Source organism: Oncorhynchus masou, chromosome 12, assembly GCF_036934945.1.
Source record: "Oncorhynchus masou masou isolate Uvic2021 chromosome 12, UVic_Omas_1.1, whole genome shotgun sequence".
Lineage (NCBI taxonomy): Eukaryota > Metazoa > Chordata > Actinopteri > Salmoniformes > Salmonidae > Oncorhynchus > Oncorhynchus masou.
In genome coordinates this window covers 13,529,377-13,673,555 of record NC_088223.1, presented here as the reverse complement: position 1 = coordinate 13,673,555, position 144,179 = coordinate 13,529,377, and the positions used below count along the sequence as shown (strand labels likewise).

At 44.6% G+C, this 144,179-nt stretch overlaps 3 protein-coding genes across 4 annotated transcripts in view; 2 read left to right on the top strand and 1 right to left on the bottom strand.

The window, feature by feature from the left end:
- LOC135549571 (zinc finger protein 345-like) overlaps window positions 1-2,197 on the top strand; it is an 11,811-nt gene extending 9,614 nt beyond the window's left edge. The window contains exon 2 of the mRNA XM_064979650.1: window positions 1-2,197. This exon is cut by the window's left edge and continues 3,548 nt beyond it. The gene's annotated coding sequence lies outside the window, so the exon portion shown is untranslated.
- A 12,632-nt stretch (window positions 2,198-14,829) lies between these two features.
- Window positions 14,830-20,764, top strand: LOC135549578 (geminin-like). The gene is made up of 6 exons (XM_064979667.1): window positions 14,830-14,902; window positions 18,362-18,466; window positions 18,582-18,738; window positions 18,956-19,038; window positions 19,379-19,489; window positions 19,619-20,764. Exons 2-6 carry the CDS (start codon window positions 18,392-18,394, stop codon window positions 19,910-19,912), a joined length of 720 nt encoding a protein of 239 aa, XP_064835739.1. The 5' UTR covers window positions 14,830-14,902; window positions 18,362-18,391; the 3' UTR covers window positions 19,913-20,764.
- Window positions 20,765-30,022: 9,258 nt separating this feature from the next.
- Window positions 30,023-131,463, bottom strand: LOC135549570 (rho family-interacting cell polarization regulator 2-like). 2 transcript variants are annotated; one of them, XM_064979648.1, is made up of 23 exons: window positions 131,078-131,463; window positions 82,039-82,159; window positions 73,751-73,906; window positions 71,676-71,754; window positions 68,091-68,114; window positions 67,735-67,788; window positions 51,510-51,659; window positions 51,261-51,324; window positions 51,059-51,102; window positions 50,701-50,826; window positions 50,253-50,401; window positions 49,199-49,328; window positions 46,408-46,844; window positions 46,030-46,294; window positions 43,162-43,331; window positions 40,296-40,464; window positions 39,975-40,107; window positions 39,288-39,452; window positions 33,773-33,979; window positions 32,743-32,945; window positions 32,485-32,568; window positions 32,251-32,341; window positions 30,023-32,156 (listed from the first exon to the last, which is right to left on the bottom strand). In XM_064979648.1, exons 1-23 carry the CDS (start codon window positions 131,154-131,156, stop codon window positions 32,056-32,058), a joined length of 3,201 nt encoding a protein of 1,066 aa, XP_064835720.1. In that variant the 5' UTR covers window positions 131,157-131,463; the 3' UTR covers window positions 30,023-32,055. The 2 variants fall into 2 exon arrangements, with proteins under 2 accessions (XP_064835720.1, XP_064835721.1); XM_064979649.1 differs by lacking the exon at window positions 131,078-131,463 and adding an exon at window positions 105,689-105,919.
- Between the last annotated feature and the right edge of the window lie 12,716 nt (window positions 131,464-144,179).

The window sequence follows — 144,179 nt, the reverse complement described above, 5'->3', positions numbered from 1 at the left end:
TTTAATCCATGATGGCGTAGTGTGTTACTAATGGTTTTCTTTGAGACTGTGGTCCCAGCTCTCTTCAGGTCATTGACCAGGTCCTGCCATGTAGTTCTGGGCTGATCCCTCACCTTCCTCATGATCATTGATGCCCCACGAGGTGAGATCTTGCATGGAGCCCCAGACCGAGAGTGATTGACCGTCATCTTGAACTTCTTCCATTTTCTAATAATTGCGCCAACAGTTGTTGCATTCTCACCAAACTGCTTGCCTATTGTCCTGTAGCCCATCCCAGCCTTGTGCAGGTCTACAATTTATCCCTGATGTCCTTACACAGCTCTCTGGTCTTGGCTATTGTGGAGAGGTTGGAGTCTGTTTGATTGAGTGTGTGGACAGGTGTCTTTTATACAGGTAACGAGTCCAAACAGGTGCAGTTAATACAGGTAATGAGTGGAGAACAGGAGGGCTTCTTAAATAAAAACTAACAGGTCTGTGAGAGCTGGAATTCTTACTGGTTGGTAGGTGATCAAATACTTATGTCATGCAATAAAATGCAAATTAATTACTTAAATCCAGAAAATCACATTGTATGATTTTTTTTGTTTTAGATTCCGTCTCTCATCGTTGAAGTGTACCTATGATAAAAAATTACAGACCTCTACATGCTTTGTAAGCAGGAAAACCTGCAAAATCGGCAGTGTATCAAATACTTGTTCCCCCACTGTACAGACATACATACTATAAGCCCCAATACATACAAACTATAAGGCCCAACACCATACATACTATAAGCCCCAATACATACAAACTATAAGCCCAATACATACAAACTATAAGGCCCAACACCATACAAACTATAAGGCCCAACACCATACAAACTATAAGGCCCAACACCATACATACTATAAGGCCCAACACCATACATACTATAAGCCCCAATACATACAAACTATAAGGCCCAACACCATACAAACTATAAGCCCAATACATACAAACTATAATCCCCAATACATGCATACAAACTATAAGGCCCAACACCATACAAACTATAAGGCCCAACACCATACAAACTATAAGGCCCAACACCATACAAACTATAAGGCCCAACACCATACAAACTATAAGGCCCAATACATACAAACTATAAGGCCCAACACCATACAAACTATAAGCCCAATACATACAAACTATAATCCCCAAGACATGCATACAAACTATAAGCCCCAATACATACATACAAGTTATAAGCCCCAATACATACATACAAGTTATAAGCCCCAATACATACATACAAGTTATAAGCCCCAATACATACATACATACAAACTATAAGCCCCAATACATGCATACATACATACAAACTATAAGCCCCAATACATGCATACAAACTATAAGCCCCCATACATACATACAAACTATAATCCCCAAGACATGCATACAAACTATAATCCCCAAGACATACATACAAGTTATAAGGCCCAATACATACAAACAAACTATAATCCCCAAGACATACATACAAGTTATAAGCCCCGATAGATAACATGAGGTGCGTTCAGTTCGCTTGAACGTTTGCTACATTGTGAAACGGTTTGTACTGAAGAGACTGAGGTACATTTGATCCCGTTTTGTGGGTGTGGCTTGAAGCAATGATTGACATATTTAAAGGGCAGCGGCCATGCTGACAGCGTTCCCCAACACACAACCCAACCCCTCCCAGTTTTTCAGTACAGCACCGTTTCCTTCCAATTTAATGTAAAAACGTACTGAACGCAGACCTGGTTTCAGGGTGGGTCGGGGGGCACGCTAGTTTTTTAGGTTTCTTTTCCTGTACATACTGAATTGATATATTGATATATTGAAATGTACTTTGTTGTTATGTACCTTTTTTTGTAGTTTTTTATTTTAACAATTTGTGGCAGGTAAAACCAAGAATATGTGTGAAATAATGAATAGATAATGATTTAAATATTGTACCGGAAATTCTCCCCCCCCCCAAATGAAAAAATGGCAACAAAAACAGACATGATGTCTCTTGGTTTGTGGTGCTTTAGAACGTGCAGTAGAATCGATAAAACAATATGGTATCTGCTCTCTTTCTCTCCTCTGTCACGCTATGTATTCTTCCAGAGTTATTACATTTACAGTTGAGCAGATGTAAATGTTATGTTATGATCTGCTTTTTACTATTAAATAAAGGCCTTCATTATCCCCATGTGAACATTCTATTTTCACTCTGAGAAGGATGATAACACATTGTAAATCACAAAACGGTTCCTGTACATTGTCTCTAAAAAAAAAAATGTTTTAAAAAAGGGGTTCAGGGGGGTATAAACTATTTTGTTAAGGATATTATGTGGCTGCTACAGAGTAGAATGAACCTTCCTTTTATTGAGATAAAATGTATGATTATTTTTTTACATTCCATTAGGAGTACACACAAAAACCTTTAACGGTAGATTCAGCTAAATGGCGATTCCCACAAGCCTCACCACAGATATTGCAATGAGCGAGATGCACGACTTCGCTAGCACACGTGCAGGGTTGGGGAGTAACGGATTGAAAAAAATGGTAACTGTGATCCGTTGTGTTACCAGCAAAAATATTGTAATCGGATTACAGATACTATTGAAAAACTAGATGATTACTTTGAGGATTACTTTTAAATTCAGAAGGGATGTTAGTGGGAAAAATTGTCACCTATTACCTTTGCTTGAGGACTTCATTGCACAACAAATCAGCTGTCTATGACCAGTCAAACCTTCATCGTTATCACCATATCAGCCTACATCGTTATCACCATATTAGCTAGCTAACGTCATAGTCAACATAGCTACTAGAATGAATGTGTTAGTAAACCTGCTACAATCATGCAATACAGTGTAGTCAGCAAGCACTTAGCGAAACCAAAAGCTTACCTTGACTTGTAAGAGTTCCCGTGTTGGATAGCCATAGCCAGCTAGCTAACATAGCATCCCTCTCTGTTTGAGAAGGCTAAACTAAACTCAGCAAAAAAAGAAACCTCCTTTTTTCAGGACCCTGTCTTTCAAGGATAATTCATAAAATCCAAATAACTTCACAGATCTTCATTGTAAATGGTTAAAACACTGTTTCCCATGCTTGTTCAATGAACCATAAACAATTATGAACATGCACCTGTGGACTCTAACAGCTTACAGACGGTAGGCAATTAAGGTCACAGTTATGAAAACCTAAGACACCAAAGAGGCCTTTGTACTGACTGAAAAACACCAAAAGAAAGATGCCCAGGGTCCCTGCTCATCTATGTGAATGTGCCTTAGGCATGCTGCAAGGAGGCATGAGGACTGCAGATGTGGCCAGGGCAATAAATTTCAATGTGAGACGCCTAAGACAGTGCTACAGGAAGACAGGACGGACAGCTGATTGTCCTCGCAGTGGCAGACCACGTGTAACAACCCCTGCACAGGATCGGTACATCCGAACATCACACCTGCAGGACAGGTACAGGATGGCAACAACAACTGCCCGAGTTACAACAGGAATGCACAATCGCTCTATCAGTGCTCAGACTATCCGCAATAGGCTGAGGCTGGACTGAGGGCTTGTAGGACTGTTGTAAGGTCCTCACCAGACATCACCGGCAACAGCGTCGCCTATGGGCACAAACCCACCGTTGCTGGACCAGACAGGACAGGCAAAAAATGCTCTTCACTGACGAGTCGCGGTTTTGTCTCACAAGGGGTGTTGGTCAGATTCGCGTTTATTGTTGGAATGAGCGTTACACCGAGGCCTGTACTCTGGAGCGTGATCGATTTGGATGTGGAGGGTCTGTCATGGTCTGGGGCGGTGTGTCACAGCATCATCGGACTAAGCTTGTTGTCATTGCAGGCAATCTCAACGCTGTGCGTTACAGGGAAGACATCCTCCTCCCTCATGTGGTACCCTTCCTGCAGGCTCATCCTGACATGACAATGCCACCAGCCATACTGCTCGTTCTGTGTGTGATTTCCTGCAAGACTGGAATGTCAGTGATTGCCATGGCTATGAAGAGCTCGGATCTCAATCCCATTGAACACGTCTGGGACCTGTTGGATCGGAGGGTGAGGGCTAGGGCCATTCCCCCCAGAAATGTCCGGGAACTTGCATTTTGCCTTGGTGGAAGAGTGGAGTAACATCTCACAGCAAGAACTGGCAGATCTGGTGCAGTCCATGAGGAGGAGATGCACTGCAGTACTTAATGCAGCTAGTGGCCACACCAGATACTGACTGTTACTTTTGATTTTGACCACCCTTTGTTCAGGGGCACATTATTCCAAGTCTGTTAGTCACATGTCTGTGGAACTTGTTCAGTTTGTCTCAGTTGTTGAATCTTGTTATGTTCATACAAATATTTACACATGTTTAGTTTGCTGAAAGTAAACGCAGTTGACAGTGATAGGACGTTTCTTTTTTTCTGAGTTTAGCTTGCTGCATTCACTAGCTACGTGAGAGAAAAAAATACAATGAAACTTAGCGAGCTCTCGTGCTTCTCCATTTTTAAAGAAATTCATTTGTTAACTGTTCAACTATTGTCTTTCTCTCTCTTTGAGTGAACTACTCATTACATTGTATTCATTGCAGTGCTAGCTAGTTGTAGCTTATGCTGTCAGTACTAGATTCATTCTCTGATACTTTGATTGGGTGGACAACATGTCATTTCATGCTGCAACAGCTATGATAGGTTGGATGACGTCTTCCGGAAGTTGTCATAATTACTGTGTATGTCTATGGAAGGGGGTGACAACCATGAGCCTCCTCGGTACCCTACAGATTTCTGTAGAGTTTACTGTAGACCTGCATTACTGAACGGTGTGTTTTTATCAATTATTTGGTGACGTGAATATATTGAGTGTAGTTTTAACTAAAAATAATAACTTTTTCAATGTTTCACAATTTTTATTTTTATTAAATTCATTGAGGAGGATGGTCCTCCCCTTCTTCATATGAGGAGCCTCCACTTGTATATATGGCATTTTGGGGGCATTTATTGTTTTTTCCAGACAACATTTTAAGATTACACATTTTTTACATTTTCCCCTTATTAAACATTTTAAGCCATCATCTGGCTGTATGTACGAATTATTTATGGAGATATGGCCCTATATTAGACTACATTTTGTGGCTCTACAACAAAGTCTACAACATTTCCAGTAGCTGGACTATGGTCAAAATGACCTCATATGACACCCAAGAAGGTATTAAGAGTATTGTATGATCAGAATCTTTGTTTATATGATCTGTGGGGTTTATTTAGTGGGTAGATAACATTACAAAGTCATTTTGATATTGTTAGAGTATTGTATGATCAGAATCTTTGTTTATATGATCTGTGGGGTTTATTTAGTGGGTAGATAACATTACAAAGTCATTTTGATATTGTTTGTTATTATTTTACCCTGTTTTCTTTTAACAGGAAATCAGAATGGTAGCCAGTTATTTAAACGGTGCTCTGGTTGACTGCCATGCTTCCTCCACTGCCTATAAAGTGCCTTAAAGTGTTCCTTTATGTATCTAGTTTTAGGGTGATTCTGCAACTACGGGCACTTCTATGTCCTCGGGTCAATTTGGGGGATTTTATAAAAAATAAAACAAATACAAATATTTGTATGTTAAGTTTACACTGGAATCACCCATAGTTTGTTAAACACCTCTATATCAAGTATTTTAGCTACTTTTCAGAAGCATTTTATGCCTCAATTTCACTATTTTTCCCTCGTCCCTGACCCAGGCTTTTCAGCTTTTACTATGTTTTTCTATGAGAAAACATTAATAATTAAACATTATATAATGTTATGTACTACAGAATGAGTCAATTAAATAAAATCTATATCAATATTTATTGTGAGTATGCCCTTTAAACTGTTTTATACACAAAGCTTACCTGTCCTTTGGGTGTGGTGTCATTTCCACCACTGAGGACAAATTCCTCATTAATAAAGTTTTTTCAAAAGAATGTTCATTTAGTTACCATGGAAACATATTGTGACACTGAAGCACATATCTGCAGTGGACAGTTGTTCCAGATGTACCAAGATGGCGGCTTGAACAGATGCTTTTTTACCGAGCTCCGCACCAAACTTCAGAAAGATTGAGAAAAAAAACAAGTTTACAGTCATTACTATTACTGTTTTTATTTGTTCAAGATATAAGAACTTTCCTGTGACTGGAATAAGAATTGGATAATTTATTTTGGCATGTCCATGCGAAGTTGTGACAAAAAAAGAAAGGAAGAAGCTAGCTGTTCTACTGCTAATCAACAAGAGAGAAACATGCTTATAGACAACTGTCATAACTACTCTTGCCCTATGGATAATATAATGCTTTCGAATGCTGTTGAAGATGACAAATTCCCCTCTTTTCCGGGTTACTCCGTGCAAATCTCCACCCTCCAAAAAACCCAACATGAACTCTGACATCATGGCTACCCTCTCCTTACTCATCAACTCCAGATCTGACACCATTGAGAAAATGATAGGCGTGAACACCATGGTTATCGAAGGGTTGAAAAAGACTGTGGAGTTCACATGAGGTGAAATCATGGATGTGAAAACGAGAGTGGCAGAAGTTGAAAAAAAGTGTGGAAAAGGTTGAAAATAATAATGTCTACCATAGACGTCTCACTGATCTGGAACAATACACAAGAAGATGGAACCTGAGACTCTACGGCTTGCCAGAGGTGGAGAATGAAGATGGAACCTGAGACTCTACAGCTTGCCAGAGGTGGAGAATGAAGATGGAACCTGAGACTCTACAGCTTGCCAGAGGTGGAGAATGAAGATGGAACCTGAGACTCTACGGCTTGCCAGAGGTGGAGAATGAAGATGGAACCTGAGACTCTACAGCTTGCCAGAGGTGGAGAATGAAGATGGAACCTGAGACTCTACGGCTTGCCAGAGGTGGAGAATGAAGATGGAACCTGAGACTCTACGGCTTGCCAGAGGTGGAGAATGAAGATGGAACCTGAGACTCTACGGCTTGCCAGAGGTGGAGAATGAAGATGGAACCTGAGACTCTACGGCTTGCCAGAGGTGGAGAATGAAGATGGAACCTGAGACTCTACAGCTTGCCAGAGGTGGAAAATGAAGATGGAACCTGAGACTCTACGGCTTGCCAGAGGTGGAGAATGAAGATGGAACCTGAGACTCTACGGCTTGCCAGAGGTGGAGAATGAAGATGGAACCTGAGACTCTACAGCTTGCCAGAGGTGGAGAATGAAGATGGAACCTGAGACTCTACGGCTTGCCAGAGGTGGAGAATGAAGATGGAACCTGAGACTCTACGGCTTGCCAGAGGTGGAGAATGAAGATGGAACCTGAGACTCTGCAGCTTGCCAGAGGTGGAGAATGAAGATGGAACCTGAGACTCTACAGCTTGCCAGAGGTGGAGAATGAAGATGGAACCTGAGACTCTACAGCTTGCCAGAAGTGGAGAATGAAGATGGAACCTGAGACTCTACAGCTTGCCAGAAGTGGAGAATGAAGATGGAACCTGAGACTCTACAGCTTGCCAGAGGTGGAGAATGAAGATGGAACCTGAGACTCTACAGCTTGCCAGAGGTGGAGAATGAAGATGGAACCTGAGACTCTACAGCTTGCCAGAGGTGGAGAATGAAGATGGAACCTGAGACTCTACAGCTTGCCAGAGGTGGAGAATGAAGATGGAACCTGAGACTCTACAGCTTGCCAGAGGTGGAGAATGAAGATGGAACCTGAGACTCTACAGCTTGCCAGATGTGGAGAATGAAGATGGAACCTGAGACTCTACGGCTTGCCAGAGGTGGATAATGAAGATGGAACCTGAGACTCTACGGCTTGCCAGAGGTGGAGAATGAAGATGGAACCTGAGACTCTACAGCTTGCCAGAGGTGGAGAATGAAGATGGAACCTGAGACTCTACAGCTTGCCAGAGGTGGAGAATGAAGATGGAACCTGAGACTCTACAGCTTGCCAGAGGTGGAGAATGAAGATGGAACCTGAGACTCTACTGCTTGCCAGAGGTGGAGAATGAAGATGGAACCTGAGACTCTACAGCTTGCCAGAGGTGGAGAATGAAGATGGAACCTGAGACTCTACAGCTTGCCAGAGGTGGAGAATGAAGATGGAACCTGAGACTCTACAGCTTGCCAGAGGTGGAGAATGAAGATGGAACCTGAGACTCTACAGCTTGCCAGAGGTGGAGAATGAAGATGGAACCTGAGACTCTACAGCTTGCCAGAGGTGGAGAATGAAGATGGAACCTGAGACTCTACAGCTTGCCAGAGGTGGAGAATGAAGATGGAACCTGAGACTCTACGGCTTGCCAGAGGTGGAGAATGAAGATGGAACCTGAGACTCTACGGCTTGCCAGAGGTGGAGAATGAAGATGGAACCTGAGACTCTACGGCTTGCCAGAGGTGGAGAATGAAGATGGAACCTGAGACTCTACGGCTTGCCAGAGGTGGAGAATGAAGATGGAACCTGAGACTCTACGGCTTGCCAGAGGTGGAGAATGAAGATGGAACCTGAGACTATACGGCTTGCCAGAGGTGGAGAATGAAGATGGAACCTGAGACTCTACAGCTTGCCAGAAGTGGAGAATGAAGATGGAACCTGAGACTCTACAGCTTGCCAGAAGTGGAGAATGAAGATGGAACCTGAGACTCTACAGCTTGCCAGAGGTGGAGAATGAAGATGGAACCTGAGACTCTACGGCTTGCCAGAGGTGGAGAATGAAGATGGAACCTGAGACTCTACGGCTTGCCAGAGGTGGAGAATGAAGATGGAACCTGAGACTCTACGGCTTGCCAGAGGTGGAGAATGAAGATGGAACCTGAGACTCTACGGCTTGCCAGAGGTGGAGAATGAAGATGGAACCTGAGACTCTACGGCTTGCCAGAGGTGGAGAATGAAGATGGAACCTGAGACTCTACGGCTTGCCAGAGGTGGAGAATGAAGATGGAACCTGAGACTCTACGGCTTGCCAGAGGTGGAGAATGAAGATGGAACCTGAGACTCTACGGCTTGCCAGAGGTGGAGAATGAAGATGGAAGCTGAGACTCTACAGCTTGCCAGAGGTGGAGAATGAAGATGGAACCTGAGACTCTACGGCTTGCCAGAGGTGGAGAATGAAGATGGAACCTGAGACTCTACGGCTTGCCAGAGGTGGAGAATGAAGATGGAAGCTGAGACTCTACAGCTTGCCAGAGGTGGAGAATGAAGATGGAACCTGAGACTCTACGGCTTGCCAGAGGTGGAGAATGAAGATGGAAGCTGAGACTCTACGGCTTGCCAGAGGTGGAGAATGAAGATGGAACCTGAGACTCTACGGCTTGCCAGAGGTGGAGAATGAAGATGGAACCTGAGACTCTACGGCTTGCCAGAGGTGGAGAATGAAGATGGAACCTGAGACTCTACAGCTTGCCAGAGGTGGAGAATGAAGATGGAACCTGAGACTCTACAGCTTGCCAGAGGTGGAGAATGAAGATGGAACCTGAGACTCTACAGCTTGCCAGAGGTGGAGAATGAAGATGTGCGAGGAGAGGCTATGCGCATCTGCCAAGACGTTATGCCTGCAGAGAAGTACAAAGTCGGTGATACCATCGACGTTGTGCATCGCCTCGGCAAGAAGCAACAGCAAAACAATTCAAGACCTAAAGGTATCATCATCCTCTTCACTGCCAGATTCTACAGGGATGCTGTCTGGAAAGCTGCTAGGAAGAACGCCTTCCTTCAGAGCCATGGTCTGCGTTTCGCCGAGCTTCTCAGCCCGGAGGACATAGAAAGAAGGAACAAGTTGTGGCCAACGATCAAGATAGCCGAAAATGAGGGGAAGGCTGCTTACTTTGTCGAAGGACGAGGCTTCATCAACGGTTCAGAAATCCATATTCCTCCCTAAAATCTCACCAGAAGGAACAGATTGATGGTTTCCGCCATGGTATTCTCATTTAACTTGTATTGTTTAACTTTACCTAACAATCATCAGGTGGCTATTTTTCGGAATACTCAGGTACTTCAATTTATTAGTTTGTTCTTGTATGACCAGAAGACCTATTTTGTTTACAAACTTACGAAGAACGCTGAAAGTTGTATTTATTTATTATGTATACAGTAACTAAGATACTATATTAAAGGGCATACAGGTCTGCTTTGACTTTCCACGGGTATTGTTCTATTTAGTTATTAATACTTATTTCCAAGTGAAAAAGGTCTTAGGAACCTGTATATGTAAAACATTTTTTATTCAATTTTTTTATGATCAGTTTTCATATGCACTTAAAATAGTAGGTACCCTTTTATTTATATTATTATTTTGTATTTTATTTCTCAGAATAGTTCCTGATTACACTAAAAAGGGTTTTTAGTCTCTCTTACTACAAGAACCCTTGGTTTGGTCTTGAACATAATTTTCAGTTGAGTTGAATTTCGAAAGCCGGATAACATCTAGGTCAAAGTTTATGGAATAAGCCATTTTCACTTTAAGTTGACTTAAATGGTGCAGATCTCGGTTCCTTATCACTTATGTTCACTGCTCCTACGTTTTTGACTCATCCATCCTACTACAGTTTATACTTTTATATAACTTTGTTGTTTTGTCTTTGTCTATAGTTTCTCTTAATGCTAGGGGGTTCCGAAACAATGTGAAGCGCAAGGCCTTATTTTTATTTGCTAAACAATTTAGAACACATTTTTGCTTTTTTCTAGAGTCTCACTCAATTTCGGCTGATGCCAACTTCTGGAGGTCACAGTGGAGCAACGATATTTGTCTTTCCCATGGATCTGAACGCTCCGCTGGTGTCACGACAATAAAAAAAACCTTTACTGTAAACTCCTACAGGTACAACACCAAACATGAGAATGATCAGTTACAATGACATTACACTCATTACTGTAAACTTCTACGGGTACAACACCAAACATGAGAATGATGAGTTACAATGACATTACTGTAAACTTCAACAATACCAAACATGAGAATGATCAGGTACAATGACATTACGCTCATTACTGTAAACTTCTACGGGTACAACACCAAACATGAGAATGATGAGTTACAATGACATTACGCTCATTACTGTAAACTCCTACAGGTACAACACCAAACATGACAATGATCAGTTACAATAACATTACACTCATTACTGTAAACTTCTACGGGTACAACACCAAACATGACAATGATGAGTTGCTTGAATCTATAGAGAAACATATACTTCATTGGTTACCTAAATTTCCCAATTCGTTATTATTGATAGGAGGGGACTTTAACATTACTATAGATAATTCAACTGATAGATGGCCCCCAGGTAGGCCAACCAATCAGAATTTGGGTTTAATACATTTTATGGAAAAGTTTGATCTTTCTGATATATGGAGAGAGAGGTTTCCGGCCGAAAGATCATTCACTTGGAGTAACAAAACAGGCTCCAGACAATCCAGAATATATGTTTGGCTTATATCCACATGTATTGATAGTGAGTGTGTTACTACACATATTTGTACTACTCCCCTCACAGACCATAGGGCTATTTAAATTGATATCAAAATATTTACCCCTGATACTAACCTTGGTAGAGCATCCTACTGGAAGCTAAATAGCTCATTATTAAATAATGATATAGTTAAGTTTGAGGTTACAGATCTGCTTTCACACTTTTGGGAAAGGGCTTGTGAATAAACATATTATTGCAAGAACTGGGAGCTCTTTAAATGTGTGTCCAAATACCTTAGAAAATATGGTAGTAACCTTGCAAAGACCAGAAGAGCTGAGGAGGAAAAGGTGATCATTAAAATAACTTCCCTTTCTCAGAGGTCCCCAGCCGGCCTCTCGGGGGAGGAGAAGATGGAACTAATTGAGTTACAAAATAAATTGGATAATATATATAGATTAAAAGCAAAATGAGCCTTTATTATATCTAGAAAAAAATGGATTGAGGAGGGAGAATAGAATTCATCCTATTTCTTTAGACTTGAGAAATTTCACTCTAAAAATAACACTATCCATAAGTGAAACATTGATGGTGTTATTACAGATGACCAAAAATGAATCGCTAAATACTGTAGCAATTTTTACAGAACATTGTATAGCTCTAAGTACTGTCAGGAATCCACAGATGTGTTGTTGACTCACTGAATAATGTTCACTCTATCAGTGATAAAAGAATCTAAACAGTGTGATGAACCCATCAAGGTTGAAGAGATTATAGAGTCTATCAAACATCTAAAGAACAATTAATCACCAGGTGTTGATGGGATTACATCAGAATTTTACTAATTATTTTCTAAACAAATAGCTCCCTTCCTATTTGAAGTCTTTTTTTTTAGAGAGTATTAAAAACAATGTTCTCCCTACTACAATGAGTCAGGGGTTAATAACACTGATACCTAAGCCTAAAAAAGAAGTGCTGCTCATCGATATCTGGCGTCCAATTTGTCTTCTTAATAATGACTATAAGATATTAGCCTTACTACTTGCAAAAATAATTAAAGAAGTCCTGGATGCAATCATTGATGAAACACAGTCTGGCTTCATGAGGAACAGGCATATTTTTAACATTATCAGACTAGTATTAGACGTACTTGACTACTCAGACCTAATAACTGAGGAGAGCTTCATATTATTTTTAGATTTTTATAAAGCATTTGACACAGTAGAGCATCAGTTCCTCTTCCACTCCCTTGAGAGACTTGGTTTTGGGGATTTTTTTCTGTAAGTCTACTAGGACTCTCTATACAAATGGTAACAGCTCTATCAAATTGAAATATGGCACCTCACCTAGATTTGAGTTAAAGAGAGGAATTAGGACAACCTTGCCTAGCTCCCCGTCCTGTTTTTATTAATCACCCAACTTCTTACAAATTCTTTAAATAATAGTCCTGTACAAGGTATTTCCATAGCTGGTAAAGAAATTATTATAAGCCAGCTGGCTGACGATACTACACTTTTTCTGAAAGATGCTAACCAAATTCCCATATCGATCAATGTGATACAATCCTTTTCCAAAGCGTCTGGTCTATATCTTAACATTAATAAATGTGAACTCATAGCTGTCAAAGATTGTGTGACACCTTCATATTATGGTATTCCAGTAAAAGAAGAACTTACATATTTAGGCATAACCATTAGAAAGGATCAGAAGTCTAGAGGCTTACTAAATTTATACCCTCTTATTTAAAAAAAAAACAGAAGAAGCTAAAGCAATGGCTACAGAGGGACTTATCTTTAAAAGGTAGAGTCCTAATAACCCAGGCTGAAGGATTCTCTAGACTAACATATGGTGCTCTGTCTTTATATCTTGACAGTAAAATAAGCAAGGAGATAGACCAGATGCTTTTCAACTTTCTGTGGAGAAACCGTACCCATTACATTAGGAAAACTGTTGTAATGAACACTTATGAGAATGGTGGACTGAATTTTCTGAACTTTACTACCTTAAATAATACTTTAAAGATCTATTGGGTAAAACAATTCCTAAGAAGACCCACTTCTATGTGGAATTGTATTCCTCATCATGTCTTCTCTACTTTCGGGGGCCTTAACTACATGTTGGTTTGCAATTATAATATTGACAAAGTTCCAGTGAAACTTTCTGTTTTTCATCGGCAGGTTTTCTTGTCATGGTCCTTAAGAGAATTAAAAGACAATCTGGGGAAAGAGGAGATCATTGTGCATATTGACTTTGCAGAGAACTACCTGTGTAAATGGCCAATGAGAGACGACATCATATGGTACAGACCACATCATGTGCTTGGACTTGTCCCTGAGCCACATCCAGTGACCAAAAGGCACATGGAGCTGGATGCCTCGGTCTCTTTCTAAGCCTTAGATACACGTGGAAACTCACTATATAGTACGTACAAAGCAGGCATAAAATAATATATTAAATAAAACATGTGTGGCTCTCAATTAACTCTTCCCTCTATATATGTGCTAGAATTTATATTTGTAGCATCTAAGTGTAGTCAAGGACAACACATTGTTCTCTTGTTTAAAAGGTGCTCGATCCAGTGTTTTGGAATCTTACTTTGTCTTATATTAATCAAATGTTTAACAATGCCTGTTGTTCAAAAGGTTTGCAATAAAATATTGTTTTCATACTTTTTAATTTTTTTTTTTTACATAGATGTCATTTCCACCACACATTGTCATTTCCATCACAACCCATATTTTTGAGGTAAATGAGTATATTATGTATAATTTACATATATTTATTTGTTTTAGATATGGAAATCATATGGTTGTTGTCATAATCTCACAAAAATGTTGGTTGGAAATATCTTATTTTTCCTGATAAATAAATGTTTTCAGCTGTCACCAAGGCAAGTTTATACATTCAGGCATCGTGTTGAATTATTCATATTAGGAAAACCATAAAAGTCACTTAAAATAATATTCAATAGAAGTTCCTGTACAAATGTATAAGAAATCCGTTATAAATCAATTGTATGATATTTCATTTTCAACTAAAATGGATGTTTAATGACGTGATGGAAATGACATTTGTCTACATTCTTGAATAGTAAGATCGCAGCCATTATCAGATGTTGTTTCTCTGCAAATCAAAAACAAGTACAATACTGGTAAAACGGTGTTTGAATAAGTTTTAATTTCTGAAAGTTTGCACTGCCAATGTGCCCGAAATTGCAGAATCACCCAATCATCAATTAGTGTACCAAGTTTGGTACTTGTATCATAAAGTTGAACGATCTCGGGTATGCTTGGTTCTTATGTGCTGAACAACAGAGGTCATGCCAAAACTATTATTTTGAAGAATTGACAAAATCCGGAAGAAGCATCACATGTGTCACGTGATTTAACAGGATATTTAAGCTCCTGGCGCGAGGTGGCGAGAAAGAAACGTGACTCGGAGAATTAAAGAAGCAAAGACACCTTCGCTATAACACTCGCGGAAGCTGCCAAAACCGTAAGTTACATTATTATATGGTTTTCCAAACTGTTTAATTTCACTCAAAGGTCAAATATTCTGAAGTTAGTGAGTGTTTCACGCAGAGGATAGCGGGTTATTTATTTTTTAGAATTTAAACGTTAGCTTGGCTATAGTTTACATTACTCTACCAGATTAAGCCCTACTGAAAATATTTTTGTTTTCTATTTTACTAATTTGGTCCACGTTCTTTTTGAGCAAAACATAGATTATGTTAACTATTTATCCAGTTGCCATTACCCGAAACCTGGTCATACCAAAGATTCAGTGTACTTTCACCTCTGGTCTGGCCATACCATGCCAGCCACCTCAATGCATTTTTGGCGGCTTCTTTCTATTGTTACAATTACATTACATTACATTTAAGTCATTTAGCAGACGCTCTTATCCAGATGTTAAATAACCATTTTTAAAGCTCACTCTTCCCGTATCAAGACATTCTCGTCTGCATTCTAACGATATTATTTTGTCCTTCTCAAGCCACTGTTTCAACCGTAGTAAATCGACTTTTTAGGATTTTCTCCATTAGAAACATTTAAACCTGGGAATACATCCTGAGTAATTCAAGGTAAAAGCGGCAGGTAGCCTAGTGGTTAGACCGTTGGACTTGTAACAATAAAATAAAATCTAACGTTAGGCCAGCGGATTCGGGTCTAATGCTGAGCAATCGGTGTTTTTGCTTTAATTTAGTTCAAATGGGAATCTCAATATAGTGATCGTCTTTTGGTCACAACGTCTAAAGTCCATTCTGACAATATCATGGTTTGTTACTATCAGGTCAAATTAATTAAATCAAAACACGTTTTTGGGTTATTTAAATCGCTTTTACACCTTTTTATTTTTAATATTCCTCAAGTAGAAAATGTTGTTGCTGCTTCCTGTTATGTATTTTTGAAATGGCATAGCGTCAAAACACTGGTATAAAATGACCGTAATCCATATGTTGAAGACTATGCATGAAAATTACTCCGTTAGTAAGTCGCTCTGGATAAGAACATCTGCCAAATGACTTAAATGTAAATGTTAAACGGCTCACTCATCAACATTTACCAAGCGATCACTCCATATTGTAGTTGATGAGCTTATTTACTGTGATCAATAGGCTCGCAGATCAATTTGAATGATTAACGTATGGTAATAGGCCAATTCACTGCTGCTACATGTGCCATTTGCGCTCTACAAAAACCAACTAGAATGAGCTTGGGTATACTACATATACCTGTCAATAAAATAACCTGTAGTAGCCTTATGGCAGCGCAGCTCCTTGTGGGCCAATACGAAAAGGTAAACTTAACACTTGACTGGATCATTTCAACGAATTATCTCCACATTTAGGCCTACATGGGGAAATGGGTTGGCTCTTATTTCAGTGATTTCTTGACTGCCAAATATCCATTTGTTTGTGGCCAGCGGCTTTAATAAATAGCACCCCCCCCCCCCCCCCTGCGGTTTGAATTTCGTAGCTGCCTTCGAAAGCCTTGATCAGACAGACTGTCCTTGCGTTTTTGGTACACCAGAAGTACATTCATTTCCAATGACTGTCTGATCGAGGTGTGAGGTCAGGCAAGTATGATTAGACCAAAGATGCAAAATCTGTTTAAAGCAACGGACTTCTATATTAACATCACCAATCTGAAGTAAAAAATTAAGTAATTTCACTCAACTGTGATGTTAGGTAGTAACAAACTGTCCACATTAAGGAAATTAGCACAGTGTATAATTTACCATGTCAATTTTGGGTGACAGTTTCCACATACAAAAGTATCAAATTATTGGGTTGGGCTATTTCAGCCACACCTGCTGCTTACAGGTGCATAACATGGAGCACACAGCCATGCAATCTCCATAGACAAACATTGGCAGTAGAATGGCTTTACTGAAGAGCTCAGTGACTTTCACCGTGGCACTGTCATAGGATGCCACTTTTCCAACAAGTCAATTTTCTGCCCTGCGAGAGCTGCCCCGGTCAACTAAGTGCTGTTATTGTGTAGTGGAACCGTCTAAGGGCAACAACTGAAGTGGTGGGCCACAAGCTCTCAGAACGGGACCTCTGAGTGCTGAAGCGTGTTAAAAAAATATATATATAAAAATCATCTGTCCTGTGCAACACTCACTACCGAGTTCCAACTGCCTCGAAGCAACTTTATCGGGAGCTTCATAAAATGGGTTTCCTAAAGACTAAGAACACCATGCGCAATGCCAAGCTTCGGCTGGAGAGGTGTAAAGCTTGCCACCTCTGGAGCAGTGGAAATGCGTTCTCTGGAGTGGTGACTCACGCTTCACCATCTGGCTATCCGACAGATGACTGGGTTTGGCGGATGCCAGGAGAACCCTACTTGCCCGACTGCGCAGTGCCAACTGTAAAATAAAATGGAGGAATTAAGGTCTTGGCCTGTTTTACATGGTTCAATATAGGCCCCTTAGTTCCAGTGAAGGGGAGGTCAACGCTACAGAATAAAATGATATTCTAGCAGATTCTGTGCTTTCAATTTCATAGCCACAGTCTGCTGCATGCTTGTTCTACTAATGCCAAGTTAACAAAGTATTATGTGCAAGGCACAAACCCTTTTGTATGACGAGACCTTACAAGTGGTTACCAGGCCTTGAACAGTGACCTCACATCCTTCAAACTAATTGTCTACTAGTGCACACCTCGGAATTAACTCAATATTTTCCAAATTTGCCGTCTGCCTCAATTGAACTTGCTTTGGTTTGTTTGCACACTAACTTGTAGTTATCCATAATGAGCTTTTTGAGTACAGTTCCCACGGTAATTATTTCAAGAATGTCAGCGAGTAAGATGACTGAAGGCCAATCGCTGCCCGTGGGAATATAAGGCAATCGCCCCATCAATGGTGCTCAGCAGGATGGGCCTGCCCCTTTCTGTTGCCTGCCAGTCAGTTGGATACCAGACATGGGTTCAAATACTACTTAATCTTTCCGGGACTGAGTTTGCGTTAGCCTGTCTGGAGTGCCAGGTCGACTGGGTTTGGACTTTCAACTGGTTCTGTTGCAACAGTAGTTCACTCAAGCACATCTGTAGTACTGGAAATTATTTTGAGTAACATTTGAACCTTCAGTCAAGATGCGTAGAGCCATTCAGTCACTGCACTTATTTTTGCCATCCCACAATGACAATCACGAGTGTAACCGGAGTAAGAGTGGTTGAATGGCACTATGCCCAGGTGAATGCTCACAATACTTGGGTCAGGGAGTGCAGATTGGGTTGTTTCCCACCAATGTTGTACCTTAATGGTTTCTCGGGGGGGGGAGGGGGGGGGGGGGTGTAACTAATGCCTCACGGACTCTGTTTTGCATGTAATCACATGAATGCTGACTTGTACAGTTTTATTAATTTAAATGCCTAACTGTACAACTTTTCACATGTAACTATTCATTTGAATGTGGGTGTGACTTTATATGCATTTTATTTTACAGCTTTCTTGTTGGGTGGATCCATTCAACACCATGAGACCCGAAAGGAAAACCCTGCAAGTCCTCCAGCCTTCTGCAGGCAATACAAACCTAGGCAAAGTAATACCGGTATGCAATTGGAATTTGTCACTGACATTGCTATACTTGGGTTAACTGAAGTGTTTTGGTCAAATGTCTACCACTGACGTGCCGGTCAAGTAATTCTAGGTTGACATGTGTTCAGACAGGAAAGGGGGCTTTCAAAAGGAAACGGTGGAACGCAGAACAATTGACGGGCTCAAAGAGGGTGAAGTCTGAAGTTGCTGTCGCATCACCAAAAGCAGAGAATGACAATCGACCTGCCGGCGTTACCAGGGAGACCTACGCGCTAATGGTCAAAGGTATGTTGGTATTCAAGGTGTTACAAGGACAAATCTTTGTTATGGTTGATCGTTATGCTTAACCCATTTATCCCAACAATGTTTCATCAACATGGACTTGGCTCACATTTTGCCTACATGTATAATGTCCATTATCATCATCCCAGAGCTGAATGTTGTCATTTTATTTATGTTTGTCCAGTAGTTTAATTGAAATGGCCTATCCCCTCTGTTTCAGAAACCCCTCCCTCTTCCTACTGGAAAGAGGTAGCTGAGGAGCGACGTAAAGCTCTCTACAACGTGCTCCAGGAGAATGAGGAGGTCAGTTAATCACTGAAGGCTGCTGACTAATGTTTAATGAACTTGTCCTGTTCCCACGGTTCAAAATGAATCCATCACATAGTCTCTGGCAACACTCCAGCTGGAACAATGGGTGTTGGTCTGAACTATCCATATTGCTGAAACCATTCATCTCGTGGAATTCTGTCCCATGTTGTCTTTTGGGGCCTTGGCGCATAGTGGTATTTTAGCCATCGACCTTAAGCTGATAACGTTTAACATTTTAGTGGACGGTATAAAGTCTGAAGTTACCTTAACATTTTTTTATTAATTTTTTTTAGTCTGCCACATTCTGAGTGACTTTATTACCTTGTTTGCGCAGTTGCACAAAGGCATCGAGGCCAAGGATGAGCAGATAGCCCAGCTGAAGACGGAGAATGATGAGCTTCAGGAACTGGTCCAACATGTACAGCACATGGCTGACATGATTGAGGTAAGAGCTGGGACATTGATGGCCACAAACTCCTTTTAGTTTCCATCTCGTTTAAGATCTATGGTGGATGCTTTTAAATGTAAGGTAGTGTGCAACGTTCAAAGCTAATATTCTGTTATCTATTCTCAGAGGTTAACTGGAAAGAGTCCGGAAAGTCTAGAGGACCTGCGAGAGATTGCGCTTGGTGCCGAGGACAATTTTGAGGGACTAGAAGAATCTGATGCCCCCAGTACCAACAGTGTTTTCACACCCAGGTCTGATGTCACAGATGATGATGATGATGTCACTGATGATGATGATGATGATGTCACTGATGATGATGTCACTGATGATGATGTCACTGATGATGAAGATGATGATGTCACAGAAGACGATGATGTCACAGAAGATGATGATGAGGTCACAGAACAAAAGGAAAATTAACCCTCGGGAGGATTGACTGAATGTACTGGTGAAATCCTTCAGGTGACGCCTGTGCTTCTCACTTAACATTCTGGCATTGATGCCTTTAGTTTATATATTTTCTTTGCGTAACATCTGAGGTACTTGCGCAAGATTTTTACTTTAACCATACCCTTTTTACAACGCGGCTGTGACGAGGCGCCTCCCTAGTTTTTATTTTACTTTGCTGTTGACTTTTTAAATGGTATTTGTTGGTGGTCAATTACACTTTGGATTTTGTTATGGTGCAGTTTTAATGCACACTGTACATATGCACATATGCTTCAGGACTGTCCTATGACATAAACACTTCATCACTGGGGGCAAACTACCTGCCCTCCAGGACACATGCAACAGCCGATGTCACAGGAAGGCAAAAAAGATCATGAAGGACAATAACCACCCGAGCCACTACCTGTTCACCCCGCTTCTATCCTGAAGGTGAGGTGCTTGAAAAACAGTTCTCTCAAGGCCATCATTGTTCAACAGCCATCACTAGCACAGAGGTGGCTGCCTAACTACAGACTTGGTATCATTGGCCACTTTAAGTGGAACACTAGTCACTTTAATGCCACATTTCACACTACCCATCTCATATGTATATACTGTATTCTTTACAAGCTATTGCATTTTAACTGCTTTGTCACTGCTCATCCATATTTTGTACTTATATATTCTCATTCATTTACTAGATTGTGTGTATTAGGTTTTGTTGAGGAATTGTTAGATATTACCTGTTAGATACTGCTGCACTGTCGGCTCTAACTGCATAAGCATTTCGCTACTCACAACACCTGTTAACTGTGTGACCAATAAAATTTGATTTGACTTTTTTACTGCTCTAATTCCATTGGGAACCAGTTTATAACAGCAATAAGTCACCTTGGGTTTGGTATATGGCCAATATGCTACAGTCTGTATCCAGGCACTCATCTTTGCAGCTTGACTATATTGGCCATATACCACACCCCCTCGGGCCTTATTGCTTACATATACAGAGTCGTTTTCCAATGGCTTGCCATGAAGGGCACCAATTGGTAGATGGGTAAGAATATCCCTTTGAGCATTGAAGTTAATTACACTTTGGCTGGTGTATCAATGCACCCAGTAACTAAATTGGGGGAGATGGAATAGCGCTAAGCACAGGCAAAAGCCTGACGGTACACCTGGTTCAGTCTGCTTTCCAACACTGGAAGACATTCACCTTTTCAACGGGACAATAACCTAAAACACAAGGTCAGAGCTACATGAGTTGCTTACCAAGGTGACAAGATGTTTACGAGTAGCCGAGTTAGCTAATTTTCCCCCATCACCTTGAGGTAAACCTCTTTAAATGGTCTGGAAAATAACGGTAATGTAAACCCACCCCCATTCTGTACACATGTGCGCAAACGAGGCTGCAAAGAGGACTAATGGGACTGACTTCAGTCAGGGGTGTGAACTTGGTTTCTATTCAAGTGTTGGTCGACATGGTAATGGCTCTGTAGTATTGGAGTTGAGAGAACTGACCCTCCGTTACCTCTTGGCGTGTCGCATGCGATCATTCTCAAAGCCGCTGTTTACTTCTAAGATCACTTTAGCACCGCCCTAAACCCGACTCAAATTCGACACAAACCTTCAAATAGGTATGTAATGACAAACTCTTTAGTGTTGTATTTACATTTTAGAGGCGATAAGTTGGACAGATCAAGGGGGGGGGGGGGAGCCAGCCATCCATCCATCGTCCCACGACATCTTCCCACGACATCTCTCCTCGCTATCACGCATTAGTTTCGCTTCCCCACCCACCATTTTTAAAAAGACCTGACGGGGCTCATTGCCTGCTTGAATTATGCAGAAACGGGCAGTGTCATGTAATTGATTCTGTGTGAAAGGGGAGAAATTGTGCTTTACAATGGTATTGACATTACGGTTGATCTGGAAGTATTACGTTTTTGGGGCGCTAAAATAAGGGCAATTGTACGGACCAAGGCGATGTGAGTTTACGTTTTACTGATCACCAATTTTTTTTTCATTGAAACTTATGTACGTTGAAAGTTTTCAAAAATAATATTTACACATTTTTGTGGGACACTGTATGGTAAAATTTGACTGCGCGACAGACCACACCATTTAATATCTAACTTTTTACTTAATTTATTCATACGTTATGTTAGTATTAAACTGGTATCTACTTTCTTAAGAGTCTAGGGGGGGGGGCGGCACCGGCTACGCAATGAAAAGTTGACAGGCCGGTCATTTATTTTCACTGAAAGTCTAGTCAACTATCTTGTAAACACTTCGGATACAAGGTTGGTGTCTTTTTTTTTTTTTTTGTAAACAAAATTTTACGGATATCTTGTAATTGAACAAAATGGTAAGGTGGCCAATAACGGGACCGTATGCCGATTAATACGGGACGTATTTTTGCTAAACCGCTTATAAAAAAATTAAAAAGCTGATAGTATTTCCGCTGAAATGTCAAACATGCTAATTGCTAACCCGTTAGCTAACATTTTGCAACACCAATAATCACAAAACATTGATGGCCTGATCACAAGATAACACTGAAGGTAATATTTCTTAAACGCTGTTGAATATGCTGATAATGTGGGGTGCCACGGTACAGTTTTGACTTACATCGGCGTGGAAATGACATAGTAAGACTTGACAATGATCAAAAACCAACTGACAGAGCTTGAAGAATATTTTTATTTTGCAAACAATGTGGTGCACAGCCGGGACTCTTCTCCAGAGGCAGTTCTGTGTTCCTAATAGCCTGGCCTGCTATCTTCTTAGTGCAGGTTCTGGTTTGTGTTAAACATTTGAGTCATTTTCACTCGAGCCAAAAAACACCTAATTCTTCCTATAGTAAATTGATATAGGATCTTTTATTTGAGTCTAGGTTTCTCTGGAGACTTACGTTATCCATACCACCAGAGGGTGGAGGGGGACCTGTATAAGTGATTTTGGCCAGATAGACAGATCATCTGCAGAGATGTACTGTAGCTCTCCATGTACTCACCTAAGATTGTACTTTTCTATACCATGTATCACATGTACAAAATTACCTTGTTTTTGTGCATAGAAAAATCTGCCAATTTTATAAATACTTGATAGACCTGTGAAACTCAACTCAGATATGCTCTCTGAATCTACACAGCTGTGTTGGTATGTATTACCCCAAAAAGTTGCTATTCTCGGGCAAATCTAAGTATTTGTTTGAATCCAGGTTTCTCTGGAGACCAGTTTTATTCACATCCTCAGAGGGTGGAGGGGAACATGTATCAGTGATCTTGACTTGATAAACAGATCACCTGCAGAGATGGAGAACCTTGTGTACTCCCCTATGGTTATAACTGGTTACAAAATCATCATAGATATATGCTTAGTTCAGGTCAAATCAGCTCATAAAAGTATGTTTGTTTTGTGTGTGTGTGTGTGTGTGTGTACATATATACACACACACTACATTCGGAAAGTATTCAGACCCCTTGAATTTTCCCACATTTTGTTACATTACAGCCTTATTCTAAAATTGATTCAATCATTTTTTTCTTTAATCTACACAATACCACATTAATGAAAAAACAGATTATTGAAATGTACGCAAATGTATTAAACATTTAAAACTGAAATATCACATTTACATTATTATTCAGGCCCTATTCAGTACTCAGTACTTTGTTGAAGCACCTTTGGCAGCGATTACAGCCTTGAGTCTTCCTGGGTATGAAGCTACCAGCTCGGCACACCTTTATTTGGGGAGTTTCTCCCGTTCTTCTCTGCAGATCCTCTCAAGCTCTGTCAGGTTGGATGGGGAGCGTCGCTGCACAGCTATTTTCAGGTCTCTCCAGAGATGTTCGATCGGGTTCAAGTCCGGGCTCTGGCTGGGACACTCGAGGACATTCAGAGACTTGCCCCAAAGCCACTCCTGCGCTGTCTTGCCTGTGTGCTTAGGGTCTTTGTCCTGTTGGAAGGTAAACCTTAGCCCCAGTTTGAGATCCAGAGCAGGTTTTCATCAAGGATCTCTCTGTACTTTCCACTGTTCACCTTTGCCTCTATCCTGACTAGTCTCCCAGTCCCATGATGCTGCCACCACCATGCTACACCGTCGAGATGGTGACAGGTTTCCTTCAGACGTGATGCTTGGAATTCAGGCCAAAGAGTTCAATCTTGGTTTCATCAGACCAGAGAATCTTGTTTCTCATGGTCTGAGAGTCTTTAGGTTCCTTTTGGCAAACTCAAAGCGGGCTGTCATGTGACTTGTACTGAGGAGTGGCTTCTGTCTCGCCACTCTACCACAAATGCCTGATTTGTGGAGTGCTGCAGAGATGTTTGTTCTTCTGGAAGGTTCTCCCATCTCCACAGAGGAATTCTAGAGCTCTGTCAGTGACCATCGGTGACCGTCACCTCCCTGACCAAGGCCCTTCTCCCCCGATCGCTCAGTTTGGCCGTGCAGCCAGCTCTAGGAAGAGTCTTTGTGGTTTCAAACTTCTTCCATTTAAGAATGATGGAGGCCACTGTGTTCTTGGGGACCTTCAATGCTGCACAAATGTTTTGGTACCCTTCCCCAGATCTGTCCCTCAACACAATCCTGTCTCGGAGCTCTAAGGCCAATTCCTTCGACCTTATGGCTTGGTTTTTGCTCTGATATGCACTGTCAACTGTGGGACCTTATATAGACAGGTGTGTGTGTGTGTGTGCCTTTCCAAATCATATCCAATCAATTGATTTTACCACAGGTAGACTCTAACAAAGTTGTAGAAACAGCTTAAGCGTCACCAATGGAAACAGGATGAGCTCAATTTGATAGCAAAGGGTCTGAATATTTATGTAAATAAGGTATTTTCTGTTTTTTTTTATTTTTTATAAATTTGCAACAATGTTTAAACCTGTTATGGGGTATTGTGTGTAGATTGCTGTGTGTATGTACAGTTGAAGTCAGAAGTTTACATACACCTCAGCCAAATACATTTAAACTCAGTTTTTCACAATTCCTGACATTTAATCAGAGTAAAAATCTCTGTCTTGGGTCAGTTAGGATCAACACTTTATTTTAAGAATGTGAAATGTCAGAATAATAGGAGAGACAATTATTTATTTCAGCTTTTATTTCTTTCATCACATTCACAGTGGGTCAGAAGTTTACAAACACTTAATTAGTATTTGGTAGCATTGCCTTTAAATTGTTTAACTTGGGTAAAACATATTGGGTAGCCTTCCACAAGCTTCCCACAATAAGTTGGGTGAATTTTGGCCCATTCTTCCTGACAGAGCTGGTGTAACTGAGTCAGGTTTGTAAGGCCTCCTTGTTCGCACACACTTTTTCAGTTCTGTCCACAAATTTTCTATGGGATTGAGGTCAGGGCTTTGTGATGGCCACTCCAATACCCTGACTTTGTTGTCCTTAAGCCATTTTACTACAACTTTGGAAGTATGCTTGGGGTCGCTGTCCATTTTGAAGACCCATTTGCGACCAAGCTTTAACTTGCTGACTGATGTCTTGAGATGTTGCTTTAATATATCCACATAATTTTCCATCCCTCATGATGTCATCTAATTTGTTAAGTGCACCAGTCCCTCCTGCAGCAAAGCACCCCCACAACAAGATGCTGACACCCCGTGCTTTACGTTTGGGATGGTGTTTTTCGGCTTGCAGGCCTCCCCCTTTTTCCTCTAAACATAACGATGGTCATTATGGCCAAACAGTTCTATTTTTGTTTCATCAGCCCAGAGGATATTTCTCCAAAAAGTACGATCTTTGTCTCCATGTGCAGTTGCAAACTGTAGTCTGGCTTTTTTTATGGCGGTTTTGGAGCAGTGGCTTCTTCCTTGCTGAGCGGCCTTTCAGGTTATGTCGATATAGGACTCGTTTTACTGTGGATATAAATACCTTTGTACCTGTTTCCTCCAGCATCTTTACAAGGTCCTTTGCTGTTGTTCTGGGATTGATTTGCACCAAAGTTCGTTCATCTCTAAGAGACAGAACGCGTCTTCTTCCTGAGCGGTATGACGGCTGCGTGGTCCCATGGTGTTTATACTTGCGTACTATTGGTTGTACAGATGAACGTGGTACCTTCAGGCGTTTGGAAATTGCTCCCAAGGATGAACCAGACCCGTGGAGGTCTACAATTCCTATGATGTCAAGCAAAGAGGCACTGAGTTTGTAAGTGGGCCTTGAAATACATCCACACTTCCAATTGACTCAAATGATATCAATTAGCCTATCAGAAGCTTCTAAAGCAAAGGCATCATTTTCTGGAATTTTCCAAGCTGTTTAAAGGCACAGTCAACTTAGTGTTTGTAAACTTATGACCCACTGGAATTGTGATACTGTGAATGATTAGTGAAATAATCTGTCTGTAAACAATTGTTGGAAAAATTACTTATGCACAAAGTAGATGTCCTAATTGACTTGCCAAAACTATAGTTTGTTAACAAGACATTTGTGGAGTGGTTGAAAAACAAGTTGTTTTTTTTTACCTTTATTTAACCAGGCAAGTCAGTTAAGAACACATTCTTATTTTCAATGATGGCCTGGGAACAGTGGGTTAACTGCCTGTTCAGGGGCAGAACGACAGATGTTGTACCTTGTCAGCTCGGGGGGTTTGAACTTGCAACCTTCCGGTTACTAGTCCAACGCTCTAACCACTAGGCTACCCTCCAATCTAAGTGTATGTAAACTAGGCTACCACTAGGCTACCCTCCAATCTAAGTGTATGTAAACTTATATATATAATATATATATTGTAGAACTATAATGCAGAAGCCAGCTACTCTCAATTACAAGCCTGGACTGTATTAGTGTTTATACTCTAAAAAAAATAGATTTTACGTAAAATGAATTAAATACCAGAATTCCTATAATATACTTGTTAGGGTGTTTTGGTCTCTACAGCATTTTGTTTGAAGTAACTTTGAGGATTTGGGCATTTTGCATCCTGCCATAGTCCCTACAAAACCCATAGTTTCACTAACAGCGATTGTAATGGTGGCTAAATAAAGAACTCAGCCCTATTGTAGGTCGATGTCTCTCAGGATCAATGGATGAATCACTTTTTGTCAATACAATTAAGTATATTTAACTAAATGTAATATTTCTAAATTTAAATATATGATCAATTAATGGCAAGTCAGATTTTTAGTACTAGTGGAATGTACTTTGGAGAAAAGCTGCACATTAAAGGAAATGTATATTTTTGTTTTACAAAATATGCAAATGAACATTTGTTTTTGCAGAATTAAGTCTGTTTTGGTTATTTTCTGTTCCAGATTACATTATTTACATGTCTAAGGGTGGTTTTAGAAGAATAGAGTTGATATTTTGCTATGATTGTTTCTATTTCTAAAACTTTCTTTGGATTAAAAATGAGCCCAGTTTTTAATCCATATAGTGTATGTAAAACATGTTAGTAGTATGCGGTTAATGTGAGTAGAATCTTTAGAGCTATCACTAGACACGGATACTGGTCCCTTTTATGGAAATGTAGTTATTTATTTTTATTTCACCTTTGTTTAACCAGGTAGGCAAGTTGAGAACACCTTTGTTTAACCAGGTAGGCAAGTTGAGAACACCTTTGTTTAACCAGGTAGGCAAGTTGAGAACAAGTTCTCATTTACAATTGCGACCTGGCCAAGATAAAGCAAAGCAGTTCGACACATACAACGACACAGAGTTACACATGGAGTAAAACAAACATGCAGTCAATAATACAGTGTAAACAAGTCTATATACGATGTGAGCAAATGAGGTGAGATAAGGGAGGTAAAGGCAGAAAAAGGCCATGGTGGCAAAGTAAATACAATATAGCAAGTAAAACACTGGAATGGTAGATTTGCAGTGGAAATACCATCTGCTGGTTTATAAAGCCTCAATCCCTGCCTGGACACTAAAGTCTTCTAAGAAGAAAAATATTAACGGCTAGTCGAGAGCCTTCAAACTCCAACTCGGGACCTCAAGCTAGTTCCACTGCATGTTTTGTTGTTGTTCCTCACTAATCAGGGACTGATTTAGACTTGGGACACCAAATGTGTGTAATTATATAATTGAGGTAAGTCAGCAGGCTCTGGATCTCGTAGGGTAAGCGGTGAATACCCCTAGTCTAGAGGATGACTGGGTTATGTTCACTTTCCCACAGCCTCTTAACATCCAGCAGTGACATCCAACATCCAGCAGTGACCTGTACTCCCTGTTCACCCACGACTGCGTGGCCACGCACGCCTCCAACTCAATCATCAAGTTTGTGGACGACACAACAGTGGTAGGCTTGATTACCAACAACGACGAGACGGCCTACAGGGAGGAGGTGAGGGCCCTCGGAGTGTGGTGTCAGGAAAATAACCTCACACTCAACGTCAACAAAACTAAGGAGATGATTGTGGACTTCAGGAAACAGCAGAGGGAACACCCCCCTATCCACATCGATGGAACAGTAGTGGAGAGAGTAGCAAGTTTTAAGTTCCTCGGCATACACATCACAGACAAACTGAATTGGTCCACTCACACAGACAGCATCGTGAAGAAGGCGCAGCAGCGCCTCTTCAACCTCAGGAGGTTGAAGAAATTTGGCTTGTCACCAAAAGCACTCACAAACTTCTACAGATGCACAATCGAGAGGATCCTGGCGGGCTGTATCACCGCCTGGTACGGCAACTGCTCCGCCCTCATCCGTAAGGCTCTCCAGATGGTAGTGAGGTCTGCACAACGCATCACCGGGGGCAAACTACCTGCCCTCCAGGACACCTACACCACCCGATGTTACAGGAAGGCCATAAAGATCATCAAGGACATCAACCACCCGAGCCACTGCCTGTTCACCCCGTTATCATCCAGAAGGCGAGGTCAGTACAGGTGCATCAAAGCTGGGACCGAGAGACTGAAAAACAGCTTCTATCTCAAGGCCATCAGACTGTTAAACAGCCACCACTAACATTGAGGGGCTGCTGCCAACACACTGACACTGACTCAACTCCAGCCACTTTAATAATGGGAATTGATGGGAAATGATGTAAATATATCACTAGCCACTTTAAACAATGCTACCTTATATAATGTTACTTACCCTACATTATTCATCTCATATGCATACGTATATACTGTACTCTATATCATCGACTGCATCCTTATGTAATACATGTATCACTAGCCACTTTAACTATGCCACTTTGTTTACATACTCATCTCATATGTATATACTGTACTCGATACCATCTACTGTATCTTGCCTATGCTGCTCTGTACCATCACTCATTCATATATCCTTATGTACATATTCTTTATCCCCTTACACTGTATAAGACAGTAGTTTAGGAATTGTTAGTTAGATTACTTGTTGGTTATTACTGCATTGTCGGAACTAGAAGCACAAGCATTTCGCTACACTCGCATTAACATCTGCTAACAATGTGTATGTGACAAATAAAATTTGATTTGATTTGACTAACATGTCACTCGTCTCTGTCACCTTTTGGCGTGTTATCACCAGGTATAAACATGACTCGTCTCTGTCACCTTTTGGCGTGTTATCACCAGGTATAAACATGACTCGTCTCTGTCACCTTTTGGCGTGTTATCACCAGGTATAAACATGACTCGTCTCTGTCACCTTTTGGCGTGTTATCACCAGGTATAAACATGACTCGTCTCTGTCACCTTTTGGCGTGTTATCACCAGGTATAAACATGACTCGTCTCTGTCACCTTTTGGCGTGTTATCACCAGGTATAAACATGACTCGTCTCAAGATGATGCACCTTTCCATTCTGTTTGAAGGTTGTCATTTATTTGACAGTCTTTGTGCTCCCTTGTCCAAAATGACGAAACCATGTACGCTTCTGGCTGCAATCCCAAACCATTCATAGCTTGGAAAACACACTGAATATTGATCTGCTTCTTGGTTTTTCATTTCTTCAGTTTCCATCAGAGGAGTTGGTGGCACCGGGCTCGTGCTAATGACTGGAGCGGAATGGCTGGAATGGTATCAAATACATCAAACTCATGGTTTAATGAGCCGTCCTCCCCTCAGCAGCCTCCACTGGTTTTGATACTAGGCTAAAACATTAATTAAAATCATTACTCTCCCAATAAATAAAACCATCGTCCAACTTATTTTCATAGTTATGCAAAAATAAACTTTATTGCCACTTTCATTGAGCAGGGGAAATGAATGCAGTCAGTACTGGAGCAATGTAACATGTCCTTACTGTGTATTTACATGAAATATGATCAATGTCATAACGTTTCATTATTCTGTCTACATGTTCAGTCTGACTTGGGAGTTGAATAGAGGCAACATTAATTCATCACAGGTTACTTTTAGCACAAAGAAAGATGGAGACCGCTGCATCGTGGAAAAAAAAAAAACATTCATTAGAGGAGTTGTTGAAGTAACGAGTATCATACCAAAATACTGTAATGCTATTCACGTCATGGGAGAAAGAGGCATTGTTACTCAAAATAAAGACCACAATCAACATACACCAGGCCAAACTCAAAGCCATCTTCAGGTTTAGTAACAACTTTCACACATTTTAAAGCTTTAATATACAAAAGAACAAATATTATTTCTCATATTACCGCCTAAAACACACCTTTTCGTATCGTTATGGCTTTAGGACAGTGCGGTTAGAAGCCGATGTCATGTCACAGGATTAGGATCATAATTCTGATGGTTGTTTATGGTTGTTCTTTGTAGGTGAGCCTGGGTGTAGTGGCCAGGTTAAAGATATCTTCAGAATAAATGTTCATTTTCAGGCTTTCCTTGCGTAAGAAAGTAGAGGGGGGGCGGTCTCTGATTATATTCCTAAATCCTCCAAATAATACCAGCCATCCATCTTACTTAATGTACAAATACATTTGAAAGAGTGGAAAAATATATATTTCCAGTGACATTTTATGTAAGCAAGATCATTCCCATGTTAATGAGTCCTTTTTTAACGAAACTTTTAAAAAATCAAACATGGGCAAAAAAAACACCAAATATACAACTTTTACATGTGAAATAGTATCTGCATTCTGCCCTCTTACTCAAAAGTAAATTAAATATTAGAATCACAAATGTGATGTAAATAAATTAAGTCGAGAAAAACACTTTGTTGTCATGCTGAAGAAGCACCGGACTCAGTAGTATAGATACAACTGGCATAAAAAGCTAGGCAGAGCGCTATAGCCTCAGTCCTTGCCGATTCGAAGCATCATCCCCTAAGACAGGCCCTTGGTTCTGCACTGTACAGTTATGGAGAAAGTGCATTCTCCTTTCATACTAACTATCCCTGACTCACACTCACTCCTCGAGTCCAGTAGTACCTGCTTCCAATGAAATAAATCATGATCAAATCTCATCAGTTCCCAGCAAGCAGACATTCAATCTCTGAATGTAGATCCCAGGCATGTGTGAGTAGAGAACTTAGTTTGAAAGGCAGTCCAAGTATGACTCTCTCTTCATGTTGTGCATGTTGGAGTGAGAACATTGCTTACTGGTAACTACTATCTAGGGAAAGACTTCCTTCTTTATGCACGTTGACGAGGACTTGCGAGCGTTGCTTTGAACTACCTCCTTCCGAGCGATTTGGTTGTCATTAGTCCCCTAAATGATCTTCCATGGCACCCTCTGACAAAAAGTGTTCAAACCATCTGTAAAATCCCTGAATCTCAACAGTACATGAGACCAAATAAATCCAGTTCAGAGTATAATGCTATTATATTTACATGTCTGACACAGTGCAATTCGAAAAGCGCAAATAACCTTTTGTCTAATGAACGTCACCTCCTAAAACAAATGAATAGCAGTTATATAAGGATATCATATATCAAAGACAGCCGGGATAATCATCATGTTCATCACAATAAGTTGTGATGGCAGAGATGCTCTGTCTGTGCAGTGAGAGATGGTTTAATAGTGGTGGTCAGAGAATGGACAGTTAGGATTTACACCAGTCTGTTGATAAGGATGAGACGTGGCCCTGCCATGTTTAGTTGGGCTCCTCTGCGTTAATGCGGCCACTCCCCCTAGCTGTGTCCATTCAAACGCATGTCCGGTCTGCATGGCTCAAAGCACAGGCGCGGGGGGGGGGGGGTTGTTCTAGGGGGTCGTCCCCCTCCTGTGGATGTGAGGCTCCTAGGTTCATTTAGTTAGTCCCGTGCTTTCAGAAGGCGGTGGTGACGGCGTTCCCTCGCCGCGTCCCCAGTCGTACCATCTCTCGGGGCATCGTGTCCAGCTGCTCATACGCCAGGCGGCCCTCTTCACCTGTATAAGTCAATCAAATTCATGTTTTGCTTAAAACAGACATTGATGAGGCTAAAAATGGACAGAAGATTTTTTTTGTCAAACTGTCGCTCACCGAAAGTGAGCAGGGTTTCTATGGCAACATGGCGAAGCTCCTCGTCTGCCGAGTCGCACAGTGACACCACCGCCCGGAGGCTCTCTACTGCCTGAGATGGAGAAAGGAACAGAGGGGTTTGATAACCAGTGTCACAGATCCTCTCGCTTCAGAGAGACGTCACAATAGGATGCATCATATGAATGTGAAGGGGAAATGTCGGTTCTATAGCTAAAAGCGAAAAGCAACACTGACCTGTAGACAGCTAAGAGCAGCACAGGCAGACCTTTGGGTTTGAACTCCAGCCTCCCACAAGGCCTGTGTGTAGCAATCCACCGCCTGTAAAGATGCACAGAAACACAAATGAACAATCTCAAGTTACTGCCCAGTCAGAGGACCAGTATTCTAGGCAGGCTTAGTGACCTTGACAGACAAATGGTGTTTATATTAGGGCTGGGTTTACTTTAGCCTGAGCGGGTCAAGGATCAAGCCTACTGACACGCACACACTGACCTTTGACCTGAAGGGTGTGTGTGAGGAAGCAGAGGTGATGTAGACAGCTGCAGCCTCGCTGAGCTGTGGGTCTTGGTGGGAGAGGAGGGAAGCCAGCGCCCTGAGGGTCTGCTGCCGGGGACACAGGCTGGTGTGTGAGACCTCATCCAGTTCCTTTAGACAACGCTCCGAGTCGCCACCACTCAGGCCCTCCGCAAACACAGCTGAGGGGAGGACAAAATAACTCAATTAACTCACAGGTCCTTACAAGCCTAGTTTTGTTCAGTGGACCATGTGTGGACCCCCTCACACGCTGCCTCCGCCGGGCAGACGTGCGTCCGCCATCACGCATGTTGATTTGGACCATCCACACCAGATGTGACCAGGACACGTAGGTAGAAATACCAAAAACTATGAATCAACTATTTTAATTTGGGGACAGTTCGAAACACATGACGCATTCATGGCCATTTAGCTAGCTAGCTTACTGTTGCTAGACAACCTGTCCTGGGATATAAACACTGGGTTGTTATTTTACCTGAAAAACACTCGGACCTTTTTTTGTAGAATTTTGACCCATTTTGAGTCACACAAAATCGTGTGTTCTCTACTCTTGACAATTAATCCACAGATAAAAGAGGAAACCTAGTTAGGTTCTAGTAATTGTCCCAGCGTCGTCCGGGTTAGGGCAGGGTTTGGCCGGAGTAGGCCATCATTGTAAAATAAGAATTTGTTCTGAACTGACTTGCCTAGTTAAATCAAATCAAATAATCTCTCCTCCTTCAGTTTTCTTCTTTTGTGGACTTTATATGGAGGTTGGCAACCAACTTGAAGGTGTATGGACCTGAGTTCATTTTTCAATCAACCACGTGGGTATGTACTCCGAAATACCAATGAGATGGGAGAGGCGGGACTTGACGTGAATCACGAGTCAAAAATTGAACCCAGTTGTATTTTAGCACCTGGCTACGCAGACAGACGCATGTGAGCAGTTTGGATGAAATGATTGAATAACATGTACGTCAGAATGTGTGTTGGTCCTGAGTCTTACCTTCTCTGGCCACCTGCAATAGGTGTTCCTCCATGTCCTCCACGCTGTGCTCTGAGACGTAGCTGTGGAACTGAAACACTGTGACCATGTCCTGGGACAGGGACGACGGGGGGACCACTTCCTGGGACCGGGCCGAAGGGGGGTGGCAGGTAGGGAAGGAGGCCAGATCACTCCTGTCCACCATCTCACTCACCACCAGCCGGATCACTGGGGAGGGAAGAGAGAGTCATCCGTGTGAGATATATACAGTGACAGTACTGAGACAGCTGTGTGAGATATATACAGTGACAGTGCTGAGACAGCTCTGTGAGATATATACAGTGACAGTACTGAGACAGCTGTGTGAGATATATACAGTGACAGTGCTGAGACAGCTGTGTGAGATACAGTGCCTTGCGAAAGTATTCGGCTCCCTTGAACTTTGCGACCTTTTGCCACATTTCAGGCTTCAAACATAAAGATATAAAACTGTATTTTTTTGTGAAGAATCAACAACAAGTGGGACACAATCATGAAGTGGAATGAAATTTATTGGATATTTCAAACTTTTTTAACAAATCAAAAACTGAAAAATTGGGCGTGCAAAATTATTCAGCCCCTTTACTTTCAGTGCAGCAAACTCTCTCCAGAAGTTCAGTGAGGATCTCTGAATGATCCAATGTTGACCTAAATGACTAATGATGATAAATGCAATCCACCTGTGTGTAATCAAGTCTCTGTATAAATGCACCTGCACTGTGATAGTCTCAGAGGTCCGTTAAAAGCGCAGAGAGCATCATGAAGAACATGGAACACACCAGGCAGGTCCGAGATACTGTTGTGAAGAAGTTTAAAGCCAGATTTGGATACAAAAAGATTTCCCAAGCTTTAAACATCCCAAGGAGCACTGTGCAAGCGATAATATTGAAATGGAAGGAGTATCAGACCACTGCAAATCTACCAAGACCTGGCCGTCCCTCTAAACTTTCAGCTCATACAAGGAGAAGACTGATCAGAGATGCAGCCAAGAGGCCCATGATCACTCTGGATGAACTGCAGAGATCTACAGCTGAGGTGGGAGACTCTGTCCATAGGACAACAATCAGTCGTATATTGCACAAATCTGGCCTTTATGGAAGAGTGGCAAGAAGAAAGCCATTTCTTAAAGATATCCATAAAAAGTGTTGTTTAAAGTTTGCCACAAGCCACCTGGGAGACACACCAAACATGTGGAAGAAGGTGCTCTGGTCAGATGAAACCAAAATTGAACTTTTTGGCAACAATGCAAAACGTTATGTTTGGCGTAAAAGCAACACAGCACATCACCCTGACAACACCATACCCACTGTCAAACATGGTGGTGGCAGCATCATGGTTTGGGCCTGTTTTTCTTCAGCAGGGACAGGGAAGATGGTTAAAATTGATGGGAAGATGGATGGAGCCAAATACAGGACCATTCTGGAAGAAAACCTGATGGAGTCTGCAAAAGACCTGAGACTGGGACGGAGATTTTGTCTTCCAACAAGACAATGATCCAAAACATAAAGCAAAATCTACAATGGAATGGTTCAAAAATAAACATATCCCGGTGTTAGAATGGCCAAGTCAAAGTCCAGACCTGAATCCAATCGAGAATCTGTGGAAAGAACTGAAAACTGCTGTTCACAAATGCTCTCCATCCAACCTCACTGAGCTCGAGCTGTTTTGCAAGGAGGAATGGGAAAAAGTTCAGTCTCTCGATTAGCAAAACTGATAGAGACATACCCCAAGCGACTTACAGCTGTAATCGCAGCAAAAGGTGGCGCTACAAAGTATTAACTTAAGGGGGCTGAATAATTTTGCACGCCCAATTTTACAGTTTTTGATTTGTTAAAAATGTTTGAAATATCCAATAAATGTCGTTCCACTTCATGATTGTGTCCCACTTGTTGTTGATTCTTCACAAAAAAATACAGTTTTATATCTTTATGTTTGAAGCCTGAAATGTGGCAAAAGGTCGCAAAGTTCAAGGGGTCCGAAAACTTTCGCAAGGCACTGTATATATATACACAGTGGGGCAAAAAGTATTTAGTCAGCCACCAATTGTGCAAGTTTTCCCACTTAAAAAGATGAGAGGCCTGTAATTTTCATCATAGGTACACTTCAACTATGACAGACAAAATGAGAGAAAAAAATCCAGAAAATCACATTGTAGGATTTTTAATGAATTTATTTGCAAATTATGGTGGAAAATAAGTATTTGGTCACCTACAAACATGCAAGATTCCTGGCTCTCACAGACCTGTAACTTCCTCTTTAAGAGGCTCCTCTGTCCTCCACTCGTTACCTGTATTAATGGCACCTGTTTGAACTTGTCATCAGTATAAAAGACACCTGTCCACAACCTTAAACAGTCACACTCCAAACTCCACTATGGCCAAGACCAAAGAGCTGTCAAAGGACACCAGAAACAAAATTGTAGACCTGCACCAGGCTGGGAAGACTGAATCTGCAATAGGTAAGCAGCTTGGTTTGAAGAGGGACTCAAATCCTGCAGTGCCAGACGTGTCCCCCTGCTTAAGCCAGTACATGTCCAGGCCCATCTGAAGTTTGCTAGAGAGCATTTGGATGATCCAGAAGAAGATTGGGAGAATGTCATATGGTCAGATGAAACCACAATATATTTTTTGGGTAAAAACTCAACTTGTCGTGTTTGGAGGACAATGAATGCTGAGTTGCATCCAAAGAACACCATACATACTGTGAAGCATGGTGGTGGAAACATCATGCTTTGGGGCTGTTTTTCTGCAAAGGGACTAGGACGACTGATCTGTGTAAAGGAAAGAATGAATGGGGCCATGTATCGTGAGATTTTGAGTGAAAACCTCCTTCCATCAGCAAGGGCATTGAAGATGAAACGTGGCTGGGTCTTTCAGCATGACAATGATCCCAAACACACCGCCCGGGCAACGAAGGAGTGGCTTCGTAAGAAGCATTTCAAGGTCCTGGAGTGGCCTAGCCAGTCTCCAGATCTCAACCCCATAGAAAATCTTTGGAGGGAGTTGAAAGTCCGTGTTGCCCAGCAACAGCCCCAAAACATCACTGCTCTAGAGGAGATCTGCATGGAGGAATGGGGCAAAATACCAGAAACAGTGTGTGAAAACCTTGTGAAGACTTACAGAAAACGCTTGACCTCTGTCATTGCCAACAAAGGGTATATAACAAAGTTTTGAGATACACTTTTGTTATTGACCAAATACTTATTTTCCACCATAATTTGCAAATAAATTCATTAAAAATCCTACAATGTGATTTTCTGGATTTTTTTTCTTCTAATTTTGTCTGTCATAGTTAAAGTGTACCTGTGATGAAAATTACAGGCCACATCTTTTTAAATGGGAGAACTTGCACAATTGGTGTCTGACTAAATACTTTTTTGCCCCACTGTGTGTGTGTGTGTGTGTGTGTGTGTGTGTGTGTGTGTGTGTGTGTGTGTGTGTGTGTGTGTGTGTATATATATATATATATATATATATATATATATATACACACAAAATGATGTGCACACCCCTTCAAATGAGTTGATTCGGCTATTTCAGCCATACCTGTTGATTGATTGATTTAATTCATTAGAACATTTTTTAAATACACATAAGGGTGCTCCAACCGGTGACACCCCACATACAATGTAAGAAAATCATCAAGGATAACCCAATGAAGCTTAAAGGTATAATTCCATTGTGTTCCTTTAGGGGGGGGGGATGCAGCAAGGTTAGGCAGCAATTGTAGTGGAAACAAACAATGAATGAGACAAAATGGTTGTTTATTTCATAAATTGAGCTAAGTAGTTTAATTTCCTAATATACAACTCTGGACAGGTACATCTCCCTGGTCTCACATACCCTTATTATATACAGAAAGCAATCTCTAATATACAGTGCATTCCCAAAAGCATTCCCAGCCCCAGCCCTAGACTTTGACGTTTTGTTACGTTACAGCCTTATTCTAAAAATGATTTCTTTTAAATTCCCCTCAATCTACACACAATACCCAATAATGACTAAGCAAAAACAGGTTTTCCACAATGTTAGCAAATTTATAAGAAATAAAAGCAGAAATACCTTATTTACATAAGTATTCAGACCCTTTGCTATGAATTTATGAATTTAGATCAGGTGCATCCTGTTTCCATTGATCATCCTTGAGATGTTTCTACAACTTGATTGGAGTCCATCTGGGGTAAATTCAATTGATTGGACATGATTTGGAATGGCACACACCTGTCTATATAAGGTCCAACAGTTGACAGTGCCTGTCAGAGCAAAAACGAAGACATGAGGTCAAAGGAATTGTCTGTAGTGCTCCGAGACAGGATTGTGTCGAGGCACAGACCTGGGGAAGGGTACAAAAAGAAATTCCTTGAGTGACCCAGCCAGAGTCCGGACCTGAACCCCGAACATCTCTTGAGAGAAATGAAAACACCTGACCTGTGTGTAATGGATGTGAAACGGCTAGCTTGGTTAGCGGTGGTGCGCGCTAAATAGCGTTTCAATCGGTGACGTCACTTGCTCTGAGAACTTGAAGTAGTAGTTCCCCTTGCTCTGCAAGGGCCGCGGCTTTTGTGGAGCGATGGGTAACAATGCTTCGAGGGTGACTGTTGTTGATGAGAGGATCCCTGGTTCGCGCCCGGGTATGGGCGAGGGGACGGTCTAAAGTTATACTGTTACATGTGCAGCGACGCTCCCCATCCAACCCGACAGAGTGACGCTCCCCATCCAACCCGACAGAGCGACGCTCCCCGTCCAACCCGACAGAGCGACGCTCCCCGTCCAACCCGACAGAGCGACGTTCCCCATCCAACCCGACAGAGCGACGCTCCCCATCCAACCCGACAGAGCGACGCTCCCCATCCAACCCGACAGAGCGACGCTCCCCATCCAACCCGACAGAGCGACGCTCCCCATCCAACCCGACAGAGCGACGCTCCCCATCCAACCCGACAGAGCGACGCTCCCCATCCAACCCGACGGAGCGACGCTCCCCATCCAACCCGACGGAGCGACGCTCCCCATCCAACCCGACAGAGCGACGCTCCCCATCCAACCCGACGGAGCGACGCTCCCCATCCAATCCGACGGAGCGACGCTCCCCATCCAACCTGACGGAGCGACGCTCCCCATCCAACCCGACGGAGCGACGCTCCCCATCCAATCCGACAGAGCGACGCTCCCCATCCAACCTGACAGAGCTTGTTCTCACTTTGTCATTCAGGGGTATTGAGTATGGGTTGATGACGAAAATGTTAGAATACAGCTGTAACGTAACAAAATGTGGAAAAGGTCAAGGGGTCTGAATACTTTTCCTAATGCTCTGTATAAAAAACAAATCACAATATGATACTCAATTGGCATGACTCAACAGGAATGAATAGACCATTTCAGTTTTCACATACAAATAATAAGTACTATGCATTTGCATAGTACTGTATGTTGGACACACATAGTTAAAATGTATAACTACTGTATTGTGTTTAAGACATATAAAGAAGAGTGCCTACCTGTGTCAGCTGCGGTTTGTGGGTGTCTCTCCTGCAGTGGGCGAGTGTAGCAGTGGTGCATGTGTTTGAGCACCCGGTCCAGTGTAGCGTGGAACAGTGCACCAGAACCACTACACTCCGACCACAGAGCCATCCGAGCAGGCCGCTCCGACAGCCCTGGGAGCACTGAGAGAGAGAGAGGACAGACGGAGATTCATTATTAGGTTATAGATAAATGTGTAAGTCAGTGCATGCTGACACAGTGTTTCCTCTGACACGTTGGTGCGGCTGGCTTTCGGGTTAAGTGGGCATTGTGTCAAGAAGCAGTGTGGCTTGGTTGGGTTGTGTTTCGGAGGACGCATGGCTCTCGACCTTCTCCTCTCGCGAGTCCGTACGGGAGTTGCAGCGATGAGACAAGACTGTAACTACCAATTGGATACCAGGAAAAAGGGGTAAAAAAAAAGAAAAGGTCTCACTGCTCCCATGACTCTGTCCCCTGCTCCCATGACTCTGTCCCCTGCTCCCATGACTCTGTCCCCTGCTCCCATGACTCTGTCCCCTGCTCCCATGACTCTGTCCCCTGCTCCCATGACTCTGTCCCCTGCTCCCATGACTCTGTCCCCTGCTCCCATGACTCTGTCCCCTGCTCCCATGACTCTGTCCCCTGCTCCCATGACTCTGTCCCCTGCTCCAGAGTAGACTACTCACCGTCAGCAGCACTGGTGATGCTCCCCAGGCGTTCTGTGCTGATCTCTCCCAGTTCCTCTAGCAGCTGAGTCTGAGCTGAGAGCTTCTGGAGCTGGGCTCGACGCTGCCAAGGGCTCCCCCCACTGGACAGGAGCTGTCATTACACACAGACACAGTCACACGTAGTCGTGGCCAATAAATGATGGGAGAGCTTCCATCCCGCACTATTAGATCGATGCAAATTACATTTTACTACAACTGCTTCATAATTAGTTTCCGGTCTGTTAAGTTAGATTGTTATTGGTTAGAAATGTTTGAAATGACTGGAACACGTTAATTCACCTGGATGAGATGGTCGCAGTACTGCAGGTGAATGACGATGGCCACGTCCAGGTTCTCGTTGCCGGTAGTGAGAGGCAGGGGGCTGCCGGCCACACTGTTTCCCACCCCGGTGTCCTCCGTCAGGGCTTCACTCAGGTGACCCCTGACCTCTGGGTGCGGGCCACCAGGTCTGTTCAGACAGACAGGAGATACACACTGTCACCAGAAGGAAGCAGCAGAGTATAGAAGTGTAGAAGTATCGAAGTGTAGAAGTGCACTACAATCACTACTAAAGCCATTAGAATATAACAGTATGTGAATCAGCATGATATGGGATGCTAGAGTTAAATGCAGTACGAATCCATTAATTTAAATCTACAATATATAATTATTTGGGGCGACCTGACCAAATTCACATAGATATGTCATTCTCATTGGAAGCAAGTCTAAGAACCGGTTAGATATGTTCTATATATGCTATTTTTAAGCTATTTTTAAGCTTTGTACACTAACTTCAAACAGATGAATATACAGGGGGAGAGACAGGGAGAGAAACAGATGGGTGGGGGGAGAGACAGAGGGGGAGACAGATAGAGGGGGAGACAGATAGAGGGGGAGACAGATAGAGGGGAGGGGAGAGAGACAGATGGGAGGAGAGAGAGACAGATGGGAGGGGAGAGAGACAGACAGAGGGGGAGAGGAGAGAGACAGATGGGAAGGGGGAGAGAGAGGGGGAGAGAGACAGATGGGAGGGGGGAGAGAGAGGGGGAGAGAGAGAGACAGGGGGAGAGACAGATGGGGGGAGAGAGAGGGGGAGAGAGACAGGGGGAGAGACAGATGGGAGGGGAGAGAGAGAGACAGGGGGAGAGACATGGGGGGAGAGACAGTGGGAGAGAGACAGATGGGAAGGGGGAGAGACAGAGGGGGAGAGAGACAGGCGGGAAGGGGGAGAGACAGATAGGGGGGGAGAGAGAGACAGGGGAGAGACAGGGAGAGAGACAGATGGGAGGGGGAGAGAGAGAGACAGGGGGAGAGACAGATGGGGGGGAGAGACAGGGGAGAGAGACAGATGGGAGGGGGAGAGACAGAGGGGGAGGGGGAGAGACAGAGGGAGAGAGAGAGACAGGGGGAGAGACAGATAGGGGGAGAGACAGGGGGAGAGACAGAGGGGAAGGGGGAGAGACAGAGGGGGAGAGAGACAGGCGGGAAGGGGGAGAGACAGATAGGGGGAGAGAGAGACAGGGGAGAGACAGGGAGAGAGACAGATGGGAGGGGAGAGAGAGAGAGACAGGGGGAGAGACAGATGGGGGGAGAGACAGGGGAGAGAGACAGATGGGAGGGGGAGAGACAGAGGGGGAGGGGGAGAGACAGAGGGAGAGAGAGAGACAGGGGGAGAGACAGATAGGGGGAGAGACAGGGGGAGAGACAGAGGGGGAGAGAGACAGATAGGGGGAGAGACAGGGGGAGAGACAGAGGGGGAGAGAGACAGATAGAGGGGGAGAGAGACAGATGGGAGGGGGAGAGAAACAGATGGGAGGGGGGAGAGACAGAGGGGGAGAGAGTGACAGGGGGAGAGAGAAAAATGGGAGGGGGAGAGAGAAAAATGGGAGGGAGGGGGAGAGAGATCGATGGGGGGGACAGATGGGAGAGAGACAGACAGATGGGAGAGAGGGAGAGAGACAGATGGGAGAGAGGGAGGGGGAGAGAGGTGGGGGGAGCGAGAGAGACAGAGGGGGAGTGAGACAAATAGAGGGGGAGAGAGACAAATAGAGGGGGGAAAGAGAGAGACAGATAGAGGTGGGAGAGAGAGAGACAGAGGGGGAGAGAGACAGAGAGAGGGGGAGAGAGAGAGACAGATAGAGGTGGGAGAGAGAGACAGAGGTGGGAGAGAAACAGAGGTGGGAGAGAAACAGAGAGAGGGGGAGAGAGAGAGACAGAGGGGGAGAGAGGGGGAGAGAGAGACAGATAGCGGGGGAGAGGGAGACAGATAGCGGGGGAGAAAGAGAGAGACAGAGGTGGGAGAGAGACAGAGAGACAGATAGAGGGGGAGAGAGACAGATAGAGGTGGGAGAGAGAGACAGATAGAGGTGGGAGAGAGAGACAGATAGAGGTGGGAGAGAGACAGAGAGACAGATAGAGGGGGAGAGAGACAGATAGAGGGGGAGAGAGAGACAGATAGCGGGGGAGAGAGAGACAGATAGCGGGGGAGAGAGAGACAGATAGCGGGGGAGAGAGAGACAGATAGCGGGGGAGAGGGAGACAGATAGCGGGGGAGAAAGAGAGAGACAGAGGTGGGAGAGAGACAGAGAGGGGGAAGAGAGAGGGGGAGAGAGGGGGGGATAGAGAGACAGATAGCAGGGGAGTGAGAGACAGGTAGAGGGGAGAGAGAGGGGGAGCGAGAGAGACAGAGGGGGAGAGAGATGGAGGAGAGAGGTGAGGGGAGCAAGATAGAGAGGGGGAGAGAGAGAGACAGAGAGGGGGAGAGAGAGACAGAGGGGGGGAGAGAGACAGAGGGGGGGGAGAGAGAGAGACAGAGAGGGGGAGAGAGAGACAGAGAGGGGTAGAGAGAGAGGGGGGAGACAGAGAGGGGGGGAGGGGGGGAGAGAGACAGATAGAGATGGGAGAGAGAGAGACAGAGAGGGGTAGAGAGAGAGACAGATAGAGGGGAGAAAAACAGCCTGGGTTAGTCCCACACACATACACAGGCCCAGTAGAATCTCATTGGCCGTGGAGGGACAGTGAGGTTAGCAGACAGAGGTTAGAAGCAGATGGAAGGAGACAGGCAGGGTCACCACCACCATCTCCCAGGCAGGGACAGAGGGGTAGTAGCCTAGCGAGAGGACAGGGGAGAGGACTTGCCTCCTCCCATCCCTCCCTCCTGACTCACCTGATACTGTCCGCCTCCATGTCAAAGAACACGGAGCGCTGGAGGGCGTGGTCATCACCCGTGTCATCGTCGTCAAAGTCGGAGGTGTTGAGGAAGTCGAAGCTCTCCAGGGCGCTCTCAACCATCAGAGTGAGGCTGGACGACCTGCTCCTGTGGCCCGGGAGACGGCACTGAGGGAGAGATCAGACCCTGAAGAACCCTGCAGGGTGTGGGTTGTCTGGTAATGCCGGACTAGGTTGGCCTACTACTGAGGGAGAGATCAGACCCTGAAGAACCCTGCAGGGTGTGGGTTGTCTGGTAATGCCGGACTAGGTTGGCCTACTACTGAGGGAGAGATCAGACCCTGAAGAACCCTGCAGGGTGTGGGTTGTCTGGTAATGCCGGACTAGGTTGGCCTACTACTGAGGGAGAGATCAGACCCTGAAGAACCCTGCAGGGTGTGGGTTGTCTGGTAATGCCGGACTAGGTTGGCCTACTACTGAGGGAGAGATCAGACCCTGAAGAACCCTGCAGGGTGTGGGTTGTCTGGTAATGCCGGACTAGGTTGGCCTACTACTGAGGGAGAGATCAGACCCTGAAGAACCCTGCAGGGTGTGGGTTGTCTGGTAATGCCGGACTAGGTTGGCCTACTACTGAGGGAGAGATCAGACCCTGAAGAACCCTGCAGGGTGTGGGTTGTCTGGTAATGCCGGACTAGGTTGGCCTACTACTGAGGGAGAGATCAGACCCTGAAGAACCCTGCAGGGTGTGGGTTGTCTGGTAATGCCGGACTAGGTTGGCCTACTACTGAGGGAGAGATCAGACCCTGAAGAACCCTGCAGGGTGTGGGTTGTCTGGTAATGCCGGACTAGGTTGGCCTACTACTGAGGGAGAGATCAGACCCTGAAGAACCCTGCAGGGTGTGGGTTGTCTGGTAATGCCGGACTAGGTTGGCCTACTACTGAGGGAGAGATCAGACCCTGAAGAACCCTGCAGGGTGTGGGTTGTCTGGTAATGCCGGACTAGGTTGGCCTACTACTGAGGGAGAGATCAGACCCTGAAGAACCCTGCAGGGTGTGGGTTGTCTGGTAATGCCGGACTAGGTTGGCCTACTACTGAGGGAGAGATCAGACCCTGAAGAACCCTGCAGGGTGTGGGTTGTCTGGTAATGCCGGACTAGGTTGGCCTACTACTGAGGGAGAGATCAGACCCTGAAGACCCTGCAGGGTGTGGGTTGTCTGGTAATGCCGGACTAGGTTGGCCTACTACTGAGGGAGAGATCAGACCCTGAAGAACCCTGCAGGGTGTGGGTTGTCTGGTAATGCCGGACTAGGTTGGCCTACTACTGAGGGAGAGATCAGACCCTGAAGAACCCTGCAGGGTGTGGGTTGTCTGGTAATGCCGGACTAGGTTGGCCTACTACTGAGGGAGAGATCAGACCCTGAAGAACCCTGCAGGGTGTGGGTTGTCTGGTAATGCCGGACTAGGTTGGCCTACTACTGAGGGAGAGATCAGACCCTGAAGAACCCTGCAGGGTGTGGGTTGTCTGGTAATGCCGGACTAGGTTGGCCTACTACTGAGGGAGAGATCAGACCCTGAAGAACCCTGCAGGGTGTGGGTTGTCTGGTAATGCCGGACTAGGTTGGCCTACTACTGAGGGAGAGATCAGACCCTGAAGAACCCTGCAGGGTGTGGGTTGTCTGGTAATGCCGGACTAGGTTGGCCTACTACTGAGGGAGAGATCAGACCCTGAAGAACCCTGCAGGGTGTGGGTTGTCTGGTAATGCCGGACTAGGTTGGCCTACTACTGAGGGAGAGATCAGACCCTGAAGAACCCTGCAGGGTGTGGGTTGTCTGGTAATGCCGGACTAGGTTGGCCTACTACTGAGGGAGAGATCAGACCCTGAAGAACCCTGCAGGGTGTGGGTGGTCTGGTAATGCCGGACTAGGTTGGCCTACTACTGAGGGAGAGATCAGACCCTGAAGAACCCTGCAGGGTGTGGGTTGTCTGGTAATGCCGGACTAGGTTGGCCTACTACTGAGGGAGAGATCAGACCCTGAAGAACCCTGCAGGGTGTGGGTTGTCTGGTAATGCCGGACTAGGTTGGCCTACTACTGAGGGAGAGATCAGACCCTGAAGAACCCTGCAGGGTGTGGGTTGTCTGGTAATGCCGGACTAGGTTGGCCTACTACTGAGGGAGAGATCAGACCCTGAAGAACCCTGCAGGGTGTGGGTTGTCTGGTAATGCCGGACTAGGTTGGCCTACTACTGAGGGAGAGATCAGACCCTGAAGAACCCTGCAGGGTGTGGGTTGTCTGGTAATGCCGGACTAGGTTGGCCTACTACTGAGGGAGAGATCAGACCCTGAAGACCCTGCAGGGTGTGGGTTGTCTGGTAATGCCGGACTAGGTTGGCCTACTACTGAGGGAGAGATCAGACCCTGAAGAACCCTGCAGGGTGTGGGTTGTCTGGTAATGCCGGACTAGGTTGGCCTACTACTGAGGGAGAGATCAGACCCTGAAAAACCTTGCAGGGTGTGGGTTGTCTGGTAATGCCGGACTAGGTTGGCCTACTACTGAGGGAGAGATCAGACCCTGAAAAACCTTGCAGGGTGTGGGTTGTCTGGTAATGCCGGACTAGGTTGGCATACTACTGAGGGAGAGACGACCTGCAGTCATAGGAGATTAAACTGGATGTCAAGGCTACAGTGAGGCTGCAGTCACAATAAAACGTATGTACATAAACAACTATCATAAACTACCGCTCTTACAAATATTTCAGCAGATAATACTTTTTCATAAATGAAATGTCAAATTGAGCTAATATTGCATTGACCTCCAACCCTGTGATGCACACACAGTTGCTTGAGGAGAAAGTACAGGCCTCACTTTGAGTAGGTCCTCCAGGCGCATCACTTCCTGTTCCAGGTCCTGTAGCTCTCTACAGCGTTGTCCCAGTGACTCTAGCCTCAGTAGCAGACTCTGCAGGGTTTCTTCCAGGTTGCTCTCCAGGAAGGCCCGGCTCCCCTCCCCAGCCCAGCTCAGAACCCCCGCCTCGGGCAGAATGTCAGACGATGTCAGTCTCCTCACCAGTTGCCTGGTCAAGCTGCCTGGTTCTTCAGTGTCAAGTTCTACGGGCTTCAGTAGCTCCGAGCTGACAATAGAATACAATTTAATAGAATACAACACAACACAATTTCATTGTCCCGTCAAGGGGAGATTCGTTTGGCCTCTGCGTATCATAAAGACAAAACATCCATCTATTACCTGTCATCTTCATCACCATCCCTGTCCGGCCCAGCGAGGTCCGGACACACATCCCCGGGAGCGACCGCAGACAGCTGCCTCTCCGAGAGAGAGACGGATCCTCGGTTACACTGGGACTCCGCCCTCTCCCACTCTGACTCCGCCTCCTCGCTGACCAGGCTGGTACTCACGCTGCCGCTGCTACCGCGACTCTCCTCTTCCTCCTCACCTTCCTCTGCCTCTTCCACTACGTCTGCATGTATTCGAACGGTGACTTCAACGTTGGGGATTTGGGGCTGGGGACAGGTCTCAGGGGGCGTGACGGTGATTTCGGGGTTGGACTGGCCGGGGGCGAGGCTGGGGGAGGAGACTGAAGTATCTGAGAAGGTGAAGGAGAGGCGCTTGCACTCGGTGTTACCACACCCACCGTTCTCAAAGACGTCATCAGGGAGGGTGGACTGGGGGGAGGGGAGGGGAGAGAGCGAGAGCATCACAGTTAACTCCTCTTTTCAGCCACACAGACAGCATGCTAACTATAAGCAGGCACAGCCACACAGACAGCATGCTAACTATAAGCAGGCACAGCCACACAGACAGCATGCTAACTATAAGCAGGCACAGCCACACAGACAGCATGCTAACTATAAGCAGGCACAGCCACACAGACAGCATGCTAACTATAAGCAGGCACAGCCACACAGACAGCATGCTAACAATAAGCAGGCACAGCCACACAGACAGCATGCTAACAATAAGCATGCACAGCCACACAGACAGCATGCTAACAATAAGCAGGCACAGCCACACAGACAGCATGCTAACAATAAGCAGGCACAGCCACACAGACAGCATGCTAACTATAAGCAGACACAGCCACACAGACAGAATGCTAACTATAAGCAGCCACACAGACAGCATGCTAACAATAAGCAGCCACACAGAGAGCATGCTAACTATCAGCAGCCACACAGACAGCATGCTAACAATAAACACCCACACAGACAGCATGCTAACTATAAGCAGCCACACAGACAGCATGCTAACAATAAGCAGCCACAGCCACACAGACAGCATGCTAACTATAAGCAGGCACAGCCACACAGACAGCATGCTAACTATAAGCAGGCACAGCCACACAGACAGCATGCTAACTATAAGCTGGCACAGCCACACAGACAGCATGCTAACAATAAGCAGGCACAGCCACACAGACAGCATGCTAACTATAAGCAGACACAGCCACACAGACAGCATGCTGACTGTAAGCAGGTACAGCCACACAGACAGCATGCTAACAATAAGCAGCCACAGCCACACAGACAGAATGCTAACTATAAGCAGCCACACAGACAGCATGCTAACAATAAGCAGCCACACAGACAGCATGCTAACAATAAGCAGCCACACAGAGAGCATGCTAACTATCAGCAGCCACACAGACAGCATGCTAACAATAAACACCCACACAGACAGCATGCTAACAATAAGCAGCCACACAGACAGCATGCTAACAATAAGCAGCCACACAGACAGAATGCTAACTATAAGCAGCCACACAGACAGCATGCTAACTATAAGCAGCCACACAGACAGCATGCTAACAATAAGCAGCCACACAGACAGCATGCTAACAATAAGCAGCCACACAGAGAGCATACTAACTATCAGCAGCCACACAGACAGCATGCTAACAATACACACCCACACAGACAGCATGCTAACAATAAGCAGCCACACAGACAGCATGCTAACAATAAGCAGCCACACAGACAGAATGCTAACTATAAGCAGCCACACAGACAGCATGCTAACTATAAGCAGCCACACAGACAGCATGCTAACAATAAGCAGCCACACAGACAGCATGCTAACAATAAGCAGCCACACAGACAGCATGCTAATGATAAGCAGCCACTCAGACAGCATGCTAACTATAAGCAGCCACACAGACAGAATGCTAAAAATAAGCAGCCACACAGACAGCATGCTAACAATAAGCAGCCACACAAACAGCATGCTAACTGTAAGCAGGCACATTCACACAGACAGCATGCTAACTATAAGCAGGCACAGCCACACAGACAGCATGCTAACAATAAGCAGCCACACAGACAGGGGGAATCGGGGCTAGCCCTAACCTAGCACACCTCAGTCACATAACCCTCCAGGCTGCACTTGGGCCTGGGTTGGAGGGAGACCAGGTCGCCAAAGGAGCGACTGCGTCTCAGCTTCTCTAACAGGGAGTTCCTCAGACCGTGGAGGAAGGACAGGCGATGCTGGGTCGGGGACAGGCGATGCTGGGTCGGGGACAGGCGATGCTGGGTCGGGGACAGGCGATGCTGGGTCGGGGACAGGCGATGCTGGGTCGGGGACAGGCGATGCTGGGTCGGGGACAGGCGATGCTGGGTCGGGGACAGGCGATACTGGGTCGGGGACAGGTGATGCTGGGTCGGGGATAGGCGATGCTGGGTCGGGGAGGGGTGCCACTTCTTTACCACACACAAAGGGAGCAGGGGAGGGAGGGGCGGGAGGAGAAACGGGTGAGTGGTGGGAGGGATGGGTGAGTTAGCGTTAGTTAGCCTTAGCATTCATAAACAGACACAAGCTGTTGGTTTCACAATCCAGTCAACACAAGGGCTGTGTTAGTGGGTTAGTGCAACGAGGAATCCTGTGTTGTGAGCAGGCTGGTGAGTGAGCAGTATGCTGCGTTATAAGACAGCAATGGGACTAGGAGTCATAGATCCTTAGATCCATACACCCACTCCCCTCCCCTATCCCACCCCGGGGAGAGGAGGCTCTGTGTGGGACTCACAAAGAAGGACTGGTCCTGGAAGGTGGGTGTCTCTGGCGTGCCCTGGCTGTAGACAGACACCCGTCTCTGCAGGGCGCTGGCCTTGCTCACGTTCCCTGAAGAGAGGTTCAGGTCTTCCACATCGAATGGACTGCATGGGGGAGAGCAGAGAGACAGTCAGAAGGGGAGAGTCCATTAGAGAACTATAAACTACTAGGTGAATTCTGCTGTAACACTGGAGCAAACACCCAGGTTCTCCAGAAGAGGGCAGCGTTACAGTATAGCTTCATCACTTAGTCAACATTAACCGATGTAACTAACCACCGTAGCATAGTGTAGTTTATAATACTTTATACAACGGGTGAATCTAAATCCTGAATGGTGATTGGTTAAAAGTGCATTCCTGCCGGTGCCTATTCCACAAGTTTCCACCAATCTATAGCGTTAAAATGCCTATTTACTCTGTTCTATCTGACTGTACAATCCACTGTCTCATCAGCCCAGGTAGGGAAGTTAGAAACTTGATCTTCACTATCAAAACCCTCCAGACATTCTCTTTATTTTAGACTAACATTTAGTTTAACAGCGGAGATTTGTATAAACCTTACTGTCTGTCTTGCTAAGTCCTAAAGAATGTTGTGTTTTGGCTACAAAAACAATAGTTTTGAAGTTGGTGTTGATGTTTTTCTGCTCCTTGAACAACAACAATAACTCCATGTGAACTTTAACCTCCTTTGATTCAGATTCAACAGTCACTAGTCACACCTTAAAAACATGTACACCTGTCAAATAGACATTTAATTAAGTCCACTTGCAACAGGGGACCCCAAACATTTTTCTTTCAGTGAAGGGGTCATAATATTTTGTAGCTTAAAAGGTAAAAACTTTTTTTTGCTACATTTGTAGGTAGAAAACAGAAACTCTGTTAATTACAACCCATCTAGCGGCTACCAGAGGTTACTGACGTATCCCCGGTTCTATGAACCAAACGTAAGTTTCTCTCGCACAACCCCATTTTCAAATCAGGCGACCCGACGTGGGGTCATGACCCCTATTTTTAGAAACGCTAACTTACAACCATGTGACCTCCAGGTTGAGTTTGATGGTTCCCAGGTCATTAACGTCTACAGCCACCACCTGAGGCATGGCCGTGAACAGATCCTTGGTCTCACAGATCACACTGCCCACCAGGATGTGAGTGGCCAGGCCCTTCAGCTCAGTCACCTGATTGGACCACAGACAGGAAGTTAGAGGTCAGATCACACTGCCCACCAGGATGTGTGGCTAGACCCTTCAGCTCTGTCACCTGATTGGACCAAAGAGATAGTTGGGACCAGGGGTCAAAGGTAATTTGGCTTCAGAACCTTTGGAAGACTGTGGTTTGCCCTCAGAAATGGTTTGACAGGGGCAGCATTCAAAATGAAATACATTGCAGATGCCTGTCAGATCCCCGCATGCCTGGGTAGGTATTTCACATATCAGCTAACCAACCGCATCATATGATATAACATTCTCATGTGTACCTTGATGTTGATGAGGTCTGTGATGAGGGGCGTGAAGACCATCTCCTCTCCATCCCAACTCTGTCTGGAGTTCACCTCTATCTTCCCCTTCAGCTTCCAGCGCTGACGCCCATACCGCATGAAGATCTGACGGAGGGGGGGAGGGAGAGAAACAGAGAGAGATGGAAGGAGGGTGGAGAGGGAGAAAGGAAGAGAGAGAGAGAGAGAGATAGATGAAAGACAAAGGAGACAGAAGTCAAGAGCCATGAAACAGTTGTTTTTATGTATTCATAATTGCCATTTTGGAGCCAGTCTGCAGATTGGGAAAGACACAGTTGTCTACTTCTGATGTAGAGAAGGCCTCATTCATATAACTCACCTCATACTGGTCTCCTGGACAGAGACGAGCAAAACCAGCAAGACCTGAAGTGAGAGAGGAATGGAGAGCGTGGAAGGGGGGCAGAGAGAGAGAGACAGAGAGAGTGAAAGAGAGGTGAAGAGATACTCATTGCTTGTTTGTCTCCAGTTTTCCCTACGAGATGCCTCTACTCTAACGGCTGTCCCACTGGCCTTAGTCTTACCTTTCATTTTTATATGGAACTCCCCCAGCATGTTCTCCAGCTCCCCCTCTAACGTGCTCATATTCTGGGGAGGAAGGGAGAATGATCAGCACAAAAACAAACAAAAAAACAGGAGACAAACCAAACCCATTCATCAAACTTTGACATCGGGCACCAGAACTGTGTTTGATCTCAGTGGGTGATCCGTATGGTGCCGGTGAATGGCCTGATGATTACAACGTATAGTTGTGTATGCGCGTGGATCCACACCTCTGTGTACTCCTTGTATCTGCGGTTGACCTCTGACATGCTCTCTCTGGTGGCCTTGGTGGAGGGAGATGCAGAGAAGGCCTGCTTCATCTTACTGGCTCCCTCCCTCAGCCTGCGCTGGATACAGAATGCCTCATACAGCTCATCCACCTACAGGGGACACAGAGGGTCATAGTTCAAATCGATACACCGTAGCATAGAGAGGGTTACACACTTAGACATGTAGAAAGTACAGAGAGCAGAGGCTTATAGTCTTAAAATACACAACAAAGAGAGGGCTACATATTATTAACCTATAATAAAGTATGCCTTTCACAAACACACTTACTCTACACGTTCTGTACCGATCATGCAATAACGGTCTGGGAAGCCTGTGATGTTCCATTCAGTGTAAACAGAAGCCCTGGGCCTGAAACAAGCTTGTGATGTTCCATTCAGCGTTAACAGAAGCCCTGGGCCTGAAACAAGCTTGTGATGTTCCATTCAGTGTAAACAGAAGCCCTGGGCTTGAAACAAGCTTGTGATGTTCCATTCAGCGTTAACAGAAGCCCTGGGCCTGAAACAAGCTTGTGATGTTCCATTCAGCGTTAACAGAAGCCCTGGGCCTGAAACAAGCTTGTGATGTTCCATTCAGCGTTAACAGAAGCCCTGGGCCTGAAACAAGCTTGTGATGTTCCATTCAGCGTTAACAGAAGCCCTGGGCCTGAAACAAGCTTGTGATGTTCCATTCAGTGTAAACAGAAGCCCTGGGCCTGAAACAAGCCTGTGATGTTCCATTCAGTGTAAACAGAAGCCCTGGGCCTGAAACAAGCTTGTGATGTTCCATTCAGTGTAAACAGAAGCCCTGGGCCTGAAACAAGCTTGTGATGTTCCATTCAGTGTAAACAGAAGCCCTGGGCCTGAAACAAGCCTGTGATGTTCCATTCAGCGTTAACAGAAGCCCTGGGCCTGAAACAAGCTTGTGATGTTCCATTCAGCGTTAACAGAAGCCCTGGGCCTGAAACAAGCCTGTGATGTTCCATTCAGCGTTAACAGAAGCCCTGGGCCTGAAACAAGCCTGTGATGTTCCATTCAGCGTTAACAGAAGCCCTGGGCCTGAAACAAGCCTGTGATGTTCCATTCAGCGTTAACAGAAGCCCCGGGCCTGAAACAAGCTTGTGATGTTCCATTCAGCGTTAACAGAAGCCCCGGGCCTGAAACAAGCTTGTGATGTTCCATTCAGCGTTAACAGAAGCCCTGGGCCTGAAACAAGCCTGTGATGTTCCATTCAGCGTTAACAGAAGCCCTGGGCCTGAAACAAGCTTGTGATGTTCCATTCAGCGTTAACAGAAGCCCTGGGCCTGAAACAAGCCTGTGATGTTCCATTCAGCGTTAACAGAAGCCCCGGGCCTGAAACAAGCCTGTGATGTTCCATTCAGCGTTAACAGAAGCCCTGGGCCTGAAACAAGCCTGTGATGTTCCATTCAGCGTTAACAGAAGCCCTGGGCCTGAAACAAGCTTGTGATGTTCCATTCAGCGTTAACAGAAGCCCTGGGCCTGAAACAAGCTTGTGATGTTCCATTCAGCGTTAACAGAAGCCCTGGGCCTGAAACAAGCTTGTGATGTTCCATTCAGCGTTAACAGAAGCCCTGGGCCTGAAACAAGCCTGTGATGTTCCATTCAGCGTTAACAGAAGCCCTGGGCCTGAAACAAGCTTGTGATGTTCCATTCAGTGTAAACAGAAGCCCTGGGCCTGAAACAAGCTTGTGATGTTCCATTCAGCGTTAACAGAAGCCCTGGGCCTGAAACAAGCTTGTGATGTTCCATTCAGTGTAAACAGAAGCCCTGGGCCTGAAACAAGCTTGTGATGTTCCATTCAGCGTTAACAGAAGCCCTGGGCCTGAAACAAGCTTGTGATGTTCCATTCAGTGTAAACAGAAGCCCTGGGCCTGAAACAAGCGTACAAATCTAATCCATCCTCCCTCTTACATAAAGATACTAAATATTCAGCATGCAGATGAATGATCATTTTCTAGAATGCTGCGGTGGCTACCTGAGGGACTTCCGGGGAAGGCTGATTACCATGTCTGGCAGAATGATGTCTCAAACCCAACCCAGAGTCTCAAACCCTTTATCATAGATTTACACATTTAGATCACAACACACTGACCGACATCCCCCTTCATATGAACTATGCTAAACCCATGGACTGAGGAGAGAAAGGGGGATAGAGAAAGACAGCTGGCAAGGACTTCAACATGACAGCAGAACATAATGCCCAGGCTGTGAGCAGTGCAACAAGCCCAACCCCCACTATTACACCCCCCCCAAGCCCCATCCTGTGATCTAAGCAGTATGTATCAGAGGCTCAACATGCTCTGCTCACACCTACTGTGATGGTCCGGGCCAAAACCACACGATAACAATACTAGACACTATGGAACACAAAGATTTTACTATCTAATCCTGGAAAATACAAGGACTGAGGTCACCTGCCTTTGGCCTAAAGAACCGGAACCCAGTCTTCATCAAATAAATTGGAAATACAGACATTGTCATCTTACAAGAAACATGGTTTAAAGGAGACGGACCCACTGGTTGCTCTCTATTTTACAGAGAGCTGGTAGTACCATCCACCAAACGACCAGGTGTGAAACAGAGAAGAGACTCAGGGGGTATGTAATTTGGTATAGAGCAGACCTAACCCACTCTATTAAATTAGTCAAAACAGGAATATTTTACATTTGGCTAGAAATTAATAAGGAAATCTCAACAGAGAAAAATGTCCTCCTGTGTGCTACCTATATCCCCCCAATAGAATCCCCTTACTTTAAGAATGACAGCTTCTCCATCCTAGAGGGGTAGATCAACAATTTCCAGGCCCAGGGACATGTACTAGTCTGTGGCGACCTAAATGCCAAAGCCGGACAAGAACCTGACACCCTCAGCATACAGGGACAAACACCTACCTGGAGGTGACAGCATTCCCTCCCCCATATGCCCCCTTAGACACAGCTATGACAAAACAACCAATGAAAACAGGTCACAACTCCTGCAGCTCTGTCCTACGCTGGGTCTGTACATAGTCAAGGGTAGGCTTCGATGAGACTCCTTTAGTAGGTACACCCACAGCTCATCCCTTGACAGTAATATAGGTTACTTTATCACTGACCTCAACCCAGAGTCTCTCAGAGTGTTCACAGTCAGCCCGCTGACACCCCTATTAGACCACAGAAAAATCACAGTCTACTTGAACAAAGCTGTTTGCTGATGACCTGGTGCTGCTGTCCCCAACCAAGGAGGGCCTACAGCATCGCCTAGATCTTCTGCACAGATTCTGACAGACCTGGGCCCTGACAGACCTGGGCTGGGTCCTGACAGACCTGGGTCCTGACAGACCTGGGCCCTGACAGACCTGGGCCCTGACAGACCTGGGCTGGGTCCTGACAGACCTGGGCCCTGACAGTAAATCTCAGGAAGACAAAAATAAAGGTGATCTGTAAAAGGTCCGGTTGCCAGGACAACAAATACAAATTCTACCTACACACCGTTGCCTTAGAGCACACAAAAAAAAACAATAAATACCTCGGGCTAAACATCAACGCCACAGGTAACTTCCACAAAACTGTGAATGATCTGAGAGACAAGGCAAGAAGGGCCTTCCTTCTACACCATCAAAAGGAACATAAAATTCAACATACAAATTAGGGCCTGGGTAAAAATGCTTGTATCAGTTATAGAACTCATTGCCCTTTATGGTTGTGAGGTCTGGGGTCCGCTCACCAACCAAGAATTCACAAAATGAGACAAACACCAAATTGAGACTCCGCATGCAGAATATCTGAAAAAACATCCTCTCTGTACAACGTAAAACACCAAATAATGCATGCAGAGCAGAATTAGGCCGATACCTAATTCTAGTGGTTAGTGGTTAGAGCGTTGGACTAGTAACCGGAAGGTTGCAAGTTCAACCCCCCGAGCTGACAAGGTACAAATCTGTCGTTCTGCCCCTGAACAGGCAGTTAACCCACTGTTCCCAGGCTGTCATTGAAAATAAGAATTTGTTCTTAACTGACTTGCCTAGTTAAATAAAGGTAAAATAAAAATAAAAATCCAGAAAAGAGCCGTAAATTTGACAACCACCTAAAAGGAAGCGATTCACAAACCTTCCATAACAAAGCCATCACCTACAGAGAGATGAACCTGGAGAAGAGTCCCCTAAGCAAGCTGGTCCTCTGTTCACAAACACACCCCACAGAGCCACAGGACAGCAACACAACTAGAGCCAACCAAATCATGAGAAAACAAAAAGATAATTACTTGACACATTGGAAAGAATTAACAAAAAACAGAGCAAACTGGAATGCTATTTGGCCCTACACAGGGAGTACTCAGTGGCAGAACACCTGACCACTGTGACTGACCCAAACTTAAGGAAAGCTATGACTATGTACAGACTCAGTGAGCACAGCCTTGCTATTGAGAGAGGCCGCCGTAGGCAAACCTGGCTCTCAAGAGAAGACAGGCTATGTGCACACAGCCCACAAAATGAGGTGGAAACTGAGCTGCACTTCCTAACCTCCTGCCAAATGTATGACCATATTAGAGAGACATATTTCCCTCAGATTACGCAGACCCACAAAGAATTCTAAAACAAATCCAATTTTGATTAACTCCCATATCTATGGGGGTGAAATACCACAGTGTGCCATCACAGCAGCAAGATTTGTGACCTGTTGCCACAAGAAAAGGGCAACCAGTGAAGAACAAACACCATTCTAAAATACAACCTGTTTACTTTGATTTATTTTCCCTTTTATACGTGAACTATTTTCACATCATTACAACACAACATACTGACATTTGAAATGTGTCTATTCATTTTAAACTTGTGTTTAATGTTTACTGTTTATTTCACTTTTGTTCATTATCTATTTAACTTGCTTTGACAATGTAAACATGTGTTTCCCATGTCAATAAAGCCTCTTAAATTGAATTGAATTGCAGGAGGAAACAGAGGAAAACAGAGGTGAAGAGAGAATGAGAGAGAGAGAGTGAGAGAGGGTGAGAGAGAGTGAGAGAGGGTGAGAGAGAGTGAGAGAGAGTGAGAGGGTGAGAGAGTGAGAGAGAGGGTGAGAGAGGGTGAGAGAGGGTGAGAGAGAGTGAGAGAGAGTGAGAGAGAGTGAGAGAGAGAGAAAGAGGATGACAGAAAGAGCGGTGTAAATGGGGCCTGTTGAATACCTCCACAGTGTAAATGGGGCCTGTTGAATACCTCCACAGTGTAAATAGGGCCTGTTGAATACCTCCACAGTGTAAATGGGGCCTGTTGAATACCTCCACAGTGTAAATAGGGCCTGTTGAATAACTCCACAGTGTAAATGGGGCCTGTTGAATACCTCCACAGTGTAAATAGGGCCTGTTGAATACCTCCACAGTGTAAATATGGCCTGTTGAATACATCCACAGTGTAAATAGGGCCTGTTGAATACCTCCACAGTGTAAATAGGGCCTGTTGAATACCTCCACAGTGTAAATGGGGCCTGTTGAATACCTCCACAGTGTAAATAGGGCCTGTTGAATACCTCCACAGTGTAAATGGGGCCTGTTGAATACCTCCACAGTGTAAATAGGGCCTGTTGAATAACTCCACAGTGTAAATGGGGCCTGTTGAATACCTCCACAGTGTAAATGGGGCCTGTTGAATACCTCCACAGTGTAAATAGGGCCTGTTGAATACCTCCACAGTGTAAATAGGGCCTGTTGAATACCTCCACAGTGTAAATGGGGCCTGTTGAATACCTCCACAGTGTAAATAGGGCCTGTTGAATACCTCCACGGTGTAAATAGGGCCTGTTGAATACCTCCACAGTGTAAATGGGGCCTGCGGGGCAGCAGACAGCGTTTAGCGATCGTTGGCATGCCGACTGAGTTCAGTCTGCACCGCCAGCACTGTCTAATACCCACACACCCAGCAGAATGATGGATAGAAATACACTGTGGTGGGCCAGCATTAATCCACGTGGGAGGAGAGGAAGACAGAGAGACAGACAGAATAGATGGAGAGTGAGGGGAGGAGAGGAAGACAGAGAGACAAACAGAATAGATGGAGAGTGAGGGGAGGAGAGCGTACATGTGTGCGAGAGAGAGAGCCAACTAACATAAGCCAACTCTCTCTCCATCCACCCTCCCTCTGCCTGTGGTGTGTTATGATAGTGATTTTATAATGTGATGACTTCCCTACTGTACTGAGACCGTACTGAGACTACCGACACTGTACTCTACTGTAACCGTCTGGCAGGCATAAACAAACACCTGGAGCAAAATCAAAAGGAAATATTCAGGTGTTGCCGTGGAGCTCAGTGAGATATTGATGCATAGCAGTCTTTAAGGTTCTCTTTAGGGGAAACAGAGGAGGGAAATGGGCCAATCGCATCCCAACGTCTTGACAATCACAGCAGCCACAGCAGGTGGTGGAGGGGGAGGAGGACAATAAGCTAGATTCATTTAGCAGGACAATAGCAAGGATGGATGATGATGATGATGATGATGATGATGATGATGATGTGATAATGTGAGGTTCTGGCAGTTCAGTGGATATGTCAGGTTTGGATAATAAGAGAGAGAAACCCCACCCTGTCCCAGCATCCCTGATAGCATCATCCACCCGACCCGACCCGACCCAACCCCACCACAACACCCCCACACTACCCTCACTCCCCTACCCCGCCCATCCCTGTCTGTGGAATGTGGTGGACTATTTATTTGGGTGCAGCGGGAACTGTACAGCTCGTAAGCATACACCTTAACCACAATTATTATTCTCCTCTCTCTGGAAAGAGCTCAGTTAGAGAGAGGAGAAAGGGCCGAGTCAGAGAGAGAGAGGAGAAAGGGCCGAGTCAGAGAGAGAGAGGAGAAAGGGCCGAGTCAGAGAGAGAGAGGAGAAAGGGCCGAGTCAGAGAGAGAGAGGAGAAAGGGCCGAGTCAGAGAGAGAGAGGAGAAAGGGCCGAGTCAGCGAGCGAGAGGAGAAAGGGCCGAGTCAGCGAGCGAGAGGAGAAAGGGCCGAGTCAGCGAGCGAGAGGAGAAAGGGCCGAGTCAGCGAGCGAGAGGAGAAAGGGCCGAGTCAGCGAGCGAGAGGAGAAAGGGCCGAGTCAGAGAGCGAGAGGAGAAAGGGCCGAGTCAGAGAGCGAGAGGAGAAAGGGCCGAGTCAGAGAGCGAGAGGAGAAAGGGCCGAGTCAGAGAGCGAGAGGAGAAAGGGCCGAGTCAGAGCGAGAGGAGAAAGGGCCGAGTCAGAGAGAGGAGAAAGGGCCGAGTCAGAGAGAGGAGAAAGGGCCGAGTCAGAGAGAGGAGAAAGGAGGCGATTCAGAGAGAGGAGAAAGGGCCGAGTCAGAGAGAGAGGAGAAAGGGACGAGTCAGAGAGAGAGGAGAAAGGGCCGAGTCAGAGAGAGAGGAGAAAGGGCCGAGTCAGAGAGAGAGGAGAAAGGGCCGAGTCAGAGAGAGGAGAAAGGGCCGAGTCAGAGAGAGAGGAGAAAGGGCCGAATCAGAGAGAGAGGAGAAAGAGAAGAATCAGAGAGAGAGGAGAAAGTGCTGAGTCAGAGAGAGAGGAGAAAGTGCTGAGTCAGAGAGAGAGGAGAAAGTGCTGAGTCAGAGAGACGAGAAAGGGCTGAGTCAGAGAGAGGAGAAAGGGCCGAGTCAGAGAGAGAGGAGAAAGGGCCGAGTCAGAGAGAGAGGAGAAAGGGCTGAGTCAGAGAGAGAGGAGAAAGTTGGAGCTAAAAACACCTGCAATAACATCTGTAAATCTGTGCACGCGACCATTAACCTTTGATTTTTATCTACTTTCTCCTGAATCATGAGATTAATTCAATCAAATAGTTTAATTCATTCTAACAATGAAGTCCCATGTCAATTAACTCTCTATAACAATGTCACAAAGTTATTTGAGCTATATAAAGTTAAGCGATTGCAGAGGGGGAGAGTGAAGTAACCAGACCCTCTGTGCCAACTTTACCCTATAGGATTCAGGTCACCAAGTGGTATCTGATGAATGGGGACTTGGTGGAGTGGGCAGAGACAGACAGCCGCTGGTGTCAGTTAGTCTAAGGTGGGATGCCTGCTGGTGTCAGTCAGTCTAAGGTGGGATGCCTGCTGGTGTCAGTCAGTATAAGGTGGGATGCCTGCTGGTGTCAGTCAGTATAAGGTGGGATGCCTGCTGGTGTCAGTCAGTATAAGGTGGGATGCCTGCTGGTGTCAGTCAGTATAAGGTGGGATGCCTGCTGGTGTCAGTCAGTCTAAGGTGGGATGCCTGCTGGTGTCAGTCAGTATAAGATGGGATGCCTGCACTGCTGTTGCAGGGGAGAAACAATGACACTGCATTACTCTACCACCATTAGACTCTACTACCATTCTTCGACTCTACTACCATTCTTCGACTCTACTACCATTCTTCGACTCTACTACCATTCTTCGACTCTACTACCATTCTTCGACTCTACTACCATTAGACTGTACTATTCATTCTCATGTCCTAGACCAGAAGGAGGAAGGCAAACATAGTATTGGCAGTTCACATGATTTTAGTTTGATTGATTTTCTTTTAAATCTGTGGTAATGTCACTTTAAGGAAGTTCTTTAAGTGTTTTTAAAGAGTTCTCAGTGGGAAAGCCTCTCTAGAGATTGTGATAATGTAACACCATCTTTCTGGGCCTGAGGATGTAGCTCTGTGTCATCCTCCTCCCCCCACCCATCGCCCCAGGAAATGAAGGACAGGGTGACTGGGCAGGCTTTTCTAAATGGAGACTGTAGTGAAAACACTGTGTTGGGCTGATTGGCTGAATAAGGAAACAACACATTCTGTGGGCTCCACTGCTCACACCCTGAAAGAGGGACACGCACCCACGTAAACACACACACGGTGCAACAGCAGCTGAGGCAGGCTGGCAGGCACACACACACACACACACACACACACACACACACACACACACACACACACACACACACACACACACACACACACACACACACACACACACACACACACACACACACACACACACACACACACACACACACACACACACACACACACACAGAGCTAGCAATAGAAGGACAAACTCTATTCACAAGTGTGTCTTTAACCTTCTGTGGCTTTCGTCCTCTTAGGTTTGAAGAGGAACTCACTAAAAGTAGATTTAACCCACAAACAAACCCCAAACATCATCAAGAAAGAGAGAGGACCCAGAGATGACCCAGAGGATATGTCTTTAACCAACCAACATCCAAACCAAAATATAATTCTAATGTATCACACGCACACATAAGTTGACCTGCATGTCATGGACTAAGAAAGACTAAAGGAAATCCTCTTACATTGTGTTTATCATCTGAGTGTGGATCTACTCTTCCTCTCTCCATTACACCCGGGACCAGCAGAGATAAGGCCTGCAGCCACGTCATGTAGTACTCCCTCAGGGGAGGGGACGATCAGAGAACAGGCGGATAGGCCCGGATCCCAAACAAACAGACAGACAACTTGAGGGACCTGAACTACTAGCATCATAGGGAACAGAATTTCACCTAGATAATGTATAATAATATCTATAAAACGCTCAATAAATTATTAGACAACTGCATCTCATGTGCATTGGCATAACCTTCACACATTACATTTTCTCATGAATAATTTCTTATTAAAGACTTTAAAAGTATAATTTCATTTAAAGTGTGACCCTCTATATGCAAATAGTATGTCTGTCTGTGGGAAACAGTTTATTCATGAATAAGCCAACTCCAAGGGAGGAGGGGCTGTGCCAGGCCAGGCTGTCTGAGGTAGCTCGGGCCATGTGGCACAGGCCTCTGTCTGAGGTAGCTCGGGGCCATGTGGCACAGGCCTCTGTCTGAGGTAGCTCGGGGCCATGTGGCACAGGCCAGGCTGTCTGAGGTAGCTCGGGCCATGTGGCACAGGCCTCTGTCTGAGGTAGCTCGGGCCATGTGGCACAGGCCAGGCTGTCTGAGGTAGCTCGGGGCCATGTGGCACAGGCCTCTGTCTGAGGTAGCTCGGGCCATGTGGCACAGGCCAGGCTGTCTGAGGTAGCTCGGGCCATGTGGCACAGGCCTCTGTCTGAGGTAGCTCGGGCCATGTGGCACAGGCCAGGCTGTCTGAGGTAGCTCGGGGCCATGTGGCACAGGCCTCTGTCTGAGGTAGCTCGGGCCATGTGGCACAGGCCAGGCTGTCTGAGGTAGCTCGGGGCCATGTGGCACAGGTCTCTGTCTGAGGTAGCTCGGGGCCATGTGGCACAGGCCAGGCTGTCTGAGGTAGCTCGGGGCCATGTGGCACAGGCCTCTGTCTGAGGTAGCTCGGGGCCATGTGGCACAGGCCTCTGTCTGAGGTAGCTCGTGGCCATGTGGCACAGGCCTCTGTCTGAGGTAGCTCGGGGCCATGTGGCACAGGCCTCTGTCTGAGGTAGCTCGGGGCCATGTGGCACAGGCCAGGCTGTCTGAGGTAGCTCGGGGCCATGTGGCACAGGCCAGGCTGTCTGAGGTAGCTCGGGGCCATGTGGCACAGGCCTCTGTCTGAGGTAGCTCGGGGCCATGTGGCACAGGTCTCTGTCTGAGGTAGCTCGGGGCCATGTGGCACAGGCCTCTGTCTGAGGTAGCTCGGGGCCATGTGGCACAGGCCAGGCTGTCTGAGGTAGCTCGGGGCCATGTGGCACAGGCCAGGCTGTCTGAGGTAGCTCGGGGCCATGTGGCACAGGCCTCTGTCTGAGGTAGCTCGTGGCCATGTGGCACAGGCCTCTGTCTGAGGTAGCTCGGGGCCATGTGGCACAGGCACAGGCCTCTGTCTGAGGTAGCTCGGGGCCATGTGGCACAGGCCTCTGTCTGAGGTAGCTCGGGGCCATGTGGCACAGGTCTCTGTCTGAGGTAGCTCAGGGCCATGTGGCACAGGCCTCTGTCTGAGGTAGCTCGGGGCCATGTGGCACAGGCCAGGCTGTCTGAGGTAGCTCGGGGCCATGTGGCACAGGCCTCTGTCTGAGGTAGCTCGTGGCCATGTGGCACAGGCTTCTGTCTGAGGTAGCTCGGGGCCATGTGGCACAGGCCTCTGTCTGAGGTAGCTGTCTGTGGCCTCTGTCTGTGGAGGAGGGGACATGTGTTGGGTGACAGGGGGACAGAGACACCACGACATCAACCTGACCAGTGATGTAGTCCTCACACACACTCACAAATACGGACACACACGTACTGAAAGAGAATAGGAGGTGCCTGGAAGTCACAGCTTTTCTGGCCTTCAATATCTTGCCCTCATCGCTCTAATGAGGGCTAGGCAGTACCGGTGAGCAGACACAAGCACGCACACACACACACGCACGCACACACACACACACACCTAAGCAAGGCAACATCACAGGGCTGATTCATACCACCTGCTCTCCAATTACACTTCTCATCTGCAGACAGGGCAGGCATCACTTTGGACTGCCTGATGTGTAGAAGAAAGGACACAGGGATGGTTGTGCGTCATTCACAGCCTCTCATCTCTGATAGGCGAAGGTTTAGTACCTCCTGGTACTAAGGCACCCTGAGGGGGGCCATTCTGTCTCCAACTGGGTAGGTCTTAGTCCAAGAGCAATTACACACACACACACACACACACACACACACACACACACACACACACACACACACACACACACACACACACACACACACACACACACACACACACACACACACACACACACACACACACCAATAACTATTTATCCATGTATAGTCCTCTTTTCAGGCTGTATTCATGTATTTTCTTCAGAAGGACAAGATAAAGAGCTGACTTCCCTCCCCCCTCCTCCCTCCCACCTGTTGCAATCACCACTTCCTGTTTAGCCCTGCGCTACTTCCTGTCAACACCCGCCGCGGGTGGTGTGTGTACACACACTGTGTGTGTGCGTGTGTGTGCGCGTGTGTACTGCAGTGTGTATTGCAAAACTCTCTGTATCACTGAGATTATAGTCCTGCACCATTAGGCTGACACACATCACGTGTGTGTTAGGAGTGTGTTGACCACTTGGCAAGGCTGACACACATCACGTGTGTGTTAGGAGTGTGTTGACCACTTGGCAGACTGATAATGAGCATGCTGTTAGAAAACATTAAAGTGAAAATCCACAAAAAAACAAACTATATTTTGGTATTGTTGTCATTAGTCCACTGTTGACATAGTCTCATAGTGTTTATTCCACTCCAAACTATCTTTTGGTATTGTTGTCATTAGTCCACTGTTGACATAGTCTCATAGTGTTTATTCCACTCCAAACTATCTTTTGGTATTGTTGTCATTAGTCCACTGTTGACATAGTCTCACAGTGTTAATTCCACTCCAAACTATCTTTTGGTATTGTTGTCATTAGTCCACTGTTGACATAGTCTCATAGTGTTTATTCCACTCCAAACTATCTTTTGGTATTGTTGTCATTAGTCCACTGTTGACATAGTCTCACAGTGTTAATTCCACTCCAAACTATCTTTTGGTATTGTTGTCATTAGTCCACTGTTGACATAGTCTCATAGTGTTTATTCCACTCCAAACTATCTTTTGGTATTGTTGTCATTAGTCCACTGTTGACATAGTCTCACAGTGTTTATTCCACTCCAAACTATATTTTGGTATTGTTGTCATTAGTCCACTGTTGACATATAGTCTCACAGTGTTTATTCCACTCCAAACTATCTTTTGGTATTGTTGTCATTAGTCCACTGTTGACATATAGTCTCACAGTGTTTTACATGTCAGCAGTCAACTTTTCAAGATATTGGGACTTTTAAGAAGCAGTGTCACCGGCCAAGTCATCCTGATGTAAAACGCATCATATATGGCAAAACGCATATAACTTCCACCTGTCAGACCTTTGTATTTAGACCAGTGCAGTGTCACCGGCCACTTCATCCTGATGGTGAGAAACTGCTGAAATGTAAAACATTTTGGGATTATATCAACAGTGGACTAATGACAAAAATAACAAAAAGATAGTATTTTGAGTGGATTTTCCCTTTAACCGTCTATAGAGTTTAAGGAAAATGAACACATGGAGCAACACAACACTTAAATGTGTATTTAATTTGAACTCCTTTTCTGCCTGTGATCTAATGAGATCAATCAGGCTGCGGATGTAGATTTAAATGATGAGGTAGGCTGTGGATGTAGATTTAAATGACGGGGTAGGCTGTGGATGTAGATTTAAATGATGAGGTAGGCTGTGGATGTAGATTTAAATGATGAGGTAGGCTGTGGATGTAGATTTAAATGATGAGGTAGGCTGTGGATGTAGATTTAAATGATGAGGTAGGCTGTGGATGTAGATTTAAATGATGAGGTAGGCTGTGGATGTAGATTTAAATGATGAGGTAGGCTGTGGATGTAGATTTAAATGATGAGGTAGGCTGTGGATGTAGATTTAAATGATGAGGTAGGCTGTGGATGTAGATTTAAATGATGAGGTAGGCTGTGGATGTAGATTTAAATGATGAGGTAGGCTGTGGATGTAGATTTAAATGATGAGGTAGGCTGTGGATGTAGATTTAAATGATGAGGTAGGCTGTGGATGTAGATTTAAATGATGAGGTAGGCTGTGGATGTAGATTTAAATGATGAGGTAGGCTGTGGATGTAGATTTAAATGATGAGGTAGGCTGTGGATGTAGATTTAATGATGAGGTAGGCTGCGGATGTAGATTTAAATGACGAGGTAGGCTGCAAATGTAGCTTTAAAGATGAGGTAGGCTGTAGATTTAAATGATGGGGTAGGCTGTGGATGTAGATTTAAATGATGAGGTAGGCTGTAGATGTAGATTTAAATGATGAGGTAGGCTGTGGATGTAAATTTAAATGATGAGGTAGGCTGTGGATTTAAATGATGAGGTAGGCTGTAGATGTAGATTTAAATGATGAAGTAAGTTGTAGATGTAGATTTAAATGATGAGGTAGGCTGTAGATGTAAATTTAAATGAGGTAGGCTGTGGATGTAGATTTAAATGATGAGGTAGGCTGTAGATGTAGATTTAAATGATGAGGTAGGCTGTGGATGTAGATTTAAATGATGAGGTAGGCTGTGGATGTAGATTTAAATGATGAGGTAGGCTGTGGATGTAGATTTAATGATGAGGTAGGCTGTGGATGTAGATTTAAATGATGAGGTTGGCTGTAGATGTAGATTTAATGATGAGGTAGGCTGCGGATGTAGATTTAAATGACGAGGTAGGCTGCAAATGTAGCTTTAAAGATGAGGTAGGCTGTAGATTTAAATGATGGGGTAGGCTGTGGATGTAGATTTAAATGATGAGGTAGGCTGTGGATGTAGATTTAAATGATGAGGTAGGCTGTAGATGTAATTCCCTGACATCATTAGTGTTTCATAGGGCAGTCAGTCCATCTGGTGATTCTCCTAGCGGAGTTCTTTACTCACATTGATCTCAGTAGATAGCTATCTGCTGACGGCTGGGCTGGGCTTGTGTTTGTGTGCGTGTGTCAGCAATCCGCCACCCAGAGCTAGGCATCAGCTGGCTGCCTACTTTAGAACACTCATGCTCCTAGCATGCATTGTCCCTTGTCCAATTAATAATACAATGCTGTCAAATTATATAAAAAAAAATACAACAAAGTCGTCTTACAACATTGGACAAAACTGTAAATGAAAAATGTTTGTGTTGTTCTTATTCAGAAAATCCCCCAGTATTCTCATAACTCCAAATTTTGTTCATTCATCACTAGCAATGACAATGTGTAATTCTTGTGTAGAAAGCACTTCTTATTAAATTCATACAATTCTCATACAGTTTACCGTTCACAGAGGGCCAAATGATTAATGAATGGAGGAGAACATTGCTAGCTGTAACAATGCTAGGTGTAACAATGCTAGGTGTAACAATGCTAGGTGTAACAATGCCAGGTGTAACATTGCGAGGTGTAACATTGCTAGGTGTAACATTGCTAGGTGTGAGGGACAACAAAACAGCAGAAGATGGTAGCGCTCAACACTAATGAATCACGCAGGCAGCACACCTCTGTTGAAAGGCCTCAGAAACATTACATAATCTGAAGTAATGAAAGAAGAGATACCTTCTGCTTTTTCAACTGAGTGTGTACGTAGAGGAGTGTGTGTAAAAAGATTTAACGTCACACTATAATTGGCTCTTCAGAAACCTTAAAGCCAACGTCTCTGTTTCCATGGTTACCTTTGGCACAGGAGCTGTTTTTGGTTTGTGTATTGTGCTGTGGTTGACTGGTGTTCGTCTGGAGGTTGGACACACAGCAGGGCTACTGGAGAGGAACCATAGAGAATCAGACGGTACATGATAGGGATGCCACCCAATCTGGCAACAACAGCGACACGGCAAGGGAGAATTCTACCCAATCTGGCAACAACAGGGACACGGCAGGGGAGAATTCTACCCAATCTGGCAACAACAGGGACACGGCAGGGGAGAATTCTACCCAATCTGGCAACAACAGGGACACGGCAGGGGAGAATTCTACCCAATCTGGCAACAACAGGGACACGGCAAGGGAGAATTCTACCCAATCTGGCAACAACAGGGACACGGCAAGGGAGAATTCTACCCAATCTGGCAACAACAGGGACACGGCAAGGGAGAATTCTACCCAATCTGGCAACAACAGGGACACGGCAAGGGAGAATTCTACCCAATCTAGCAACAACAGGGACACGGCAAGGGAGAATTCTACCCAATCTGGCAACAACAGGGACACGGCAGGGGAGAATTCTACCCTGCTCTCAGAAAATACATTTGTGACCGCAGAGGTCAAAAGGTCAAACCAGAGTAGTTGACATTAAGGGCGGTGTCCACAACACTGACAATCTATCTACAACACTGACAATCTATCTACAACACTGACAATCTATCTACAACACTGGTTGATGGTTGGAGAGTATGGTTCAGCTTTGATGGAAGGGTCCATAGCAACACTCATTAGCTGCTGTTGCTAGTGCGTGGGGAGGCTGGCTGAGCTGTCACGGAGTGTGCTGGCATGTGGGGGTGGCACAGAGGGCACAAAGAGAGGAGGAGGAAAAATGGTCGGGAGAGGGCACAGTTTTAACCCTCTCTGAAGCACTTCATGCTCTCGTAAGGCTCTCAGATGGAAGGGTTTTCACTCAGTATGCTGGCTCACAGATTGCGCTACAGCAGAATCTATCCAAGGCAGTGCAGGAACACAGTCTGCTCTGCTAGTATGGAAATACCTTGCTCATGTGAAACTCCAACCGCCTCATGTACCTCTCGATGGTTTTGATTTGCTGCAGACAGAAATAGAACAAGCTGGAGTTAAAATGTGTTGGTGTCAAGAGAAGATATTGTCAGTAAATCATGCATCTACGCCTCTAAACCATGACAGCAGTTAAAACAGAGGGTAACATGATCAAAGAGGTTAGACTTTCAGCTGAGAGGAGACTATGGTACGGTAATCTAATCCCTCCTCTGACTTTACCTGGCAGGGAACTTCATTAAACGTAAACACACACAAACACACACTTCAAAGATCCATCCCATCCCCACTCTGACAGAAAGGTTAGGCAGGCCCTACCCTCCACTCACTCACCTTGTCAAGGTCATACAGGACTCCCTGGGGGGAAAAACACGCGCGCACACACACACACACACACACACACACACACACACACACACACACACACACACACACACACACACACACACACACACACACACACACACACACACACACACACACACACACACACACACACACACACACACACACACACACGTTACTGCACAGTATATGGAGGCACAGCTCACGTCTACACAATTAAATGCAAAGCATATTGCGGTTGTCTGACATCAAAAGGAATATGATTTCTATTAAAACAGCCTCCTCTCATGGAGAAGCTGTCTTCAGCTGAAATGTGTTTGTTCTGTGACTAGCGTAGTGCTACCAGCTTCAGAACCCAGGTGAGAGGCATCTTGTGTGGAATGTCACGATGATGAAACAACACCATTATCATTAACAACATTATCATCAGACTAATTAGAATGAGGAGACATGAGGTTCGCTAGCAGTGTTAATCAACCCAGGCCTCTGGGACTACTGTTTCCCATATCGGATCCCAACACTAGCATATCTGATTCATATCATCAAGGGCTTGATTAACAGTAGACTAATCAAGGGCTTGATGAATAGTAGACTAGTTCAAGGGCTTGATGAATAGTAGACTAGTTCAAGGGCTTGATGAATAGTAGACTGGTTCAAGGGCTTGATGAATAGTAGACTAGTTCAAGGGCTTGATGAATGGTAGACTGGCCAAGGGCTTGATGAATGGTAGACTGGCCAAGGGCTTGATGAATAGTAGACTGGCCAAGGGCTTGATGAATAGTAGACTAGTTCAAGGGCTTGATGAATAGTAGACTGGTTCAAGGGCTTGATGAATAGTAGACTAGTTCAATGGCTTGATGAATAGTAGACTAGTTCAAGGGCTTGATGAATAATAGACTGGCCAAGGGCTTGATGAATAGTAGACTAGTCAAGGGCTTGATGAATAGTAGACTAGTCAAGGGCTTGATGAATAGTAGACTAGTCAAGGGCTTGATGAATAGTAGACTAGTTCAAGGGCTTGATGAATAATAGACTAGTTCAAGGGCTTGATGAATAATAGACTAGTCAAGGGCTTGATGAATAGTAGACTAGTCAAGGGCTTGATGAATAGTAGACTAGTCAAGGGCTTGATGAATAGTAGACTAGTCAAGGGCTTGATGAATAGTAGACTAGTCAAGGGCTTGATGAATAGTAGACTAGTCAAGGGCTTGATGAATAGTAGACTAGTCAAGGGCTTGATGAATAGTAGACTAGTCAAGGGCTTGATGAATAGTAGACTAGTCAAGGGCTTGATGAATAGTAGACTAGTCAAGGGCTTGATGAATAGTAGACTAATCAAGGGCTTGATGAATAGTAGACTAGTCAAGGGCTTGATGAATAGTAGACTAGTCAAGGGCTTGATGAATGGTAGACTAGTCAAGGGCTTGATGAATAGTAGACTAGTCAAGGGCTTGATGAATAGTAGACTGGCCAAGGGCTTGGTGAATAGTAGACTAGTCAAGGGCTTGATGAATAGTAGACTAGTCAAGGGCTTGATGAATAGTAGACTAGTTTAATCAGATCTGCTAGCGGTTGGATAGATCCAACATGTGAAACGACAGGTAGGTCCCTGAGGACTGGGTTGAGAACCACTATGCTATATAGAAGTGTACAGGACTGGGTTGAGAACCACTATGCTACATAGAAGTGTACAGGACTGGGTTGAGAACCACTATGCTACATAGAAGTGTATAGGACAGGTTTGAGAACCACTATGCTACATAGAAGTGTATAGGACAGGGTTGAGAACCACTATGCTACATAGAAGTGTATAGGACAGGGTTGAGAACCACTATGCTACATAGAAGTGTATAGGACAGGGTTGAGAACCACTATGCTACATAGAAGTGTATAGGACAGGGTTGAGTACCACTATGCTACATAGAAGTGTATAGGACAGGGTTGAGAACCACTATGCTACATAGAAGTATATAGGACAGGGTTGAGAACCACTATGCTACATAGAATTGTATAGGACAGGGTTGAGAACCACTATGCAACATAGAAGTGTATAGGACAGGGTTGAGAACCACTATGCTACATAGAAGTGTATAGGACAGGGTTGAGAACACCTGTGTGGCTCAGTCGGTAGAGCATGGCGCTTGCAACGCCAAGCGTCGTGGGTTCGATTCCCGCTGGGGCCACCCATATGTAAAAGTAGTGGCCCCAGCCGACTTGTAAGTCGCTTTGGACAAAAGCGTCTGCTAAATGGGATATATATATATATATGCTACATAGAAGTGTATAGGACAGGGTTGAGAACCACTATGCTACATAGAAGTGTATAGGACAGGGTTGAGAACCACTATGCTACATAGAAGTGTATTGGACAGGGTTGAGAACCACTATGCTACATAGAAGTGTATAGGACAGGGTTGAGAACCACTATGCAACATAGAAGTGTATAGGACAGGGTTGAGAACCACTATGCTACATAGAAGTGTATAGGACAGGGTTGAGAACCACTATGCTACATAGAAGTGTATAGGACAGGGTAGAGAACCACTATGCTACATAGAAGTGTATAGGACAGGGTTGAGAACCACTATGCTACATAGAAGTGTATAGGACAGGGTTGAGAACCACTATGCTACATAGAAGTGTATAGGACAGGGTTGAGAACCACTATGCTACATAGAAGTGTATAGGACAGGGTTGAGAACCACTATGCTACATAGAAGTGTATAGGACAGGGTTGAGAACCACTATGCTACATAGAAGTGTATAGGACAGGGTTGAGAACCACTATGCTACATAGAAGTGTATAGGACAGGGTTGAGAACCACTATGCTACATAGAAGTGTATAGGACAGGGTTGAGAACCACTATGCTACATAGAAGTGTATTGGACAGGGTTGAGAACCACTATGCTACATAGAAGTGTATAGGACAGGGTTGAGAACCACTATGCTACATAGAAGTGTATAGGACAGGGTTGAGAACCACTATGCCACATAGAAGTATATAGGACAGGGTTGAGAACCACTATGCTACATAGAAATGTATAGGTCAGGGTTCCCCAACTGGTGGCTCGCAGGTCATTTTATTTTGTCCCCAAGTTTTCTGAGTCCCCCTCAAAACAAAAGTTGTTTTATTTGTATTTCGTTTTTCATTGTTGGACATAAGACTGATAAAACCCCAGTAAATCAGCTCCAAATTATTTACATTTTGTAAATCTGTCCCAAGGTATTCCCACGCATAACAGATGCAAAGAAAACATGCACAACGCATATAACATAATATGTGATATAAACAAGGTTTGAAATTATGTTTTAGTCAAATATTATATCTGTCTGGGCTTTGTGCGGTCAATTTGCAGTCTACAAATGACTTGTAATTACGCTCCTGCCCCCTGACCATCTTCTCAAGAAAAAACCAGCCCGTGGCTGAATCTAGATGATGATCCCTGGTGTAGGGTCTATTATGTATTTAGGATTGACATATACTACAGTTAGTGTTAGTGTTGTTGATGACATCCTGTCTCACATCCTGTCTCACATCCTGTCTCACATCCTGTCTCACATCCTGTCTCACCAGTCTGGAATTCCTCTTCATGTCCTTCATCAGAGAGGTGAGTTTGTCCAGCCCTGTCTGGTGCACCTCCAGATACTCACTGAGGGAGAGAAAGGGGAGAGAGGGATGGAGGGGGGGGGGTAGAGGGGAGGGAGAGAGTGGGAGGAGGGAGATATGGGAGGGGGAGGGGGAGAGAGAGAGAGAGAGAGAGGGGGAGGAGAGAGAAAGAAAGTGGGAGGAGGGAGATATGGGAGGGGGAGGGAGAGAGAGAGAGAGTGGGAGGAGAGAGAGAGAGTGGGAGGAGGGAGAGAGAGAGAGAGGGGAAACGAGAAGGGGAGAGGGGAAGAGAGAAGGGGAGAGGGGAAACGAGAAGGGGAGAGGGGAAACGAGAAGGGGAGAGGGGAAGAGAGAAGGGGAGAGGGGAAACAAGAAGGGGAGAGGGGAAACAAGAAGGGGAGAGGGGAAACAAGAAGGGGAGAGGGGAAGAGAGAAGGGGAGAGGGGAAGAGAGAAGGGGAGAGGGGAAGAGAGAAGGGGAGAGGGGAAACGAGAAGGGGAGAGGGGAAGAGAGAAGGGGAGAGGGGAAACGAGAAGGGGAGAGGGGAAGAGAGAAGGGGAGAGAGAAGGGGAGAGGGGAAGAGAGAAGGGGAGAGGGGAAGAGAGAAGGGGAGAGGGGAAACGAGAAGGGGAGAGAGGAAACGAGAAGGGGAGATGGGAAACGAGAAGGGGAGAGTTGAAGAGAGAAGGGGAGAGTTGAAGAGAGAAGGGGAGAGGGGAAACGAGAAGGGGAGAGGGGAAGAGAGGGAGAGACAAAAGAAAAGGGATGAGGAGGGTGGGGGAGGAAGGGAGAGGAGAAGAGGAGGGTGGGGGAGGAAGGGAGAGGAGAAGAGGAGGGTGGGGGAGCAAGGGAGAGGAGGGGCCATAACTTACTATGCAGCTGTCAATACAGACATGTCACCAACGTTATCATATGGGCCATCTGTGTGTGTGTGTGTGTGTGTGTGTGTGTGTGTGTGTGTGTGTGTGTGTGTGTGTGTCCAAGGGATGGAAACTATGTGAGAGGCGAGGCAGCATGTTTGAGTGATGAGAGGGGAGGGGGGGGAGAATGTGTGTATTAGCAACAGCTCATATCTCCAACCCATTAGACTGCTGAACAGTTCATCAAATGGCTACCCGGAAACTTTTTTACGCTGCTGCTAATCTTTGTTTATCTATGCATAGTCACTTTACCCCTACCTACATGAAACTGCATTTTTGATGAAGGGCTTGTAAGTAAGCATTTCACAGTAAGGTCTACACCTGTGACAAATAAAATTATTTGATTTGAAAAGAGGGAGAGGAGAAATAGGTGTGTGTGTGTGTGTGTGTGTGTGTGTGTGTGTGTGTGTGTGTGTGTGTGTGTGTGTGTGTGTGTGTGTGTGTGTGTGTGTGTGCTAGGGCTGGGAAGTGTTAGGGCTGGGAATTGCCAGGAAACTCACGATATGATGTCATCACCATACTTAGGTGACAATTTTTTATAACCTTGTTTTAACTAGGCAAGCCAGTGAAGAACAAATGCTTATTTGCAATGACAGCCTACCCCGGCCAAACCCTCCCCTAACCCAGACGACGCTGTGCCAATTGTGCGCTGCCCAATGGGACTCCCAATCACGGCCGGTTGTGATACAGCCCTGGATCGAATCCGGGTCTGTAGTGAAGCCTCTAGCACTGCAGTGCCTTAGAGCGCTGTGCCACTCAGTCCCCCAGATACAATATGCATTGCAATTCTCACAATTCTCCCAAATCTATATGTATTGTGACTCGATACTGGGATTTTATTGCGTTTCGATGTTCCAAACATATTGCTCACCATACTATATGTCTAATGCCGAGGGACCAGAGAGCCATGGAAATTAAAGTGCCTAAAACAAATTGGCTCCCTATTTAAAGAGATGGAAAACAAGCTATGAAGGAGAAATACTGCAGTTTTGTTGCAGGTACAGCCAACTAATCCAAAATAATATTGTGATTTTGTTAAAATTCTATGATATATCATTCAAAAATAATATCCCAATATGTAAATGTTTTTATTTTTTCAGTGTGTGTGTGTGCGCTTACTCCAAGCCTTGTTTAAGGGCCCCATACACCTCCTCCACCCTCTCGGGCTGGGGCTCCCTGGAGCCGCTGCTGGCCTTGTGCCCTGACAGATGGGGCTTCTTGGGCTTGGACGTGGGTTTCTTCTGCACTGCGGAGTTCCCCATGAATGAGTTACACCTGGACAACACACACAGAAACAAACAAAATTGGACGGTTTTCTTTGGGTCCTCAACAAAAGAAATAGTCACAAAGGAGTTTTTTTTTTAAGTCAATACAGCCATTTTGACTACTCACTCCATATGAGTCATGCAGTTGTCTTTTCATAACAGGATACAGAAAAAGCACACACACACACATCGCCTAGCGACAGCCCAATCGCCTAGCGACAGTCCTCACGGCAACCTGGCCCCAGTATAGTAGGTGGAGGTATAGGAACCTTTTTATTTATTTATTTCACCTTTATTTAACCAGGTAGGTCAGTGGAGGATAAGTTCTCATTTACAACTGAGACCTGGCAAAGATAAAGCAAAGCAGTGCGACCAAAACAACAACACAGAGTTACACATAAACAAATGTACAGTCAATAACACAGTAGAATAAAAATCTATGTACAGTGTGTGCAAATGTAGAAGAGTAGGGAGGTAAAGCAATAAATAGGCCACAGAGGTGAAATCATTACAATGTAGCATTAAACACTGGAGTCATAGATGTGCAGATGATAATGTGCAAGTAGAGATACTGGGGTGCAAAAGAGCAAGAGGATAAGTAACAATATGGGGATGAGGTAGTCGGGTGGGCTATTTACAGATGGGCTGTGTACAGGTACAGTGATGGGTAAGCTGCTCTGACAGCTGATGCCTAAAGTTCAAGAGGGAGATATAAGACTCAAGCTTCGGTGATTTTTGCAATTTGTTCCAGTCATTGGCAGCAGAGAACTGGAAGCAAAGGCGGCCAAAGGAAGTGTTGGCTTTGGGGATGACCCGCGAAATATACCTGCTGGAGCAGGTTCTACGGGTGGGTGTTGCTAAGGTGACCATTGAGCTAAGATAAGGCGGGGCTTCAGCTAGCATAGACTTATAGATGAATTGTACTGGGGTCAGGGGTTAGTCTTCTTCAGAAGTCTACTAACTGCTCTAGTGGCGATGTGTGACATTCACATACTCTTTATACTATTATCTACCCGACAGTGAAGGGACTGGTTTGAATGAATGAGGTCCTCATGATTGACTCAAATCTCTAAGATTATGAACAAATCATGAGACAGGTTCATCTTTATACATACTAGGTTTCCAATGCAAGTGCACCTCTGTGTTTCGCTAGTAATTGTATATAATGAAGTAAGGTCAAGAGCTTTAAGAACTAGTGTGTGATGGTGTGTAGTGTAGATTACAGGAACACAGCAGTGGTATCTTCATAATGAGAAATACAGTGACTTCAGGAAGCGTTCACACCCCTTGACTTAAAACTTGATTCAATTGAGATTGTGTCACTGATCTATACACAGCATTCCATAATGTCAAAGTGGAATTTTGTTTGTTGATAAATAAATGTTTTATGAATAAATAAAAATGAAGCTGAAATGTCTTGAGTCAATAAGTATTCAACTCCTTTGTTAAGCTTAAATAACTTCAGGAGCAAAAAATGTTGGATGGACTTATTCCGCGTTCAATAATAGTGGTTGACATGTTTTTTGAATGACAATCCCATTTCTGTACCCAACACATACAGATAATTGTAAGGTCCCTCAATCGAGCAGTGAATTTCAAGCATAGATTCAACCACAAAGTCCAGGGAGGTTTTCCAATGCCTCGCAAAGAAGGGCACCTATTGGTAAAAAAAAAGCAGATATCGAATATCCCTTTAAGCATGGTGAAGTTATTAATTACACTTTGGATGGTGTATCGATACACCCAGTCACAGGCATCCTTCACAGGCATCCTTCCTAACTCAGTTGCCGGAGAGGAAGAAACTACTCAAGGATTTTGCCATGAAGCTGATGATGATTTTATAACAGTTAATTGGTTGCGATGTGAGAAAACTGAGGATGGATCAACCACATTGTAGTTACTCCACAATACTAACCTAAATGACAGAGTGAAAGGAAGGAAGACAGAATAAAAGTATTCTAAAACATGCAACCATTTTGAAACAAGGCACTAAAGTAATACTGCAAAAACATTTGCAAAGAAAATAACTTTTTTGTTCTAAATACAGAGTGTTATGTTTGGGGCAAATCCAACACAATATCAGTACCACTCTTCATATTTTCAAGCATGGTGGTGGCTGCATCATGTTATTGGAATGCTTGTCATTTTTAGTATAAAAATAATTGGAATAGGGCCTCTCGAGTGGCACAGCAGTCTAAGGCACTGGATCGCAGTGCTAGAGGCATCACTACAGACCAGGGTTCGATCCCAGGGTGTGTTACAACCAGCCGTGACCGGGAGACCCATGAAGCGGCACACAATTGGCTCAGCATCATCCGGGTTAGAGTAGGGTTTGGCCGGCCGGGATCTCCTTATCCCATTGCGTTCTAGCGACTCCTTGTGGCGGGCCGGGTGTTTCCTCCAACATATTGGTGTGGCTGGCTTCCAGGTTAAGTGAGCAGTGTGTCAAGAAGTAGTGCGGTTAGGCGGGGTCGTGTTTCGGAGGAACCTTCGCCTCTCCTGAGTCCATACGGGAGCTGCAGCGATGGGACAAGACTGAAACTACTAATTGGATATCATGAAATTGGGGAGAAAAAGAGGTAAGTACAGAATATGTAACTGAATACAGCTATAATCACAGCCAAACCTAGAGGAAAACCTGGTGCAGTCTGCTTTCCAACAGACACTGGGGAACAAATTCACCTTTCAGCAGGACAATAACCTGAAATACAAAGCTACACTGGAGTTGCTTACCAAGGCGACATTGAATGTTCCTGAGTGGCGTTGTTACAGTTTTGACTTAAATTGGCTTGAAAATCTGTGGCAAGATTTGAAAATGGCTGTCTAACAACAACCACCTTGACAGAGCTTGAAGAATTAAAAAAATAATAATGGCCAAATAAAATGTTTAAAAATCAGTAAATTCATTAGGCCCTAATCTATGGATTTCACATGACTGGGCAGGGGTGCAGCCATGGGTGGGCCTGGAAGGGCATAGCCACACCCACGGCCAGCCAATCAGTTTTTCCCCACTAAGGGGCTTTATTACAGACAGAAATACTCTTCAGTTTCATCAGCTGTCCGGGTGCCTGGTCTCATGATGATCCCGCAGGCTCCCGAGTGATGCAGCGGTCTAAGGCACTGCATCTCAGTGCTTGAGGTGTCACTACAGACCCTGGTTCAGCGGTCTAAGGCACTGCATCTCAGTGCTTGAGGCGTCACTACAGACCCTGGTTCAGCGGTCTAAGGCACTGCATCTCAGTGCTTGAGGCGTCACTACAGACCCTGGTTCAGCGGTCTAAGGCACTGCATCTCAGTGCTTGAGGCGTCACTACAGACCCTGGTTCAGCGGTCTAAGGCACTGCATCTCAGTGCTTGAGGCGTCACTACAGACCCTGGTTCAGTGGTCTAAGGCACTGCATCTCAGTGCTTGAGGTGTCACTACAGACCCTGGTTCAGCGGTCTAAGGCACTGCATCTCAGTGCTTGAGGCGTCACTACAGACCCTGGTTCAGCGGTCTAAGGCACTGCATCTCAGTGCTTGAGGCGTCACTACAGACCCTGGTTCAGCGGTCTAAGGCACTGCATCTCAGTGCTTGAGGCGTCACTACAGACCCTGGTTCAGCGGTCTGAGACACTGCATCTCAGTGCTTGAGGCGTCACTACAGACACCCTGGTTCGAATCCAGGCTGTATCACATCCGGCCGTGATTGGGAGTCCCATAGGGTGGCGCACAAGTGGCCCAGCGTCGTCCTGGTTTGGTCGGGGTAGGCTGTAATTGTAAATAAGAATGTGTTCTTAACTGACTTGCCTGGTTAAATAAAAGGTTAAATAAATATAAAATAAAAGGTGAAGAAGCAGGATGTCCTGGGCGTGGTTTGCGGTTGTGAGTTGGATGTACAGCCAAATTCTCTATTCGCAGCTTACGGTAGAGAAGTGAACATTGAAATCTCTGTCAACAGCTCTGGTCGACATTCCTGCAGTCCAATCAAATCAAAGTTTATTTGTCACAAGCGCCGAATGCAACAGGTTCTATCAAGCTCTATCCAATAGTGCAAAAAAAGGTATTAGGTGAACAATATGTAAGTAAAGAAATAAAACAACAGTAAAAAGACAGGCTATATACATTAGTGAGGCTATAAAAGTAGCGAGGCTACATAGAGACACCGGTTAGTCAGGCTTATTGAGGTAGTATGTACATGTTGGGATCGTTAAAGTGACTATGCATATAAGATGAACAGAGAGTAGCGGGGTTGGCGGGTGGTGGTTGGCGGGACACAATGCAGATAGCCCGGTTAGCCAATGTGCGGGAGCACTGGTTGGTCGGTCCAATTGAGGTAGTATGTACATGAATGTATAGTTAAAGTGACTCTGCATATATGATGAACAGAGAGTAGCAGCAGCGTAAAAAGAGGGGTTGGGGGCACACAATGCAAATAGTCCAGGTAGCCATTTGATTACCTGTTCTGGAGTCTTATGGCTTGGGGGGGGGGGTGTCTTTGACAATTTTTAGGGCCTTCCTCTGACACCGCCTGGTTTAGAGGTCCTGGATAGCAGGCAGCTTAGCCCCAGTGATGTACTGGGCCGTAAACACTACCCTCTGTAGTGCCTTGCAGTCAGAGACAGAGCAATTGCCGTACCAGGCAGTGATGCAACCAGTCAGGATGCTCTCGATGTTGCAGCTGTAGAACCTTTTGAGGATCTCAGGACCCATGCCAAATCTTTTTACTTTCCTTAGGGGGAATAGGTTTTGTCGTACCCTGTTCACGACTGTCTTGGTGTGTTTGGACCATTCTAGTTAGTTGTTGATGTGGACACCAAGAAACTTGAAGCTCTCAACCTGCTCTACTACAGCCCCGTCGATGAGAATGGGGGCATGCTCGGTCCTCCTTTTCCTGTAGTCCACAATCATCTCCTTAGTCTTGGTTACGTTGAGGGATAGGTTGTTATTCTGGCACCACCTGGCCAGGTCTCTGACCTCCTCCCTATAGGCTGTCTCGTCGTTGTTGGTGATCAGGCTGTTGTGTCATCTGCAAACTTAATGATGGTGTTGGAGTCGTGCCTGGCCATGCAGTTGTGGGTGAACAAGGAGTACAGGAGGGGACTGAGCACATACCCCTGGGGAGCTCCAGTGTTGAGGATCAGCGTGGCAGATGTGTTGCTACCTACCCTTTAATTTTTGCTTGTAAGCAGGAATCAGGAGGATAGAGTTGTGGTTGGATATACCAAATGGAGCATGCCAATTGCACGCTCCCTAAAATCTTTAGGCATATGTGGCATTGTCTTGTGTGGCAAAACTGCACATTTTAGGATAGCTTTCATTGTCCCCAGCACAAAGTGCACCTGTGTAATGATCATGCTGTTTAATCTGCTTCTTGATATGTCACACCTGTCAGACAGATGGATTATCTTGGTAAAGTAGAAATGGTCACTAACAGGGATGTAAACAAATGTGTGCAAAAATTTAAACAAAATAAGCATTTTGTGCATATAGAACATTTCTGGAATCTTACATTTCAGCACATGAAACATGGGACCAACACTTTACATGCTACGTTTATATTTCTGTTCAGTATAGAAGCCAGTAGTGGAAAGCGCTTACAGATTTACCCAAAAAGACTCACAGCTGTAATCGACACCAAAAGGTGGTTCTACAAAGTATTACATACATTAGATAATTAAATTTTTCATTTTCAATAAATGTGCAAATATTTCTAAAAACATATTTTAACTTTGTCATTATGGGGCATTGTGTGTCGTTGAGTGAGTTAAAACAGCTATATAATCCATGTTGAATTCAGGCTGTAACAACAGAATGTAGAATAAATCAAGCAATATGAGTACTTTGTGAAGGCTCTGAAGCTACTTCCTTATAAACAGCAGGATTATGGGGACACAGTGACAGCAGATTCCTCTACAAGTCAGAACGCACCACATACTGCTGCCTGCCTGGAACCCAATACCGTAAGATGCTCTGGAAAAGCTAAATGACTAACATGTAATGTAGAGCTTCCACAAATCTAGGACAACGTGCAAAATGAGAGCACCGTGCTGCCTTGGGGTCACGCTAGTGTAGCTAGCTATGCTACGTTCAGTAGGACACCGCGCATACACACACTGATGTTCTTGCCCCATTCCCTTGAGCTCCCTCATTATCTATGTGAGACACTCGTCTGACAGTCACTAAACGCTTACCCAACGAATTCATGCGAAGAAATTACTACCTCCACAGTCAGAGAGGGAACTATCTTTACAGTTTTAATGTCACATGCACAAGTACAGTGAAATGCCTGTTCTTGCAAGCTCTATCGACAAGAATCAATAACAATGCAATACTAAAAATAACAAGGTAGAACAAAAACACACAAAATATATTTTAAAAAAGAAGAACATGATAAAGTAAGTAAGAATCTGATATTTAGGGTCAGTCAGTTCCAGTATCATATTTACAATGTGCAGGGATACTGGAGTGATAGAGGTAAATATGCTTCCAATGATTCACTAAAGAAGACTAAGGTCTGAGTTGAAAGCAGATAACAACATCTTTCTTTCTCTCTCTATCAGCATATATATATCTCACCATATCTCTATCACCATATCTCTCTCTCTATCAGCATATATATATATATCACTAAGACAAAAGGTAAAAATCTAAGTTAGAAAACGCCCACATTTACAGATTGGAAGACAATGTGAGCAGCTTGGGTAATGATGAGACTATGGCATCCTCATCTAGCAAAGAACTTTGAAAGGGTTGCGCTCTCTGCTCGGCAGTATATATATATCTATCTATATATATCTCTATCACCATATCTCTCTCTCTATCAGCATATCTCTCTCTCTATCAGCATATATATATCTCACCATATCTCTATCACCATATCTCTATCACCATATCTCTCTCTCTATCAACATATATATATCTCACCATATCTCTATCACCATATCTCTCTCTCTATCACCATATCTCTCTCTCTATCAGCATATATATATCTCACCATATCTCTATCACCATATCTCTATCACCATATCTCTCTCTCTATCACCATCTCTCTCTCTATCAGCATATATATATCTCACCATATCTCTATCACCATATCTCTCTCTCTATCACCATATCTCTCTCTCACCATATCTCTCTCTCACCATATCTCTCTCTCACCATATCTCTCTCTCACCATATCTCTCTCTCTCTCTCTCAGCATATATATCTCTATCTCTCTATCACCATATCTCTCTCCCTCTCTCTCTATCAGCATATGTCTCTCTATCACCATATCTCTCTCTCTATCACCATCTCTCTCTCTCACCATATCTCTCTCTCTCACCATATCTCTCTCTCTCACCATATCTCTCTCTCTCACCATATCTATATTACCATATCTCTCTCACCATATCTCTATATCATCATTTCTCTCTCACCATATCTCTATATCACCATTTCTCTAACACCATATCTCTATATTACCATATCTCTAACACCATTTCTCTCTCACCATATCTCTAACACCATATCTCTATATCACCATTTCTCTCTCACCATACCTCTAACACCATATCTCTATATTACCATATCTCTAACACCATTTCTCTCTCACCATATCTCTAACACCATATCTCTAACACCATATCTCTATGAATCACAACAGATGTCGGATACTGAAGCAGAGGTCTGTGATATCCTCCTATTGTCTAGACTGATACATTCAGGACAAACAGAAACGTGGGAAAATGTGTGTAACTTGAACTTTTACACAAATCTCTGTTGACATCAACGCATGATTTAAACCTACTTTCCAGGTTATACACACGTATCAGACAAGGATTCAGCCTTCTGTGTCTAAGAACAAAATGAGTTATGCTTAGGCAATGATGGGGCGGCAGGGTAGCCTAGTGGTTAGAGCGTTGGACTAGTAACCGGAAGGTTGCGAGTTCAAACCCCCGAGCTGACAAGGTACAAATCTGTAACTGGGAGACAGACATTGAAAATGTTCTTCACTGACTTGCCTGGTTAAATAAAGGTAAAATAAAAAAATAAGGTCAGCTTTGCATTTTCTCCACTAAGAGCTAAGGTTAGAATTTGGGTCCTAAACACACTACACACTGATCCTAAATCTGTGCCTAGAAAGCCTTCAGGCCAATTTCCACCTCACTATTCCCTTACCGCGAGCGTCTCTCCTGCAGTGTGCTGAAGCCGGCGAAGGATTGGCTCCGGATGATCCCATTGGGTCCCCCAGGGGAGTGCGTTCCGGCCGCCATGATCTCTGGGACGCGGGATGACACTCCTAGAAAGCGAGAGAGAGAGGACAAGATTGGGCTACAGTAACATGAGCTTCAGGAAACTAACAGAGATAGATATAATTGAGCCGTAGAGTGGAACTGGGAGACAGACAGACAGACGAGGTCTACAGAAGAAACAGTAAGAGGATCAGTATGTATTTAAACTCTTCAGTGACCGTATAACAGAGGGAGACCTTTATGGGCCACACAGTGCAGAGGACACTGTAATAAGATTGGTATGTCGGAGAGGAGACAAACATGTCAATTCTGAACCTGAATGTTAGTCTGCATCTCAGCCTGAAGTCATCATCTATTTACGGTAGATGGAAACCATTCTTCCCTTTATGTAACGTGTTGAGTAAACAGGAGCCCCTTCTGAATGACAAGCATTTCTCAAGTCTGCATCTATAGTCCTCCTGACTCCTGGAAGACTGGCTACACATTCTCCTTTCTCTGGTCCTCTATTCGTGCACCTTGGTTGAAGAGTGAGGGAGCAAAATACCGTTGTTTGCTTTGCTCTGTCATTGTCCTTGTTAACACATTCTAGAGACAGGCTAGTGGGAGTCTAGAATCTAGACAACTACTGTTATATGCCCTCCATTTCCATTTTTAGCCAACCTGTGCTCTCAGTTAAACTTCAAACTGTCAAGAAGACTATTTGTTAGAGACATTTAATGACTCACTAGAAACCTGGCTCAACATAGAACCACAGGAGAGAGGAGTGGACGCATGTATGATGTTTAACAGCAAGCCCCAGAGGCAGATCCACAACGGACTAAGCACAGTGTTCTGTACAGTATCTTAGAGTCTGTCCTGTCCTGTCCACACACACACACACACACACACACACACACACACACACAGGTTGATTACAGGTGTGGGAAACAAACGCAGGACACTGAGAGAGACATGTCAGATCAGCGATGCGAGAGTTAAACAGACCTTACTGTAAGAGTAGCAGCTCTCTCTGTCCCTGCCTCACCCAGAAACACAGCTGGATGAGAGAGTGACACTTTACAGTAAGAGCAGCAGCTCTCTCTGTCCCTGCCTCACCCAGAAACACAGCTGGATGAGAGAGTGATACTTTACAGTAAGAGCAGCAGCTCTCTCTGTCCCTGCCTCACCCAGAAACACAGCTGGATGAGAGAGTGACACTTTACAGTAAGAGCGGCAGCTCTCTCTGTCCCTGCCTCACCCAGACAGAGCTAGAGTGCAGTGGGAACATTCTCCTACACAGTAGAGGCTAACAGCTAAACTCATAATATGTTCACAGTAAAAGGTTGTAACCTTGACCACCTCTGTGTTTGGAAGAGGGTAGGCTTTCCCTGGGTGAGTAGCAGCAATCCAGTATCACAAGGGGTCGTGATTGGGAGTCCCATAGGGCGGCGCCCAATTGGCCCAGCGTCGTCTGGTGTAGTTCGTCATTATAAATAAGAATTTGTTCTTAACTGACTTGCCTAGTTAAATAAAAGTTAAATAAATATAAAATAATAATTGTAAAAAATCCACTACTCTCTCCAGTCAATAGAAGCTTATAGGGGAGTATTCAAATCTGCAGTCCCCAGCAACATGACACCATGCCTGGGCCCAGCACGGAGAGACGTGACAGTGAGACGGAGAGACGTGACAGTGAGACGGAGAGATGTGACAGTGAGACGGAGAGATGTGACAGTGAGACGGAGAGACGTGACAGTGAGACGGAGAGACGTAACAGTGAGACGTGACAGTGAGACGGAGAGACGTGACAGTGAGACGGAGAGATGTGACAGTGAGACGGAGAGACGTGACAGTGAGACGGAGAGACGTAACAGTGAGACGTGACAGTGAGACGGAGAGACGTGACAGTGAGACGGAGAGACGTGACAGTGAGACGGAGAGACGTGACAGTGAGACGGAGAGACGTGACAGTGAGACGGAGAGACGTGACAGTGAGACGTGACAGTGAGACGGAGAGATGTGACAGTGAGACGGAGAGACGTGACAGTGAGACGGAGAGACGTGACAGTGAGACGGAGAGACGTGACAGTGAGACGGAGAGACGTGACAGTGAGACGGAGCCCAGGAGCGGGCCAGACAAAGGCCCTGCGCCACGCTGTGCACAGGACCAAGGAAAGACTAGAGGTTGTTTTTCTGTGGAGGGACAATAGGAGAGGTCTGATATGGCCTTTAAGAACATAATGTATACGGTTATATGGTCTGGGGGGATTTGATCTCCTACTCTGAGACTCTTTGTGACTACAGGCCCTGCCTGATGTGTGGTAAAACTAGAGCAATGGTTCACAGGTCAATTAGGCCTCTCTGCTAAAGAGGCTGGGTATGACCACTCAAATATTTAGACATTAATATGTTCTCATCAGTCCTTCTGGTTGGTATCGATGGCTTTTTTTGATGACGTGATGTCACACAACAACCCAAACAGTTTGACCAGAGACTGACCCACTGTAGCCAACACCAGGAGATGTTGAGACAAGACGTCTATAATGAGAAGGGAAAAGGGTACAAGTGTGTTAGTGTGTCTATTTGAGGGTATAAGTGTGTTAGTGTGTCTATTTGAGGGTACAAGTGGGTAGTGTGTATTTGAGGGTACAAGTGTGTTAGTGTGTCTATTTGAGGGTACAAGTGGGTAGTGTGTATTTGAGGGTACAAGTGTGTTAGTGTGTCTATTTGAGGGTACAAGTGGGTAGTGTGTATTTGAGGGTACAAGTGGGTAGTGTGTATTTGAGGGTACAAGTGGGTAGTGTGTATTTGAGGGTACAAGTGTGTTAGTGTGTCTATTTGAGGGTACAAGTGTGTTAGCGTGTCTATTTGAGGGTACAAGTGTGTTAGTGTGTCTATTTGAGGGTACAAATGTGTTAGTGTGTCTATTTGAGGGTACAAGTGGGTAGTGTGTCTATTTGAGGGTACAAGTGTGGGTCTAAAGTGAGAGTCTACAGGAGATTCTGGGCTGAATCTTTGCAGTTCTCATAGTACTCTGTTTCCACGCAACAATAGAAAATGGCTAAACGCGCATCTTCAGATATAATTTGCAGGCTTGATGTTAAACAGCGTGCTGTTCTCTGTAGTTGACTCTGCTCTGTCTGAAAGCCTTGCTCCTCGACAGAGGGGGTGGCTGGGTAACTAAATGACAGAACCATTATCATCATCATCATCATCCAGTGTTCAGAGTTCTGACTGAGCCTTTCTAACAGCCTTGTAGAAGTCGTTCATTTGAAAACACTTGTAATTTCCGTGAGAAGGAGAACAAATGAAAGCCTGGTGAATGGATGTACAGACTAACGACGACTCAGAACTAAATGAATGCTTTCAGATTGAACTCCTTAGGGCTTCTTAACACCGGCATGGCATCTTTTGATACCACTTCCATTCAACCCCACATCTTGCCAAATGGCAAGGTCAAGAATCGAGAACAGAGCCTCCAGCTAACTCAGAGGACGGAGTCTACGGCGTGGTTAGCGTGTTAGGGTAGTCTAAGGATAGCCAACATTGAGGACTGGAGGGCAGAACTGTCGTAAAGTATCTAAACCGAAAGTGACATGTAAGTTTCCACACCACATCATGCCAAACACTTCTAGAACCCTGAATACATTAACTCATCTATTCTACAGATTATCTATTCTCCATCTACAAGTTTAAAACAAGTATGAGAGAGAGAAACTGGAGAGAAATAGACCAGAATTCACTTCAAAGTTTAGTTTTAACATCAACCTGGAGAGAACATCTGGAATGAATCATATGCCAGTCATCCATCCAAATTCATGTCAAAGCAGTATTTCACATCCAATAAACATCACTACTCACTCTCACCTCAAAAACACACTACAACTAATTATGTGTCAGGTCAGGAGCATAGACTAATCTAAACACATCCCCTCACACTGAACGATAAAACAGAGCAGAAAGTAACATTAGTTGAACCAACCAGTGAGATAAACCCCTCCCTCAAAGCGTGGGGTCCAGTTCATAAGGATACACCGTAGCAAAACGTTCTGCAACAAAAAAGTGTTTCTTATTGGAAGTTCAGGAAGTACTTATAGAACCTCCCCGATTCACTCTGTTTCAGATTGTTCTCTTCTGTTTTGTGCTTAGTGGACACGATCCAGCTTCACCCCTCTTCCCACCAATAGGGAGCAGCTTCACCCCTCTTCCCACCAATAGGGAGCAGCTTCACCCCTCTTCCCACCAATAGGGAGCAGCTTCACCCCTCTTCCCACCAATAGGGAGCAGCTTCACCCCTCTTCCCACCAATAGGGAGCAGCTTCACCCCTCTTCCCACCAATAGGGAGCAGCTTCACCCCTCTTCCCACCAATAGGGAGCAGCTTCACCCCTCTTCCCACCAATAGGAGCAGCTTCACCCCTCTTCCCACCAATAGGGAGCAGCTTCACCCCTCTTCCCACCAATAGGGAGCAGCTTCACCCCTCTTCCCACCAATAGGGAGCAGCTTCACCGCTCTTCCCACCAACAGAGAGCCTTTCATAAAACACAACACATCTCTTCCTGAATCCTGAATCATTCCGGGACAGACACTGGGTGGGCCGATTCAATGAGGCTGCCAGTCAGTCAGTAAGGCTATTGAGGGCTTCTCAGTCACACAACCTTGCATGCCCCATGAGGAGGGGGACTGGGGGGGGGGGACATCAGAGGGGTGACAGGGGCCTCTCATGGGCACAAGTCTGATCAGTATGTTAACCAGCAGCCTGGCACAAACCCCAAAAGAGACATGTATTGGGAGGGGGGTGAAGCAATGGGCTGATGCAATGAGTCATTGAGGGGCGTAAGGGAGGAGAGGAGGAAGAAGCAAATGGGGGGGGGGCTGACATCCTGAGGACCAGACTCATCATGCACACACATCTCCCTCTCCTCTTCCTCTCCTCTCTCCCTCCATCAGTTGCTCTCCCTTTCAGTACTCAGACTGAAAATCAGACAATCATTCTCTTACACTCTCACAGCCCTGTTCTTTTCAGTATTCTAACCACAGTTCTCTCCGGTCCACTTCCCTCTCCTTCTCTTACATGTTAGTCATTTATCAGATGCTTTTTATCCAGAACGTACATTTTCATTCTGTTTCCTTCTGGTCCCCCATGGGAATTAAACCCACAACCCTGGAGTTGCAAGCACCATGCTCTACCAACTGAGCCACATGGGATTCTAATTAGAACTGTTTTTGTTACTCTCTGCCTCGCTCAGACACACACACCACACACACCCACACACCGCACACACACACACACACACACACACACAGAGACGAATGATGCCGGCAGCGGTTGTGTGTGTGTGTGAGTAACGATAAAAACTCAGCCCACAGTGTTGGTTAACAACCGGAGGCAAATGTTATATGCCTGTATAAATTTGTATCTCCATAGCAACAGCAGACAATACGGGATGTGTTATGTAAAACAACATGGTTATTGTGGGTCCCACTCTGACAGTGAAGTGGGAGGCCACCTCTGGTCTGGCCTGGGGTCTGAAGTCTTCCTCTACTCCCTCTGTGTGCCACACACACACACACACACACACACACACACACACACACACACACACTTGTTCAAGCAGCCCGTCTTCGTCCCTCTGTGTCTTCCTTCCACAATCCCATTAGATAGGAGTGCAGCCCTCTAGACAACGAGGCCAACCAGGGACACTGAAGATGTGTTTTAATCTCATAAGTAATGACCACTAAAACCCCTCAATGTCATTACCACGCTCGTTCCAGCCGGGAAGCAATAGCCACTATGACCTCAGCCATCTTCCGTGGTTACCCAGCCAATCAAGTAGCGTTAGCTCAGGGTTCGATGTGAACCACATACAGACTAGTGGTGACCTTCCATATGCATTTGCCCATTGTGGAAGGGGACAGGAAGTGACTTTCGGGACCTGAATGCCAAAATATTCAAGAGATAAAGGTGCTCAAAGCTGATGTATTCTGCATACCGCACCATGACATGAGACAACCATGCCGTCAACACCGGAAAAGATAAACGGTTGAGTTTGATATTATTTAAATGATTCCAAGGCTCTCAAACTAGAACAATGGAATAAAGGTATACCCAAACGCGCTTCAGCCCAGCTTAAACAATAAGGGGGGGGGGGGGGTCCGGTGCTCAACTGAGGGACCTGAAAGTCCCCCCCAAAGCATTCCTTACCCCAGGGCACTTCAACTGGTGACTATCAGGGAGAGTAAAGAAACAGGAGCCCTCTGTTGCTGCATCAACCTGACAAATGTATTGGCGGGAGAAACAAACAGTAGGTTTACGTTTCGTCAGGAATCGCCTTCATCAGAGCGTTGAGTAGGACAAAATGTGGGAGGCATCTATATACCCTCGCAGGGTAGTGTCCCACTCGTCATGTCCGTAGTAGTAGCAACGACACAGGTTATTCACACACCAGTCTGATCATTATTTAAGATTCCAACACATACATTCCACTTGAATAACAAAAGACAGGAATAAACAAAGAAAAATGTAGACACAGAGAGAGAGAGAGAGAGAGAGAGAGAGAGAGAGAAGAGAGACACACAGAGAGAGAGACACTGAGACACAGAGAGAGAGAGAGAGAGAGAGAGAAAGAAAGAGAGACAGGAGAGACAGAGACACACAGAGAGAGAGAGAGAGAGAGGAGAGACAGAGACACAGAGAGGGAGAGAGAGAGAGACAGAGACACAGAGAGAGAGGAGACAGAGACCCACAGAGAGAGGAGAGACACACAGAAAGAGAGAGAGAGAGAGAGAGAGAGAGAGAGTCACACACAGAGAAGACAAAGGCAACCCAAAAATTATTCTAATTTGATAAAAAATGTTTGAATTGAAATATCAAATGATAATTATGGTATGATATTTCAAGGAGGAACAAGCATGGCAACACTGGTGAAAATGGGGCACAATGTAGCATCACTATGACGACACAAACGTAGGAGACGAGTCGACCATTAGTATCTGCTGCCTTGGTTGGCACTGGGAGAGAGAGAGACATAGAGATGGAGACACAGAGAGAGAGAGAGAGAGAGAGAGAGACACACACACACACACAGAGAAAGCGAGAGCGAAAGAGAGAGAGAGAGAACCAACCAACACGAGCATCTCAGAGGATGACTGTTACAGAGAGTCACACACACACATACTTCGATCAAATCAAATCAAATGTTATTGGTCACATTCACATGGTTAGCAGGTGTTATTGTGAGTGTAGTGAAATGCTTCTAGATCCGCCAGTGCAGCAGTATCTAATAATTCCACAACAAAACTTAATACATACAATCTAGTAAAGGAATGGGATGAGAATATATAAGTATAAAACATATGGATGAGCAGTGACAGAGTGGCTAAGATATAATAGATAGTAAGGAATATATAGTGAAGGATACAGTATACATTATATATGAGATAAGTAATGTGAGATATGAAAACATTCTAAAAGTGGCATTATTAAAGTTTTCCATTCATTAAAGCGGCCAATGACATCAAGTCTGTAGGTAGGCAGTCACCGCTCTGTGCTGGTGATGGCTGTTAAACAATCTGATGGTCTTGAGATAGAAGCTGTTGTTCAATCTCTGTCCCAGCATTGATGCACCTGTACTGACCTCGCCTTCTGGATGGAAGCAGTAGTGGCTCGGGTGGTTATTGTCCTTGATGATCTTTTTTGCTTTCCTGTGACATCAGGTGTTGTAGGTGTCCTGGAGGGCAGATCGTTTGCCTTGTTCTCAAATGAGCTTTGTTCAAATCCCCAGCTACAATTAATGCAGCTTCAGGGTATATAGTTTCCAGTTTGCATAAAGTCCAGTGAAGTTCCTTGAAGTTTCAGTGAAGTTCGTCTTGGTATGCGCTTGCGGGGGGATATACACGGCTGTGACGATAACCGAAGAGAGTTCTCTTGGGAGATAATACGGCCGGCATTTGATTGTGAGGAATTCTAGGTCAGGTGAGCAAACTTGAGTTTCTTGGATGTTGTTACAATTACACCATGAGTCATAATCATGAAACAAGCACCCCTTCCCTTCTTCTTACCAGAGAGATGTTTGTTCCTGTCGGCGCGATGCACCGAACATCTTGTTGGCTGTACGGACTCCGACAGCATGTCCCCTGCTAGCCATGTGTTTGTGAAACAGAGTATGTTACATTCCCGGATATTTCTTTGGAAAGCAACTCTTGACAAAATTTCCTTGACATGGTTAACTAGGGACTGGACATTAGCGAGTAATGTACTGGGAAGCGGTGGGTGGTGTGCGCGCTTCCGAAGACTCACTAGAAGACTGCTCCAGCACCCTCTCCTTGTTTTGGGTCGGCCTCTGGAATCAGTTGAAATGCCCTGGGAGGTGCAGACAAAGGATCCGCTTTGGGAAAGTCGTATTCCTGGTCGTAGTGCTGGTCGTAATGCTGGTAAGTTGACGTCTCTCTGATATCCAATAGTTCTTCCCGGCTGTATGTAAACAACACTCAAGGTTTTCTGGGCTAACAATGTAAGAAATAATACATTAAAAAAAATACTGCACAGTTTCCTAAGGACTTCAAGCGAAACTGCCATCTCTATCTGTGCCATCTTGTCATCTGATGCAATCTGGATAGCATTAGGACAGCTTTTGTGACAGATAACCATTATTACACGAAACCAGACTTAAATGAATCGTGATATTTGATATTTTGGGGAATTTCAACAGCCTACTTTAGCCAAGGAAGTGAAATGCCAACTGCTCAAATTCAAATCAGATGTCCACAGACCAACAGTAATCTGGTGACCTGGATGTTAAATGTCACGCCACATCCCAAATGTCCCTTCTTCCAATCAAGATGATGCTCATGACCTATAATCAAATCAAATCGTATTTGTCACAAGCTTTCAAAAACAACAGGGGTAGATTAAAAACGCTTACTTATGGCTCCTTTTCCAACAATGCAAAATTAAGATAATTCGTTATCTCTATTCAATGACTTCTGTAGACGTCAGCTTTCACAGCCACATACATCAAGAGTTCGAGACTTGTTCCCTACGGCCCTGGTCAAGACAGACTTATTCCCTATGGCCCTGGTCAATAGAGACTTATTCCCTATGGCCCTGGTCAATAGAGACTTATTCCCTACGGCCCTGGTCAATAGAGACTTATTCCCTACAGCCCAAGTCAAGAGAGACTTATTCCCTACGGCCCTGGTCAAGAGAGACTTATTCTCTATGGCCCTGGTCAAGAGAGACTTATTCCCTACGGCCCTGGTCAAGAGAGACTTATTCCCTATGGCCCTGGTCAAGAGAGACTTATTCCCTACAGCCCTGGTCAAGAGATACTTATTCCTTAGGGACCTGGTCAAGAGAGACTTATTCCCTGCAGCCCTGGTCAAGGGAGACGTATTCCCTACGGCCCTGGTCAAGGGAGACTTATTCCTTAGGGACCTGGTCAAGGGAGACTTATTCCCTACGGCCCTGGTCAAGAGAGACTTATTCCCTACGGCCCTGGTCAAGAGAGACTTATTCCCTACGGCCCTGGTCAAGAGAGACTTATTCCCTACGGCCCTGGTCAAGAGAGACTTATTCCCTACGGCCCTGGTCAAGGGAGACTTATTCCCTACGGCCCTGGTCAAGGGAGACTTATTCCCTACGGCCCTGGTCAAGGGAGACTTATTACCTAGGGACCTGGTCAAGGGAGACTTATTACCTACGGCCCTGGTCAAGGGAGACTTATTCCTTAGGGACCTGATCAAGAGAGACTTATTCCCTACGGCCCTGGTCAAGGGAGACTTATTCCCTACGGCCCTGGTCAAGGGAGACTTATTCCTTAGGGACCTGGTCAAGGGAGACTTATTCCCTACGGCCCTGGTCAAGGGAGACTTATTCCCTGCAGCCCTGGTCAAGGGAGACTTATTCCTTAGGGACCTGATCAAGAGAGACTTATTCCCTACGGCCCTGGTCAAGGGAGACTTATTCCTTAGGGACCTGGTCAAGGGAGACTTATTCCCTACGGCCCTGGTCAAGGGAGACTTATTCCCTGCAGCCCTGGTCAAGGGAGACTTATTCCCTACGGCCCTGGTCAAGGGAGACTTATTCCCTGCAGCCCTGGTCAAGGGAGACTTATTCCTTAGGGACCTGGTCAAGGGAGACTTATTCCTTAGGGACCTGGTCAAGGGAGACGTATTCCCTACAGCCCTGGTCAAGGGAGACTTATTCCTTAGGGACCTGGTCAAGAGAGACTTATTCCCTACAGCCCTGGTCAAGGGAGACTTATTCCCTAGGGACCTGGTCAAGGGAGACTTATTCCCTACGGCCCTGGTCAAGGGAGACTTATTCCCTGCAGCCCTGGTCAAGGGAGACTTATTCCTTAGGGACCTGGTCAAGGGAGACTTATTCCCTACGGCCCTGGTCAAGGGAGACTTATTCCCTGCAGCCCTGGTCAAGGGAGACTTATTCCTTAGGGACCTGGTCAAGGGAGACTTATTCCTTAGGGACCTGGTCAAGGGAGACTTATTCCCTACAGCCCTGGTCAAGGGAGACTTATTCCTTAGGGACCTGGTCAAGAGAGACTTATTCCCTACAGCCCTGGTCAAGGGAGACTTATTCCCTAGGGACCTGGTCAAGGGAGACTTATTCCCTACGGCCCTGGTCAAGAGAGACTTATTATCTACGGCCCTGGTCAAGAGAGACTTGTTCCCTACAGCCCTGGTCAAGAGAGACTTATTCCTACCGCCCTGGTCAAGGGAGACTTATTCCCTACAGCCCTGGTCAAGAGAGACTTATTCCCTACGGCCCTGGTCAAGAGAGACTTATTCCCTACGGCCCTGGTCAAGGGAGACTTATTCCCTACAGCCCAGGTCAAGAGAGACTTATTCCTACCGCCCTGGTCAAGAGAGACTTATTCCCTACGGCCCTGGTCAAGGGAGACTTATTCCCTGCAGCCCTGGTCAAGGGAGACTTATTCCCTACGGCCCTGGTCAAGGGAGACTTATTCCCTACGGCCCTGGTCAAGGGAGACTTATTCCCTACAGCCCTGGTCAAGGGAGACTTATTCCCTACAGCCCTGGTCAAGGGAGACTTATTCCCTACGGCCCTGGTCAAGGGAGACTTATTCCCTACGGCCCTGGTCAAGAGAGACTTGTTCCCTACAGCCCTGGTCAAGGGAGACTTATTACCTACGGCCCTGGTCAAGAGAGACTTATTCCCTACGGCCCTGGTCAAGAGAGACTTGTTCCCTACAGCCCTGGTCAAGGGAGACTTATTCCCTACAGCCCTGGTCAAGGGAGACTTATTCCCTACGGCCCTGGTCAAGAGAGACTTATTCCCTACGGCCCTGGTCAAGAGAGACTTATTCCCTACGGCCCTGGTCAAGGGAGACTTATTCCCTACGGCCCTGGTCAAGAGAGACTTATTCCCTACGGCCCTGGTCAAGAGAGACTTATTCCCTACGGCCCTGGTCAAGGGAGACTTATTCCCTACAGCCCAGGTCAAGAGAGACTTATTCCTACCGCCCTGGTCAAGAGAGACTTATTATCTACGGCCCTGGTCAAGAGAGACTTGTTCCCTACAGCCCTGGTCAAGAGAGACTTATTCCCTACAGCCCTGGTCAAGGGAGACTTATTCCCTACGGCCCTGGTCAAGGGAGACTTATTCCCTACGGCCCTGGTCAAGGGAGACTTATTCCCTACGGCCCTGGTCAAGGGAGACTTATTCCCTACGGCCCTGGTCAAGGGAGACTTATTCCCTACGGCCCTGGTCAAGGGAGACTTATTCCCTACGGCCCTGGTCAAGGGAGACTTATTCCCTACGGCCCTGGTCAAGGGAGACTTATTCCCTACGGCCCTGGTCAAGGGAGACTTATTCCCTACGGCCCTGGTCAAGGGAGACTTATTCCCTGCGGCCCTGGTCAAGGGAGACTTATTCCCTACGGCCCTGGTCAAGGGAGACTTATTCCTACTGCCCTGGTCAAGGGAGACTTATTCCCTACGGCCCTGGTCAAGGGAGACTTATTCCCTACGGCCCTGGTCAAGGGAGACTTATTCCCTACGGCCCTGGTCAAGGGAGACTTATTCCCTACGGCCCTGGTCAAGGGAGACTTATTCCCTGCGGCCCTGGTCAAGGGAGACTTATTCCCTACGGCCCTGGTCAAGGGAGACTTATTCCCTACGGCCCTGGTCAAGGGAGACTTATTCCCTACGGCCCTGGTCAAGGGAGACTTATTCCCTACGGCCCTGGTCAAAAGTAGTGCACTATATCGATATAAGGGTGCCATTTCAGATGTAGCCTTATTATTTTGAACACTATGAAAATGTGACTGGATCAGTGAAACAATAGCCACTGTGACAAGCGTGTTCATTATTCATATCAGACTGTAATGAAACAATAACAGACTCTCTGCCTCTGGACTTGAGGAAACACAAACCACCCATATATTTCAGCAGCCAGTACTGTGTTATCACTGTAGCCACTACTACCAGGGAGAGAGGAAGAGGGTTTTCTTTTCAGACTTAATATAACCACTCACTGGGGCAGAAATAGCTGGCTAAATCCAGTTTGGATGGTCACCGCTTTGCCTTCCAGGCCTACCTCAGAGGTAGCCATGTTGGATTTCAGTCGAAGACAGAAAGACAACCCTAAATTCTGGACATGTCTTTTTATAAAATATTCAATTGATTAGAACTTGATCAAAAATGTCTGAATTGAAATATCAATAATAATTGTGGTATGATATTTCAAGGAGGAACAAGCATGGCAACAGTGGTGAAAGTGGGGTACAACGTAGCATCACTATGACGACACAATGTACCATCACTATGACGACACAATATAAGGAGACGCGTCGACCATTAGTATCTGGTGCCTTGGTTGGCACTGGGATATATCCGGAAGACCAATATTTATAGAACACGCCGAAGAGGAAGGAAGAGAAGGACATTCCTATATGTGTAGGGACATGATGATGATAAGCTTAGAGCTGGCTGGCTGCACATTCACTCAATCAGTGTGGCGGTCTGTAGCATTTGACGGAGACAGAGATGATATGCACATCCCAAACTTGTACAACTGGTGCACTTAGGTTTAAGTGCCTTGCTCAAGGCCACAGACAGAGGTTTCACCTTGTCGGCTCGGGGATTCAAATTAATAACCCTTTGGTTTCTGGCCCAACGCTCTGACCGCTAGGCTACCTGCCGCCATTGATAATAAAATGAGAGCAGAGCAGATATTTTTTATTCCTGCATCATAATTGTTTTGACTTCTGTGAAAGAATAACGTAGTGGCAAGCAGTGATATTTGGTGCTCTGACCTGTAGAATCTACCATCTCTAAACACCAGCCCAATCTCCAAGGTCAGATGGGGATGATTATAATAAACCTACATAACACGTGGCCGTAGTGGAGATGGGCCTTAAGCCTGTCGTATGCTATCCAGTCGCAATATCCAGGCGCACATGACAAGATTTTATGACAAGATTTTGTGACGTTTTTGTTCATTTTGGTGTTCGGCTAGGGTTCTTCCCGGCTGTTCACACACACTACATTTTTTATTGAGGAGTTTGGAAGTTCTGTAACCGAAGTCTACGCCCCTTTGTGGTGATTGATGAAGAGTAGAGATGGAAACTAGAGGGGCGACATGTAGCCTAGTGGTTAGAGGGGCGACGTGTAGCCTAGTGGTTAGAGGGGCGACGTGTAGCCTAGTGGTTAGAGGGGCGACGTGTAGCCTAGTGGTTAAAGGGGTGACGTGTAGCCTAGTGGTTAAAGGCGTGACGTGTAGCCTAGTGGTTAAAGGGGCGACGTGTAGCCTAGTGGTTAAAGGGGCGACGTGTAGCCTAGTGGTTAAAGGCGCGACGTGTAGCCTAGTGGTTAAAGGGGCGACGTGTAGCCTAGTGGTTAGAGGGGCGACGTGTAGCCTAGTGGTTAGAGGGGCGACGTGTAGCCTAGTGGTTAGAGGGGCGACGTGTAGCCTAGTGGTTAGAGGGGCGACGTGTAGCCTAGTGGTTAGAGGGGCGACGTGTAGCCTAGTGGTTAGAGGGGCGACGTGTAGCCTAGTGGTTAGAGGGGCGACGTGTAGCCTAGTGGTTAAAGGGGCGACGTGTAGCCTAGTGGTTAAAGGGGCGACGTGTAGCCTAGTGGTTAAAGGGGCGACGTGTAGCCTAGTGGTTAAAGGGGCGACGTGTAGCCTAGTGGTTAAAGGCGCGACGTGTAGCCTAGTGGTTAAAGGGGCGACGTGTAGCCTAGTGGTTAGAGGGGCGACGTGTAGCCTAGTGGTTAGAGGGGCGACGTGTAGCCTAGTGGTTAGAGGGGCGACGTGTAGCCTAGTGGTTAGAGGGGCGACGTGTAGCCTAGTGGTTAGAGGGGCGACGTGTAGCCTAGTGGTTAGAGGGGCGACGTGTAGCCTAGTGGTTAGAGGGGCGACGTGTAGCCTAGTGGTTGGAGGGGTGACGTGTAGCCTAGTGGTTAGAGGGGTGACGTGTAGCCTAGTGGTTAGAGGGGTGACATGTAGCCTAGTGGTTAGAGGGGTGACATGTAGCCTAGTGGTTAGAGGGGTGACATGTAGCCTAGTGGTTAGAGGGGTGACATGTAGCCTAGTGGTTAGAGGGGTGACATGTAGCCTAGTGGTTAGAGGGGTGACATGTAGCCTAGTGGTTAGAGGGCTGACATGTAGCCTAGTGGTTAGAGGGCTGACATGTAGCCTAGTGGTTAGAGGGGTGGACTTGTAACCACAAGGTTGTAAGATCGAAACCCTGAGCTGACAAAGTAAAAGTCTGTCGTTCTGCCCCTGAACAAGACAGTTAATCCACTGTTCCTAGGCCATCATTGAAAATAAGAATTTGTTCTTAACTGACTTGCCTAGTTAAATAAAGGTAAACTTAAGTGGTTGTTGGCATTCAATGAAAAAAAACTCATTTTCATGCACCAAACATTTTAGCTAACTAAGACCTCCTCCTTGGCAAAAACGTCAAAATTAATGACAGATTTCTTGATTTATCTTCAATTAATTCTGACTATTTTGAGGAGGTGTTACTGACTATGTATGGTGTCTCGAGAGGGACAAACAACAGCATAACTGTTATTATAACAAAGGTATTTGAAGGGTGTATGCTAGCACATGCATTCACTTCCGCATAGCCGAGTTCTGCTAGGAGCAAACAGAACCTGCCAGCGCCGTTAGGTAACACAGACCTGAGCAACAAATATCGCAGCTAAACAAATCACTGCTAAAAGAAAAGGAGGAACTTGCCTTACTAAATATGTCCTTTCTGACAGAAAAAGACCTACAAGGTACAGTTGTGTTAACATTTCCTAGTTACTGTTTCATGTAAAATAAAAGGTATGTATGTATGTATGTATGTATGTATGTATGTATGTATGTATGTACTAGTTATGGTGATGCATTAGATTTATGGGGTGATGCAAATAACTCTTTAGCCCATGACTGAACATAGAGTGACGTAAATAGAGCTTGACTGGATTGAACCGAATTACGAGCTGCTCGCTCTGTTAATACCACTACTCATCATTACCCTGTAGTGAACCGCTCCGTACATCAGCCTCTACATTTCCACAGCGGGCCACACACACACACACATAGGTACAAACACACACACGCCATGCTTTGAAGTGCCGGAAATTAACAGCATTCAATATTCAAAGTGGGAACCATGCTGTGGAGAGAGAGCGAGAGAACGAGAGAACTAGAGAGAGAACGAGAGAAAGGGAGAGAGAGAGAACAAGAAAAGAGAACTAGAGTGAGAGAGAGAGAGACAGAACAAGAGAGATTTAACGAGAGAGAGAAAGAGTGAGAGAAAGACAGAGAACAAGAGAGAGTTAACGAGAGAGAGAAAGAGTGAGAGAAAGACAGAGAACGAACAGGTAAGTACAGTAGGTGATGAGACGAGGTGATACATTCCATCTGAGGAGGCTCTGGGCTCAGTGGGCCGGCTGTTCAGCTTCCTGCTGCTCAGATTGAGGATCATCCATGTGAACCCAGTCACCTGCTGTTACAGCGGCTCAGGCTTCTACCCAGTCAGCTGTACAGGAGGAGCAGCAGCACATCTGGCTCCAGTCAGGAGAAAGACTGCTGCTGCTGATATTACATTATGAATGTACCGGTGCCACACATACGCAACAGCTATGATAATCACCATGAATGTGACTTAGCGACAGCTATGATAATCACCATGAATGTGACTTAGCGACAGCTATGATAATCACCATGAATGTGACTTAGCGACAGCTATGATAATCACCATGAATGTGACTTAGCGACAGCTATGATAATCACCATGAATGTGACTTAGCGACAGCTATGATAATCACCAAGAATGTGACGTAGCGACAGCAATGATAATCACCATGAATGTGACTTAGCGACAGCTATGATAATCACCATGAATGTGACTTAGCGACAGCTATGATAATCACCATGAATGTGACTTACAGTGGGGAGATAATGTATTGAAATGGCAGAGTGAAAGATTACTTCCCTGATTGAACAAGACTTATGGGTTGGGTGTTTCTGAGGAGGCAGGGACTGAAGATTAAGGGAAGCAACAAACAAACATTTGGATTTTGTTGTTGTTTCACATTGGAGTCGTTTTAAAGTCATTATTGACACTTTGGGTGAGTTTAGTTTTGTCAGAGCGACCAGTGAAGAGTTTAAAAAGACAAAGAAGACATTGAGCAGCCTAATAAACATGAGTGTGGAGTTTAATATTCACAATGCGGGCCACGTAGTTTGAAAATGAACAATCATTCACCATGCTAGCTTTGCCTCAGGATAAACAAAACACACACACACACACACACACACACACACACACACACACACACACACACACACCATCTGTCATAGTACAGCTGTGTGACAGCCTCCCTGAGGGCAACTTCTGGGGAAACTAGAACACAAGAAGAGACAATGACAGTGTTCTAGAACCATCACTCACACAGCAGTAGACATTCTTCTAGAACCATCACTCACACAGCAGTAGACATTCTTCTAGAACCATCACTCACACAGCAGTAGACAGTCTTCTAGAACCATCACTCACACAGCAGTAGACAGTCTTCTAGAACCATCACTCACACAGCAGTAGACAGTCCTCTAGAACCATCACTCACACAGCAGTAGACAGTCTTCTAGAACCATCACTCACACAACAGTAGACAGTTTTCTAGAAACATCACTCACACAACAGTAGACAGTCTTCTAGAACCATCACTCACACAGCAGTAGACAGTCTTCTAGAACCATCACTCACACAGCAGTAGACAGTCTTCTAGAACCATCACTCACACAGCAGTAGACAGTCTTCTAGAACCATCACTCACACAGCAGTAGACAGTCTTCTAGAAACATCCCTCACACAGCAGTAGACAGTCTTCTAGAAACATCCCTCACACAGCAGTAGACAGTCTTCTAGAAACATCACTCACACAGCAGTAGACAGTCTTCTAGAAACATCACTCACACAGCAGTAGACAGTCTTCTAGAAACATCACTCACACAGCAGTAGACCTCATTCTTCTCAGTCAAACATTCCCCATCGTTCATGTTATTCAGTATACTTGGGCTTCGTCTTAAATGGCACCCTACATTTGGAACCGTATAGGGTGCCTTTTCAGATGCATCCTTGGATAACCCTGTTTGTCACGCCTTTCCCCTCCATATATCAACACCACCAATGGCCATGAAGACAGATAGTGTATGTATTATTTCTAACTGCCCCTCTGGCCCCCAGCTGTTCACGACTTGGGGTCAAATTAGAAAACAACTAAACATCCACTTTATCATCCCATGTCTGTTTAAAACACGTAATACCCACAGAGGCAAGGATTTCTACTGAACCATCAAGATGGACAGCGACAGAAGGGATAGTGTGTACATCTGGTGCAGAGCTAAGGGGACAGTGTGTGTGTGTGTGTGTGTGTGTGTGTTCCACCGCTGGGTCTAAATAGACTTGAGGGATTAAAGGGGAGGCGCCCCCATTGGGCTGCACTGACAACACAGATCCGATGATCTGCTCAGAAACAAGGGAGGAAAGGAGAGCGGGAGACCCCCTGTCCTTATCCCTCCATCTCCTTCCTCATCTAGGACCTAGAGAGAGGAGTGGGAGGAGGGGATAGAGGGATGGAGAGCCCTAGGGTGGACCAGTAACCTTTCACCCCCAACACCTGCCACACCATCCTGTGAGGGAGTCCCAAAGCACGCACACACACACACACACACGCACACACACACATTACTAGTTAATAGAAGAAGTCCATTGCTCAGGCAATCCATTTAGTCACACATCATTGCTGCTTACTCATGTAGACTTTACACATCAATAAGCATTCTAAAGGCCCAGATTTACTGCAAATCATACAAAGATCACCGATGCAAAGATCAAGGCCCGTATTCATAAAGAGCCTCAGAGTAGGAGTAGTAACCTAGGATCCCCCCTGTCCATGTAATCTTATTTGTTATGCTCTGAAAGGCTAAACCAATCCTAGACCAGCACAGCTACTCTGAGACATTTTATGAATCAGGGTCCAGATTTCTGATTACTTACTAATGTATAAAGATGATTGATACTGACAGAAATAGATGCAGTATGTCTCCCTAACCCAGTCGCCCAGCAAGCAACTACTGTCGTCTCTATCGAAGAGAGGGGGGGGGTCTCAGCTTTCTGTAGGTATCATTTTATTTCTCATCTCTCAATATTGATTTCAGTAGCAACTATTTTACAAACAATATATTTGATATGGCTTTGAGATATGGAGTGGTGCTGCCAAAATGTGCCTCGGTCATTGCAGGTCTCACTGGGTAAAATACAACCACTAACTTATTTTAGGACATTAAACATACCGTTAGATTAATACATGGCTATTAGCAGTGGGTATTATATTTAGAGTTAGCGATCTAACAAATGTGTTTTGAGTTTCCACTTCCTCGGGTGTTGAATTAGCCCCAAATTAATTAGCCTATGATTAGTGTATCACAAGGAGGTTGGTGGCACCTTAATTTGGGAGGGTGGGCTTATGGTAATGACCGGAGTGGAATCGGTGGAATGGTATCAAATACATCAAACACATGGTTTCCATGTGTTTGATGCCATTACATTCGCGCTGTTCCAGCCATTATTATGAGCCGTCCTCCCCTCACCAGCCTCCACTGTAATGCACAGAACGGTAGACTGGAGCCCTGACGTCTGTTTGAGGTTGAACACCAGCATCACTGTACTGCCATCCATGACTTTAAAAAAGTCACTGACACGCTCTGTTCTATAGCCCATGGCTGACGCTATCACTTGATGCTATCACTCGCAGATGGAAGACATGACAAGCTAGGCTGAACTATGGAGGACTCAGTACCTCCTCCCTTCTCTAGATGCTGGGAGACAAAGGGGAGGGGGATAGGAAGAGAAGGGGGAGATAATATATCACATGCATTGTCCCGCCGGGCCTCGGGAGGGACAGCTGAGGAGAAGGAGTGAACAGTCTTTCATATCTAGGGCCTTTCTCTTTATCCTTCCACCTCCTCCCTCTCCTGCTGTATCCTAGCAGCCCCTCCTTCATCTCCTCTCCTGCTGTATCCTAGCAGCCCCTCCTTCATCTCCTCTCCTGCTGTATCCTAGCAGCCCCTCCTTCATCTCCTCTCCTGCTGTATCCTAGCAGCCCCTCCTTCATCTCCTCTCCTGCCGTATCCTAGCAGCCCCTCCTTCATCTCCTCTCCTGCCGTATCCTAGCAGCCCGTCCTTCATCTCCTCTCCTGCCGTATCCTAGCAGCCCCTCCTTCATCTCCTCTCCTGCCGTATCCTAGCAGCCCCTCCATCTCCTCCCCTGCCGTATCCTAGCAGCCCCTCCTTCATCTCCTCTCCTGCCGTATCCTAGCAGCCCCTCCTTCATCTCCTCTCCTGCTGTATCCTAGCAGCCCCTCCTTCATCTCCTCTCCTGCTGTATCATAGCAGCCCCTCCTTCATCTCCCCTCCTGCTGTATCATAGCAGCCCCTCCTTCATCTCCTCTCCTGATGTATCCTAGCAGCCCCTCCTTCATCTCCTCTCCTGATGTATCATAGCAGCCCCTCCATCTCCTCTCCTGCTGTATCCTAGCAGCCCCTACTTCATCTCCTCTCCTGTTGTATCATAGCAGCCCCTCCTTCATCTCCCCTCCTGCTGTATCATAGCAGCCCCTCCTTCATCTCCTCTCCTGATGTATCCTAGCAGCCCCTCCTTCATCTCCTCTCCTGATGTATCCGAGTAGCCCCTCCTTCATCAACCTCTCCTGATGTATCATAGCAGCCCCTCCTTTATCCCCCCCTGCTGCCTAATACTAGCCACTCCTGCAGGATATCATAAATTCTCTTTCTCATCCAACTCCCTAACCCCAATCCCAACATCCCCTTTTGCCTTCTCTAACTAGTTAAATAAAGGCTAAATAAAAAATAAATAAAAACTAAATTCCAACTCTTCTCCCCTTTCCTTCCCACCTCGCCCATTCTTCTGCTGTTTCATCACAGAAGCTCCTCATGAGGAATATCAGAAATCCCCATTTTACTCCCACATCTATCCATTCTCTTCCCTCCCGATTTACAAGCTCCCCTCTTCCCCTCCCCAACTCAGATGTACATCCTTCCCCATTCCTCAACTACTGTCTAAGCAGCCCCTCCAGAGGAATGTTAAAAAAATAAATCCTCTTCTCAATTTAACTCTCAACTCCACCCCTCCTACCATCCCCAGAAATACCTCTCCCGCTTAAGGATGCCTCTGTCAGGGATGGACGTGTCAGGACACCAGAGACAGAGTCTGTCCGGAGGAAGGATAACATGACAGGGGTATCTCTAGAACAGATAACCCCAAGAGTCCAGGTCAGGTCACTAGATCCTGGTGGGACACTGACTGATTAAAACCTAAAATAAGCCTGGGAGAGGTCTGGATGAAACCCGGTTTACGGTATAGACTGTGGACTAAACAGAACAATACTATAGAGCTGTTGGTTTGAATAAAGAACAATGACTTTGATTCCTGTGGATTAATAACACAATGGAAGCTTGTTTCTCATTTGGGAAAGTAACTGTTAGGCTTTTTCAGGAACTAGAGATTTGCATGAAATTCTAAGAATCAGTGTTCTCTCTCTCCCAGCTGGGCGTCCTTACAACACTGCTGGCCACAACGTCTGCTACACTCCTTATGAAATGTTTATCAGCTGTGAAAACTAAAAGGCACACCATTTTAAAGATTGCAAGGCCAACATTTCTTAAGGAATTAGAACCACACACATATGGACACACACGGGCATGTGCACGCACACACACACACAGTTCTCTATTCCGAGAAAATGAAATAGGGTGTTCTTGAAGAGCTCAGTACAAAAAGTCAAATGTTATGATACAGAGTTTCTTAGACCACCTCAGCGTTAAAACACTGAGCGTTTTCAGTTTCCCCCTAACCTTAAGCCTTGACATTCATCTTTCCATTTTTGCTCTGTATTTAGTGTGGGCTGCAGATTACACACGCACAGCTTGGTGTAGGCTGCTGATTACAGCATTAGAGACCATACAAAAGACCTGAGGACTGACGTTCCCTGCAGTCTTGTATGGCGCCACATGTCATTGTGTTCAGGGGCCCTCCCTGTTGCATTGAGGAGAAGAACAATCAGCGAAGAACACGCCGTGTTTGTCTGAATTTACACCAGACCACAGTGCTATAATCATTTATTTAATGAGCCAGAGAGAGAGAGGGAATGAGAGAAAGAGGAGAAGAGATGAGAGGGGGAGAGGGGGAGAAAGAGAGAGGGGGAGAGACAAGGGGGCAGAGGGAGAAAAAAGGAAAGAGCGAAAGAGAGAGAGGGAGAAAAAAGGAGAGAGTGAAAGAGAGAGAGGGAGAAAAAAGGAGAGAGTGAAAGAGAGAGAGGGAGAATAAAGGAGAGAGTGAAAGAGAGAGAGGGAGAATAAAGGAGAGAGTGAAAGAGAGAGAGGGAGAAAAAAGGAAAGCGCAAAAGGGAGAAAAAAGGAGAGAGTGAAAGAGAGAGAGGGAGAAAAAAGGAGAGAGTGAAAGAGAGAGAGGGAGAATAAAGGAGAGAGTGAAAGAGAGAGAGGGAGAAAAAAGGAGAGAGTGAAAGAGAGAGAGGGAGAAAAAAGGAGAGAGTGAAAGAGAGAGAGGGAGAATAAAGGAGAGAGTGAAAGAGAGAGAGGGAGAAAAAAGGAAAGAGCGAAAGAGAGAGAGGGAGAAAAAAGGAGAGAGTGAAAGAGAGAGAGGGAGAAAAAAGGAAAGAGCGAAAGAGAGAGAGGGAGAAAAAAGGAGAGTGAAAGTCCTGGAAAGGCCGGTAGAAGGGGACTGGGAACTGGGGCGGTTTCTGGCAGCAGCGATGCCAGCTGGTTTAGGCCTTGGCATCCTACTTCTAACCCCCGTCCTGAGTCTTACCATCAAAACGACTAACTAAACCAATATGGCCTGGCAATGGAGCAAAGCCCTTCAGTTAAACCATATCAAGGCAAGGCGTTTTCTACAGAGAAACATTTTACCCTTGAAGTGACCTTTTCTGAAATCAAAACATGCCGCTGGAGTGGAGTGGAGGGCATAGCAGTGGGCTATAGGATGGTGTTTGTAATGCATTAATGAGAACATGACATTTCCACTGATGTCTGTACACTTCAGTAACATATCAGGACAGGCAATAAGAGGAGGGGATGAAGTAACCTGTGTTATTGCGTGATACTGCTTTTCATTGTCAATTCTATTATATCATGCTTATGTTGTGAGAGAATGCAAAGAGTAAGATACTGAATCCTTTAAGAAACCTTAAATTATGAATGGGCTGTGATCTCTGGCCTTACAACAGGTATAGGTAGTAAACTAAACCCAGTAACTGCATTTGAAATTGACAATAGCATAATGCCCCTGACCTCTCCTAAACCCGCAGGGGAATTTCTTAAAATCCCTGCTTGCTGACCCAGTTCACTCTCTGTCCATGAGAGTTATGGTGAGTGTCCTTCTCCCCTTCTACAACACTATGTGAACCAAACTCCCAAACACACAAGTGCAGTTATTCTCCCAAACCTACAATCACAAGACTGACATTTACCATTTAACCCCCAATTTCCTAAACCCAAATCCCAACCACAGCGCAGCTCTGAGTTAGAGTTATGGCATTAACATCACAACGGATCATGATGAAGCGACCGCTGTGGTCAGAAGCAAAGGAAAGTGGTCAACAAGCTCATGAAGAAACATGTTCACCGACACCGAGACCTCAAGAGAAACTGTCAAGTATGATTGTGATCGGTCGATGATCAGTTTATCCTCACGATATAGGAGGCGGTATCTCGTCATAGCTAACCAATTATATGGGATCTGATGTTGACATCCACAATTGCAAAATAGTTTTGTAGTTGAATAAAATGCATCCGTTTTATGTATTGTTAAGGCAATATTCACACGTGTTTAGTTGTCTATTTCGTAAGTGTTTATGGGTATCGTTTACTGACCCATTGCCCTACTAAAGCCCTTCTAACTTACGAATCTCTTGTATAAAGACTACTCATCGAGCTCGCATCTTGCTCAAGCAATATAAGAAAAGTTCTTATTTAGTCTAAATGCAAGACAAGAGAGAAAATCTAGCAACTCACCTCTGAAAAACTTATCTCAACTAAATCATATGTATTGTCTGCTAACTGCGCCGCTCCATCCGTGTATAAAGGAGAAGCCCCGCTTTCCAACGTGAACCTTCGGTCCACTTGATCAATAAAACAATGAATTCAACTGTTCGATTCGGTCAATTCCTTCCCTCTTCTGAACGTTTATCTTTTTCCCTTGATAAAACAGCCTACAAACCCTCGCTCCTACCAATTTCATGTGTACGTTCCAGTTTGGATTTGTAGCGCTTGCCCCGAGCAGCGTTGGACCAATGAACAAGCAGAGTTGTAACGGTAGGCGGGGCCGCTCATTTCACCTCACAACACAACAGGCGACGAGTTGGCGTCCCTGCAAAGACATCGGCAGTTCGGCACTATTCGGTCATTGCTGTTAGTGCATGCGGGCCAGGGCGACGGACTGGGGTAAAGTAAACCCACTGTGTTTACACAGCTGTCACGGTATGGACTATCTCTGCATTCCCACTGCCCCTCCAGATAGGCTATGATTAAGCCGCTGCTGAGCCTGTAAAGGGGTCGCAGTCTATTTGTACATTTGGCTACACAGGCCCCTACACGTCATGAAGAGTGGAGGATTTTATTAGCAAAAGCTTCATCTTTCTGTATGGATCAATAATCATATTAATATAATGCATAAACCATTACATTGCATAGATATTATATTTACTTTGAGCAACAATCCTCCTCAAGGACAAAAAATATTTTCAGAACAGAAGTCAAGATCAGGGTCAGGGCCATGTCCATTTGGTCCAGGGCATCTCAAATCTATTTTTCTTCAAGAGTGTTTACAGAAATGGCATTAGGAAAACAAATTAAATTGAACCAGGGACAGGACAAACAGTTTAATCTGTAGCTACCTTAACTGCATGTATGACTAATAGGGTACAGCTCCACAGTACAGCGCCGCACCGACATGAAAATAGATTTCCACTTTAACTAACTGGCTTTTACTATGATGAGTGGCCTGCCATGGTTGTTATAATCCAGCGAGGACAACTTGATTGGCCCTCATAAGAGATGTGGTTCCTGTTCCACCCCATCCTACATGGAGGGAGGGATGGATGATGGAGGGATGGATGATGGAGGGATGGATGATGGAGGGATGGATGGAGGGATGGATGATGGATGGATGGAGGGATGGATGATGGATGGATGGATGGGTGATGGAGGGATGGATGGATGGATGGAGGGATGGATGATGGAGGGATGGATGGAGGGATGGATGATGGATGGATGGATGAATGATGGAGGGAGGGATGGATGGATGATGGAGGGATGGAGGATAGAGGGATGGATGATGGAGGGATGGAGGGATGATTGATGGATGGATGGATGATGGAGGGATGATTGATGGATGGATGGATGATGGAGGGATGGATGGATGGATGGATGGATGGATGATGGAGGGATGGATGGATGGATGGATGGATGGATGGAGAGGGATGGATGGATGGATGATGGTGGGATGGAGGAATGATGGAGGGATGGATGGAAGATGGAGGGATGGATGGAGGGATGGATAGAGGGATGGATGATGGAGGGATGGATGATAGAGGGATGGATGATGGAGGGATGGAGGGATGGATGATGGAGGGATGGAGGAATGATGGAGGGATGGATGGATGATGGAGGGATGGATGGATGGATGATGGAGGGATGGAGGAATGATGGAGGGATGGCTGGAGGGAATGATGGAGGGATGGATGGATGATGGAGGGATGGATGGATGGATGATGGAGGGATGGAGGAATGATGGAGGGATGGCTGGAGGGAGGGATGGAGGGATGGATGGATGGATGATGGAGGGATGGTGGGATGGAGGAATGATAGAGGGATGGTTGATGTAGGGATGGATGGAGGGATGGCGGGATGGAGGGACAGGGGGATGGATGATGGATAGAGTGAGGGATTGGGTGGAAAATGGGCTGTCTGATCAAATCAATCAGTCGAATTTTAATACAGAGGAAGGAACTTCGTAATGAACCCACTGGGCACAGACGTCAATTCAATGTCTTTTCCACATTGATTCAACATCATTTCATTGAAATGACGTGGAAACAACGTTGATTCAACCAGTGTGTCCAGTGGGAAGTAACTTATTGCATGTGTTTGTACACATGCATATACACACACTCCTACTCCTACATGTGCACATACACGGACACACACACATGTAAATAGTGTCATACATGCACTCAAACATATTCAGTTGACCTTGATCTTATGATCTTTGTTGTCCTTGATGTCTTCTGTTTTTTGCATTGTTGTTTTCTGTTTTCCTTTTCCTTTATTCTCTTTTGTTCATTTTGTTGGTTGTTTGCGCATTGGGGGACAGGGGCTTGGGGGTGGGAAATTGAATTATTTAATTAAATATTTATCGGGGGTGGGGACTGTGAGGGGAGTCTCAGAGGGTTGAGCAGCTTCACTGCAACTAGATTGTATATTTTAATATTCAATATTAAAAAATAAAAAATTTAATGTAAAAAATTATTAATGTCGTCAAGGGTTACTGTAATGACATTTGGGGCTGTTTTATCCAAATCAATGTGTATTGTTTTATCTAAATCAAAGTGTATTGTTTTATCTAAATCAACATGTATTGTGCACATTATACAGCAGGTATGAACAGTTAAGTGTCAATATTATTATGTTTCATTTCTATACCATGATCATGATCTCAAAGATGAAACTTGATTTAGACTAATCAACTTTTGAGCATAAATTAATTGTGGCAACTACCAGCATTGTCCTGGCACAGTACAGCAACGCAGTATTCCAAGTGTCACCGTGCAGCTCTGTTCTGTGTGATCAAGGTGTAGAATAAGGGATGAGAAGGTTAACAAGCAAATACACACACAACACACACAACACACAACACACACCAAAAGCAGTTGGTATCGTCCCAATTTCTGAAAAAGCCAGAAAAACATATATATTAGTAATGTCGCTGCTGGGAGGTGAATACTGTTCAGAGGTTATGCTGACGTAACTCTGTCAAGCTGCTGTTCTGTTCATGAACACCGTATTGTGTAAACCTCTGTGGTTTCTCACTCAGGCAGGCAGTGTGTTTCAGCCTGCGGCTACAGGGCACAGACACCTACACAGTAACATCCTCTCCTCTCCTCTCCTCTATCCTCTCCTCTATCCTCTCCCCTCCCCTCTCGTCTCCTCTCCTCTATCCTCTCCTCTATCCTCTCCTCTATCCTCTCCTCTATCCTCTCCTCTATCCTCTCCTCTATCCTCTCGTCTCGTCTCCTCTATCCTCTCCTCTATCCTCTCCTCTATCCTCTCCTCTATCCTCTCCTCTATCCTCTCCTCTATCCTCTCCTCTATCCTCTCCCCTCCCCTCTCGTCTCGTCTCCTCTCCTCTCCTCTATCCGCTCCTCTATCCTCTCCTCTATCCTCTCCTCTATCCTCTCCTCTATCCTCTCCTCTATCCTCTCCTCTATCCTCTCCCCTCCCCTCTCGTCTCCTCTCCTCTCCTCTCCTCTATCCTCTCCTCTATCCTCTCCCCTCCCCTCTCGTCTCCTCTCCTCTCCTCTATCCTCTCCTCTATCCTCTCCCCTCCCCTCTCGTCTCCTCTCCTCTCCTCTATCCTCTCCCCTCCCCTCTCGCCTCCTCTCCTCTATCCTCTCCTCTATCCTCTCCTCTATCCTCTCCCCTCCCCTCTCGTCTCCTCTCCTCTCCTCTATCCTCTCCTCTATCCTCTCCCCTCCCCTCTCGTCTCCTCTCCTCTCCTCTATCCTCTCCCCTCCCCTCTCGTCTCCTCTCCTCTATCCTCTCCTCTATCCTCTCCTCTATCCTCTCCTCTATCCTCTCCTCTATCCTCTCCTCTATCCTCTCCCCTCCCCTCTCGTCTCCTCTCCTCTATCCTCTCCTCTATCCTCTCCTCTATCCTCTCCTCTATCCTCTCCCCTCCCCTCTCGTCTCCTCTCCTCTATCCTCTCCTCTATCCTCTCCTCTATCCTCTCCTCTATCCTCTCCCCTCTCGTCTCCTATCCTCTCCTATCCTCTCCTCTATCCTCTCCTCTATCCTCTCCTCTATCCTCTCCTCCATCCTCTCCTCCATCCTCTCCCCTCCCCTCTCGTCTCCTCTCCTCTCCTCTATCCTCTGCTCTATCCTCTCCCCTCCCCTCTCCTTCCTCTCTCCCCTCTCCTCTCCTCTCAGCTGGCGTACAGCTCATCCTGTAATTACGGGTAGCTGTCATCAACAGCCCCCGACCAGCAGCTATATTTACTGGAGAGCCAACAAACAGACCCAGCTCCCTGGTAGAATCACTTAAAAGAGCTGCTAAGCCATGGATGGAAGGATTAGCGGCTGGACTGATCCCAGATCAGTTTGAGTATTGGTAGAAGGATTAGATCCTTGACTGGTTCCAGATCGGTTTGTGTAGCGAGCTATGGGTAGAAGGATTAGAGCCTGGATGGGTCCCAGATCAGTTTGTGACATTGACCAATAGAAGATTAATTCACACAACAGGACGTAATGTTACGGGTCTGAATGGGACCACCTCTCTCAGACATCTCAGCCGACACCCCTCTTTCAATCCCTCGCCCCCGGAGCACTTGTGACCACTTACATGGAGAGAGCCACTCGGACATGCCATATGACAGGGGGAAAGGGCGAAGGGGGGCAAAAGATCAAGGGCAGTGACATCTGAGGGTGAGAGTGGAACAGGGAGAGTTAGGGTGGGAGGGGTCAGTGGAACAGGGAGGGTTAGGGTAGGAGGGGTCAGTGGAACAGGGAGGGTTAGGGTGGGAGGGGTCAGTGGAACAGGGAGGGTTAGGGTAGGAGGGGTCAGTGGAACAGGGAGGGTTAGGGTGGGAGGGGTCAGTGGAGCAGGGAGGGTTAGAGAGCAAGGGTTCAGTGGAACAGGGAGGGTTAGGGTGGGAGGGGTCAGTGGAACAGGGAGGGTTAGGGTGGGAGGGGTCAGTGGAACAGGGAGGGTTAGAGAGCAAGGGTTCAGTGGAACAGGGAGAGTTAGGGTGGGAGGGGTCAGTGGAACAGGGAGGGTTAGGGTAGGAGGGGTCAGTGGAACAGGGAGGGTTAGGGTAGGAGGGGTCAGTGGAACAGGGAGGGTTAGGGTGGGAGGGGTCAGTGGAGCAGGGAGGGTTAGAGAGCAAGGGTTCAGTGGAACAGGGAGGGTTAGGGTGGGAGGGGTCAGTGGAACAGGGAGGGTTAGGGTGGGAGGGGTCAGTGGAACAGGGAGAGTTAGGGTGGGAGGGGTCAGTGGAACAGGGAGGGTTAGGGTAGGAGGGGTCAGTGGAACAGGGAGGGTTAGGGTGGGAGGGGTCAGTGGAACAGGGAGGGTTAGGGTAGGAGGGGTCAGTGGAACAGGGAGGGTTAGGGTGGGAGGGGTCAGTGGAACAGGGAGGGTTAGAGAGCAAGGGTTCAGTGGAACAGGGAGAGTTAGGGTGGGAGGGGTCAGTGGAACAAGGAGGGTTAGGGTAGGAGGGGTCAGTGGAACAGGGAGGGTTAGGGTGGGAGGGGTCAGTGGAACTGGGAGGGTTAGAGAGGGAGGGGTCAGTGGAACAGGGAGGGTTAGGGTGGGAGGGTTAGAGAGGGAGGGGTCAGTGGAACTGGGAGGGTTAGAGAGGGAGGGGTCAGTGGAACTGGGAGGGTTAGAGAGGGAGGGGTCAGTGGAACTGGGAGGATTAGAGAGGGAGGGGTCAGTGGAACTGGGAGGGTTAGAGAGGGAGGGGTCAGTGGAACAGGGAGGGTTACGGAGGGAGTGGTCAGTGGAACAGGGAGGGTTAGAGAGGGAGGGGTCAGTGGTGTAATTACCATAGTGATGTTGTACATCCTACTAGACACCATAGTGATGTTTTACATCCTACTAGACACCATAGTAATGTTTTACATCCTACTAGACACCATAGTAATGTTTTACATCCTACTAGACACCATAGTGATGTTTTACATCCTACTAGACACCATAGTGATGTTTTACATCCTACTAGACATCATAGTAATGGAGGCCATGTACAGCCATGTCTCAGGCCTCGTTACCACCCTGGAAATAGCCTGGTTCATTGTATGTTTGAGAGAATGCCTCCTTGAGTCCTCCAAACACTGAACCACTTTAACTGTATAGACTGAAGAGTACTGTATGTGATCACCCTGTGATCACTCGGCTTCACAGCTGATGCCTGCCATACCCTCATCCTACTCCTCCTCTGTTCCTTTGGTGATGTAGAGGTTAACCCCTGCAGCCCCTAGTATCACTCCCGATCCCCAGTCGCTCTCATTTGTTGACTTCTGCAACTGTAAAAGCCTTGGGTTCATGCATGTTAACATCAGAAGCATCCTCCCTAAGTTTGTTTTATTCACTGCTTTAGCACACTCCGCCAACACAGATGTCCTAGTCGTGTCTGAATCCTGGCTTAGGAAGAAGAAGAAAATCAGAAATTTCCATCCCCAATTACAACCTTTCCTGTCCAGACAGAACTGCTAAAGGGGGCAGATTTGCAATCTACTGTAGAGCTCTGTCATACTATCCAGGTCTATGCCCAAACAGTTCGAGCTTCTACTTTTAAAGATCCATCTCTCCAGAAATAGGTCCCTCACTGTTGTTATAGACCCCCCTCAGCTCCCAGCTGTGCCCTGGACACCATATGTGAATTGATTGCCAACCATCTATCGTCAGAGTTCATACTACTAGGTGACCTAAATTGGGATATGCTTAACACCCCGGCCGTCCTACAATCTAAACTAGATGCCCTCAATCTCCCACAAATTATCAAGGAACCTACCAGGTACAACCCCAAATCCGTTAACATGGGCACCCATATAGATATCATCCTGACCAACTTGCCCTCTAAATACACCTCTGCTGTTTTCAACCAGGATCTCAGCGATCAATGCCTCATTGCCTGCGTCCGTTATGGGTCCCCGGTCAAACAACCACCCCTCATCACTGTCAAACGCTCCCTAAAACGCTTATGCGAGCAGGCCTTTCTAATCAACCTGGCCTGGGTATCCTGGAAGGATATTGACCGCCTGGTTGTTCTTTAAAAGTGCTTTCCTCACCATCTTAAATAAGCAAAAAAAGTTGAACTAAGAGCGGTTATAGCCCTTGGTTCACTCCAGACTTGACTGCCCTTGACCAGCACAAAAACACCCTGTGGCGTACTGCAATAGCTTCGAATTGTCCCCGCAATATGCAACTTTTCAGGGAAGTCAGGAACCAAAACATACAGTCTGTCACGGCTGGCTTAAGGACTGGACGAAGGTGCAGCATGGTAAGCATACATTTGAACTTTATTTAAAAATGACGCCGACAAACCGAAGAACAAAAAAACAAACGTGAAGCTTTGGGCTATGTGCCCTGAAGAACACAAAGTTAACTTCCCACAAAACAGGTGGGGGAAAAGGGTACCTAAGTATGGTTCTCAATCAGAGATGACGATAGACAGCTGTCCCTGATTGAGAACCATACCAGGCCAAGACATAGAAAAAAGGACATGGAATGCCTACCCTAGTCACACCCTGGCCTAACCAAAATAGAGAATAAAAAGCCTCTCTATGGCCAGGGCGTGACACAGTCAGTTAGGAAAGCAAAGGCTAGCTTTTTCAAACAGAAATTTGCATCCTGCAGAACTAATTCCAAAAAGTTTTGGAACACTGTAAAGTCCATGGAGAATAAGAGCACCTCCTCCCAGCTGCCCACTGCACTGAGACTAGGAAACACTGTCACCACTGCTAAATCCACAATAATCGAGAATTTCAAGAAGCATTTCTCTATGGCTGGGCATGCTTTCCAGCTGGCAAACCCAACCCTGGCCAACAGCTCTGCACCCCCCGCAGCAACTGGCCCAAGACCCCCCCCCCGTTTCTCCTTCACCCAAATCCAGACAGCTGATGTTCTGAAAGAGCTGCAAAATCCACGGTCATGCCCCTCTCTTCAAAAAGGGAGACACTCTAGATCCAAACTGTTACAGACCTATATCCTTCCTGCCCTGCCTTTCTAAAGTCTTCGAAAGCCAAGTGAACAAACAGATTACCGACCATTTCGAATCCCACCGTACCTTCTCCGCTACGCAATCTGGATTCCGAGCTGGTCACGGGTGCTCCTCAGCCATGCTCAAGGTCCTAAAACATATCATAACCGCCATCGATAAAAGACAGTACTGTGCAGCCATCTTCATCAACCTGGCCAGGGCTTTCGACTCTGCCAATCACCGTAATCTTATTGGTAGACTCAACAGCCTTGGTTTCTCTAATGACTGCCTCGCCTGGTTCGCTCAGATAGAGTTCAGAGTGTCAAATCGGAGGGCCTGTTGTTCGGACCTCTGGCAGTCTCTATGGGGGTGCCACAGGGTTCAATTCTCGGGCCGACTCTTTTCTCTGTACATCAATGATGGCGCTCTTGCTGCTGGTGATTCTTTGATCCACCTCTACGCAGATTACACCATTCTGTATACATCTGTCTCATCTCTGGACACTGTGTTAACAAACCTCCAAACGAGCTTCAACGTCATACAACATTCCTTCCTTTGCCTCCAACTGCTCTTAAATGCTAGTAAAACAAAATGCATGATCTTCAACCGATCGCTGCCCGCACCCGCTCGCCCAACTACCATCACTACTCTGGACAGTTCTGACTTAGAATATGTGGACAACTATAAATACCTCGGTATCTGGCTAGACTGTAAACTCTCCTTCCAGACTCACATTAAGCAGCTCCAATCCAAAGTTAAATCTAGAATTGGCTTCCTATTTCACAACAAAGCCTCCTTCACTCATTCTGCCAAACATACCCTCGTAAAACTGACTATCCTACCGATCCTCGACTTTGGCGATGTCATTTACAAAATAGCCTCCAACACTACTCAGCAAATTGGATGCAGTCTATCACAGTGCCATCCGTTTTGTCACCAAAGTCACATATACTACTCACCACTGCAACCTGTATGCTCTCGTTAGCTAGTCCTCGCTACATATTAGTCGCCAAACCCACTGGCTCCAGGTCATCTATAAGTCTTTGCTAGGTAAAGCTCCACCTTATCTCAGCTCACTGGTCATCATAGCAACATCCACCCATAGCACTCGCTCCAGCAGGTATATTTCACTGGTCATCCCCAAAGCCAACACCTCCTTTGGCTCCCCATACCCATCATGAGGTTGCTACAACCTAGCCTATGAATGAAAGTTTACAACTCAGATGCACACAGGTCGGGTGAAAAATTTGAGATGACAGAGAGTGACACATGGACAGACAGTGACACATTTAATAAATTGCACACTCTTGCATGCATCTAGCTGATTTAGGGTGTAATCATTAGTCCAACAGTTGCAAACAAGAGTTTCTATTGGACAAATTAGGGTACTTTTATCCCTGTTTCGTTTGCTTCCGTTTAAGAAACGTTTTTAAACAGAATCAACAGAACGAACCCCTGATCACGCATAAACACAGTTTGCTTTCATAACAGCCACCGTGTATTCCTTCTAGCCTCTATGCACTCTCCTCCTCTCACCTTTGCCCTTCATTTGAACAACACATCAGCTGTATGTGACAACAACAAAAAAATTCCAAGTCAAACCATGTCATAACCGCTACACACAGCCTGCATCATTGTCCCCATATTAGCTAAAGTAACATCATAATCAACATAGCTAAAATAACTAATGTGTTAGTAAAACCGCTACAATCATGCAGTAACGTGACAGTGGATAGTCAGTAAGCAGTTACATCAGTGGGCCCCGGTGGCAATAAATTAATAAAACCAAAAGCTTACCTTGACTTGGAAGAGTTCCAGTTTTGTGTTGGATAGTCATAGCCAGCTAGCTAACATAGCATCCCTCTGTTTGCGCCAGGTGTTTGAGTAACTAAACTAGCCAGCTGCATTTGCTAGCTAAGTAAGTGAAACTGAAAGTGTAAAAAATGACACTCTCTCTTTTGCTTCTCCTTCCTTTTTGAATAAATGAATTCATTCAAAACTGTTCAACTATTGTCTTTCGCTCTCTTTGAGTCAACTTCTCACCACATTTTATACACTGCAGTCCTAGCTAGCTTATGCTTTCAGTACTAGATTCACTCTCTGATACTTGATTGGGTGAACAAAATGTCAGCTCATGCTGCAAGAGCTCTGATAGGTTGGAGGACGTCCTCCGGAAGTTGTCATAATTACTGTGTATGTCTATGGAAGGGGGAGAGAACCAAGAGCCTCCTAGGTTTTGTATTGAAGTCAATGTAGCAAGAGGAGGACGTAAGCTAGCTGTCCTCCGGCTACATCATGGGCCTGCAGGCTAGCCTAGTGTTTAGAGCTTTCGACTATTAACCGGAAGGTTGCAAGTTCAAACCCCTGAGCTGACAAGGTACAAATCTGTCGTTCTGCCCCTGAACAGGCAGTTAACCCACTGTTCCTAGGATGTCATTGAAAATTTTAATTTGTTCTTAACTGACTTGCCTAGTTAAATAAAGGTAAAATAAAATAAGTGGTGCTACCCTACAGAGTGCTGTTGAGACTACTGTAGACCTGCATTGCCAAACAGTGTGTTTTAATCAATTATTTGGTGACGTGAATATATTTAGTAAAGTTGTATCTAAAACTGATAACTTTTACAATTTTTATTTTATGAAATTCACTGAGGAGGATGGTCCTCCCTTTGCTCCTCTGAGGAACCTCCACTGATGTGGACGGTGGGGGGGGGGGGGGGGAAGCACTTACGGCCTTCAAAATGGCTTTGAAAGTTCACTCAACCATATGGCTGTTCTGTGAATGTTTTTGTTTTTTTACTGGTGGGTGGGTAGCAGTGAGAGAGGCAGTGATGCTCAGCCTCAGATGTGGGCAGATTATAGGGCTGTCATGGTTAATGGTTAATGACAGGGCTTTGACTGCTGCAGGTAGGCATAAGCCCAGCCTCCAAGAACCAGCTTTATTGTGGGCTGGAAGGACAGGAACCTACTTGCATTACGATCCACCCATCACAGAACGTTCTGCCCATCATAGTAGGGAAACTCTATCTCCCTCCCTCTCATACCAACGTCATTCTCAGAAACAAATGACATAACAAATGTCATGACGTTTTGTGTCATTGAAACTGTCTCTAGGCAACATTTCTAATATCTCTGTGAACCCAATAATGTGACTTACAATTCCATAGATTATAAACCCTTCTCCTGCTGACTTCATAAACACTTCACCTTCTCACTTTATGAACCCTTCACCTTCTCACTTCATAAACCCTTCACCTGCCCACTTCATAAACCCTTCACCTGCCCACTTTATAAACCCTTCACCTGAACACTTCATAAACCCTTCACCTGAACACTTCATAAACCCTTCACCTGCCCACTTCATAAACCCTTCACCTGCCCACTTCATAAACCCTTCACCTGCCCACTTCATACACCCTTCACCTGCCCACTTCATACACCCTTCACCTGCCCACTTCATAAACCCTTCACCTGCCCACTTCATAAACCCTTCACCTACTCACTTTACAAACCCTTAACCTGCCCACTTCATAAACCCTTCACCTGCCCATTTTGCCATTCCAGTTTCTCTCTCTACTTGTTCTGCTTCTGTAGAATGTAAAAACAGACAGAGACGTGTGTTTGTGGAAGCTTGTTCAGGCTAAATTAGGTCAATGGATGCAACTGTCAGAAAGAGGAAAAAGCAGCCTAACAAGCCAGCTCGGGCTAGGCTTCCCCTCTAGGGTGAACACAAGGCAATGTTTCCCATTCCCCAGGCTCCGTACACAGTACAGACAGTCATAGTTTTTATCCGATTATTTTGACCATGAAGGTAGGTCAGAGTCTGTTGGTTAGAGTCTGTCGGGTAGAGATTGTCGGGTAGAGATTGTTGGTTAGAAACTGTATGTTCGAGACTGTTAGTTATTAAAGAATGTCGGTTAGAGTCTGTTGTTTAGAGGTTGACAGCTAGAGACTGTTAGTTAGAGGATGTTGTTTAGAGGTTGATGGTTAGAGCCTATTAGTTAGATGATGTTGTCTAGAGGTTGATGGTTAGAGGCTGTTCGTTAGAGGATGTTGTTTAGAGGTTGATGGTTAGAGACTATTAGTTAGAGGATGTTGTTTAGAGGTTGACAGCTAGATACTGTTAGTTAGAGAATGTTGTTTAGAGGTTGATGGTTAGAGACTATTAGTTAGAGGATGTTGTTTATAGGTTGATGGTTGGAGGCTGTTAGAGTCTGTCGTTTAGAGGTTGATGGTTAGAGACTATTAGTTAGAGGATGTTGTTTAGAGGTTGACAGCTAGATACTGTTGGTTAGAGGATGTTGTTTAGAGGTTGATGGTTAGAGCCTGTTAGTTAGAGGATGTTGTTTATAGGTTGATGGTTAGAGTCTGTTAGTTAGAGGATGTTGTTTAGAGGCTGACAGCGAGAGACTATTAGTTAGAGGATGTTGTTTAGAGGTTGATGGTTGGAGGCTGTTAGAGGATGTCGTTTAGAGGTTGATGGTTAGAGACTATTAGTTAGAGGATGTTGTTTAGAGGTTGATGGTTAGAGCCTGTTAGTTAGAGTCTGTCGTTTAGAGGTTGATGGTTAGAGCCTGTTAGTTAGAGTCTGTCGTTTAGTGGTTGATGGTTAGAGACTATTAGTTAGAGGATGTTGTTTATAGGTTGATGGTTAGAGGCTGTTAGTTAGAGCATGTTGTTTAGAGGTTGATGGTTGGAGGCTGTTAGTTAGAGTCTGTCGTTTAGAGGTTGACAGCGAGAGACTATTAGTTAGAGGATGTTGTTTAGAGGTTGATGGTTAGAGCCTGTTAGTTAGAGTCTGTCGTTTAGAGGTTGATGGTTAGAGCCTGTTAGTTAGAGTCTGTCGTTTAGTGGTTGATGGTTAGAGACTATTAGTTAGAGGATGTTGTTTATAGGTTGATGGTTAGAGGCTGTTAGTTAGAGCATGTTGTTTAGAGGTTGATGGTTGGAGGCTGTTAGTTAGAGTCTGTCGTTTAGAGGTTGACAGCGAGAGACTATTAGTTAGAGGATGTTGTTTAGAGGTTGATGGTTGGAGACTATTAGTTAGAGGATGTTGTTTAGAGGTTGATGGTTGGAGGCTGTATGTTGGAGGCTGTATGTTGGAGGCTGTCGGTTAGAGTCTGTATGTTAGAGGCTGTCGGTTAGAGGCTGTAGGTTAAAGGATGTATGTTAGAGGCTGTCGGTTAGAGGATGTATGTTAGAGGCTGTATGTTAGAGGCTGTATGTTAGAGGCTGTATGTTAGAGGCTGTATGTTAGAGGCTGTATGTTAGAGGCTGTATGTTAGATTCTTTCGGATAGAGGCTGTATGTTGGAGGCTGTATGTTGGAGGCTGTATGTTGGAGGCTGTCAGTTAGAGACTGTATGTTAGAGGCTGTCGGTTAGAGTTGGTATGCTAGAGACTGTAGGTTAGAGGCTGTAGGTTAGAGGCTGTCGGTTAGAGGCTGTATGTTAGAGACTGTATGTTAGAGGCTGTCGGTTAGAGGCTGTATGTTAGAGGCTGTATGTTAGAGGCTGTATGTTAGAGGCTGTATGTTAGAGTGTTGAAGTTTAGCTCTGCCCAACTCCAGAGAGAAAGACAGACAGTGTGTGTGAGTGTTTTTACTTGGTTACCAGAGAATCTTCACATTGTGTGTGTTTAAACATTGTGAGTTGTGTGTTTAAACAGTGTGTGAGTTGTGTGTTTAAACAGTGTGTGAGTTGTGTGTTTAAACAGTGTGTGAGTTGTGTATTTAAACAGTGTGTGAGTTGTGTATTTAAACAGTGTGTGAGTTGTGTATTTAAACAGTGTGTGAGTTGTGTATTTAAACAGTGTGTGAGTTGTGTATTTAAACAGTGTGTGAGTTGTGTATTTAAACAGTGTGTGAGTTGTGTATTTAAACAGTGTGTGAGTTGTGTATTTAAACAGTGTGTGAGTTGTGTATTTAAACAGTGTGTGAGTTGTGTATTTAAACAGTGTGTGAGTTGTGTATTTAAACAGTGTGTGAGTTATGTATTTAAACAGTGTGTGAGTTGTGTGTTTAAACAGTGTGTGAGTTGTGTATTTAAACAGTGTGTGAGTTATGTATTTAAACAGTGTGTGAGTTGTGTGTTTAAACAGTGTGTGAGTTGTGTATTTAAACAGTGTGTGAGTTATGTGTTTAAACAGTGTGTGAGTTATGTGTTTAAACAGTGTGTGAGTCTCCCGGCAGACTAGATTCAGCCTGAGTGCATAGGTCAGGCCTGTCTGTTTGTAAGCTCTGTTGCGGTCGGAAAAGAGGAGGAGGAGAGGAGTGTGTGTGTGTGTTCTCTGGGCCTGGAGTGGTGTGTCAATGTTCCCTCCGATTTTTTGGGCTACTGAACTAATTTCAGGTCTGCTGAGCGCAAACTTGCACATTGTGAAAATTCTGTGTAACTTCCTGTGTGCGTGTTCTGTGAAGATGTCATGAATTTATCAGTTCTATGACATTACTCATCTTGTACTAATTTCCCCTTTAAACAGTAATCATCCACCAGTGTTCCTCTGACAGTGTTGGGATATTGGTACTAGTTGTGACAGACAGTGTCACACAAAACCACAATTGTTCCTCTCAGTTGTCAGACGCCCAAAACATCAGCACTCTCTGATTCATTTCCACGGCAAAGCTAACCATGCCACTCGGAGGCACAATATGATGACTGAACACATTGTGTTGAGACAACGGGCAGATTTCGTAATGTTGAGATCCCGCTTCAGATCCAGATCAACTGATACCACCTCAACACTGAGCCTGTCAAACCCGGAGTCTGTTGAGATGAATCATCTGTCACTCCCTCCTCCTTCAACTCATCAATCATTAAAGTGAGAGAGGTATAAAGGAAGAGAGTGTGTGTGTGTATGCGTCTCCTGTGTAATACAGTACACCCTCAGTAGGCTCCACGAGGCCCCTGTCAGGATCTAGTTTCCTGGGTTGCAGTAGCACAAGACAACAAGACATGTCTAGACCAGGAGAGGGAATATATGGATTTCTGGAACCTGATACTGCTTCTTGTATCGGTCATCCTGCCTGGGTCACTGCATATTACAGGTTCTAACACACATACAGTACACGTGCACACACACACACACACACACACACACACACACACACACACACACACACACACACACACACACACACACACACACACACACACACACACACACACACACACACACACACACACCTTTCTGGCTCTAGCTGGCTACAGTAGTACACACTGAGCTGCCTTGTGGTTCAGCGAAAAGTCAGAGATAAATTTGTCCTCTGTTTCACCCTGGGGCTGGAGTAACATTTTCTATAGATGACAACATGGCGGTGCCCCAGGGTCACGTGGTGTAGTGTGTCACAGGTGCACTGCAGAAGGAGTTGAGTTCATTGATCTTCATTCTAGCTATGCTTTCTGGCAAGTGTAGAGGGGGCTTATAGGCCACAGGTGCATTGGATTACACAAAATGTCTATGAAATGTGCTAAATAAATAAAGATTGATGTGATTTGAACTGTGTGGTGCTGTATAGCTTCGGTATCACTGTGGCTCTTCAAGCAACAGCCTGCAAAGGTGTGCTAAATGCTGCACCACTCTGACTGATCAAGCCCATAGGAAGGGAGGAGCGTGTATCACAACAAAGGATCTGATTGGAGGAGAGGCTCCTAGACCAGGTAGTGTAACAGTACTATACAGGACTCAGATACACTACTATTATATAGGCCTACAAGTACAGGTACACTACTATTATATAGGCCTACAAGTACAGGTACACTACTATTATATAGGCCTACAAGTACAGGTACACTACTATTATATAGGCCTACAAGTACAGGTACACTACTATTATATAGGCCTACAAGTACAGGTACACTACTATTATATAGGCCTACAAGTACAGGTACACTACTATTATATAGGCCTACAAGTACAGGTACACTACTATTATATAGGCCTACAAGTACAGGTACACTACTATTATATAGGCCTACAAGTACAGGTACACTACTATTATATAGGCCTACAAGTACAGGTACACTACTATTATATAGGCCTACAAGTACAGGTACAAGGAGCTTTCAGAAACATCTCTCCTCTTGCTGAAGTGGCACCTTTCTTTGGGTTTTTCTGTCCCTACTGACCCAGTTCACCAAACACTGGTTTATTTAAACTCTCCTTCCCTGCTAACACTAGTGCTCAATGTCTTTCTTGGACCTCATCGGACCCCGTTTCCTGTCAGAACTCACAATCAACGCTCTTTGGGATGTACAGACTCACCACTTTCCTCCATCCTCCCGCAGACCTTTATATAACTTAAGGAGTTCACACAATTACACCGCCTTTCTCCTTTTCTTATTTATATCACATTAGATTTGCTTGATTAAATAAAAACATACTACAAATACTACTACTACAACTAATAATAATATGAATAATACTACTACTAATAATAATAATATGAATAATACTACTACTAATAATAATAATAATATGAATAATACTACTACTAATAATAATAATAATATGAATAATACAAATACTACTACTATTACTACTAATAATAATATGAATAATACAAATACTACTACTACTACTAATAATAATAATATGAATAATACAAATACTACTACTATTACTACTAATAATAATAATATGAATAATACAAATACTACTACTAATAATAATAATAATATGAATAATACTACTACTACTAATACTAATAATAATATGAATAATACAAATACTACTACTATTACTACTAATAATAATATGAATAATACAAATACTACTACTATTACTACTAATAATAATATGAATAATACAAATACTACTACTATTACTACTACTAATAATAATATGAATAATACAAATACTACTACTAATAATAATAATAATATGAATAATACAAATACTACTACTACTAATAATAATATGAATAATACAAATACTACTACTAATAATAATATGACTAATACTAATACTACTACTACTAATAATGATAATATGAATAATACAAATACTAATAATAATATTATGAATAATACAAATACTACTACGACTAATAATAATAATATGAATAATACAAATACTACTACTAATAATAATAATATGAATAATACAAATACTACTACTATTACTACTAATAATAATATGAATAATACAAATACTACTACTACTAATAATAATAATAATATGAATAATACAAATACTACTACTATTACTACTAATAATAATATGAATAATACAAATACTACTACTATTACTACTAATAATAATAATATGAATAATACAAATACTACTACTATTACTACTAATAATAATAATATGAATAATACAAATACTACTACTAATAATAATAATAATATGAATAATACAAATACTACTACTACTAATAATAATATGAATAATACAAATACTACTACTAATAATAATAATAATATGAATAATACAAATACTACTACTAATAATAATAATAATATGAATAATACAAATACTACTACTAATAATAATAATAATATGAATAATACAAATACTACTACTAATAATAATAATAATAATATGAATAATACTAATACTACTACTAATAATAATGATAATATGAATAATACAAATACTAATAATAATATTATGAATAATACAAATACTACTACCACTAATAATAATAATATGAATAATACAAATACTACTACTAATAATAATAATATGAATAATACAAATACTACTACTATTAAAAATAATATGAATAATACAAATACTACTACCACTAATAATAATAATATGAATAATACAAATACTACTACTACTAATAATAATAATATGAATAATACAAATACTACAACCACTAATAATAATATGAATAATACAAATACTACTACTAATAATAATAATAATATGAATAATACAAATACTACTACTACTAATAATAATAATAATATGAATAATACAAATACTACTATTAATAATAATAATAATATTAGTAATACAAATACTACTACTAATAATATGAATAATACACATACTACTACTACTAATAATGATAATATGAATAATACAAATACTACTACTACTAATAATGATAATATGAATAATACAAATACTACTACTACTAATAATGATAATATGAATAATACAAATACTACTACTAATAATAATAATAATAATAATATGAATACTACAAATAATACTACTAATAATGATAATATGAATAATACAAATACTACTACTAATAATAATAATTATTATAATAATAATATGAATACTACAAATACTACTATTAATAATAATATGAATAATACAAATACTACTACTACCACTACTACTACTACTACTACTACTACTACTACTAATAATAATAATAATACAAATACTACTACTAATAATAATAATAATAATATGAATAATACAAATACTACTACTACTAATAATAATAATAATAATAATAATAATACAAATACTAGTACTACTAATAATAATAATATGAATAATACAAATACTACTACTAACAATATTAATAATCATAATACTACTAATATGAATCAAAATACTAATAATACTACTACTAATAAGATCAATAATAACAATAATGTTAAAATACTACTACTACTACTACTACTACTAGTAATAATAATACAAATAATAATCATCATCATAATACTAATAGTACTACTACTAATAAGAATATAATAACAATAATATTAATAATAAAAATATTAATAATAAAAATAATACTACGAATACTACTACCAATAGTAATACTAAAACTACCAATATCAGTAATACTAATAATACTACTGCTACTACTACTAATAATAATACTCACCAGTACTAGTAATAATAATAATACTACTACTACTACTACTAATAATAATAATACAAATAATTATACTACTACTACTACTAATAATAATAATAATAATAATACCACTACTACTACTAATAATAATACTCACCAGTACTAGTAATACTAATACTACTACTACTACTAGTAATACTACTACTACTACTACTACTACTACTACTAATAATAATAATAATACAAATAATTATACTACTACTACTACTACTACTACTACTACTACTACTACTAACAATAATAACAATAATATTAATAATAATACCACTACTACTACTACTACTACGAATAATACTACTACCAATTATAATAATACAAATACTACTACTACAACTAATAATAATAATAATAATAATAATAATAATAATAATAACAGTAATAATAATAATAATAATAATAATAGTAACAGTAATAGCCTAAGCCTCCTGAGTGGTGCAGTGTTCTAAGGCACTGTATCGCAGTGCAAGCTATGCCACTAGAGATTCTGGATTCAAGTCCAGGCTTTGTTGTAGCCTGCCCGTGAGACCCATTGGGCATCGCACAATTGGCCCAGCATCGACCGGGTTAGGGGAGGCAGGGATGGCCGGTAGGGATGACCTTGTCACATCGCGCACTAGCGACTCCTGTGGTGGGCCGGGCGTAGTAGATGCTGGCACGTTCGCCAGGTGTACTGTGTTTCCTCCGACACGTTCGTGTGGCTGGCATTCGGGTTTAGTGGGCATTGTGTCATGAAGCAGTGCGGCTTGGTTGGGTTGTGTTCCAGAGGACGCACGGCTCTCGACCTTCGCCTCTCCCGAGTCCGTACGGGAGTTGCAGCGATGAGACAAGACTGTAACTACCAATTGGGGAGAAAAAGGGCAACAACGAAAAAGTTCTCTCAAAAAAAAAAAAAAATAATAATAATAATAATAATAATAATAATAGCCTAATAAGTCATTGAGGGAAGTGACTTATTCTTTATCCACTGTCACACCATTACCAGTCAGGATTCAGGAAATAAGATTGTCTTCTGTCTCTGAGGAAATAGTGGACTGATTTAGGAAACTTTGAGAAGGTTCAAGGTCTGTTTGAAGTCTGTCATCATCACAGTTTCATAAAGTACAGTAAACCGCAGTTGCAGACTACCATGAGAGACATATATCAGCATAATTATTTGTTTTAGAGTATCAAAGGCTTTTCAGTGTCATTGGTTCATCATACATGAACTACTCCAAAGAGAGAGAGAAAATGGGAGAGAGAGAGAAAAGAGTATGAAAGAGAGCTCTGAGCCAATCTCCACCCCTCTATAGTGCTATGGCACAGTGCTATTTCTGCTGCCACAATTAACCGCAGGGAAACGTGCCACCTAGTCATAATTGACTCTATGGCAGCCTAACATACTGACCACACTGCCCGCGTCACGTGCACGATCGTTGCAAAATACAATTTTAAAATGTTGCACCCACACTGCTCATGCATGTCAACAAGTGTCTGCGTAGCCTGCCGCTAAAATAGAACTTGGTTCTATTTATGACGATTGACAAGTTGGAAGTCACGCCTCTCCCATCTCCTCATTGGTTTTTAGGAACATACACCCATGTGGGTGATTGAAAGATGAACTGAGGTCCACACTCCAGTCCAGTTGGTGGTGGTAATGCACCTTAAAGTTGGTGGCCAACCGCCATATAAAATTCAAACAGGAAGAAGAAGCCTGAAGGAGGAGAGATTACTAGAAACATACTGTTTACCATTTTATCTGTAGATTCACTGTCAGAGTAGAGGACCTTGTGCATTTCAGGTAAAATAACAACACAATGTTTATATCCCAGGACAAATTAGCTAGCAACAGCAAGCTAGATAGCTAAATTCCCATAAATGTTTAATCAAATCTGTCCCCAAATTAATATAGCTAGTTCAGAGTTTGTTTTGATATTTCAACCTGCGTGTCCTGATCACGTCTGGTGTGGATGGACAAAATTGACATGCGCACAAGCGGTATGCTCAGCATGTAAGCAGGACTGTCAGACTCAACTCCTCTGTCCTCTCCCTCCCTCTCACCCTCCTTCTCCCTCTCACCCTCCTTCTCACCCTCCTTCTCCCTCTCACCCTCCTTCTCCCTCCCACCCTCCTTCTCCCTCCCACCCTCCTTCTCCCACCCTCATCCTTCTTCCTCTTAGGGGTGCAAATTTTGGTCAATTTTGCCGCCAACTAACTGGTCAACATTAGACTAACTGGTCAACATTAGACTAACTGGTCAACATTAAACTAACTGGTCAACATTAAACTAAGTGGTCAACATTAAACCAACTGGTCAACATTAAACCAACTGGTCAACATTATACTAACTAGTCAACATTAGACCAACTGGTCAACATTAGACCAACTGGTCAACATTAGACCAACTGGTCAACATTAGACCAACTGGTCAACATTAAACCAACTGGTCAACATTAAACCAACTGGTCAACATTAAACCAACTGGTCAACATTAAACTAAGTGGTCAACATTAAACTAAGTGGTCAACATTAAACTAAGTGGTCAACATTAGACCAACTGGTCAACATTAAACTAAGTGGTCAACATTAAACCAACTGGTCAACATTAGACTAACTGGTCAACATTAAACTAAGTGGTCAACATTAAACTAAGTGGTCAACATTAAACTAAGTGGTCAACATTAAACCAAGTGGTCAACATTAAACCAAGTGGTCAACATTAAACTAAGTGGTCAACATTAAACTATGTGGTCAACATTAAACTAAGTGGTCAACATTAAACTAAGTGGTCAACATTAGACCAACTGGTCAACATTAAACTAAGTGGTCAACATTAGACCAACTGGTCAACATTAAACTAAGTGGTCAACATTAAAATAAGTGGTCAACATTAGACCAACTGGTCAACATTAAACTAAGTGGTCAACATTAGACTAAGTGGTCAACATTAGACTAAGTGGTCAACATTAGACCAACTGGTCAACATTAAACTAAGTGGCACGGCAGGTAGCCTAGTGGTTAGAGCGTAGGGACGGCAGGTAGCTTAGTGGTTAGAGCGTAGGGGCGGCAGGTAGCCTAGTGGTTAGAGCGTAGGGACGGCAGGTAGCCTAGTGGTTAGAGCGTAGGGGCGGCAGGTAGCCTAGTGGTTAGAGCGTAGAGGCGGCAGGTAGCCTAGTGGTTAGAGCGTAGAGGCGGCAGGTAGCCTAGTGGTCAGAGCGTAGGGGCGGCAGGGTGGCCTAGTGGTTAGAGTTTAGGGGCAGCAGGGTGACCTAGTGGTTAGGGCGTTGGACTAGTAAGCGGAAGGTTGCAAGTTCAAACCCCTGAGCTGACAAGATAAAGATATGTCGTTCTGCCCCTGAACAAGGCACTTAACCCACTGTTCCTAGGCCGTCACTGTTCCCAGGCTGTCATAGTTAAATAGAGGTAAATAAAAATATAGCCTACACATCTGAATGGCGTATGGGAGGCACACTTTACCGATTGAGAAATAAAATAACTCCTTTTTAATCGTGGCCACCAAAGTTTAACATGCGACTGCATTTAGAATTGTTGTTTGTTGTGCAATGACTGGGCTGACCAATGACAGGGCTGACCAATGACAGGGCTGACCAATGACAGGGCTGACCAATGACAGGGCTGACCAATGACAGCGCTGACCAATGACTGGGCTGACCAATGACTGGGCTGACCAATGACTGGGCTTCCAAAAACAGGCTACACCCCAGTAGCCTGCATGCTTTTTGAGGAGCTACTCTTTGCTGCCTGACAGGTGGTGGGCTGTTCCGCTCAAACTAGGCTCTCTATATGCTGTAGGCATGACGACTACGGACAAGACAAACGAGCTCACCGGTTGACGGTTAACTGTAAGCCTGTGTGTATACCTCCTGGCAGAAGAAGGACAGAAGTGACATTACTATTGGCTCATTTCATTTACTGCAAAGTGGGTCAACCAACCTAGGCATTATCATACATTACAGGACCAGCATGGTGCATGAATCTGAATCTAGGAATACCCTGCATATGGTTTATTATGGGAAGGGGAAGGACGATACCCAGTCAGTTGTACAACTGAATGCATTCAACTGAAATGTGTCTTCCGCGTTGATTGTATGTATGTTTCACTAGACATTATTGTAACTGAACTGACATGATAATGTTGTTTTTATATATTACCATAATAAGTATTGTAATAGCAAGCTAGTTTGCATATAGAGTTGTCAACAGTTGAAGTGGAATGGTTCATATATAATGGGTGGAAGACGTGTGCAAGAGAAAATGATTTCCCCAGCTGTCAGTAGTTGTTCTTTCCCTTCATACTGTCCAAAATGCTACGTCCCAAAACATTCACTTCATCATTCAATTCTCCTACGTCACAGTGGAAAATGCAATGCACATTATTATTATATTGGGTTAAAATACTCTCTTGTGGTACATAATGTTTGGTTTAAAACATCTGCCAGTTATACAAGAACACCCACACAAGGCTCTCTTCTCTGCTGCCTTCTAAAAAGTTGAACATCGATCAACAAGCAGCACAGAGACAGCAGAAAGGGAATTGTGCAAAACTAATGTAATCTTTAAATATGTAATTCTCGAGTAGCACAAAGTCAATCACTGGTCAATATGGTGATGACGTCACCTCAGCTCTGTCTAAACCCACACTGGTCAATATGGTCATGACGTCACCTCAGCTCTGTCTAAACCCACACTGGTCAATATGGTCATGACGTCACCTCAGCTCTGTCTAAACCCACACTGGTCAATATGGTGATGACGTCACCTCAGCTCTGTCTAAACCCACACTGGTCAATATGGTCATGACGTCACCTCAGCTCTGTCTAAACCCACACTGGTCAATATGGTGATGACGTCACCTCAGCTCTGTCTAAACCCACACTGGTCAATATGGTGATGACGTCACCTCAGCTCTGTCTAAACCCACACTGGTCAATATGGTGATGACGTCACCTCAACTCTGTCTAAACCCACACTGGTCAATATGGTGATGACGTCACCTCAGCTCTGTCTAAACCCACACTGGTCAATATGGTGATGACGTCACCTCAGCTCTGTCTAAACCTACACTGGTCAATATGGTGATGACGTCACCTCAGCTCTGTCTAAACCCACACTGGTCAATATGGTGATGACGTCACCTCAGCTCTGTCTAAACCCACACTGGTCAATATGGTGATGACGTCACCTCAGCTCTGTCTAAACCCACACTGGTCAATATGGTGATGACGTCACCTCAGCTCTGTCTAAACCCACACTGGTCAATATGGTGATGACGTCACCTCAGCTCTGTCTAAACCCACACTGGTCAATATGGTGATGACGTCACCTCAGCTCTGTCTAAACCCACACTGGTCAATATGGTCATGACGTCACCTCAGCTCTGTCTAAACCCACACTGGTCAATATGGTCATGACGTCACCTCAGCTCTGTCTAAACCCACACTGGTCAATATGGTGATGACGTCACCTCAGCTCTGTCTAAACCCACACTGGTCAATATGGTCATGACGTCACCTCAGCTCTGTCTAAACCCACACTGGTCAATATGGTCATGACGTCACCTCAGCTCTGTCTAAACCCACACTGGTCAATATGGTGATGACGTCACCTCAGCTCTGTCTAAACCTACACTGGTCAATATGGTGATGACGTCACCTCAGCTCTGTCTAAACCCACACTGGTCAATATGGTGATGACGTCACCTCAGCTCTGTCTAAACCCACACTGGTCAATATGGTCATGACGTCACCTCAGCTCTGTCTAAACCCACACTGGTCAATATGGTGATGACGTCACCTCAGCTCTGTCTAAACCTACACTGGTCAATATGGTGATGACGTCACCTCAGCTCTGTCTAAACCCACACTGGTCAATATGGTGATGACGTCACCTCAGCTCTGTCTAAACCTACACTGGTCAATATGGTGATGACGTCACCTCAGCTCTGTCTAAACCCACACTGGTCAATATGGTGATGACGTCACCTCAGCTCTGTCTAAACCCACACTTCAGTCCCCCGTCATGGTGCCATCCATAGCCCCTCAATAAAGTGCAGTACATTGATCCCATGGAGCACCCATCCATAACAAGTAAAAACGTCTACAGGTGTAATGCATTGTAAGACTTGTCATGAGTACATATGACCACCTTAAAATGACTAAATAGCAGCCGTTGACACAAGGAGCATCGTCCTGGGGCTCCCATCTATCCTGCTATCATAGAAGATACCCACTGAACGCAGACATCATTTCAACATTTAGATTTGATTTATATTTGAGTTGTCCACTAATGTGAATTCAACATGAACTCCACAAACATTTGAAGCACGTTTCTGGATTTAGGTTAAAAGTTGAGTGAAAAAAATGACAAGCATTACTGAAATTCCTTTAAGTTGATGACTTGTTACAAAATCAAATCACTTTTCCACAAACGATTCAAAATCATCTCGTAGATTTTTTTGTGGTTTAAATGACATGTACGTGGAAACAACGTTGATTCAACCAGTTTGTGCCCAGTGGGTTCAGGGCCAGCTAACCACACACCCAAAGCCTCTACACCCGTCTCCATCCCCAAACACGTAAAGCAGTCATCTTACCATCATAGATGATGACATCCTCCATTTCCTCACGCATCACTTCATTTAGGTCATCTTGATCCTCGCCGATGTCGGCCATAGCCACCCCTTCTTTCCCCTCTCTGGGTGGTTAAGCGTTGGTGGGTTTGTTTCTGTGCGACCTGGTGATTCGAGTGTAAAAATTGAATCAGAGCTGTGTTGGCCTCTTCTTCCTGCTCCGGGCGATGGATGGCCGCTCCCCGTCAAGAATCAGATCCAGTCTGAGCAGAGAAGCTCGGCAGACAATGACTGAGAGCTGCTCTTCGTCTGCCTGATCACTCCCTGCACCAGGCCTGTGTGTGCGGGGATGGATAGATGGATGGGAGTGTGTGTGAGAGTGTGTGTGAGAGTGTCTGTGTGTGTGTGTGTGTGCGTGTGTGGGAAGCCCTCACCACTACAACCACCGAGTAATACCAACACAGATTATTTCATAATTTCCTGTGTGAAAGCGAGAGAATTCAAGTACACTTGTTGCGTATGTGTGTGTGTGTGTGTGAACATTTAGGAGCACTATTCATTGAGTCAGCCTAAGTGGCTGCTGATTTGCTGGCATAATTAACTGCTTTATTTTGGGACAGCAGGGACTTGAGGTGTTAGGTCCCTTTGCCGTGTGTGTGTGTGTGTGTGTGTGTGTGTGTGTGTGTGTGTGTGTGTTGAAATATGTCAAATCCAATTTTATTGGTTGCATACACATGTTCAACAGATGTTATTGCCGGCGTAGTGAAATGCTTGTGTTTCTAGCTCCAACAGTTCAGTAAAATCAAACAATACACAACAATATAATCAATACACACAAATCTGAAAGTAACAGAATGGAATTATGAAATATAGAAATATTACAACGACCAATGTCAGAGTCCGGAGTATGTGTGTGTGTGTGTGTGTGTGTGTGTGTGTGTGTGTGTGTGTGTGTGTGTGTGTGTGTGTGTGTGTGTGTGTGTGTGTGTGTGTGTGTGTGTGTGTGTGTGTGTGTGTGTGTGTGTGTGTGTGTGTGTGTGTGCGTGCGATGTATAGACGATATGGACAGTATATTGAAAGAATATGTAGTATATTTGAAGAATTGTATGTGTACCGCAATAGTTAAATAGGATAGGCCTTGACTAGAATACAGTATATACATATGAAATGGGTAAAACCGTATGTAAACAAGTGACCAGTGTTCCATGTCTATGTACATAGGGCAGCAGCCTCTAAGGTGTAAGGGTAGTTAGAGTATCCGGGTGGTTGCCGGCTAGTAACAGTGACTAAAGTTCAGAGCAGGGTACTGGGCAGAGGCTGGCTCGTGGTGACCATTTAACAGTCTGATGGCCTTGAGATAGAAGCTGTTTTTCAGTCTCTTGGTCTCAGCTTTGATGCACCTGTACTGACCTCGCCTTCTGGATGATAGCGTTGGTGAACAGGCTGTTGCTCGGGTGGTTGAGGTCTTCGATTATCTTTTTGGCCTTCCTGTGACATCGGGTGTTGTAGACATCTTGGAGGGCAGGTAGCTTGCCCCCGGTGATACATTGGGCAGACCACACATCCCCTGGAGAGCCATGTGGTTGCGGACTGTGCAGTTGCCAGACCAGGCAGCAATACAGCCCGACAGGATGCTCTCAGTGGTGCATCTGTAAACGTTTGTGAGGTTCTTATGGTTCAAAAAAAAATTCTTCAGCCTCCTGAGGTTAAAGAGGCTCTGTTGTGCTTTCTTCACCACACTGTCTGTGTGGGTGGACCATTTCAAATTGCCAATTATGTGTACGCCGAGGAACTTGAAGCTTTTCACCTCCTCCACTGCGGCCCGGCGATGTGGATAGGGCATGCTGAAGTCCATGATCAGCTCCTTCGTTTTGTTGACTTTGAGGGAGAGGTTGTTAATCAGGCCTACTACTGTTGTGTCGTCTGCAAACTTGGTGATTGAGTTGGAGACGTGGCCACGTAATCGTGGGTGAACAGGGAGCACAGGAGCGGGCTGAGCACTCACCCTTGTGGGGCCCCTTTGTTGAGGATCAGTGTAGCGGAGGTGTTGTTGCCTACCTTCACCACATGGGGCGGCCCGTCAGGAAGTCCAAGACCCACTGGCACAGAGCGGGGTTCAGACCTAGGGCCCTGAGATTAGTGATGAGCTTGGAGGGCACTATGTTGTTGAAGGCTGAGCTGTAGTTGATGAACAGCATTCTTACATACTGCAGGTGTTCCTCTTGTCCAAATTGGATAGGCCAGTATGCAGTGTGAAAGGGATAGCGTCATCTGTCGATCTATTGGGGAGGATGTGTGTGCGCGTGCGCGCCGTTGTGCGGGTGTGTCTGTTTCGGCTTGTCATTCCTTCACAGCTCGCAGCAGGGGATCATGGGATTGCTAACCGTCTTCATTCGGCCCTCTGTGTCAATAGGGATCATAGAGACGGTGGTGACTGCTAGTAATGTTAGTATATTTCCATCATGCATATTCAAATCAACAGATGCTGTGCTGTGATTACCTAAGGTCCTAGACTATGCAAATCAGCAGTAACACAGATGTAAGGCTAAGCAGAACGTTTATTTGAACATGAATAAACTCAGGTGCAAGAGGTTAAACTATTAGACCCGCACAAAATAGTGTTGTTGGAAAAGTATTGTGTGTGCTGTAGATAGGGGCAGTATATAGTAGTTATAGAGAGTATCGTTAGCAGCTGTAGAGAGTAGCTGCAGATAGCAGCTGTAGAGAGTAGCTGCAGAGAGTATCTTCAGATAGAAGCTGTAGATAGTAGCTGTAAAGAGTAGCAATATATCCAGCTGTAGATAGTAGCTGTAGAGAGTATCTTCAGATAGAAGCTGTAGATAGTAGCTGTAGAGAGTAGCAATATATCCAGCTGTAGATAGTAGCTGTAGAGAGTAGCAGTATATCCAGCTGTATATAGTAGCTGTAGAGAGTATCTTTAGATAGAAGCTGTATATAGTAGCTGTATAACCATCTGTATATAGTAGCTGTAGAGAGTAGCTGTAGATAGAAGCTGTAGATAGTGGCAGTATATCCATCTGTATATAGCAGCTGTAGAGAGCTGTAGAGAGCATCTTTAGATAGAAGCTGTAGATAGTAGCTGTAGAGAGTAGCAGTATATCCAGCTGTAGAGAGTAGCTGTAGAGAGTAGCTTTAGATAGAAGCTGTAGATAGTGGCAGTATATCCATCTGTATATAGCAGCTGTAGATAGTGGCAGTATATCCATCTGTATATAACAGCTGTAGAGGGTTGTAGAGAGCTGTAGAGTAGCTGTAGAGAGTAGCTTTAGATAGTAGCTGTAGAGAGTAGCTTTAGAGCACAGCTGTAGAGAGTAGCTGTCGAGAGTAGCTGTAGATCGTAGCTGCAGATAGTAGCAGTATATCCAGCTGTAGAGAGTAGCTTTAGATAGCAGCTGTGGAGAGTAGCTGTAGAGAGTAGCTGTAGAGAGTAGCTGTAGAGAGTAGCTGTAGAGAGTAGCTGTAGAGAGTAGCTGTAGAGTAGCTGTAGAGTAGCTGTAGATAGTAGCAGTATGTCCAGCTCTTTCTCTTATTCTTCCTCCTCCTCCTCCTCCTCATCTTCCCCCTCCTCCTCTCCCTTAGAGCCGACCAGGGTATCCAGTGTCACAGGCAAGGTGACATGACTCACTTCAACACAAAACCAATTCCCCAGGAATAGGAACTAGGCTGTTGCCTGTGAATTGATGTAACTTTACTCTCTGCAAGAGTTTTGCGCACCTCACTTTGAAGCCCCCTGGAATAGACCTGACGACAAACTCATTATCAGAGACCAGTCCAGACAAGAGGAGTCCATATAACAGCTATTATAACAGCTATTAGGGACTAAAACGCTTTCCAAATAAGGGACCAGAAATAGACGCATCAAATAGAAGTGCTAATTTATCAAGAGTCGGTTTGTCTGTTAGACAATGAGTGACGCAGGTACGCTTGGCACACAATATTAATTCAATGTCTGGTGTGTGGGTAACTACGAGTGGCTAAATCTGGGGGGAGAGAGAGAGAGAGAGCTTGAGTGTGTCTGCGTATTTATTAAACTTTTAATTTACTAGTCAAGTCAGTTAAGAACAAATTCTTATTTACAATGACGGCCTAGCCCGGCCTAGCCCAGCCAAACCATGCCCTAACCCGGCCAAACCATGCCCTAGCCCGGCCAAACCATGCCCTAACCCGGCCTATGTTAGGCCAATTGCGCACCGACCTATGGGACACCTGTTCACAGCCATTTGTGATACTGCCTGGGATCGAACCAAGGTCTGTAGCGACGCTTCTAGCACGGCGATGCAGTGCCTTAGACCGCTGCGCCACTCGGGAGTCTACGTGGTTTGTCTACATCCTGGCCTGAGCAACAGGACGTGAACACGACGTGGCAGGGGATGTACAGGACATCTCTCTATCTCCATGAATTATGAAGGAGCAGCAGGAAACAGGAGCTGTGACGCAGCAGCCTGAAGAACCAGTCTGTTAGATTATAGGCCTGTGTACCACACTTTACTGCAGGGCCAGGCAGCTCAGAACAGCTCCAAGGCGACAGACTCCTGATAGGTTCATTTGGTTCCCTCATTTGCATACTGCTACGAAATGGATACAATGTTCCAGTTCTCCTCTTATCCATGATCCTCGACAGACGTGACGATTATGAGACCCATTAGTCACGCAAACAACTAAACACACACACACACCACACACATACAAGCACACAGACACACATACATACACACACACACACTCTTTCGCTCTCATAAATGCGCCCGCTCTTCCCTAACCACCCCCCCCATCTGTTCACTGTATTAACACACACTGTATTTTGACCCTAAATAATGATACATGATTTCTGTGCAAAAGACTACTGACATTACAGAGTCAGAGGTGTATCATCATGAGCAGACACAGAGACAACTACTGTACTGTATCCAGGCCTTTGAATATAAGCAGTTGTCATGTATATTACAGTAACAACCAGTTTGTTTCAGAGAAAAGCTGTAGTTAGCTGTGGGCTTGATTATCAATACACTAGAGTCATGTTGGTTTGTCCTGTATCTGTTGTCTGCTGAATGTTAATGATTGGATAGATGGTTTGTCCTGTATCTGTTGTCTGCTGAATGTTAATGACTGGATAGATGGTTTGTCCTGTATCTGTTGTCTGCTGAATGTTAATGACTGGATAGATGGTTTGTCCTGTATCTGTCCTGCCTGCTGAATGTTAATGACTGGATAGATGGTTTGTCCTGTATCTGTTGTCTGCTGAATGTTAATGACTGGATAGATGGTTTGTCCTGTATCTGTCCTGTCTGCTGAATGTTAATGACTGGATAGATGGTTTGTCCTGTATCTGTTGTCTGCTGAATGTTAATGACTGGATAGATGGTTTGTCCTGTATCTGTTGTCTGCTGAATGTTAATGACTGGATAGATGGTTTGTCCTGTATCTGTCCTGTCTGCTGAATGTTAATGACTGGATAGATGGTTTGTCCTGTATCTGTCCTGTCTGCTGAATGTTAATGACTGGATAGATGGTTTGTCCTGTATCTGTTGTCTGCTGAATGTTAATGACTGGATAGATGGTTTGTCCTGTATCTGTTGTCTGCTGAATGTTAATGACTGGATAGATGGTTTGTCCTGTATCTGTCCTGTCTGCTGAATGTTAATGACTGGATAGATGGTTTGTCCTGTATCTGTTGTCTGCTGAATGTTAATGACTGGATAGATGGTTTGTCCTGTATCTGTTGTCTGCTGAATGTTAATGACTGGATAGATGGTTTGTCCTGTATCTGTCCTGTCTGCTGAATGTTAATGACTGGATAGATGGTTTGTCCTGTATCTGTTGTCTGCTGAATGTTAATGACTGGATAGATGGTTTGTCCTGTATCTGTCCTGTCTGCTGAATGTTAATGACTGGATAGATGGTTTGTCCTGTATCTGTTGTCTGCTGAATGTTAATGACTGGATAGATGGTTTGTCCTGTATCTGTTGTCTGCTGAATGTTAATGACTGGATAGATGGTTTGTCCTGTATCTGTCCTGTCTGCTGAATGTTAATGACTGGATAGATGGTTTGTCCTGTATCTGTTGTCTGCTGAATGTTAATGACTGGATAGATGGTTTGTCCTGTATCTGTTGTCTGCTGAATGTTAATGACTGGATAGATGGTTTGTCCTGTATCTGTTGTCTGCTGAATGTTAATGACTGGATAGATGGTTTGTCCTGTATCTGTCCTGCCTGCTGAATGTTAATGACTGGATAGATGGTTTGTCCTGTATCTGTTGTCTGCTGAATGTTAATGACTGGATAGATGGTTTGTCCTGTATCTGTTGTCTGCTGAATGTTAATGACTGGATAGATGGTTTGTCCTGTATCTGTTGTCTGCTGAATGTTAATGACTGGATAGATGGTTTGTCCTGTATCTGTCCTGTCTGCTGAATGTTAATGACTGGATAGATGGTTTGTCCTGTATCTGTTGTCTGCTGAATGTTAATGACTGGATAGATGGTTTGTCCTGTATCTGTCCTGCCTGCTGAATGTTAATGATTGGATAGATGGTTTGTCCTGTATCTGTTGTCTGCTGAATGTTAATGACTGGATAGATGGTTTGTCCTGTATCTGTTGTCTGCTGAATGTTAATGACTGGATAGATGGTTTGTCCTGTATCTGTCCTGTCTGCTGAATGTTAATGACTGGATAGATGGTTTGTCCTGTATCTGTTGTCTGCTGAATGTTAATGACTGGATAGATGGTTTGTCCTGTATCTGTTGTCTGCTGAATGTTAATGACTGGATAGATGGTTTGTCCTGTATCTGTCCTGTCTGCTGAATGTTAATGACTGGATAGATGGTTTGTCCTGTATCTGTTGTCTGCTGAATGTTAATGACTGGATAGATGGTTTGTCCTGTATCTGTCCTGCCTGCTGAATGTTAATGACTGGATAGATGGTTTGTCCTGTATCTGTTGTCTGCTGAATGTTAATGACTGGATAGATGGTTTGTCCTGTATCTGTTGTCTGCTGAATGTTAATGACTGGATAGATGGTTTGTCCTGTATCTGTCCTGCCTGCTGAATGTTAATGACTGGATAGATGGTTTGTCCTGTATCTGTTGTCTGCTGAATGTTAATGACTGGATAGATGGTTTGTCCTGTATCTGTTGTCTGCTGAATGTTAATGACTGGATAGATGGTTTGTCCTGTATCTGTTGTCTGCTGAATGTTAATGACTGGATAGATGGTTTGTCCTGTATCTGTTGTCTGCTGAATGTTAATGACTGGATAGATGGTTTGTCCTGTATCTGTTGTCTGCTGAATGTTAATGACTGGATAGATGGTTTGTCCTGTATCTGTCCTGCCTGCTGAATGTTAATGACTGGATAGATGGTTTGTCCTGTATCTGTTGTCTGCTGAATGTTAATGACTGGATAGATGGTTTGTCCTGTATCTGTTGTCTGCTGAATGTTAATGACTGGATAGATGGTTTGTCCTGTATCTGTTCTGGATCCACTGTCTTCAACAGCACAGAGAAAACCCCTCCTCCAGAAACACAAACGGCTGGGCACACACACACACACACACACACACACACACACACACACACACAGTACCAGTCAAAAGTTTGGACACACCTACTCATTCCAGAATTTCTTTATTTTTACTATTTTCTACAATATAGTGAATAATAGTGAAAAACAAAACTATGAAATAACACACACTATGAAATCATGTAGTAACCAAAAAAAAAAAGTGTTAAACAAATCAAAATATATTTTATATTTATTTGAGATTCTTCAAAGTAGCCACCCTTTGCCTTGATGACAACTTTGCACACTCTTGGCATTCTCTCTTTGTTTAACACTTTTTTGGTTACTACATGATTCCATGTGTCTTATTTCATAGTTTTGATGTCTTCACTGTTATTCTACAATGTAGAAAATAGTCCAAATAAAGAAAAACCCTTGAACGAGTAGGTGGGTCCACACTTTTGACCGGTACTGTACATACGCAGTTGCATACAACGGAAAACACAGCAGCACAATTGCAGTGACTACTCCTCCCCGGACCGGGACACGCTCTGCTGTACAATGGACCTTTTTTGAACGGGTTAAACAATGGCTCTCAGTGCCATATGGAAAAGACACAAATGATTAGTAACCCAGACGGCTGAATAGGACTCTTCAGCATCCTACATTCTGCATTCTGTCCTTAACAATGTGACAATAAGGTTCAGTGTGGAGTCTGTCACTGTGTGTTGAAATGCAGCTTATTAGCATGGGCGGACACTGGGGCCAGGAAGGCTAATTCAGATCACTGATGGTTAATTCAGGCCCTAAAAGAACATTGTGGAAGAATGTGCAACACTGTGTTCACCGCAGGCACATGCTGCACTGAGATATCAAATAGAGGGCAAGTGAAATGAGGAAGGAAGTCAGAAACAGAGATAAGTTTGGTGCACAGATCCTCCATTCATGTCAGTGTTTCTTTCTACCCTGGAGAAACAGGACAGAGCAGCCATCATAGGTGGACGTAAAGAGAGTGGGTACTGGCAGTCAGAGACAGGCAATATTGCCTTCTGGGTAAAAGTGAGCAAGAAGTCTCCAACTACACACCCCTACGTATTTATTTGGACAGTAAAACTAAATTGTTTTCTTGCTGCTGTGATGGCACACTGTGGTATTTCACCCAATAGGTATGGGTGTTTATCAAAAATGGGTTTGTTTTTTCGAATTCTTTATTGGTCTATGTATCTGAGAGTAAGATGTGTCTCTAAAATGGTCAAACATTTGGCAGGACGTTAGGAAGTGCAGCTCAGTTTCCACCATTTTGTGGGCAGTGTGCACATAGCCTGTCTTCTCTTGAGAGCCAGGGCTGCCTTCAGTGGTCTTTCTCAATAGCAGGCTGCTGCTCCCATTTCTAAAAACATGTTTTCGCTTTGTCATTATGGGGTTTTATGTGTAGATTGATGAGGAAAAACAATATTTTAATCCATTTGAGAATAAGTGTCACACTCTGACCATAGGTTGCTTTGTATGTTCTATGTTTTGTTTGGTCAGGGTGTGATCTGAGTGGGCATTCTATGTTGGATGTCTTGTTTGTCTGTTTCTGTGTTTGGGCCTGATATGGTTCTCAATCAGAGGCAGGTGTTAGTCATTGTCTCTGATTCGGAGCCATATTTAGGTAGCCTGTTTTGTGTTGGGTTTTGTGGGTGATTGTTCCTGTCTTTGTGTTTGTTACACCAGATAGGGCTGTTTTCGGTTTTTCACGTTTCTTGCTTTCGTATATTGTTGTATTTTCATCTTGATTAAAGATGTATCTAAATAACCACGCTGTGTTTTGGTCCAACTCTCCTTCCCAGGAAGAATCACGTGACAATAAGGCCGTAATGTAACAAAAGGTGGAACAAGTCAAGGGGTCTGAGTACTTTCTGAATTCTCTGTATACTGGATTCTGGACATGGCTCACTCTAATATATCTACTGGTGTACATAGCATTCAATGAGTAGCTTTTGGATATCTGTATAGATTGCATTTTGATTACTGCTACAGTGACTTTCCCCACGCAGATATCACCTTCCCTACCCAGATATCATCTTCCCTACCCAGATATCACCTTCCCTACCCAGATATCACCTTCCCTACCCAGATATCACCTTTCCCCACCCAGATATCCCCGTTCCCCACCCAGATATCCCCGTTCCCCACCCAGATATCCCCTTTCCCCACCCAGATATCCCCTTTCCCCACCCAGATATCCCCGTTCCCCACCCAGATATCCCCGTTCCCCACCCAGATATCCCCGTTCCCCACCCAGATATCCCCGTTCCCCACCCAGATATCCCCTTTCCCCACCCAGATATCCCCTTTCCCCACCCAGATATCCCCTTTCCCCACCCAGATATCACCTTTCCCCACCCAGATATCCCCTTTCCCCACCCAGATATCCCCGTTCCCCACCCAGATATCCCCTTTCCCCACCCAGATATCACCTTTCCCCACCCAGATATCCCCTTTGAACCCCAAGAGAGAAAGGGAGGAGGGAGGAAGAGGAGGAGCGAAATAGGGTGGCGAGGGGCAGATAGAGGGGGAGGGACCTCCCAGTAATATCTCTCGGAGTATCATGTTGGTTCAGATGAGCTCACACACACACTTGCTGCACATGTGTAGAGAGATCAAGTAGAACACAGCCCATGTTCCAGAATAAGGGCAGTGGGGCAGAACAAGGAACTATGGGTTTGGTAATAACCCTGAACACACGGAGGAGGTTGGCATCTACATAGGGTATATTCCTGGATTCTGAAAGAAAATACACACGTGACCCACAATCACAATAATGGGTGTCACAACTAAGGGCTTGGTAGAGACCACATTGGGCAACCGAGGGTGACAGAGCTGCCCTGTGTTATATCCCTCCTCTGCCTCAGTGGTCTGTGAAATGACTGGAGAGTTACTGGAGCCAGAGTCTGTCAGTGACAGCTCCTCATTCCACATGAGAAGCTCTGTGTGTGTGTGTGTGTGTGTGTGTGTGTGTGTGTGTGTGTGTGTGTGTGTGTGTGTGTGTGTGTGTGTGTGTGTGTGTGTGTGTGTGTGTGTGTGTGTGTGTGTGTGTGTGTCAGCCTTGCCAGCTTGGCATCAGTCTGAGGGCATCCTCTCAATAGAGCCACATCCTGCCTTTCCATGAGAACCATGTGTCTCATGGAGAAGTGGTCCCAGGCAGCCATCACAGAGAAAACAGGACATGGCATCCAGACTCACACTGACTTCAGCCAATGACGTTTAAGAGAGCTTTAAAGGGGGCTCTAAGTGGATGTTATGTTGCTCCATTACGACATGCTCTGGCCTAATGCTGAAAGTGGCACATAATGGCCCATAATTATACATTCAATCCCGCTGTCACGAACGTTGTTGTAAGCATTGGACCAAAATGCAGCGTGGTTTGGGGTCATCATCTTTATTTAACGTAAACCGGCAAAAAGCAATTAAGAAGACCGAAACGAACGTGAAGCTATACAATGCTCAAGGCAACTATACACAAACAAGATCCCACAAACAAAAGGCAACCTAAATATGATCCCCAATCAGAGACAACCATAGACAGCTGCCTCTGATTGGGAACCATACCAGGCCAACAAAGAAACGAAAAACTAGAATACCCACCCTAATCACACCCTGACCTAACCAAATCGAGAAGTAAAAGGATCTCTAAGGTCAGGGCGTGACACCCGCAATGAATGTCAATTCAAATTGAATTGACTTTAAATTGAATTGACTCAGATTTGTTTCACTTCTATTACAATTCATGTATTACAAACAATGCAAATGTGATCAAGCTGCTTGACAACTTGTCTGACGAATCGTTTTGATTGTTTACTGAGACAACGAGACAACAACAAGTCCACGAGGTAAATCTGAGGATAGAACTGATCTGAATACACTGTGGGTTGTTTTGATTCATCCAGGAACAGACAAGGGTTATTTGGAGGCGTTATATGGGGCAGCAGGTAGCCTGTTGGTTAGGAGTGTTGGGCCAGTAACCGAAAGGTAGCCGGATAGAATCCCCGAGCCAGGAACAGACAAGGGTTATTTGGAGGCGTTATATGGGGCAGCAGGTAGCCTGTTGGTTAGGAGTGTTGGGCCAGTAACCGAAAGGTAGCCGGATTGAATCCCCGAGCCGACATGGTAAAAATATGTTATTCTTCCCTTGAGCAATGGAGTTAACCCTGATTTCTCCAGGGTCACCGTCAATAATGGCTGATCCCCTGACTCTGACCCCCTCAGGGGGGTAGTGGGATAAAATAATTCACTCTCGATGTGCAAGACTGATAGAGACATACCCCAAGCGACTTACAGCTGTAATCGCAGCAAAAGGTGGCGCTACAAAGTATTAACTTAAGGGGGCTGAATAATTTTATACGCCCAATTTTTCAGTTTTTGATTTGTTAAAAAAGTTTGAAATATCCAATAAATGTCATTCCACTTCATGATTGTGTCCCACTTGTTGTTGATTCTTCACAAAAAAATACAGTTTTATATCTTTATGTTTGAAGCCTGAAATGTGGCAAAAGGTCGCAAAGTTCAAGGGGGCCGAATACTTTCGCAAGGCACTGTACAAAAAAAAACACATTTATACTTCACACTACATACAGTGACACAGGACTATAGAAGCACCCCCTAATTATTATAATTATTATATTATGATTATTATTATTATTATTATCATTATTATTATCATTATCATTATCATTATCATTATTATTATATTATTATCATTATTATTATTATCATTATTATTATCATTATTATTGTTATTGTTATTATTATTATTATTATTATCATTATTATTATCATTATTATTGTTATTGTTATTATTATTATTATTATTATCATTATTATTATCATTATTATGATTATTATATTATTATTATTAGTATTATTATTATTATTATATTCATGAGAAACAACATTTATTCATCATCAGACAGCATTCAGCATCTTAAAATCAACCACAAAACAAAGGGTTTAAAAGGTACCAGATGAATATAATATATTTTATCAGGATGAAGAAGTAAAAATGTATAATCTTACTCAAAATATATAGACGCAATGATATACTGACAACATCAGAGATAATATGTGTCTGTAATGTAAGCCAGGCTCTCATACAGTACAGCCATACAGCGTATTCTCAGTCCAGGTTGGAGTCCATACAGGCTGACGTTTCTTCTGTCATGGTGCCTTTAAACCCTTTGTTTTGTGGTTGATTTTACGATGCTGAATGCTGTCTGATGATGACTACATGTTGTTTCTCATGGGTGCAATAATAAGTCCGTACTGGCTGCCGTTTCGTCACAAGCCAAAGCCTTTATGTATGAATGGGTTGCTCATACACACAGAGAGACAGACCAGAAGCCTGTATTTCACTGGGAAAAGAACATCATGTATTGTACACTACTTCACATTCAGTTTTGCAGATAGTAACTTTCTCTTTTTTCTTTTGGTCTTTCAATTGTTACTCTGCCTTTCCCTTAACCCTTATGTTTAACCTTGTGTGTCAGTCAGACTTCAGACTGTTTAACCTGTCTAATCTATAGGCTGTGTCTAGTCTATAGGCTGTGTCTATAGGCTGTGTCTGTTG

Bases quoted from the DNA above. Each gene is read 5' to 3' on its own strand.
- LOC135549578 (XM_064979667.1), top strand. From the start codon at position 18,392: ATGAGACCCGAAAGGAAAACCCTGCAAGTCCTCCAGCCTTCTGCAGGC. The intron at 18,739-18,955 runs GTATGTTGGTAT...CCTCTGTTTCAG, and splicing joins CTACGCGCTAATGGTCAAAG to AAACCCCTCCCTCTTCCTAC. The intron at 19,039-19,378 runs GTCAGTTAATCA...TTGTTTGCGCAG, and splicing joins TGCTCCAGGAGAATGAGGAG to TTGCACAAAGGCATCGAGGC.
- LOC135549570 (XM_064979648.1), bottom strand. From the start codon at position 131,156: ATGGCCGACATCGGCGAGGATCAAGATGACCTAAATGAAGTGATGCGT. The intron at 50,827-51,058 runs GTGAGTTATATG...CCCCTCCGTCAG, and splicing joins GTCCAGGAGACCAGTATGAG to ATCTTCATGCGGTATGGGCG. The intron at 49,329-50,252 runs GTAAGTTAGCGT...TCCCCCATGCAG, and splicing joins AACCTGGAGGTCACATGGTT to TCCATTCGATGTGGAAGACC.